General features: G+C 42.3%; 2 protein-coding genes and 1 long non-coding RNA gene across 5 annotated transcripts; 1 reads left to right on the plus strand and 2 right to left on the minus strand.

The window, feature by feature from the left end:
- Nucleotides 1–33,456: 33,456 nt before the first annotated feature.
- On the plus strand, nt 33,457–98,315 carry Slc2a12 (solute carrier family 2 member 12). Of its 3 annotated transcripts, XR_005974515.1 has the most exons (6): nt 33,457–33,648; nt 50,099–51,439; nt 73,797–73,919; nt 78,338–78,470; nt 87,910–89,553; nt 98,114–98,315. XR_005974515.1 is itself a non-coding variant. In XM_041653589.1 (5 exons), the coding sequence occupies exons 1-5, from the start codon at nt 33,534–33,536 to the stop codon at nt 88,061–88,063; spliced, it is 1,866 nt and encodes a 621-aa protein (XP_041509523.1). In that variant the 5' UTR covers nt 33,457–33,533; the 3' UTR covers nt 88,064–90,221. The 3 variants fall into 3 exon arrangements, 2 of the variants coding, with proteins under 2 accessions (XP_041509523.1, XP_041509524.1); XM_041653589.1 differs by lacking the exon at nt 98,114–98,315 and having other exon boundaries at nt 87,910–90,221; XM_041653590.1 differs by lacking the exons at nt 33,457–33,648; nt 98,114–98,315 and adding an exon at nt 33,742–33,868 and having other exon boundaries at nt 87,910–90,221.
- Tbpl1 (TATA-box binding protein like 1) lies at nt 91,511–118,032 on the minus strand. Its single transcript, XM_041653591.1, has 7 exons — nt 117,896–118,032; nt 99,047–99,225; nt 96,572–96,654; nt 96,370–96,433; nt 94,481–94,584; nt 94,299–94,393; nt 91,511–92,038 (listed from the first exon to the last, which is right to left on the minus strand). Exons 2-7 carry the CDS (start codon nt 99,179–99,181, stop codon nt 91,959–91,961), a joined length of 561 nt encoding a protein of 186 aa, XP_041509525.1. The 5' UTR covers nt 99,182–99,225; nt 117,896–118,032; the 3' UTR covers nt 91,511–91,958.
- Nucleotides 118,033–124,128: 6,096 nt separating this feature from the next.
- Nucleotides 124,129–130,044, minus strand: LOC121449609. Its single transcript, XR_005974537.1, has 3 exons — nt 129,934–130,044; nt 125,864–126,072; nt 124,129–124,218 (listed from the first exon to the last, which is right to left on the minus strand). It is a non-coding gene; the product is annotated as an uncharacterized LOC121449609 (long non-coding RNA).
- Nucleotides 130,045–144,179: the final 14,135 nt, after the last annotated feature.

A 144,179-nucleotide genomic window follows, 5' to 3' on the forward strand; every position in this document is an offset into this window, starting at 1 on the left:
CAATCAAGCAACTTCCAAAATTTACAAAAAACGACAGAGACAACTGCCTACCTGGGCAATCACCCAATGTATCATTGGCAGTGTTGGAGCAACCATCTTTGGCTAAGGCCTAGAGTAACTGACAGACCATTTTCAGAGGCAGGAAAATTTTCAAAACCATCTTACCTCATTTGGGCAAGACTTGACAGTCTTTTTTCTTGTATCCTTCTTGTTCATTCTGGACACTGTGCATTTTGTCAGTGGTCAAGGCATGGGCAGTTCCTTGTGCAAAGGTCAGTTTTGCCAATAAGAAAACAAGCTCCAAGTGGAGTGTCTTCAGTGTACAACATTCTCTCAGGAATAGACTGGTGCTACCAGAAGCAATCATGTCTCACTTCAACAAAACCCAAAGTTATCTAAATGTCATATCCTACAGTTCTTTAAAGATTATCTATGCAGAATATAATATCTATGTATCTAAAAAACCTCATTAGCCTAACTATAAGTATGACAAACATGGATAGCTATTGACCTATAATTCTTAATACCAATGTAACTTAAAGACTAAGATTAATATTAGAATATTAAACAATCTTTATACAACTGTGCAACAAATAAAGACAGTGACCTCAAAATGTAAATAATGTAAATAATGTATAAGTATCTTGATCAGAGTATAGAAATGAATAGTGAAATATGATAAATAAATCCTAAAATTGTATCAATATACAAAATGTCTTAAACAGAGGTAGAAGCATGTATGCATACAATATGACAAAATAACTTTGTCTAGGTGTACAAATATTGTAAACAGAAATAGGAGCATACCCAATATAACAAAAATCATTTGAATTTGTATCAATATACAAGATTCTATACCAATGTAAATTGCATATAAATAATAGCTCACAAGTATTCACTCTATTACTCACTATTATTAGTGTTGTAAGCTCACACTAATCTGCCTATTACCCCTTCCAATTTCCCTTTTTTCTTTTTTTTCCAAAGAGATTCCTAAACTTACATAAATTCCACTCCACCCTCCAACCCTGTGCCAGTTATAATCAACCCCTAATTGCTCTCCCTAACCCTGGGAACAAACTTTGTTGGGAGAAGGGGTATCATTTTCAGGAATTACTGCCAGCTTTCATGGGTGAGATGTCCTTTCGATGAGATCCTGTAAAAATAAAATGATGGTTAAGTTTCAAGATTACTGTCTGGTATAATTGCAAATAGTCTTTGAGTATTAGATAGGGTTTTTCTGAGGTTCCTATTTGAAGTTCTTGTCAGAACATTGGAAGAAGGTGCATTATTTCAGCTAACCAAGTAGAAACCATCTTGAGCCATTATTCTGGGGCCCCATATTCTTCCTGGAAACTTCAGAGATTACTACAAAAAATTCATTGTTCATTGTGGAAAACTTAAACATCATTTATATAGACATATATTTAACAAAAGGTATGATAGAGACAAAAAATAGGTATGGAGAAAAGCAAAATTTTTCCTAAATTCATAACAGATGGCTCCTGACACGAGACAGAAACTCTGAATTTTTCTTTTAAAAACATGCTTAGATTTAGAGAAGGATAGAGCCATCGTCCAACTCCAAAGTCAGCTTTGATTTTCAAGTGAGTCATGAAGTCATGACTACTATTCTAGTGGGCAGCATATATATTCAGTGATTTTTACCTTAGATGACTTGTCCTCATAACCTCATAACTCATAATTCTCTTTGCTTGGTTATCCTATCTGGATAGTTTGGGGTCTTTTGACTTTTTGAAGATGAGTATTTTCCTGCAAAGACAAGAACAGATCCCTGCCCTAACCCTTATGATCCCTACCACCTGTATGATTGTCACCTCTGTAGATGAGCTGTCATTTCTCTGTCGCAAGAGGTTTCTCCTTTGCAAATAAAATCTTTACTAATTTTGATGGTATCCATAGCTTTTCTTCTCCCAAGGAAATAAGAGTAAAACCCCTTTCCCAATGTAGCACATCTCCTAGTTTCCATTCTGAGGTCACCACATCCTTGAAATACACCAACTGATTTACTTCAGAAGTTTTTTCTATTATCCAATGTCTCTCTGATGCCATTGTTCCTTTCTCATTGGCGTTAAGAAAACTCAAGGTTAATAAAACATTATGCAATCTATTCCTAGGTGGTATTTTCCATCCATTTCTGTTTGTTTAACATATCCTTTATAGTTCAATTTGATTTTTCTATAACTGCTTGACCTGTAGGATTGTTTGGAATACCTGTAATATGCTATGTATTATAATAAGCAAAAAACTGTTCTATTTTCTTAGAGACATGTGCCGGACCATTATCTGTCTTTATTTGTGCAGGTATAGCCATGATGGCTATAACTTCTAATAAATGCGTGATTACTGAATCGATCTTTTCTGTGCTCAAAGCAGTTGCCCATTGAAAACCTGAATAAGAGTCAATGGTGTGGTGTACATATTTTAATTTTCCAAAATCTGCAAAGTGGAACACATCCATGTTCCAGATTTTATTCCTTTGAGTAGCCTTTGGGTTACTCCCTGCAGGTAGTGGTATTTGTTATAGAAAGAGCAAGTAGGGCATCTCTTTATAGTCTCCTTAGCATGCTGCCATGTAATAGAAAACTCCTTCTTTAAATGTTTGCTATTGACATGATGTTTTTTTTTTAATTCTGAGGCCCTCAGCATACTTCCAATCAATAATTGGTCAATTTCTGCATTATCTGGTGCTAGAGGACCTGCCAGATCTGTATGGGATTGGATTGTGTTACATATATGGAGCAAAGCTTATTCCTGATTATAACGTTTTTCCTGATTATATCTTGATTTGAATGAATAATGAAATCAATTCTATATCATCTCATATAAATTTAGCAGTTTTCATTTGCAAGACAACTCTTTTTGCATATTGCAAATTAGTAGCTATACTGAGAGGTTCTTTAAAATCCCTTAGTACCATGAGAATAGCATATAATTCTGTGTTTTGGACAGAATTATAAGGGTTTTATTCCACCTTACTTAAATCTTCTAATTTGTAACCTGCCTTTTCTGATTTATTTGCATCAGTATAAAATGTATGAGCTCTAGTTATTGGTGTGTCATGTACAATGTGGGGAAGATTCCAAGTAGTTATCTTTATAAGGTTAATTCTATCACTTTTGGGATAATTGCTATTAATCTCTCCTAAAATATTAGCACAAGCTTTTTGCCATGGTTCATTGTTTTCTCATAATTTTTAATTTCATCAGTAGTAAAAGGCACTATAAAATCTGTTGGGTCTCTTTCTGCTAGTTGACTAAGTCTCAAATTTCCTTTTATAATTAATTCAGAAAACTTTTCCACATAAGTTTTTATTTTTACTTGTTTTTTTTTGTGGTAAAAAATCCGTTCTAAGATAATAGCTTCCCATTTCCTTAAAATTTTCTGTAGGGGAAATCCTGAAAGGCAATATGACTATAAAGCAATTAAGATTTGGATTCACCCTATCCAACTGTGCTTCCTGTAATTTCTCTTCAATGACAGTCAATTCGTTCTCAGCTTCAGCTGTTAATTCCCTGGGACTATTTAAGTCTTTGTCACCATCTAAGGTTTTGTTTAAATAAATTATTAGATCAGGTGGTATCTCAATAGCTGGTGATAGATGGAAATGTCTCCTAACAATCTTTGAAAGTCATTAAGAGTCAGCAATCTGTCTCTCCTAATTTGTGCCTTTTGCATTATAATTTTCTGTAAACCTATTTTATAATCTAGGTACTTGACAGAATCCCCTTTTTGTATTTTTTCAGGAACAATGTGCAATCCCCATTTAGGCAAAACTTTCTTTACTTCTTCAAACATTCTTTCTAAAGTATCTACCTTTGAATCAGATAGAAAAATGTCATCCATGTAATAGTAGATTATAGATTTAGAAAATTGTTTACATATTATTTCCAATGACTGACTTACAAAGGGTAAGGCTATTGAACATTCTCTGTGGAAGGACAGTCCACTGGTATCTCCTAGTAGGCTGAAAATTATTATAAATAGGCACTGTGAAGGCAAAGTTTTCTGTTTCGCTTTTTAGTAAAGGTATAGTGAAGAAACAAACTTTTAAATCAATAACTATAAGAGGCCATCCTTTTGGTAATAGAGAAGGCAGAGGAATCCCAGATTGTAAAGGGCCCATAGGTTGAATTACCTTGTTGACAGCTCTTAGTTCTGTCACCATTCTCCATTTTCCATATATCTTTTTAGCGACAAATACAGGAGAATTGCAAGGGCTGGTTCATTCTTCAATATGGTGAGCATCTGGTTGCTCCTGTACCAACTGCTCTAAAGCCTGCAGTTCCTCTTCTGTTAAAGGCCATTGTTGAGCCCACATTGGTTTCTCAGTTAACCATTTTAAAGGTATGGCTGTTGATACCTCTAAAGGTGTGCTAGTTGCTTTGTATTCTTGTACAGACCTTTGTGTATAGTACCTTATAATAATATAAGTTTCTGGTACTGCAGGAATGTTAACCTGAATATTCCATTGCTGCAGTAGGCATGACCCCACAAATTCACTGTGATATTAACCATATATGGCCTCAGCATTGTTCTCTGTCGTTCTAGTCCTATGCCTTCAACCCATTTTGTGCTTTGTTTCACTTGAGATAGGGTTTCAGTTCCTAGGAATTGAACATCTGCCTCTTGAAGAGGCCAATTCAGATGCCAAGATTCTAGAGTAATGATACTCACTTCCACACCTATGTCTTATAATCTCTCAATTACAATGTTATTTATATACACTCTTAGCTTTGTTCTTTGATCATTTATAGAAGTCTGCCAAAATATTTGTTTCCTATTTCCTACTAGAATTTTTAATTCATCCTCCATGTCTATTCCATTTCCAGAACAGTTTTGATTTTTACAGAAGGCACTGGATTTTTTAATTTTCCTGGTGAAACATGTCCTCTATAGTAACTGGGAATGACTGGATCACATTTGACTTGGGGGCCTGCGACAGGACCCCCCAAGGAGTTTCCCAGTTGTAGTGGGTTGCCTTGTCTGTCTTTTGTTGATCTACACTTTTTGGTCCAGTGTCAGCCTTTGCCATGTCTTTTACATAAACCAGAATGCTGAGACCTTCTATTTTTGCCATTCCCAGAGGAAACATTATTTCTAGGAATTTCTTGTCTATAATCCCTTTTCAGATGTCCTATTCTATCACAATTAAAACACTTGGCAGTTTGATGTCTCCTTATACCTTTGCTTCTCCTACCCAAGACTCAGTATTATAGTCAAATGTCTAAACTTTCATTGTATGCAGATCCATTAATCTATTGGTGCTGATCTAACCTTTAAAGGCCCAAGTATCTTTTTGCATTCTAAGTTGGAATTTTAAAAAGCCAGAGATTCAATAAGTACTTGTCTAGCTTTTGGGTCTGTTACTCTTATGACTCCTAGGTAAAGGTGAAAAGCCTACCCTTCATAGTCTGTGTATTCGTAGCTTCCTATTTGTACAGCCTTAGTTAATCTTTGTAAAAAGTCACTAAATGTTCTTGTTGAACCTGCTTAACCCGAATATATGATTCAATTGGTTTTCCTGGATCTTGAATCTTGTCTTAAAAAAGGCTGTTTTGTAGCATAGGGACAAGATGTGTTCATCATAAAGGGCTTGATCCTGTGGGTCAGCATAAGTGTCCTCACTAAGAATTTGATCTTGGAAAGTCCTTTTGCTTTTCCCTGTTGTTCTAATTTTTTTCCCTCTTTTCATCACTAGCATTTCCAGAGTAATTGTGGCTCATCTCTCAGGATTGTTTTTTGATCAAGGAGCCCAGAGCTTATAAGCAGGGAACACAAACTGGAAAATGTGCAAGTGCTATGCAAGGTGCCATGTGGCAGGGAAAGCAGCAGGGAGGGAGAATATGTGTAAGCCTGGGAAATTTCCAAGTAACTGTGCTCCACTGTGGTGGGGTCTTTGCATAAAACCACTTAGTAAGTAAAACCAAGCCAGGCCGTCGGGGGTGGGAGACCTTCTGGGCCACGAACCTTTTGGGCCTTTTAGGACATTCCACCAGGTAGGTGTGGAGTTGGGATTCACGTTGGGCACCAGATGAAGATGGATACTAAAAAGAAATCCCACACTAGCTCAGAATTGAGTATAATAAAGGGTTCTTTATTTAGGGGTAGACTCACAGTTCTCTGCATGGACATGGAAGAGAAACTGAATCCAGCAGCAAGGAGAGTGAGCACACACTTTATGTCAACATTTATAGTGTAAGAGGTCATGCCCAAATAGGTTGGTATCTTAAAGGCTACTGGCTGAAGGAGTTTCTACAGACACCATCTCTCCAGCCTTGATTAACTCTTAAGTGGAGAGATAACAGCAAGAGATGTTCAGTATTTGGAGCAGATCAGAAGGTCATGTCTCTACCCAAGACCAGACATATTCTGTTCTTTTAACAGAGCCTTAGGGAGTTGCAGCAAAGCTGGCGTTTGCTTTTCTAGGGTTACCAGGGAAACAGGTTGGGATCCAAAGTAGCAATGCCTCTAAGGCTACTGTAACAGAAGGACAAGCAAACTTGGCAGGAGACAAGATCAGAAGTTCCACTCACTCTTCCACTGAGGTTCCAAGCTAGAATATCGAGTTACCACTGCAGGCTGTTGGAAGCCTATCTGTTGACTGGGGAGGGGGGTGTATGTTAGTTGGCAGGCTGTTACAAGCTTACCCCTTGGCTACAGAAAGGTATAGGTTCTTTGGCAGGCCCAGAAAATTGCAATTTCCCAGAAGATCATTCCAGGAATGTTGCCAAAATGAGGGCACTTGACTTTTGGCAAATATTTAGTCACTGTACACAAAGTTGATATGTATCTCTTTGTCTTAAAGATGAGCAAACTGAATTTATTAGGGTTATTTAATCTTCTAAAGCCCAGAATCAGACATTAGAATTTATGTTGTCTTACCCTTGTATCGGTTATTTTTTAGTGTTACTTTCTTCACCCATGGAACTCTTGGCAGTAGTAGCAGCTGTCATTTTCTGAGAAGCACCGTGTTCAAATACTGGCTTAAATCCTGCTTATGCATTAACTCACTTAATCCTCTTGTGAGCCTGATGAGATGGATGACCATCATTATTATCCCATTATAGAGATGAGGAATCTGGGCCATAAAAAGTCTCCAGAGTTATCAGTGAGATAGCTATTATGAAAACTGGCTATCAGAATCTGCCTTCAAACCAGGAGGCAATGAATCTATGCAAAGGAAGGTGGGGTTTCATTATACAAGCCCTCTCCTCTTCATCCAGTTCTTCTGGACAGGGTTCAGAAAATATTTAAAGGGAGACTCAAATTTTCAGACAGCCTGGAGGAATGTGAGCAAGGTGGTCATGACCTTGCCTTCAGAACTTAGAGACTATTAACTGGGGAAACAGGGCAGTTAGTTACAACACTCTCCACTGAACTCTTGCTGATAATACAGCCTTGGGAGCAGAGAGAAGGGATATGTGGTCCACCCTGGAACATAGGAAGTTCATGAAGACTAGGGTACCTGAAAAATAGGAAAGAGTTGGGAGCAATGAGCCTAGAAAATATGCTACCTGGTCATTCCATTGCAAGTATTAGAAGGTAAAAGGACAGCTGGGTTTCACAGAAACTCCAAACTAAGACTATGCTCATGGGGGCATAGAGTTGCAGCTTCTTCCCATTGTCCCTGAAATGACCTTCACATCTCCTTCTTTTGCATATGTATGTGTATATGGTATATATATATATATATACATATATACATGTTCACATGTGTGTGTGGATACACATGTGTGCACTTGCATGTGGAAGTCCAAGATTGACATCAGGGTCTTCCTCAATCACTTTTTACCTTATTCACTGGGGCAGGGGCTCTCACTGAACCCAGAGCTTGCCAGTACAGGATAGCTAGCTTGCTTCAAGGATGCCATCTTCACCTTCTGAGACCTGCAATAACAGGTAAACCACTATACCTGTCCAGTATTTTCATGAGTTCTGAGGGTCTGAATTCTAGTCTTCATGCTCACACAGTAAGTACTTTACTGACTGAGACATTTCCCCAGCTCTAACCACTCATATTTTGCTGTCTTTTCTTCAGGCTATGGTAGCTCTAGCATCTGTGAGCTTGGGTCTTCCATGACCCTGACATCAAACAATCAATTAACCCAAATATTCACCACTGTAACAAATATAGTGGAGTGGTCCTGATCACCTCCACTGTCTCTTCCACCCCACTGGAAAGAATATAAATTTACACATCCCTGTCTTCCTTGCTATAGGTTTTCAAGGATCAGGCAGATGTGTCTGCATGAAGGCAGATATGATTGACAGGGGAACCTCACCTAGCCTCCAGGAACAGACCTGGATTTTTCTGATGAATTCCAGCACACATAGCTTCTTATGAACACAGTTTTGGGAGCAGAGATAGTCTAGTCCTGAACTTGGAATAAAGCAATGAATTATTCTTTCTCTCTCTCTCTCCTCCCTGTGGTGTGTGTATGTGTGTGTGTGTGTGTGTGTGTGAGAGAGAGAGAGAGAGAGAGAGAGAGAGAGAGAGAGATAGAGATAGAGAGAGAGAGAGCAAACATCAAAGTTCAGTGTCTTTATCGCCATTTAGGTATACTGACTGCATAAATCTGCCTAGCTTGGTAATTACAGATGTGACTGACTGCACACCTTTTACCTGCATGCTCAGAATTTGAACTCATGTACTTATGCTTGCTCAGAAGTCATTTTATTTCCCCTCTGCCCTATCTATGTAGCATAAACCTGGCCTTGAATTACTGATCCATTCACCTCCACCTCAGAGTGCCAGAATTATAGGTATGGACTATAATGCCTGGCCCCTTCCTGCCTTTCTTCCTTTCTTCATGTTTTAGGGACAGATTGTCTCTGTAGGCCAGGCTGACCTCAAACTCCTGAGCCTTCTGTTTCTGCCTCTCAAGGTGTGTTGTGGACCTGGATAAAGCAACACATTCCTGTGCTTATGGCTAATTTGACAGCTTAAATGTAGGAGTTCAGCCTGTGTGTCAGGTCCATGTTGTCCTGAGATGTGTGTCAGGTCCATGTTGTTCTGAGATGAGTTCCCCAAAGCTTGGAATCTGATTTTTCAGGACTTACAATAAAGGATTATAAGTCCTATAATTCCTGTGTTGACTTCTGCTTAAAGTTCCTGCCTGACACTGACTGACTACCTAGTCCCCAGCTTAATTCAGAGAGAAAGGCTCTGAAAAGAGTGCCTTCAACTAGCCCCTTGCCCCTCTGCCCATAAAATGTCTAGCCATAGTTTGTTTAGTTTTACTGGAAGAGGTGGAAGAGAATGGGGGTCCCAGTGAATAATGCAAGAAGAGCATATAAGGAAAGAAGTCAATGAGGGACTCCATAGGCTTGATTAGCAGAGTCCAGGGTAGGCCTAGAATGCAGAGCTAAACCAGAAAGACGTGAGTCTTAAGGACCAGCTCACACTAGATTATCCAGGCATTTTAAGCATCATTAGTTTTGATCAATCCTTAGAACTAAGGGAAGCTGATAAAAGGTTTGACATTTTAGTTGTAAGTAAGCCTAGATTCTAAGGGTCGAGCTGTCTCACTAACAATAGTGATATTGCAGAATATTTGTATACTGTGTGAAGATATATTGCTGGGATTGCTTTATTAAAGAGCTGAACAGCAAATAGGTAGGCAAGAAGTATAGGTGGGACTTTAGGGCAGAAAGAGAGAGGAGGAAACATCTAGGTGCTCAAGAGAAGTGAGAGATGCATGAAGGGAGCAGGATGCTCAGTACACAGATAAGTTAAAAGCCACGAGACAAAATGTAGATTAATATAAATGGATTAATCTAAGTAATAAGAGCTAGTGGGACAAGGCTAAGATAAGGAAGGCCAGGCTTTCGTAATTAATATGTTACCTGGCTGGTGGGATAGAGAAAGACTTGTTACAGGAAGGCTTGAAAAAATTGGAAGCCATTTAATAATTTTGATTTCAAGTATGGCTTGGTGGTCCATGCCTAGAATCCCAGTGCTCAGTGGTCAGAGGAAGAAATATTCAAGGCCACTCAAGCTCAGTCTGGTCTACATAGTGAATTCTTAGCTATATACACACAGCTACATACGAAGGTCTTGTCTCAAACAAAACTAGATTTAGACCAGTAGTTCTCAGCCGGGGGGTTGTGACCCCTTGGGGATAGCATATCAGACACCCTGAATATCAGATATTTATATTATGATTAATAATAGTAGCAAAGTTATAGTTATTAAGTAGAAATAAAATAATATTGTGGTTGGGGACTTGCAAGGAAGATTGAGAACTGCTGATTTAGACTAAACCCTTCTTGGCTGTGATATGGAAGATGAGCTTCTGACGCCGTTGTGAAGACCTGTGATGTGTGGTTGGATCTGTCCATGTGGGAGGTAGGGCATAGAAGAAACAGGATGAGTAGTACATGGCAGAATGTAGATTAATTTAAATATGTTGATTTAAGTTGTAAGAGCTAGCTGAGGTAAACATAAGTCAAAACTGAGCTTTCACAATTAATAAGCCTCTATCTCATTATTTGGGAGTGGACTGGCAGGACATACAAAGACTTGTCAAATCTGATGGGGCTTGACTATCCAAGCTTAGGGCCTGAGAAAGCTAAGAAAAGTTCTGGACAAAAAGCCAGATGTGAATTCCTAGTTCTGCAGTCTTTCAGGTGGGCCAGTGCTGGGTGGCATATAGTGATGCAGCTGCCAGCCACCAGCTGTGGGCTGGAGCCAGCCTCCAGCACTGTGCAGCAGTGCCATGCACTAAGCTAAGCTGTGCAGAGACTAATATGGCAGTTTAGGATTTGGGTCACATGCTTAGAGAATGCTGCAGGCACTTAGTAAAGCCGGGTCAAGACACAGAAAACTTCTATAAGAAGTTTTCATATGTATAAAAACTGTGCTTAGGTGTTGAAGAAAGAAAAGAAAATGGGTATACGTAATAATAGAAAAAATGGTTTTAAAATAATAGTCTTTAAAGAGAGAGTAAAGCAAATAAAAACAAAAAAAAGAAAAAAGAGAGAGTAAAGTAATATAAAAAATAATCCACGTAAAGATGGCAAATACATAGGGTTTCTGGATCCTGTATGATGTTTTATTGAATCTGAATTTTTAATGTTAATATATATATTAACATTATAGCATCATATGCTAATATAGCTAATATTAACATATTAGCATCAGTAGCTGCTGAGAGACATTGGATTATGGAAACTGCTAAATTAAATGAACTTATATGTATTTTTAAAATGTTTTAACTTCAAAATGGAAGTTATAAAATATGCTGCATTGGGCAAGATATTATGTCTTTTTTTCCAGAGGAAACAAAAAGTTATGATTCTCTTCAAAATTAATATAGATCAAATTTGATTGGGGGAGACCTCATGAAAATCTTGGCTACAGGCTACAAACATAACAAAAAAGAAACCAAGAAAGACTACAATACAGGTGACATAAAGTTACAGACATTAAAAAAAAAAAGAAACCAAGAAAGACTAGAGGACAGGTGACATATATGCTGATTGCTCTACTATAGAAATAGCTCTGAATAGATGAGACATGAAAAATCTTGTTGACTACAAAGTCCTCATGACCTATATACATTATATGCCTTCCTCTCATATGGTATGGATAGAGATCTGGTTAGGATTTATAAAGTTGACAGATGGCTTTTACATGCTCAAACATAAAACAAAACATCTTTAATTAACGTGTGCATAGTGCACATTTCATACTTGCATTAATGCAGATATATATGCTACCTTTAAAAGTTTATGTTTTCAGAAAGAAAAAAACGATTAGAAACCATTACAGACAAGTAGCCCAGGTGATCCATTCTCTTAGAATGCTTCTGTTGTAGTTTTGTCAAAATTCTATATCCAGAATAGTTTTAAAACTGCTAGTTATGACAGTCCAGCTTTATAGACTATCCAGTCAAGACTACAGAGAAGTTCAACACTTTCTTATCACACAGAGACTAAACAAAAAGATAAAATAGCTAGCTCTCCTGGTACTAGGCTTGATATATGTTTCTATATGTTTTGATTTAAAAATGCAATGCAAAATTCTAGTCCTTAAAAGCTATTATTATAAGCCATTAATGATGATTAAGGCATGCATTTTATTAGTTGGTCATCTGTAACAATGAAACATGTTGACATGTTACGTATGTTTTCAAAATCATACAGAAATTTATTTTGGATAGATAGATTGTCCTCCAACACTTCAGAGACCTACAGAATATAACATTTAAGATGTATTAATAACATGGGGTTTTTCATGACAGTGAGACACATCTGCTCTTGGATGTAGTGGCTTAAATGAATGCAGACAGATTGTAAAAAATATACACAGCTTTAATGGGGAAATTAGACTTACAGTACCATGGTTCCCGTGGAGAAAAGGAAGCAGAAGGGGCGGCTGGGTGCAAGCCCGGCAGATTTATAGGTGAACATTAGCCCAGGGTGAACACACCCCCAATGGGCTGGACTTGGACTTATCCCTACACTTGGAAGCATCAATTTACTTCAAAAAAAAGATGATAGACATTGACGAACATCTATTAGGAGTTTGTTTAAATTATGGGAAAAAATAGCTACTGGGCAAGAAACTGCCCTTACCTCAAATGTTGAAAGTGTACTGTCCAAATTGGACAAAAGAAGGTGACTGTCGAACTTTGTCCCAGCAAGAAAGGACAGTCCTTCAAAATTCCTGCTTCACAAAAAAAGTCTGTCAGATATTTTAGGCTTGTAAGCTGAAGATGGATGACACAGTGTTACAGAAGAACTTTGGGTGACTTTACAGGCAGCCAGCTGTTTTTGCCATTTCTATCCTTTTGGAATTTGTTTGTTCTGAACTTCCTTTTTACTCAGGTTATAGTATGTCTGTAGGGATAAGTCCCACCCCTTAAGGGGCGTGTTCGCCTCGGGCTAATGTCTGCCTATAAATTTGGCGAGCAAGCTCCGAGCTCTTGCTTCTGCTTTCCTGGTCTCCTTGGGAACGGTGGTTCTGTAAGTCTATTTCTACAAAGCTATATATATATTTTTACACTCTGTCTGCATTCATTTACGCCGCTACATTTTGGCGTCCAACGTCGGGCTATTTTGCCCCCGACTCAAGCAGGTAGCCCGCTAGCTAACACAGCACCCTCCCGGGTGCTGTTTTTCAGTTCGTGACTCCGGCCCCAGTGCCGAGTCCGAGACACACTCGGCGACACAGGCCCATTCTGCCTGCCTTGGCTAAGTTTTGCAGTGGAACCCCACTGCCTGAATTAGCAGAAGCTCAAGTACTTGCGGTTTTGCAACAAAAGCTGCCACAGCGTCAGATTTGGTCTGTTACAAAGTGACTTGGCCGGTTGTGGTGGCCCACGCTGGTAGGATTTGCTGAAGGAGGCAGAGGCAGGAGGATCACAAGTTTGAGGCCGGCCAGGCAGTGGTAGAGCACGCCTTTAATCCCAGCACTTGGGAAGCAAAGGCAGGCATATCTGTGAGTTTGAGGCCTGCCAGGCCTTGGTAGTGCACACCTTTAATCCCAGCATTTAGGAGGCAGAGACAGGCGGATCTCTGTGAGTTCAAGGCCAGCCTGGTCTACAAGAGCTAGTTCTAGGACAGGCTCCAAAAACACAGAGACCACCACTGGCAGGAACCGATCATTGCAGGTAAAAAATTTTCTTTTATAAATAAAATGTCTGAACACATTACTGTTCAAGAATTTAATGATTTTTTTAATTGTAAAATTGGAGATTTTACAAGAGGTGTTTATCACCCCACATATATGGATCCTTCTGGGATTTGTAGTTTTCATTGGCACCAAATGGTTTGATAATAGAAATATGATAAAGTCTTTACGAGACGAATCCAGGATTCTTAAGGTAGAGATTGAACGCTTAAAAACAATTGAGAATGACAACAATCTTCTCAAGAATCAGTTTGAAGTTCTCCAGGCTGATAACAATCTTCTCAAGAATCAGTTTGAAGTTCTCCAGGCTGATAACAATCTTCTCAAGAATCAGGTTGAAGTTCTCCAGACTGATAACAATCTTTTCGAGAATCAGTTTGAAGTTCTCCAGGCTGATAACAATCTTCTCAAGAATCAGTTTGAAGTTCTCCAGGCTGATAACAATCTTCTCAAGAATCAGGTTGAAGTTCTCCAGACTGATAACAATCTTTTCGAGAATCAGTTTGAAGTTCTCCAGGCTGATAACAATCTTCTCAAGAATCAGGTTGAAGTTCTTCAGGCTGATGTTAAGGAGAAATTCATTACTATGGAAGAGGGAACAGCTGATCTGGACCATAAGATTCAGTCCCTTTCTGTAGGAAACGAAACATTAACTGAGAGAATCAAAACTGCTGAATGTGACAATCGGATTTTGTCTAAAGCTTATGACAGATTGACGGAAAGATTGTCAATACAAGAAGGCACGGTTTATGCCATAAAAATTATGTCCAAAGATGAGATGTTATCTCTAACGGACAAACTTCATACTTTAGAATCCTCAATGAAGACTTTGGAACATAATTCTGGACAGGAGATTCAGACATTGCAGAAGGCAATGGTGAATAGAATTGAAAAGATTGAGGAATTTCTAAATTCTGATGAGGAAGAGCAAAGGGTAGAAAGGCAAATTTTAACTACATCTGTGGGTAAGTCTCTCCGGGACAATTTCCACAAAGCTCTACCTACAGCTCTACCTGCCTTTCCAGTAATAACAACAGAGAAGGTGATTGGTTCCAAAAACCCTAGGGTCATCAAGGAGGATACATGGGAGCCTGTGCGTATGAATGATCTCAAGGAAATAAAACAGGCTGTCATGACTTTTGGGATGCAAGCCTCTTTTGTTAAAGAGATGCTAAGATCTTGGGCCACGACAAGCAGAGCAACCCCCTCAGACTGGCTCCAGCTGAGCTCTGCGGTACTCGAGAGTGGACCGCAATTGAAATGGAAATGCTTATTCAGGCAAGAGGCTAGACTCTTAGAACAGCAGGAAAAAGCAAAGGGAATTGACATTTCCCTAGATCAAATTCTAGGTGAAGGGCTCTTTTCTGATCCTCAGGAACAAGCTAATTTGGATGAAAACACACTCTCCATGTGTACTACAGCAGCCTTAAGGGCTTGGGACAGGGTACAAGACCCAGGACAGAGAATGGAATCATTTGTCAGAGTTAAACAGGGTCAGAGAGAACCCTTTAGTGACTTTTTACAAAGATTAACTAAGGCTGTACAAATAGGAATATCTGACCCAGAAGCAAGACGTATAATGATTGAGTCTTTGGCTTATGAAAATGCAAATGTGGAATGCAAAAGGATTTTGGGTCCTTTAAAGCTCAGATCAGCGCCGTTGGAAGAATGGGTCTTGCATACACTCAATGTTGATATATTTGATTATGGCACTGAAGCATGGGTAGAAGAAGCAATTTCCAATGGTAAAAGGAGACACCAGAATACCAAATGTTTTAATTGTGGAAAAATGGGTCATATGAAAAGGAATTGTAGACAACGGATTTTCAGAAATAATAATAATAATAATAATGCATCTTTCAGAAATAATAATAATAATGCATCTTCTAGAAATAACAGAAATAGGAGGACTCAGCCTTCAGGTTTATGTAGAAGATGTGGAAAGGGCAGACATTGGACGAATGAATGCAGGTCTACAAGAGATAGACAAGGCAACCTGATACAGCCGGGAAACGTGAGAGGGGGGGCCTCACAGGCCCCCATGGCAAACATGGTTCAGTCATATCCAGTTTCTGCAGAGAACGTGCCTCATCAGGACAATTAGGAAGCCCCATGCCTACTGTTACAAGCAATAATGATCAGAAAGATAAGTTACGTGTATTTTGGCAAACTTCTATAAATGATCAAAGACCTAAACTGAGAGTGTGTGTAAATGGCATTTTTATTACTGGCCTGCTGGACACAGGTGCTGATGTAAGTATCATTACCCCAGAATCTTGGCATCCGTATTGGCCTCTTCAGAATGTAAATGTTCAGCTCCTGGGAATTGGAACCCTATCTCGAGTAAGGCAGAGCACGAGATGGGTTGAATGTATAGGGCCAGAGGGACAAATAGGAAAATTAAAGCCATATGTAGCCAATATCGCAATGAATTTATGGGGTCGTGACCTATTACAACAATGGAATACCGAAATTAACATTCCTGCTAAATCTAGAGCCTATATTTCTGAGAATAATATTAAAAGATATTACAAACGGAGAAAACCGGCCATTCGGGCTGTACAAGAACAAGCAATTGATGTCCCTTCAGAGATACCAACAGCCTTGCCTCTAAAATGGTTGACTGAGAAACCAATATGGACAAAGCAATGGCCTTTAGCTGAGGAAAAGTTACAGGCTTTAGAACAGCTGGTACAAGAACAATTAGATGCTGGACATATAGAAGAATCTACCAGCCCTTGGAATTCTCCTGTATTTGTGGTTAAGAAAAAATCAGGTAAATGGAGAATGGTGACAGATCTCAGGGCCATCAACAAGGTTATTCAACCTATGGGCCCTCTGCAATCTGGAATTCCTTTGCCCTCTTTATTACCAAAAGGATGGCCTCTCATAGTTATTGATTTAAAGGATTGTTTTTTCACTATACCTTTGCAAAAAGAAGATAGAGAAAAATTTGCCTTCACAGTGCCTACTTATAACAATTCTCAACCTTCGAGGAGGTTCCACTGGACCGTTCTCCCCCAGGGTATGTTAAATAGCCCCTCCCTGTGCCAATATTTTGTGAACCAACCATTGCAAATAATTCGCAAGAAATTTCCCAAATCTATAGTATACCATTACATGGACGACATCTTGTTATCCGATTCAAACATGGATACCTTGAATAGACTGTTTGAAGAAATAAAGATACTTTTACCTAAATGGGGATTGCAAATAGCTCCTGAAAAGATTCAGAAGGGAGATTCTGTTAATTATTTAGGTTATAAAATAGGTTTGCAAAAAATTAAGACACAAAAAGCACAAATTAGGAGAGATCGCCTACGGACTCTTAATGACTTTCAAAGGCTGTTAGGAGATATTTCCAGTCTATGACCAGCTATTGGAATAACACCTGATTTAATAATTCATTTGAACAAAACCTTGGATGGTGATAAAGATTTAAACAGTCCCAGAGAATTAACAGCTGAAGCAGAAAAGGAACTGACAATGATTGAGGAAAAATTACAACAGGCACATGTGGACAGGGTGAATCCAGAGCTCGATTGTATTCTCGTCATATTACCATCAAAAATTTCTCCTACAGGAATTTTAATGCAGAGAGATGATATTATTTTGGAATGGATCTTTTTACCACATAAACCAAGTAAGAAACTGAAAACTTATGTGGAAAAAGTCTCTGAGTTAATTATAAAAGGCAAGCTGAGACTTCGTCAACTAGCAGGCATAGACCCAGCAGAAATTATAGTGCCTTTCACTGCTGATGAACTAAAGAAATTATGGGAAGATAATGAACCATGGCAAAGAGCTTGTGCTAATTTTTTTGGGAGACATTAATAACAACTATCCAAAAAGCAAGAGGCTTAACTTCATAAAGAGAACCTCTTGGATTCTTCCTCGAATTGTCCGTGATGCTCCAATAACTGGAGCCCGTACATTCTATACTGATGCCAATAAATCAGGGAAGGCAGGTTACAAATCAGAAGACTTGGATAAGGTGGAACAAAGTCCGTATAATTCTGTCCAGAAGGCGGAATTATATGCCATTCTTATGGTGCTAAGGGATTTTAAAGAACCTATTAATATAGTTACAGATTCACAATACGCAGAAAGAGTTATTTTACATATTGAAACTGCTGAATTTATACCTGATGATACTGAACTAACCTCATTGTTCCTCCAGGTTCAAGATTTGATCAGGAACAGGCTTTGCCCTATGTACATAACACACATCCGATCCCATACGGGTCTGCCAGGTCCTCTTGCACAAGGTAATGCAGAAATTGATCAATTATTGATTGGTAGTGTGCTACAAGCCTCTGAATTTCATAAAAAACATCATGTTAATAGCAAAGGTTTGAAGAAAGAGTTTTCAATTACATGGCAACAAGCTAAGGAGATTGTAAAGAAATGCCCTACTTGCTCTTTCTATAACCAAACGCCACTGCCTGCAGGGGCTAATCCAAAGGGCACCCAAAGGAATGAAATCTGGCAGATGGATGTGTTCCACTTTGTAGAATTTGGCAAATTAAAATATGTACACCACACCATAGACACATATTCAGGTTTTCAATGGGCTACTGCCCTGAGCTCAGAAAAGGCTGATTCAGTAATCACACATTTATTGGAAGTTATGGCCATCATGGGTATACCTGCGCAAATAAAGACAGATAATGGTCCAGCATATGTATCTAAGAAAATGAAACACTTTTTTGATTATTATAATATAAAACACATTACAGGTATACCAAATAATCCTACAGGTCAGGCAGTTATAGAAAGATCAAATCGTACTATAAAGGATATGCTGAACAAACAGAAAGGGACTGAAAATACCCCCAGAAATAGATTACATAATGCTTTATTAACCTTGAATTTTCTTAACACTAATGAGAAAGGAACGACAGCAGCAGAAAGACATTGGATAATGGAAAAGTCTGCTGAACTAAATCAACCGATTTATTTCAAAGATGTGCTGACCTCTCAGTGGAAGCCAGGAGATGTGCTACGTTGGGGAAGGGGTTTTGCTCTTGTTTCCACAGGAGAAAAAAAATTGTGGATACCATCAAAATTAATAAAGTTTCGATTTGAAGAGGAGAAACCTCTTGGAAAGGAGAAATGACAACTCATCCACAACGATGATATTCATACAGGTGGTAAGAAAAACATATAGAATGGGGGCAGGGTTCTGTTCTTATCTCCACAGGAAAACACTCATCTTTGAGAAATTCAAGGGACCCTGGATGTTTGGATACTGACAGATGGAAAAATACCTGCCCAATAGGAAATATCAAGAAAACTGAATGGGTTGTGTAAGTAATATTAAACCATATTTCTAAATTTATAAAGCTGGTTTTGAAGTTGGACTCTGGCTCAGTCCCTCTCCAATTCCAAGCCTGTTAGTAAGAGAAAAACCCAGAGTTTCTGGAGTTTCTGTCTCATGTCAAGAGCCATGATATGGGACAGAAAGAAATATGAGTTTAGAAAACATCTTTGCTTTTCTTCATATCTATCATACTTTTCATTGAATATATCTATCATGTCTTTCATTGAATATATATATATATGTCTATATATGTCTATATGATTAATGTTTAAGTTTTTCATAATGAACAATGAGTTTTTCCTGAAGTGACATTTGAAGTTTCCAGGAAGAAGATGGGGCCCCATAACAACAACTCCACCTGGTTGATATGACGTCATGATACTGATAGCGCTACTACAAGACCTGCTTTGGGTACCAGCTGCACAAGACAGTTCCAACCTGGTTAGCTGAAATGGTGCACATCTTATACAACATTTTGGCCAGACCTGCACGAAAATACTCAGAGACTATTGGCAATTTTAAAAGACATTATCTTGAAATTTAACCATCATTTTACTTTCACAGGATCCCCCAGAAAGAACGTCGCCCCTATGACAGCTGGAAGTAATTCTAGAGAACGACGTCCCCTCTCCCAGTAAAGTTTGCCCTTGGGTTTAGGGACATCATTTAGGGGTTGATTATAATTGGTATATGATTGAGGGTTGGGGGAGGAATTTTATAAGCTCAGGGATCATTTTGAAAAAAAAAAGAGGGATGATGGGATAATAGACAAATATATTGGTATAGATTCTTGTATATTGATACAAAGTTAAATTATATTGACTATTGTACGCATGCATGTTTCTACCTCTGTTTAAAACATTTTTATGTATTGACATATATTGTATTGATATATATATATATATATATTGTATATATTTACCATATTGCAGTGTACATTTCTACCTCTGATTAAGATACTTATATAATATTTTTGTATTGATATATATTTACCTACTTCAATGTATATTTGTACATTGATTATATTTGGAGGTCATTGTCCTCATTTGTTTCACAGTCGTTTATTTTCTTAGTCTTTAAGTTAGATAGATATTGAGAATTATATAGACTAATTGTCATCTAAGTTTGTCATTTATAATTAGACTAATCAGGTTCTTTAGATATATAGAGATTATACTCAGTATAGATAGATAATCTTCAACCTCTTCAAAGAGCTGTAGAAAATGGCCTTTAATCTAACTCAGAGTTTCGTGATAGTGAGACACAATTGCTCCTGGCAACACTGCTCTATTCCCGAGAGAATGTTGAGCACCAAAAACACTCCATCTGGAGCCTTTCTATTTGGCAGAACTGGCCTTTGGGCAAAGAAATGCCCATACCTCAACCACTGACACAGATACAGAGCGTGCATCAATGGATAAAACAGGACTGTCATATCCTGCCAAGACAGGGTAAGATAGCTTTGAAAAGTTCCTTGCCTTTAATAATGGTATGTCAGTTATGTTAGGCCTTAGCCAAAATTGGTTGACTCAACGTTGCAAACAAGACTTTGGTTGATTGCCCAGGTAGTCAGTTGTCTCTGTCAATTGTTGCACATTTTGGATATATCTCGTTTGTTGAGTAGAGTTTATTCCCTTCTCAGATCTTTGACTGAGTTGAAGATTATATAATTGTAGTTACTCTTTACATTATTTGGACTTCTTGAGATAGAATGTTTAGCAAAGCTTTTGTTCTCAATATTGTTTGTTGTATTTATTATTTGTTGTTATTGTATGTAGTTGTATTTGGTTTAGTTCTGTCTTATTTAGACAAAAAGGGGAGATGTAGGGATAAGTCCCGCCCCTTAGGGGGCGTGTTCGCCTCGGGCTAATGTCTGCCTATAAATTTGGCGAGCAAGCTCCTAGCTCTTGCTTCTGCTTTCCTGGTCTCCGCGGGAACGGTGGTTCTGTAAGTCTATTTCTACATTAAAGCTATATATATATTTTTACACTCTGTCTGCATTCATTTATGCTGCTACATGTGTCCTTTCTGGGTCTCTGATGGAGTTGATGAGATAGTTATAGTTACAGTTTTCATTGTTACAAAATTCAGAAAAGAAACTCACAAAAGAAGAATAAAGTGTATAAGATTGAAAGCTGGGCAGTGGTGGCCCATGCCTTTAATCTCAGTGTGAGTTCAAGGCCAGTCTTGTCTACAAGAGCTAGTTCCAGGACAGGCTCCAAAGCTACAGAGAAACCCTGTCTCAAAAAACAAAAACAAAAAGTGTATAAAGTAGAGAGAGATATAAAAACTTAGATTGTTTATTTCAGAAAATGTTTTGAGGTCTAATACAAAACAAGAAAATGGACACAAGGATGGGAAGGTGGACCTGGGAGGAAGGAAAGTGAGCATGATTGGGTGCACTGTATGAAATTCCCAAGTAATCAATAAATATGTTATATTGGAAAAAAAAGAACAATCATTAAAAAAGAACAATTAAACAATTCTTCAAAAATGTTCACAGTCCCTAGCAATGAGGGGAATGCAAACCAACACAGCTTTAAGATTTTTCCTTACCTCAGTCAGAAAGGCTAAAAATAAACCTACCATAAAACTCAGCTGTACGACTCCTTGGCATCTTCCCAAGGACTTCCCCCATATTGGCTCAGCCATGTTCATTAGTGTTCTATTCATGATAGCCAGGAAATGGAAATGACCTAAATGTCCCTCATTGGATGAATGGATGATGAAAATGTGGCACATACACACTGTGGAGTACTATCCACCTGTAAGGACAGATGAAATCGCAGAGCTGGGGACCCGTAGCACACGGTGTCACGTGGAAACAGCTCTGTGGGTTGGAGACGGTCCTTTTCTGGTAACTCAGTTGCTCTAAAACTCTTTGAAAACTCTCTGTTCAGGTACCAAGTCTATTCTTGGAATGGGCCACTCATTATTTTGGCTGTTTGGGGGGTGGGGTCTTCATATATTCTGGATATTAATCCTCTATCAGATATATAGCTGGTAAAGATTCTCTCTCATTCTGTGTGCTTCCTCTTCATTGATTCTTTCTTTCGAAGGTTTTAGTTTTATACAGTCTCACTTGTCAATTGTTGGCCTTAATTGTTGGACAATGGAGTTCTTATACAGGAAGTATTTTCCTCTACCTGTATTGTGTAGGATATTATCTATGTTTTCTTATAGTAACTTCAGTGTTTCAGGTTTCAGGTCTTTGACCCATTTGGGGTTAGTTTTTGCCCAAGAGGATTTAGATATGGGTCTAATTTCATTCTTCTACAAGTGAACGTCCAACTTTCTCAGTACCACTTCTTTTCTCCAGCATATGTTTGGGGAATCATTGTCATATATTAAGTGGTTGAAGTTCCATATATTTGTTTGAGATTTTTTATTTTGCTTCAGTGTTCTACGTGTCTTTTTTTATGTTGGTACCATATTGTTTTTATTACAGTAAATATCCTTGCAATATATATTGAAATCTAGACTGTCAATTACTCCAGCATTGTTCTTTTTGCTTACAACTGTTTGGGCTATTTAGAGGATTTTTTTTTTTTGTGGTTACACATGAATTTTGGCATAGTTTTTTTTTCTATTTCTGTGAAAAATGAGTTGGGGATTCTGATTGGGATTACATTGGATCTGTAAACAGCTTTTGGTAGAATGGCCATTTTCACAGTGTTAATTCTACCAATCCATGAGCATGGGATTCCTTTGTTTTCTAATGTCTTTCGTTGTCCCTATCTTCAGAAGTTTAAAGTTTTCATTATAGAGGTCCTTCACTTGCTTGATTAGCTTTAATTCCTAGATTATTTTGAGTCTCATGTGAATGGGTGTGTGTGTGTGTGTGTGTGTGTGTGTGTGTGTTTATATCTCAATCATTCAATTTTATCAGTAAAGACTTGGGAGCCAGATGCTGGGCTGAAAGCCTGCCAGCTCAGAGAGGCAGAAAAAACACCTGGCTGACGTTCCTCCTCTGCTGAAATCTTTGAAAAAGTTGCTTTCTTTTATGCTGTCTCAACCCAGATTCCTCAAACTCAATGTCCTCCTCTCTACTTCCTGTGCACCTGTCTATCTGTCCCAACTTCCTCTTACTCTCTCTGTTTTTCTTTTTCCTGTCAACTGGTTGCTTGTTCTGCCTCTTAGCCTAAGGTTCAGTTTATTTAATTATGTTTGATATTCAAGCTCTTGTACTAAAGGTGTGTACTAAGACTGAGCCACACCACAGTTAGAAACAAGTTTTTTTCCCAGTAAATAACTTGATCTTAGAGTTCACAGTGTGATGAAATATCCTACAACAAGAGTTTGTCCATGATCTTTCTCTGTATTTTTGTTATTGATGTATAGAAAAGGTATTAATTGTGCAAGTTAATTCTGTATCCTGCCAAACTGCTGAGTTTGTTTATCATTCCAAGAAGTTTCTGGTAGAATTTTGGGAATCTCAAATGTATAGTATTATGCCATCTGAAAATAGGGCTAGTTTAATTTTTTTCTACTTGTATCCCTTTAATTTCCTTCTCTTGCCTTATTGCTCCAACTAGTGCTTTGAGTATAATATTGAAAAGGAGTGGAGATACCAAAGAGACCTGTCTTATTTCTGACTTCAGTGAAATTGCTTCATTTTTTTCTCCATTTAGGATGTTGTTGACTGTGGGTTACTCATAAATAATTTTTTTTATCATATCAAGGCATGTTCCTTCTAGTCCTACGTTCTCTAGGGCTTTATAATGAAAGCATGTTGAATTTTTTTTGTCAAATGCTTTTTCTGCATATATTGGGATGATGGTGTGATTTTGATCTTTAAATACATTTGTGTAATTTATTACATTTGTTGAATTTCATATGTTGAATTATCCCTGAATTTCAGGAATAAAGTCAACTTATCGTGGTGGATAATCATTTTGAACTATGTCTATAAACTGCTTGCATGTTTTTGTTTTCTGTTTTAGATTTTTGAGACAGGATTTCTTTGTGTAGCCTTGGCTGCCCTGTAGACCAGTTTGACCTCCAACTGTGACTGCTTCTGACTCCTGAATGCTGGGATTAAAGGCATGTGCCATTACCAGCCAGCTGGTTTGCTGATATTTTATTTAACATTTTTTGCTTTTGTTTTTCTTTTTTGTTTTTTTAGACAGGTTTTCTCTGTATAACTCAGAATCTTGTAGAACTCATTCTGTAGACCAGGCTGCCCTTGAACTCTTTTTTTCTGTCTGTCTGTCTGTCTGTCTGTCTCTCTCTCCCTCCCTCTGTCTCTTTCCCTCTCTTCTTTCTTTCTTTCTGTCCTTCTATTTGTCATATCTTTACCTGGTTTTGGGATTAGAGTGATATTGGATTCAAAGAAGGATTTTGGGAGTATTTCTTCCCTCCCTTCTTCTTTCACTCCCTCCCCTCCATTCTTCCTTCATTTCTTTCAGAGTTTAAAAAGCATTGGCTATAGATATTCTTTGAAAGACTGATAGAATTTTGCTGTGAATTCATCTAGTCCTGTACATTTTTTAGTTAGAAAGCTTTTTATTTGTGTCTCAAGCTCCTCATTTGTTAGGGGTCTATTAAGGCTGCCACCTTCTTCTTGGTATAATTTTGGTGGCTTGGTGGAATCTAGAAATTCACTCATTTCTTTTAGACTTTCCAAATTTTTGAGTGCATCATTAAGTCATTTGTTATTTCTAACTCAATGGTATACATTTTAAAAAAGCATTCCTTTACAATATACTGAATATTTTGTTGTCTGTTGTAATATATCCTTATGTTCATTTCTGAGTCTGTTAATTTGGGTCTTCTATTTCTTTGGATTAGTTGGGCTAAGGGTCTGACAATCTTATTTATCTTTTCAAAGAACTAGCTCCTAGGTTTGTTGACTATATTGTTTTCTTTATTTCTATTTTATTAATTTCTGCTCTGATTTTTTTATTATTTCTTGTTGTCAACTAGGTTGGAATCTAGCTTGTTCTTGTTTCCAAATTTTTAAATTGCATCATTAAGTCACTTATTTGTGCTTCTTTTCGTTTTTTAACGTGGGTACTTAGAGCCTTGAATTTTCATTATAGAACTGCTTTTAGTGTGGCCCAGACTTTTTCTTGTTGTGTTTTGTTTTCATTTTCTTTTAGTTTCAGGAAACTCTTTTATTTCTTTTTTGAAACACTCATGATTCAGTTATGAGTTGTTTAATAGTCATGAGTTTGTGTATTTACTAGATATCTGTTGTCAATTTTATTGTGGTTTGATAGGATACATAAAGTTATTTCAACCTTTTTCAATTTGCAAATGTTTATTTTGTGTATAATATAGACTATTTTAGAGAAGCTTTCATGTGCTACTGAGTAGAATATTATTCTTTGGGTTTGGTATAGAATATTCTGGAACTATAAGTTAAGTCCATTTTATGTATTATGTATGATGTATTCTAATGTTTCTCTGTTTTTTTTTGTATAGAATACCTGTCTATTTGAGAAAATGGGGTATTGAAATAACCTACTATTATTGGGTTGATACTACTCTATGTCTTTTAATTCAGTAGTATATTTTTTATGAAAATGAGTGCACAAGAGTTTCTTTGGAATAGTAACGTCTTCTTGTTAATTGTTCCCTTGGTTAGGATGATGTGTCCTTCTTTACCTCTTCTGTTTAGTTAGTTTGAAGTCAGTTTTTTCAGATATTAGGATAGTGATGACTGCCATTCATTATTATTGAAATGTCTGTGTTGTGGTCATTATGATATTGATTTTCAGTTTTGTTTGTGTTCTTAGTGGTACTTTGTACTTAGTAATCATAGCTTTGTATTCCCCCCCCCCCCACAGTTTCTTGGCTGCCTTTATTCCTCTCTGCAGCCTGGAAAATTGCTTTTTATATTTTGTTTAGGTTTGGTTTGCTGGGTACAATTTTTTTAAAGCTATTTATATTGTGAATTTTTTTTTTTCTTTTTCAGCTATGGTGTATAGTTTTGCTGGGTATATCAGTCTCAATTGGCCTTCGTGGTCTTTTAGAACTTGGAATGTCTTGCTCCAGGCTCTTCTGGCTTTCAAAGTTTCCAATGAGAAATCAGCTGCTATTCTGATGGATTTTCCTTTATATGGGACATGTGTCTTTTCTTTTGAAATTTTCCATACACTTTCTTTTGTCTGTATACTTGATATTTTATCTATTATCTGCCATGAGGATTTTCTTTTTTGGTTTTATCTGTTTGTTTTCTTATATCTGTATGGGTATGTTTTTTCTTAGTTTAGAAAGTTATTCTGTATGATCTTGTTAAAGAGCTGGCCTATGCCTTTGACTTGGGATTCTTCTCCCTCATCTATTCCTATTATTTGAAGGTTTGATCTTTTCTTATTGTTCCAAATTTTCTGTATTTTCCTTCTCCCCCTCTGTTTCTTTGTCTCTGTCCCCCCCCCTCGTGTGTTAATTTTTCACATTTCTTGCTTATTTGGTCTAGGTCATCTACTTTATCTTCAAATCACATTATTCTGTCTTTTGCTTGGCTCATTATATCTATAGACTTTTTTCTGAATTTTCTGGCTGTGTCATTGAGTTTTTCAATTCCTCTTTGATTTCAGGTAATTCTCATTGGTAACATTTTTTTTATAGGACTGGTAAGTTTGCAAGGTGAGTTACTGGCTTGATCTTTTATATTGTTTTATTATATTGTTTGGTTTTTTTTTGTAATGAGATTTGATCACCTGAACTTTTGTTAGCTCTGCATCTGTTAGGGACAGAGCAGGTTGGGGCAGGTTGAGCCTAGAGACTGGAAATGGCTTAGGTGGAGTGATAGGATGGTGTGCAGGGTATACATCCTGGTCCAAGCCTGGAGTGTATGAGTAGATCTGGCTGGGTAGAAAAGTTGGATATGGCATGGGAGGGGCCTATGTATTGTGGGGCAGGTGGGACCAGTCCTATAGGTGTGTTTTAGTGTAGGCAGGAATAGCCTAATAAGGCTGGAGAACTGGATTTGGAGCCCAGGCTTGATCTGGTGGAATAGGAAAAGAGCATGGAGAAAGAAAGTGCAAGGTCCGGCTGGGTGGGGCACTTGGACAACGTGGTGTTGCTCAGCATTTTTATGTGGGTTCTTAGGTGGGAACTCGGGTCCTCGGGGCTACAAATCTTGAGATTTACTGACTGTGCCATCTTCCAAGTCCTCACCTTTCTGTTATTATTGCTATACTGGCTGTGACTCTTGAAGTCGGTGTGGAATAATGACAAGAAAAAAGTGAGTAAGGGGAAGGAGATGCCTTCCCCTTGGTGCTTAGGATACAGGCTTATCCACACAGATCCTCTCGTGGAGAGACACTAGAGGGTCTAGGAGGGAAAGTCCATGCTAAGCTCTAAGATGTCCACAAGCTTAAAATTTAATGAGTGAATTTGTTGATCATCTATCTATCTATCTATCTATCTATCTATCTATCTATCTATCTTCTATCTATTTTTATTTTATTCTGTTTTATAGACAGGGTTTCTTTGTGTAGCCCTGATTGTCCTGGAACTCGTTCTATAGACCAGGCTGGCATTGATCTCAGAGATCTGTCAGCCTCTTCCTCCTGAGTGCTGGGATTAAAATTGTACGCCAACATACCCGCCCCTTGATGAGCTGATTTGAAGAAGTTAACCTCGAAATTCCTTATTTCATTAAGCTTTCTGGTCTCAAATGCCCTCCAGTTGCTCGGATTATTTAACTTTGGAAAATGGTGGCTTTTCTGTATAGTGCCCTCCTTCTTGACTGGCAAACAAGAGGGGTGTAATGAGAAAGGCCAGCACTCTCCAGCCAGTAAACACGGTCTGCTGTTACAGGTGATGAAGCAAATGTTCCCGACAATCCTCTAGAACAGGAAGACTAATTTAAAGGAAAGGTAACTGGGTAATACTCCCTATTCAAGCTCTGTGAGAATGGTACTGAGGAAATCTTTAACATTAGAGATAAATTATTTGGAAAAAAAAAGCTATCAAAGGGAAAGTCATGCTCATTTTACGTAGCTAAGGGTTACAGGCCAAACTAATAGAGAAGATGCTGGTGTAATTTAAAGAGATATTATAATCCGAGCAGCCTCGTTAGTAGCCTCAACACACCCTTGTACGCATTAGAAAAATACTGGCCCTTCCTCAAGACATTTCTGTTGCTATATTTTTAAAAAATGTTTTATAAGTACATTTGCTGTCTTCAGTGGGTTACGGCAGCCCTTAGTTTGCATGACTTCCTTTTTAAGAGGGTTTTATTTCATTATTAAGTTATTTTATTTAAAAGAAAGCCAACTATCTTTTTTCATTTTACATACCAATCCAAGGTCCCACTCCCTCCCTTCCTCCCATTTCCTCCATCTATACCCCCATCTTATCCCCCATCTACTCCTCAGAGAGGGTAAAGCACATTGCTTTGGGGAAGGTCCAAGTTCCTCTGTACTATATCTAGGCTGAACAAGGTATCCGTCCAAAGAGAAAAGGTTCCCAAAAGCCAGTGCAAGCAGTAGGTATAAATCCTGGTGCCACTGCCAATGGCCCGTCAGTCTGTCCCAAGTGTGCATGACTTCTTCAGACCTGTAGTCATTATATATTCAACAACACAGTTGTGCAAACTGTGTGTGCGTGCACGTGTGTGTGTGTGTGTGTGTGTGTGTGTGTGTGTGTGGTGCTGAGGGTCTCATTCCAGTCCCCTGGGAATGATAAACAAACATCTACCACTAGGCTGTATTCCCATGCCACGATTTTTAAGACAATATTTTCTACACATGATTTGCCAGCCCAACATATCAGCTATATTTAATTTTTCAAAGTTCCCTAGTAGTCTTGAACAATATACATGTATATTTTTGAAAGCTTGTGGGAAAATATAGTTTGCAATTTTCTACTGATTTTCCTTCTTCAAATAACAGTATCAACATTTTCTTGTACTGCTTCATTGTCTTATGAATGACTAATATATAATATTAAATACAGTAGTCATAATCTGAATTTAACTATGCCCGCTATGTAATTTAAGAAACTGTAAACAGTGTTATAAGTCATAATACTCTAAGCATATGGAAGAAACACTGAGCACACTTAGCATCCAGGTGTGGTGGAAGATGCCTATAATCCAAGCAATTAGAAGGCACAGGCAGAAGGGATCACCAAAAAGCACAATCATTCTGGAAAGTTCCATCACATCTCTTCAGGGGAAATTCCCATCCTAAGCTCTAGAAGTAACAATAGTCTCATTTTCCCCACAATTTACCTTTACCTTTTGTGAACATAGTGTTATAGTTCAACAAGCTATGCAGCAAGACCCTATTTCAAAAACAAAAACAAAAAACCAAGTATCATTTAAAAAGCAAAATTATACAGATAGCCTAAGCAAGAAGTAAAATAAATATCCTTCCAAACAGTTATGTCAGGGTGGGTATTAATTGGCATATGATTAAGTCAGAACTGAATGTATCTGGGCATTGTGTTTGTCCAGGGATTGGATTTCTGCATGTGTGTTTATACTGTAATAAGCCCCTTTAGGTTGAACCTTCCAGGGGTGGCCACATAAACACGACGATGCACTGCAGAGAAACAGCAGGCTATAAAGGAAGCCTGTGGGCTTGGAGTCAAATGGACTTGCACTGCTGTGCCTTGAGAGGTTATGTTCTGCAAAATTGCTTGTTCTCATAACAGCTTTATTTATTATAGAAAAGAACTGAGAACAGTCCAGGTGCCCACGAGAGGAAGCAAGTAAGTTGGTGTATTCACTCATGTTATGGAGAATGAGCTGACAGTGTTTGGGCAACCCTGGGTGAATCTCAAACGAAGCACAGTGAGAGATGCTCTATGCCAGAGCCCACATTCTTCCCTTGTATTCAGAAGAAGTGAAGGTGTTTTACTTGCCAAATAATGAGAACAAACAAACAATCAGAGGTCACGGTGGGAATTCGCTCAGAAGAGATGCAGGGAACTTTCTAGGACACTGGTCATGTTCTGAGATCTAATCAGGGATCAGACTGTGTGTGCTTCCTGAATGTGGACAATGGCATTCTAAGGCTTTGTGCTCAACATTGTATGTAAAACTTTGCTGAAAGAAAAAAACCTAAAGAGTGTAGACCTCTAGTTAATTTTACTGCATCGAAGACATTTACCCTTACTTTAACTATAATAAAAATTAATTATTTCAATAGATGGGGAATTCTTAGATAAACAGGTAAGTGGGTCAACAGTGAAACCTCTTATAAAATGTAGGATGTTTTTGTGTGACTCGAAATTTTCTCAATCTGATATTGGAAAATATTTTTTGATCTTGGGCATGTTTGATACTGCTTTGAGTTTTATTTCTGCCTAATGGAGACAATGATACTTCACAAAGTAGATCATCTATCGTGCCATGTTGTCATTTTGCAAGCTGCAGTGTCTGAAGATTTGGCGGCGCTGCCTCTGAACAATTAGTGATATGAGCAAGGGAGTGCCTGCATTCTGGGGGCTGATTATATATTCTCCGAGGGCAAGAACAGCTTTGAGCATCAGCATTAATGGCTGAGACTGTGTTGGGACATCCTGCGGTGGTATCTTCCCTAAAAAGAAATCATAAGATGGGGTTCGATGTTTCGGAAAGAGCTTTAGTCATTTGACCCACTAACAGTTCTGTGATCACTCATTCATGTGACAGATATCTGTTGAGCATCTATAGCATGACAGGCATCCTCCCAGGAACTAAAACTATGGAGGACACAAGAATGTGTCCTCTTGAGTTCACATTCTAGCAATGATAAGCTCGTTAGATTTATAGGGATCAGTCTGGTAGTTGGAGAGGCATAAGTATGTGGTAGATTTTCTCAACACCCAGCATGTCATGATAGTCATGGCCGGAACAACCATAACAAGAGACTGGCTAACTGTGCAACCATGGCACCTTCATCTGGCTAAACTTTTACGTGGCATAGGGACCTCCATAAATGAAGTTCTCACAACCCATGGAAAACTGTTCTCCTTCTTAGGTTCAGTGAAGATAGGAGAGCCATGTACAAGCGTGAATGGACCACAGAGTGTAGCCTAAAGGTAACAACTAAAACAGAAACTCAGCAAGACCTGTGTGTTCAGATTCCTGGCCTTTCTGTGTGGCATTCCTTCTGAGGATGGAGGGAGACCCCGCTTCCAGCGAGAATGGGAAAGGTGGCACAGGCTTTATTGCCTGCTTCGAAGAAGGGTGCTAGCTTCTATGACTAACCTTGGGTAACCCGAATCCTGACCGCTATCAATTGCTTTGGGGGGAAAAGGAGAAGGGAAAAGGCAGAAGGGCGGGACAAGGTCGGAGAAACCGCCTCTGAGGGTTGAAAACACACAGCACACCCTGGTGCAGCACGGTGGAGTCAACTTTGATGTAAGAGAAGAAAGTGAGCGCAGGCCAGAGCTTGAGATAGCCAGACAAGAAACAGAGTCTGTTGCCAGGCGGCAATGTGGTCCGTCACGTTGTTTCCTTGTTATTTTTGACTTCTGGTTTATGCCTATGTCGTCTCTGAACAGCACAGTTACAAAGAGCAGAACAACGGTTACTGAGTCACTTACAATCATAAAGCATTCTAGAACTGGGGATTGTCTTGTGCCTACTCAGCTGCCACAGCAAGCAATCCAAGACTTCCTGCTAACACAGGCCTGGTGGGTGGTGGGGTGAGTGGTGGTGGTGGGGAGGTGGGAGTTTTGTCATAAAACAAAGTATTTCTACAAAGGTAAGAACCTATGTTCCACCCCACGCTAAGTTCATTACAGGTTCTGGGCAAGAGACTATGACCAGGTGACATGTGGGCCTCACAGATAAATACTGCCATCCTCCTAACACACTTGGGATCAAGTATAAGCAGTTTCTCCAGCCGTTTTGCACTATGAGTTCTTCGGTGTTGATACATCAGTCTGGGTGGACTTTGAACTACTACTCTCTTAGCGAGGCCTGAGCTGTGCCTGCAGGCCTTGGTTTGTTCTTCCCAGTATGACCAGCATGTATACCGCAGGTGTATAATCAATACTAGTTGCGCTATTACAAGATTTGTTTCTGTTTGCTCCTGTACTTCCCAGGGAATAATATAGAAGTAACTAGTGACAACCTTGGTTGTGACCCAAAGTATGGGACATAAGCAAGAACAGGTCTTGGCCTGGACGAGCACAGACCTGCTCTTTTTTACAGGAGAACAGCGAAGGTGAAATCGGTGTTTCGGGGCATCTCTGGAGGTCAAGAAGATACAAAGGGCGTTGGACAAGGCTGGGAAGTTATGATGCAGGAGGATTACAGTATGAGGCTTCAGAAGTCCAGTTCCACTCCTGATAACCTTGAAGGATGTGAGAACACCTGCAATGTTGGTTTTTGTTCCGAGGCTCCGACCCCAGGACCTGGTGTCTGGCAGGCAAGTCCTTAACCACTGAGCCACACCCCGCTCTAAAGAGTTTAGGCTAGTTACTTGGCTTCCATTTTCTTTCAGCAAGCTCTCTTTGGGAAAAGAATCACTCAGGTGCACGCACCTAGCGTAATTTCTGTCTTACTAGTACTTCTAACATTTTGGTTTTCACTCCGGATGATTTATGAGACGACCCAACGAGTTTTCTGCGGCTGTGATTTGCTAGGACAGAGCCGAAGGTAAAACCTCCCGTCTGTTGGACTGTTTATAGAAGTACAGGTTCAGCTCACACACCAGTAAAACACCCCTCCCACTGGTGCCTTGATTTGTTTCGTGTTACAACAGCTCAAGCTGTCTCTGAATACTGAGCGAGGATCCTTCTGCCAGCCAAGGCAACGAGCAACCTGACGGAAGATCCACTGTCTGCCCCTCTCTTCAGGTCAGTTGTGAATTTTTTTAATGGACGACTTTGCTATAAACTCGGCTGGAAAGTCTCTAGTAAAGAATCGTTGCGTTTGGAGTTGGAAGCAGGCCTTCATTTGTCCCGCAGGCCTGGAGCGAAAGCTATGCAAGGCATTTACCTAGACCCAAATCCCGTGGAAACAAACACATTTTATGCTTTGTTTAAACTGGTGAGTGTCATGACTTTATGACTTTTAGGGTAATAGGCTTGCTTTCAAAAAAAAAAAAAGGAAAGGAAAGGAAAGGAAAATTAACACATTTTTCCTTCTTTCATTTCTTTACATAAAGTCTTCCTTTGCGAGATTAACTGATACCATCTGTGGGTATTTGTTCCCCACTCTCGGCTTGCAGACTTGCATTTAAATCTTCATGCTTCTTTTTCTAAGCTTCTTTTCAAATTGCGGCAACACAAGAGCAAGCCCTAGCTGGTGGCCAAACACTGCCTCTGCGTCCCAAGTCTTTTAACCTCTTGCTTCCAACTCGCGTCTGAAGGCAAAACAATCCAGGAGCCACGGCCCTCCCCCTGCTCCTGATAGGCTGCTGGGAATAGCAACAGCCTGTGTCACCGAAAAGGGCAAAGCCTTCGGAAATAGAAACAAAGTTGGTTACAAATCACACTGGCTTTGCCCGGAGGTTCTCCCCCACCCCCCCACCCCACTCGAACCCCTCCCACTCTTCTTTAGCATGCTGCCCATGGGGACCGGGACCACTGCTGTCAGAGCGGTAGGTCGGGGTGGTTTAGTGGCGAGGGAGAAGCTGTAACTTCTACGTGACCATGGTACCTGTTGAAAACACAGAGGGCCCCAATCTGCTGATCCAGAAGGGGAGAGAGGCGGAGACCGATGGCAGCTGTGGAGCCAGCGGCGGCCGGCATCCTGCCTGCGCGGGAGGTAAAGTGAGACCGTGGGGCTGGCTCGGGTGACCGCTAGAGGGGAGAGCCGTCCCCGTGAGCCCCTCGGGACTGTGCGTGTGTGGGAGTGCGGGTGCGCGCGCAACACGGGAGCGCGCTGGGTGCGTGGAGAAAGGAACACAGGGTTTGGTGCGACGTGGAGTGACCCAGAGCTGTACACGTGAGGACTGAAGCCTCCTTGGGACGTTATGTGTTAAAACGTGAGTTACATTCCCGCTACGGCTACGATGGGCTCCATCAATTTGCTTTACGTAATGCAATGCATACGGTCTTCTTTCTTGGAAAGGCGGATCAGAGCCTCATTTGTGAACACACACTTTTTTTCATTTATTGTCGCAAGTGGACCAAATGTGGAACAAGTGGACGTTGTGAGCATCGCTTTTTAAAAGCCAAACTTTTAAGTAGACATCATACAGTAACTGGTTATGGGAACAACACAACTTTCGTTTTAACTTGTGTTATTCTGTGCTCCAAGTGCCTCCTTTTCTTGTCCCTGCTTTCCTGGAGACTTGCCTTTCAAAATGAGATTCACTGAATACTTTTTCCTCCCCAAGGAGAACATCAGTAGTTTTCATTGCATTATCTGCACTAGCCTAGATGATTGTCTTTGCCTCCACATTTACAATCCCCAAACACACATCCCAGGCTTTTTTGTTTGTTTGTTTGTTTCTTGGTGCCTCTTTTTATTCATCTAATTGTATAATAAGATACCAAATACAAATGAGCCTCTCCTTCCTACGGTTAATACTTTGATCGGCTCCACATGCTTCCATGATACATTCCATTGCCAAGCTGCTTAGCAGAATGTCACAAATAGTCACCGAGGCGCGTGGACACAGAAGTCACTCCTTGCTTTTCACCTGGGAATGGGCTGTTTAAGCAGTGGGTTTGCCTCATTTGGGCACGGAATCCACCAAGCATCATATGGAAGTCAAGTGGTCCCATCCCAGGAACAGAGAAGCTGTCTTCCTTTCCTGCCTTGCTCTGGGTTTAGCCTGCTCTTTCTTTCCCGTGTCTAGTCAATACTTGGGGCCATCTCTGAATGCGGCCTCTCTCTTTGCCCAGGGCCTTGCAGGCTGACTGGAAAGAGCAGGCAAGGGGAATGAGATGGGCGGTTAAGAGAGGTCTTATCTACAAATTCCTGAGAAATGAGCTGCAGGAGACAGCAGAGCTCTGAGCTGGTGCTGACAGGCAGAGGGTCAATTAAAGGGAGTCGCGGTGTCACCCTGTCATAATGGAGAGGAACTGCCCAGCCCGGCTCTTGCAACGAGCATTAGAAATGGACTAATTTCTACCACCCACCTGTAATGTCAGTAGGAGGCAGGAGGATGTAGGCCAGCCTGGAGGACGAAGTGAGGCCCTGTCTTCCAACGCACACACGCAACGCATGCACACACACGCATACATGCACACATGCATAGACACGCACACATACACACAATGCACACACACATGAACACACACATACACACAGATGCACAAGTATGTATGCATACACACACGCGCGTGCGCACACACACACACACACATGCTCACGCACACACAAGTACACCTTCGTATCATGCATTGTACACATTCACAATTATCTCCATGGGAAGTAGTATGTAGATACATGTCTTGAACTTATATGCAGAATTCATTGCAAAGTGCTACTGCTTTTATCACTGTAAAGAAATAGTGAATACCACAATCTATCAAATTTAATTCCAGATGAATCTTTATTATATAGCAGAAAAAAAAACTTAAGTTTCCCCTAGCATCTCAGATGAATACAGCTTTGGGTCTTGTTAGATATTGTTTAAATTTGGATGAATAAAAACCCTTTTAGATTCCCCTAAATTGTTTTAACTATCTCTTGACACCTCAGAACAACCTTATACATATATGTATAAATGTATTATAGAGCTTTGCTGTATGTTTTTAGGAAATCATCTAATTTTCCTTCTCTAATGTTGGATTATATTTTCATTCATTTTAATCAAGAGGTCGATGTTTATCAAAACATTTTCCAAGTGCTCTTTTTGGTGTTTTTGTATTTCAAGCTTATATAATTTCTTTTACCCAGGAAATTCAGAGTATTTCAAATATGCTGACTATCAGCATATTTATGATTTTAAACTTTTTCTATATTTCTAGGTGGGAAATAAATCAAGCAAAAAGGGGAATAAGGTCTATAACTCAAGTTAAGATGATTAAACTATGTGAGATACTGGAACAAACAAAGAGTGGACAACAACAAAAAGACAGACCACAAACTCTCAGCACCTCCCACCCGCGTCCCCAGTGCTCCTGCACACACACAAAGCATCTTGGCTGGTCTTCCTTGGTCAACTCTTTACTTAAAAAGGAGGGTGCATTGTGGGACTGGAGAGGTGGCTCAGAGGTTAAAAGCACAGGCTGCTTTTCCTGGGGTCCCTAGTTCAATTCCCAGCAACTGCACAGTGGCTCCCAACTACCTATAATGAGATCTGGCGCCCTCTTCTGTCATGCAGGGAAAACATTATATACACAACAAACAAAAAGGCTGCTTTGTATCTATCAATAATGAGCTTCATTGTTTTTCCAAGAAGCTATGACTCAAAGTGAATACATTGTCAGTGTTCATAGACACATCCTAATTGACCTTCTTCAGTTTCAAGTCCTGGTGCCGCAAGCTGACAGACACAGGTGAAGGGAGACTACACAGAAGGCATCTCTCCCAGGGTGGAAGGGCAAGTTGCCAGAGGCTGGTACAGCTCTAACTTTGGAGATTCTCTGCCTCGGAGCTTTGCTGTCTGCTCCTTCATCCTTAGCTCCCGTGCTTTCCTTATTTTGACATCCAAATTCCTGGCCAGAGAGAGTTCGAGAACTCTCCTTTGTCTCATCAACCCTGGTTTTTCTTCTCTCTTCTGCCTAAAATGGTCAGAAACCAGGAGCAGCGTTTGTTGTCTGAGTTCAGGTTCTTAGCACTGAAGCAAACACTCTGGAACCAGCCAACCCAGAACTGGATGCACAGATCCTCTGGAAGGTCTGTTGTACATCCCTCTGAAGACATCAAAGGCTGGGACTTCAGAATTCCCCCACTAATCAGAACACCCGAAGGAGTTGTCCTTAAAGACTTTAAAGTTGTGGGTGCTGAGCTAATACGTGCAGGTCAATAAACCTGTCCTGGTTGTTCCCTCAGGCTTACCCTAATCTGGAATATCTGAACACAGCTGGTCTGGCTTTCTTGGGCTGCCCACCTGGAAGTCTTCATGGAGGAAACTTGTGGGGGAAATCAATGCATTTTCAGGGAAGAGAGAATCAGGCTAACCAGTTGGGCCTGATGACAGAGATTTGAATTGTGAGAAGATGGATTGGAACAATAGATCTGTTATCTTGGGCAAAAATAGTGAGTGTCCATGAGCGTGTGCGCACGCACACAAACACACCCACACACACATAAAAACTTAAGTAAATGTAATAATATTTTTTTTTAATGACAAAATTGCTGAATCTTAAAACCATGTATTTAACAAATGGCTGGCTGACAGCAAGTTGTAGGTATACATAAGGAAGTGGCAGGATTTGGAGACGTGGATTTGTAAGGAACTAGAGGCCTTCTGTATGATATGACCAGTTCGAAAGGTAAACATCTTCCTTTGTGTTCAACCAGCACCTCTTTGACACGGGACATTTTTAACCTCACTTGGAAATCATGTCAGAAGTTCTAACTTGGGACTTTAATTCAATGTGAGGCTTAAGAAAGTGGTTCCTAGGGGACCTCGTTGGAAGGGGTTGCTGGGATTTGCTCTAACACAAAGGCACAGACAGGAAGAGTAGCTCCTTGTCCCTTTCTAAGAACATACTGTCACCCAGAGAGAATGCAGAGAGGTTGTCCCTTTGCCACAGATCCTGGGCCCTCTACAGCCCCAGGAGCAGCAAAGGCAGGCACGCAGGCTGTGACAGGGAGTTGGCAGACATGGCCATAGCTAGGGCTAGAACAACCAGCCAAGCCACCTGTGCGGGCCGAGACGTTCCCGACTTACACCTGCATGCTGGAACTGGTTTTTATAACCAGGGTCCCTTCTGATAGGCCATTGCCCCATCCCAGGTCTTAAATATTTCCAACGTTGCCCTGCTCTCTGCCAGACATGCCACAGTTGCTGAAGGAGCAGTTTCCAAGAGCATGCTTAGCGGTAACGAACAGGACTCTCAGGTGAGCTTGGGGGGACATTGCTTATGGACTTAGTGTTCTTGCCCTTTCCCTAGTTGATGGAAGTAGCTCTCAGAATGTCATGGAGTGGCCTGAGCCAAGGCTATGAGGAATCCACCAATCTTGAAATGCAGCTTTAGATTTGTGAAGATTTTATTTTATTTTTTAAAGTATCCCATTAAAGACGCCTCATGGGGAGCGTTTGCTCAGTGAGAGGAACCCAAGTACTGTTTAGACTCCTTGTTACAAACTCCTGAGAACCTGACACAGCCCTCCACCTGGGAGCAGTGAGCTCCTACAGCTGAGCTGAAGCAGCCTTTTACCCAGAGTGTATGAGCAAGAACTGGTTTTGGAAGATTCTGAAGGTGAGCAGCCGGAGCTCCCTCTGTCCATTTTTCCTTGTGAGCGGACTTTGCCAGAGGAGTGCATTACCAAGTGACTTAAAAAGCACCAAGTTTTGGGGTTGAGAAAGGGGCGAGCTGCATAACTTTTCCAATCTTCCCCAAGGACTCTGCAAAATACCAAATGAGGACAATTTCTCATCTTGGAGTCCCTCGAAAAATATCCAATTTCAGTTCCAGCCACAGACACTGAATGCTCTCAAAATACTTCTCAGCAGAAATGGAGTCAAATGGCCAGCATTGTAAATCATGAACTCGCACGAGCTATTCCTAATTCATCCGGGTTTGTTTGGTTCACTGACATGGTTTTCCTTTCTACATGATAGCACATACATTTGCTAAGTGGCTATGTTTCAGTGACATACCAATTGTTTATGTACTTAGTACAAAAGCAGTAAGACTGAAGTAGCTTAGCAATCATTCTAATGCCAGCCGGTTCCATTATATTTGAAGAGTGACTCACTTCAAGAGACGTGTCAGGGAGAAAAGTACACTCCTTTGATTGGACTTACAGCAATGTCTTTCTTTTCACAAACAACTGCAATTTAACTTCACACTCAACTGTGATCCTCTTGGAAATAATTGTCTCTTGAGAAGCTTGTGAGTCAACTGTTAATGTTGCTCCGGGCCATAGGCAATGTCCACATAACTTCACATACCATGTTTTCACATGCTTGTGGACCTTGGAGTTGGGAGCTATGAGGCGAGCCGATTTGGAAGCCTGCTTGAAATAGCATCTTAAGCTTCAGATGTTTAAGACTTTTTAAGAATAGAGGGGGGAAAGCTGCAATTAGGATCAATTTGTACAGCAAGAGTGCATTCCCATGCTAATAAAATATTTCATTTCCAATGGGAACTAAACTGTAGAAACACACAAGGCAAGAACCATAGGAAAAAAATGATTTTTGGAGATGCAACTCCATTATCAAGGGATATGGGTTTTAAAAACAAGGGAATCCACAAATATTAAAAAAAGCATGGTTGCTATACTGGACGTAAATAAGGCATCGTCTTATTTCCTGTGATGTCATATAAGTAACTATTTCAACCTTTTGCCTTCTTTTTTTGATAGGTTAGTTAAATGAAGACCCGTGTGATGTCTATACTTTCTGTGATTGGATTTGGTGCCAGCTGTCTCTTGTGTGGTCATCTCTGTCTCTATGTCTCTGTCTCTGTCTCTGTCTCTGTCTCTCTCTCTCTCTCTCTCTCATTGTCTTGCTCCCTAGTCTCTCTTGCTCCTGTTAGTTGCTGAAGGGATCAAGTGGTTTTTCTGTAGTTTCCTGTCGTGTGGGTTTGGCCGTCTGGATCCTGGTGAGTTAGTACAGCATGTTCACTTCAGCCCTGTGTTTCCATTACTGGTTGACTCTTCAGGCTCTGACAGGTGTAGGCTCCTTACCGAGGGAGTGAGCCAATCACGGGAGCTGCAGAGACTCTGATGCTATTAGTGCTTGGTGGTAGACACTGATGCTGTTACCAGGTCCAGAGGTTCTTAAATCTATTCTCTCAGTCTCCCATCTCAGGCCTGAAAGAGTTCTTTGTCCTTTGATAGGTGTAGAGTCGAAGCCTTTTGTATTTTTTTTTCTTTTTTGAGATCAGCTTTAGCTCCTGTCAGACCCCCACCTGGTTCCATTTTACATCAATTCAGATTTAAAAGACTTCTGTGAAATGAGTATCATGAACGAAGTACTTCAATGACTATGTCTCTTTTAATTAGATTTCTTAAAATTTATTTATTTTTATTTTATTGGTGTTTTGCCTGTGTGCGTGTCTGTGTGAAGGTATTGGATCCCGGACTTAGACAGCTGTGAGCTGTTATGTGGGTGCTGGGGGTTGAACCCAGGACCTCTGGAAGAGCAGTCAGTGCTCTGAACTGCTGAGCTGTCTCTCCAGCCTGCACAACATCCCTTCTAATCTCGTAATAGCCACTAAAGTGAGATTAACCCCATTTCACATACAGAGTCAGGAGCCGAGCAAGATCAGCTGATGCTCACCATGTACTTGCTGTCATCCAACAGCCGTTCTCCCAGCACTATGAATTGAGAAATATTATTTAATCCTCTGACCGAGGTCACAGAGGAACAGAAAGTGTGTAACTCTTGCTGATCTTGTCGAAGTCTAGCCACTAACTAATCGGGCCCTCTGTTTCTAGCCTGGGCCTTCACTTCTGAGCCCCGGGGATCTAGGGAAAGGCAAAGTGTTCTGCTGCCCATGCCACGGAAAGAGTTGGTGGCAGTCCAGACTCCAACTGCTGACTCGCGCATCTTGACCAATCAATCATACCACCAGCTCGCTTTCAACTTCCTGACCTGCCCAGTTCAGGACTGCGGGTTGAACTCATTTCAGGACTTGGCTGCATCCTACATTAGTGACTCCCCTTAGTTTCATGTTATTTTTTTTTTTCCCTATGAGATTCTAAGTTCCTGGGCTGAGGAAAAGAGGACCTGGGCTAACTTTCCACTATCCATGTAAAAATGCCAGGCATGGTCGCATGCACTTGTAACTCCAGCACCGGGGAGGTGGAGGGTCTTTGGGGTTTGCTAGCCAGTCAGTCTAACCTCATTGTGAGGTGCAGGCCAGTGAGATCTGATCTCAAAGGGCATTCCTGAGGATGACAACTGGGGTTGTCTTCTGGCCTCTACATGCACCCCCACTCTGCACCCTCCCCCCTCCAAGCTTGCACACACACAACCATAAAAGATATGATAACTTCATGAATAGCGTATATTCTTTGACCCATCAGAGCTCTTAGCTGACTGACAGCACTTGGAAAGTTCTGCATAATTCATGAATTATGCTTCTCTATGTTATAGCATGAATGTCAGAGATGTTGTGTGTATAGTACAAGGATCGCCACCAGTGGTATCCTGGGGACCTTGGTGCTCACTGAAGTCACCAAAGCTGGTAGTGCTGAACATCAAGATAAGCTTGGTCTACCGTCTGTGCCCAAGACAGGGCTACACATGGTATGCGTGTGATTGGCCAGTGCACAAGACGAATAAAGAAGTGATTAAGATATGTACTGCCTAGTGTCATGCTGATCAACTATGGACTGTATGACAGGTTATATATAGGACGTTATAGCAAACCTTCCAGGATGTCTTTTGATGTTAGACATACAGATGCTATTGTGATATATTTGTCTACAATACATGGTACTGTGACATGACATATATATATATACATACACATACATATATACACATACACACACAAAATGTATATGTATTTCTTTTCTACTTTTTTTCAATTTTTTTAAGTAAGAGGGACTATGTATTTCTTTCTTTGTTGGATGCTTTGTAGTTGTCACAAGGGGCTAATAGTTACTCTGTTAAATAACAATTTAAAAACTCACCAGGTCCAAGACCCTGGTCTAGAGCTCCAGGTCAGAAGCAGTAAAGAATGGAGGTCATGTCCCACAAAACAAGGCAGAGAACAATGACAGAAGACACTTGATGTCAAGCTCTGGCCTACACACACACACACGCACGCACGCACGCACGCGTCAAGCTCTGGCACACACACACCTATACATTTTTTGAAAAAAGTGTAACTGAGAACTGAAGGCAGTAGGTTTGTAGAACATTCTAACGGGAGAAAATAGGTAAGATGGAAACCGAGGAAAGAGGATGACACATCCGGGGAATGGCGAGGGATTCCAGTTGATGGGAGCAGTGGGCATGGAGCAGGGAAAGCAGACAACAGAGGAATCCAGAGCTGCATGCAGGGACTCCCGGGAGCTTGGTGTGCGGCAAAGAGAAACTTCTGGGAAACAGCCCTCAGTAGTTTAGAAAAGGCCACCAGAGTGACTTCAACTTTTCCAACTCTCAAAGGTCGTCAGGCTTTCAATAAAAGTAAAGCTTGGCCCAGCCCTCCACCCGGTTCAATCCTGAAGCCCCCAGACTCCCTACCTTTGCTTCTGCCCTCAGGCACAGAGTCTCCAAAGGACTTGTGACTTTTCTGATTCTTCCTGCCCCAGCTTTCTGTTTTCCCTGGATCCCTGCCTTTCCCTCACAGCAATAGAATGGTGGTCCTATCCCTGCTACAGCTTTTAAGAACTCTGTAGCCTTTCCCCTCCCTGTTCCCAAATCCCAGCCACGCAGGCTCTTCAGAAAGTGACTGCTGAGCTCTGTGACTGGTACACAGGCACATTCTTCAAGGTCTCTGGTCACAGCCACCGCAGGAAATCTATTGCAAACTTGGCTTTTTAAATCTTCGGGTCCCTCATCAAATTGGGCCCTTGGCTTCTTTTCCCACCCTCGTCCCTGCACATCCACAACATATCCTACCCGTTTCTTCCATTGCTCCTATGTCTTGCATTTTTAGCTCTTCTTTATTCCTGCCTTCCTACTTCTCTCTCTGAATTTTTCCTCATAGTATGAAGTATTTCAGTCTTTTCTCCCTTTGTCTCCCTGGTCCATCTGTCCATTGGCAGACTTCCCCGTGAGCAGCTTTCTCAGTGCCTGTGTGACCATGCAGGCCTACATTTTAAAAAAGAGCTCTTTCTAAAGTTACCCCCATTATAGGATTTACAATATTACTTATGTTCTTCCCACCTCATTGCCCTATTTAAGGATTTACAGAGCACAAAGAGAGCCAGGTGCAGGGGTGCACTGTCATAGTTCCAGTCACACACGGGAGGCAAAGACAGGAATATCAGGAGTTGAAGGTTTTCCTTGTCTACATAGCAAGTTCAAGGCCAGTCCAGGCTACCTGAGACCCAGTCTCAAAAAACAAAACAAACAAGACAACAACAGCCAAGCCCACAAGAGGGCAACTTTTCAATCATTTTTAAATAGAAAAACAACATCCAATCCTCTTATGGTTTCTTTGTGACTTTGTATTTATTAACTAGAAAATGCAATGGCAGAAGACTCCTCCTATGTATGTGAAACAATTGTCCATACATTTGAAATTTTGTAAAACGAAAGGTATGTTACTATTAAAAGAAAAATCTGTTAAATAGTCACTCACGGGAATTCTAAGACAATATGGATTTTCAAACGTCTGAATCTTAACATTGTTCCCACATTCTAAGAAATTCCATCTAGAAACATCAGAGGCTGCTAGGCAGGATGGTTGTGGGGTTTGTTTTTATTAAATTCCTCTTAGCCATCTATTGAAAACCTACGTAGACACAGAAACACACGCAAAATGGTAGCAGCCTTAAAAACCAGACACAGTTGTCAGGGAGTAAGGTGCATCACTGAGTAAAAGGAAGATGCTCCAGAAATGTCTAAGGCCAGGGAGTGACATGTTGGACTCCTGAGAGGTCCTGCTGTAGATGCAGAAGGTCAAAGGAGAGCAACTCCACAGGAGCCGACTTCTCCGAGGGTTGAGTGTGTCGCTCCACAGCCCGGCTCTTCCCACTCTGTTCATCATCATTACTTCTTTCTGCACTTCTTCATCACTGTGATTTTCAGGACTTTCACAAGTCTGGCCAGGGCTGGAAATAGCATCTGTGCTTTAAGATAGGCAGAGAGGGGAAGGGAGAGGATGGGAGAGGAAAGGAGAGGAAGGCAGGGGAAGGGAGAAGAAGGCCAAGGAACTCACTAGAGACACCAAACCCAACAAGGACATCTTCATTGAATACATTTGAAGTTGAAATAAATTCTTTGATGCATTAAGCCCCTGGTTTTTAGGTCTTCAGGTTCTTGTAGTAAAAGGCATCATAATGGGCTTATGAATTAAAAAAAACAATGAACTCAGAAAATCTGGTACTTGGCCAGTATATTCCAAATCCAATAGAGAAGAGTGAGGTTTTATTTTCCCCCACTTTTACCAAAAACATAAATTTTAGAAAGTTAATTTTGTTCTCAAAATAAATTTTATAACAACGGATTACAAAAAAACTAATGGAGTGTCTGTATTAGGTGATTGTTATTTAACTATAACTAAGCACCCGAGGCAGATGTTTAGTTATAGTTATACTTTGTTTATTTAAATACTTCATTTATTTAGCTTATGTTTTTAGAGGCTGGAAGTCAAAAGGCTGAGGACCTCCCTTAGTCTGGCTAGTTGTGGGGATCAAAAGGTTATAATGTTGGGAGCACATATGAGAGGGGAAAACATCTTATAACAAACCAGAAAGCCAAAGGAAGCACAAGGTCAGGTCAGGCATGCTTAAGAACTCATTCACACCAAAGCTCATCGTAGAGATGTATATGGTGTGTATATGGTGGTGCGTGACTGTAAGTCCAGCATGTGCTACATGGAAGCAGAAGGTTCCAGGAGTTCAAGATTATCCTTAGCTACGAACTAAGTTTAAAGTCAGCGTGGGCCATGTGAGACCCCGTCTTTAAAACATGAAGAAAGAGAGAAAAACAAAGCAAAAAAAACCATTCTACAACATCAGTACCATTGTCATTGGTATTCCCTGTCATTGACATCAGTACTCTCTGTCATTGTCATGAGTACTCCCTGTCATCGACGTCTGTATTCCCTTTCATTGTCCTCAGCATTCCCTCTTATTGGTAAGGTTCCTTATGATCTAAGGACCTTCCACTGGAATAATCACCTCCTGAATTACCACACTGGCATCAAGCCTCCAACATACAGATATCTAAGGGACTAACAACATTCAAACTATGGCAACATCTGATGAGGACTGGAAGAATGAAAGTGTAAGCAAACAATGTTTTTATCCTCCTTCCTGGAAAAGTCAAACAATAGTAGCTGTCAGGGAGGTTAAATTTCCATTGGTCTGGGTCTTGCTGGGTGCTGGAGGGACAATTAGAGGTGCTGATGTGGGATTCTGCTCTGTATGCTCTGAATATCACTGGTTAATAAAGGAACTGCTTTGGGCCTATAGCAGAGCTGGTAGGGGGGAAACTGAACTGAATGCTGGGAGAAAGGAGGCAGAGTCAGGGAGAAACCAAGTAACACCCCTCCACCAGAGACAGATTCTAAAACTTTAACTAGTAAGCCACAGCCACTTGGTAATACACAGATTGATGGAGATGGGTTAATTTAAGATGTAAGAGTTAGCCAAAAAGAAGCTAGAGCTAACGGGCCAAGCAGTGATTTAAATAGTAAGTTTCTGTGTGATTATTTCGGGGTTGAGCAGCAAGGAATCAATAAGCAGCCTTCTTTACAAAGTGCAGGTAAGGAGAAGGCCTGTAGGAGATAGATAAAAGCTGGTGCCCAGTATGTACCCCTACTGGGCCACCACACACCACAGCAGCATCTTGGGGCTTGGGAACTCCGTACTACAGCTCTTCATGGGATGTTGCCTCTAAAAGCTTGTGTACACTCAGGGTCTGTGAGTTTGTGTGCCGCAGTGTTCTGGCTCAGCCAGACTCCCTCCGTCATGAGCCATCCTAGAGCCTCTCTGCCCGTGCTGTGCACCCTCTGGTCGTCAGTGTTTCAGGCCTAAGGCCACACACGCGTGACTACATGACTACCTGTCACCTGGGCACTAGAGGCTACAAATACGCCGTTAATATTAACCAAAGGAGGGAAATCTAAGAGATTCTGAAGATGTGGGGATCTTTGAGCTTTACCCACAAAGATGACTAAGATTCCTGAAACGGATAGTGCTGATGAAGATCACTGGTGGATTCTGGGGGGTGGTGCAGGGTGAAGAGCTGCACAAGCCCGGGAAAGAATGTAGAAGTTTCTGGAAATGGTAGATGATGTATAGCTGGGCCAGAGGATTTGGTCCTTGCAGAGTGATGCAGAGAAGGGAACGGCTAACAGTGAGTGAGAGCTGACGGTCACACAGAGCCGCCTCCTACACGAGGCTATGCTACTGGAACCCAGGTACGCACATGGCTATAGTCCCTGCAGTAATGTGATAGCCACAAGCTAATAATTGTTCTGACGATGTTTTGGAGATGCTGGCAGTATGCTCTTCAAGTAGCAAGCATGTCTGGAGTTGTCAAATGCAGCATGCTAGCAGAATCGAATACAGCTATGTGAAGGAGAGGGAACAGGAAGAGCCTTCCGCAGTGCTGTTTCTAGTCACAATGTCAGCAAACACGGATTATCTTGCCAGGTGCGGAAGATTAAGAATGAGACAAGAGAAGTGTGGAGAGCAGAACTCGACCTTCCAAGTTAATTTTCAGCCTAAAAGCAAGGATGATTAGGTCCAGGGACCAGTGCCTCTCACGGGACAGGCCTCCTGGGAAGTCTTTGCACAGAGGGGCTGGACAAGCCAGCAAAATGCAGCTAAGCAGGGTAATGACAGCACTAACGAGGGTCTTCCCAGGAGTGGGTAGCACTTGAGGTGGCCGTTGAAAGATGAGTTGGGATCAAAGGAACCCCGGGGCGAAGGAGCCAACAGCCGTGAACACAATGGTCGGGCCGCTTGAGGGGTAACTGCAAGTTTTTTTTCTCGGACAATGCACGGAGGAGGGCTCCTTAAATCTGAGAAGCTTTCACAGTTGGTCAAGTTGTATAATTACCTGGCTGCTTGCCAAGGAAACCTGTGCTTGCATGCTTTTCAGCCCACTGTGGGATTTAGTGAGGCGGCAAGTATCTATTGTGTGCCCATTACGTCCGTACGCCAGGACTGGCGTCTGGGGGAGAAAGAGAAGAAGAAAGCCGGCAGAAACTCAGATATTGTGGAAAATGGAGCATCTCGCCTTGAGTGTGGGCTACAGTCATGGTTTCGTGTGACTCACCGCGAGCAGAGACAGGGAGGCTATTGTTGTGGCGGCCAGCGCTGCTGTCCCCTGCCCAGTGCCACCTGTCAGCCGGCTCTGTGTGTCCCGTGAAACTTGAAGCTCCTTTGCACACGGCCTCTTGATGGTGACCGCGTCTTCATATTACCTTGGGAAGGGGTCCTCACTCAATCAAAAGGCACCAGGGTTTTTCTGGTGCAGGTGTGGGCCTTCCAACAAGGTATCCAGAAGACACAGGGACAAGCAAAACCCAATGGCCTGCGGGTTCCTGATGGTCTCTGTGTCTGCCATGAGTTGTCTACCTGATTCTTGCCTCAGCTTAGGAAGCTGAGACTCCCCTGTGGCACTTTTACTGAGAACAGCAATGTGGAAAACGGGGCATCTGGAAGCAGGGCTGTGACAAAATAAATGCTTTGGGATGTTGGACGTAAGCTTTTAACTTGACATCAAGGAGTGGCTTTTGTTGCTAAGGTTTTGTTTTTACATTAATTTTGGGTGTTCTTCTTCTCTGCTCTAGCCATGGCTATCTCTCAGACCATCCATCTGCCCCGAACTCTTCCATTTGTGTTTTGACAAACCCAAACTTTGTCTCTGTCGTCACCTCAGACTACCTCCATTTTCATTCTGTTCATGGTCAGCTTTCTTAGAAAAGTTATATCTACTTTCTATAGGATAGCATTTTGTTCCTCATATCATTAACCAACAGTAGATCTAAGAAAAGGTCATGCTGTGTCTCTCTTTTGTGACTTTTTTATGAGAAAGCAGTACCAGGAAATATGCTCTGTTGGAAGTCCTCAGGAGTCACGGGTGGCCATCTTGGAAGCATTATACACTGAACTAGAATTCAAAGCCCAATGGGACGGATGGGATAGCCTCAGGGTGAATGGGAACTTCTGTTGTCGTAAGTCCCAGCAGTAAGGTCAGGATATTAGTTCGGGATAGGGCTCCTTGAACAACACAGTGGGGACAATTCAGATTTGTAACAGCTAAGTCCCTAATTCTTACACTGTTGGTAAGATCTCCCCATGGGGCTGAGGTCATTGAACATCGTACTGCCAGGTTTTATCCTTTTAATGGCAAATTGGCCAGGGATAGATAAAGTAGAATGATAGCTAATGAGAGAATAATACGCTGTGGTGTACACAGGTTAAAGTAAAATGTTTCAGCAGTTTCTAGAGAAATGCTATCATTATTCACCGAATAGTTATAGTCAGTGTTCTAGGTCTCAAGGACATTGACAAACTAGGGTGGCTTCCGGGCATATCCCTGTTTCTCAGTGTTTTGTGCTCTGGCTAAGGTAAGAGGCAAATTATCTAAGTCCAGAAAGCAGCATCAGGAGCCAGGCCCCTCTTTTGTAAGGAGTGGATCTTTCCAGACCAGACCACACAAAGCTACCATCCTATCCACCCCTGCAGATCTCTCCAAGGCAGAACAGTAGAGCATCCAAGGAGGGGGCCCTCCAGTCACCGCAAGTCCCCTTTGTAGAAAAAGACTCTTTCACATCTTCCAAGAGGGAAAGCAAGGAAGGGCAAGGTGGTAGGGACAGTCTGTTCCCTAAGCTGTTTCAGCTGTCAGTTCCGCTATATGCTTAACTTGTCCCTGGCTACCCCATCACTGTGAACAGCCGCTTTGCTGCCTCACCTGGTCTCCCTCCAAGGTTTCACACTCGAGAATTACCAACCACATCGATCAGTACAACAGAGGCTAGTTACCAGTTGACAGACACATGCACACACAAGTGCGTACAGCAAGCAAAACTAAAATAAGTAGTGGCAAGAGATAGTCCGGCTAATACAGTGTCCTTGGGTTGGCAAGACAGCTCTGAAGGTAAAAGCACTTGTCACACAAAGCTGGATGCCTGAGTCTGAGCACTGGATCTCAAGATGGAAGGAGGGAACTGACCCCCGAAAGTGGTCCTCTTTCCTAAACATTTGCACATAGCACACTTTATCACACATGCACACACACACACACACACACACACACACACTCACACATACACACAAAGAATACACTGTTCATATCCAGTTGTGAAGATTCCACCTGATTTTCTTTGCAGTGGAGGAGTTTGTTGATGGGAATGTTTTAAGACCATCTGGGGAAAAGGTGTGTCTGGAAACTGAGGACATGAATGAATCTGTAAGCAGTCATTTCATATGTTCTAAAGCAAAGCAAAGATTAATAAATAAGAGAAATGTCATCAGGTGGTTAAATTTCTTGAAGGCTAAGACCATGATGTGGATCATTTTATTATTCTCTCATTTATCTTACTATTCGTGGCTTGCTTCTTTCTTTCTTTCTTTCTTTCTTTCTTTCTTTCTTTCTGTCCCTCCCTCCCTTCCTTCCTTGACATGTTTTGTAGCCCAGGCAGACTTTGAATTCCCTATATAGCCAAGGATGGCTTTGAATTTATGTTCATCTTCCCTGCATCTCCAGAGTGCTAGGCTTATAGGCCTGTGCACCAAGTTCAGTTTTTGTGCATTGCTGGGGATTGAACCAAGGGCTTTGAGCATGTTAGGTAAGGATGCTACCAACTGGCTTACAACACCAGCCTCAACTTATTTATTTATTTTTAATTGCCCACTCACTTCGCATACACCACTAAATTCCTGGAGGTGGTAAAGAACTTGTTCAATGACTCCCATGAGCACGGGCAAAGGCCCACCCAGTACAGCCTGATAGTGGCCTCTGAGGAATTGAAGGCAAGAGCCTCGGGGGCTGGTTTCTGTGGGCTCCACATAGCCAGGAACCCACACCTTCTTCTAGAGGTCCCTTCTCCCCTATCTATCTGCCCTCAGAAGTTTGTCTTTAGAGAACTGGGTTGGGCTTGGACAACCAGGCTATCAGGACATCTAATCCAATGCCAAAGGTACACACTAGCAGCTAACCATTTTGTTCAGTCCTTATCATCTGCCAGCTGCTTATCTTGTAAAGCTACTTACTCTTGACTGAAAACAACACCAACATCCTAGCCAGAAGGAAGCCAGACTTCATAAATACCTTCGTGATTCCTCTCCTAAATAACAAAGAAAAAAATGATTTTTCATTCTGTTGTGAATTATCTTTGACGGTGTATTATTTTTTCCATGGCGCATTAATTTACCACGTTGTGTGCATGAGTGTCTAAAGTCAAGGTTACGAAAGTCTGACCCAAAGGTAAGTATCCATTTGGATAGGGCATGTTTGAAATGATCTCTGTGAACTGATTTCACGGTTTCCTTTTTCTGCTTGCAGGTTGCAGCATGTTCACCTTCCTGACATCTGTCACTGCAGCCGTCAGCGGCCTCCTGGTGGGTTACGAACTGGGGCTCATCTCTGGAGCCCTTCTTCAGATCAGAACCCTGTTAGCCCTGACCTGCCACGAGCAGGAAATGGTAGTGAGCTCCCTGCTCATTGGGGCGTTCCTGGCCTCTCTCACTGGAGGTGTGCTGATAGACAGGTATGGGAGAAGGCTCACCATCATCCTCTCATCGTGCCTCCTAGGACTCGGAAGCTTGGTCTTGATAATGAGCTTGTCCTACACTGTCCTTATTATGGGACGCATTGCCATCGGGGTATCCATTTCCTTGTCTTCCATTGCTACTTGTGTGTACATTGCTGAGATTGCTCCCCAGCACAGAAGAGGCCTCCTTGTGTCCCTGAATGAGCTGATGATTGTCATCGGTATCCTCTTCGCCTACATTTCAAACTATGTGTTTGCCAATGTCTTCAATGGTTGGAAGTATATGTTTGGTCTTGTGATTCCCCTGGGGCTTTTGCAAGCAACTGCTATGTACTTTCTTCCGCCAAGTCCTCGGTTTCTGGTGATGAAAGGGCAAGAGGAGGCTGCCGGCAAAGTCCTCGGGAAGTTAAGAGTGATCTCAGACACCACTGAAGAACTCACTTTGATCAAGTCTTCCTTGAAAGATGAGTATCAGTATAGTTTCTGGGATCTGTTTCGCTCCAAGGACAACATGAGGACCCGAATCATGATAGGTCTGATACTGGTATTTTTTGTACAGACCACTGGCCAACCAAACATACTGTTCTATGCATCAACTGTCTTGAAGTCCGTTGGCTTCCAGAGCAATGAGGCAGCCAGCCTCGCCTCCACTGGGGTTGGAGTGGTCAAGGTGGTTAGCACCATCCCAGCAACCCTCCTTGTGGACCACGTTGGTAGCAAAACCTTCCTCTGCATTGGCTCCTCTGTGATGGCTGCTTCACTGTTGACCATGGGCATTGTGAATCTCAACATCAACATGAATTTCACCAATATCTGCAGAAGCCATAGCCCTCTTAACCAGTCCCTAGAGGAGCCTGTGTTCTATGCAACCGGGAACCTGTCAACTGGCAACAACAGTCTTGGGGAGCACTTTAAAGGAGTCCCCCCACACAGCAAGAGCTCATTCATGCCTATGGGACATAGTATGGAGCAGAAAGGGGAGATGACCCCCACATCTTTACCAAATGCTGGACTGAGCCAAACTGAACTCCAGGTAGTCACAGACCCTGCTGTTGTCCCAGCTGCTTACAAATGGCTGTCCTTGGCCAGCTTGCTTGTGTATGTTGCTGCTTTTTCAATTGGTCTAGGACCCAGTAAGTACTTCATTTTTTATTCCTTTTTCTTTTTCAATTGATAATTGCCTTTAATCGGTTCAAGCAATCTATTAAGATAGACTCTTGTAAGTACAAGGTGCAGATGAGCATGCTAGTGGTCCCTGATGGTCTGCAAAGGTGGAAAATGTGCCTCATGTATACCTCCTTCTGAAAAGCACAAAGCCAAGTTTGTTCAAAGGATTGGTTACTCATCACTGTTCTCATCATATGAGCACACTTTAGCACAATTGACTAGATGTGAATCAGACCTAGCAAGAGATTCATTGCTCAAAGGTATTGTAGTTCTTTTTGAATGCAACTTTATTGAGATCGCAGTATATTCTGATTCTCTTTATGGGTGGACGGAAAAACAATTGTGTAGATTTTCTGAAAGATATGATAATGATGAATTAGAAGTGAATGATGAGATGGGAAGAAAAATTTTCTTATTTCTTTGAGTAAATTTTTTTTTTTACTAGACCAGTTTCCTGGGGAATTTCATGTTTTTTCATTAAATGGGGGAATGAATGTGTAGTTAGTTCCATAGAACACAATGCAAATGGACAATTGACAGGGCCCTGCCTACAAGGCTCTTGCATTTTCTAGACTTGGACTGTGCAAACTCAGAGAGGCACTTGCTGAGATAGTTTGCTTATTTCCCTTCTGTAGTCTTTTGCCCCACAAGGACTCGCTACCTTTTTGTAGGGAGGTTGTGGAGGTAGTGTTTCTCTAACATTCTCTTCTCAGATTTGATCATTCTCCAACTGCCATCGCTTTTCTTGCCTTCCTCTTTTTCTCCTCCCTCTTCCTCCCCTTCCTCAATCCCTCTATTAAGTAGAGTTAATTTTGGAACTAACTATAAGGATCATGGTGATAAATGCTCTCTAATAAAGGGAACTGTTTCCAGTCTCAGACCAAGAGGCATGCATAGGCTCTCCATTGAAGAAGGGATTTCGTGGAGGAATGTCGTTTCTGGCCATGTAAAGGAGTTTCTAGAAAGAAGACATATCCTAGCCATCCACTGCTAATTCATTAACTATGTATTCAGGTGATGTCTGTCAGGGGACTTGGCTATTACTCACAGGGAGCCATGCTCGATGCTGGGAAACAGTCATGAACAGACCAGACCCTGTTCTCATCTCCTAAGAGACTAGTTGACTAGCCTACAGTATATCCCCTGTGCTGGCCTCTTATCATCAACCAGCAGAGTAGGCTTGCTTGATCTCAGTTAACTAATACTCTTGAACATGATGCTTTAGCCTCTCCTGCCCCAAAAGCTACTACCTCATTGTTTAAATTTTAGGGAAATGGGAGGCGGTGGCAGGGAGGAGGCAGAAATTCTTAATAAATAAATAAATTAAAAAAAATAAATTTTACACCTACTTCTAAAATATCACTTTCTAGATATGATTTATTTTTTAAATTCCAGACAAGTAGAAAGATCTGGTGGACCCTGTCCTGTGTCTAGTCAGCTGAAGCAATTCAGGACTAAGCAGCTATAACTAAGTTGAGTAGTTAGAAGGAGGCAATCTTCTGGTACCATACGTACATAGATTTCACCACATATACTGTCAAGAAGCAGATAGATTAAATATTATTATACTGTAGTATCTGATTAGTCTGTCTCATTATTCATCCTGATTATTAAGACATTATATAGCTTGTTTTCAGAAAGTTGTTCACCCATGATATATGTATGTGACCGCTCTGGTTCTTCAAACTAATGGCAGCTGGGGAACCATGATTTGTATATTTTTATTTCAAGAAAGACGTCATATTCTGTAGGATAATAGGTATGGGTGTTATCATATACTGAAGGACAATGTGACCTTGTTCGTAATACTTTCCTGTATAAGAAAGTACAGTGAGAAAGCTGGGCGATGGTGGCGCACGCCTTTAATCCCAGCACTCGGGAGGCAGAGGCAGGCGGATCTCTGTGAGTTCGAGACCAGCCTGGTCTACAGAGCTAGTTCCAGGACAGGCTCCAAAGCCACAGAGAAACCCTGTCTCAAAAAAAAACCAAAAAAAAAAAAAAAAAAGAAAGTACAGTGAGGTTTGTTCCTCTGATAAATGCTACATGGTGGTTATGAATCTACTGGGTTTCTTTGCCAGAATCTTTTGTCTTCTATGTTCATCATGAAACCAAAAATGTTTATTTTGTATAACTATTTTTTAATCCAATTCTTTGAATTATCAAGGGCTACCTTAGAATCTGAGAAAAATCGTAAACCAGGAATGCCTTCGTGGTTTTAACTTAAGAGACCCGCTTCAGCTGAAAGAGTTGATGCTGGTATCATAAGAGAGTCATTGATCTCGGACTGTTGGGATCAATCTATGTAGGGAGTGGAAGAAGCCCTGAGTGAGTGGAGTCCTGAGTGAATGAATAAGGCATGTCCATAGCTCAGATGCCAGTGGCCCACAATAAATTGGCAAAGCCATTACCCATCTGGGTCAGGCAAAGCTCTCCTCAAAGTCTGGGTCTGTGTGTTTATGAACCATTGACCAGTGTGTGCAACACCCAGCTACTGCAGCTTCCTCTTCTCTGTTTCCAGCTTGGGACTGTTCACCTACAGAGAGCCCTACAGAGACTAGCTAATTCCCACCCCCACCCCCATACTGTGCATAGTAAATGCTCTGAGGTTCAGGTTGTCAGTGGTTGGAGAATCTCAGCTCCACTCTGCCTCCAGCTTCATTGTACATGTATCTGTGTGTCTGTCTTTTCTTCATTTTCCTGCTGCCCCTCACCAGGGTTCAGAGACCCAAGCCACTCAGGACATGGACAAACCTATTCGCCATTAGAGCTTTTCAGCATGATGTCACGCTTCTCTCTAGATTTTGGGACATTTTGAATGCAGCAAATTCTCTGTTCCAGCGTGTCACTTGCTATCTCATTGCATTAGAACAGAGTTCTTCTCTGTAGGAAATCGAGTTTGATTTTTGGAAACAATTAGAACCTTTATGCTCCCGTAAAGGGTACTCTGCTCTTGTACCTTCAACTTAGGGTTAGGTATTGGATATGAAGGCTGCCCCCTCCAGAAGCTCATGTGTTGAAGGGCTTGGTCCTCAGCTGTGGATCCAATTTCCCTTTGGTCTTGAGAGTAAATGTTAATGAACTAGACAGCTTACTGTCACTATGCCAAAATATCTGAGAAGATCAACTTAAAAAAAGGAAAGACTCTTTTTGCCTCATGGCATCTGAGTTTTCCATCTATGATCACATGTCTCTTTTGCCATCGAGCCAATGGTAAGGCAGGGCATAGCAGGACAGACGGTGCACACCAAGGGAGGTACTCAAACAGAAAGGCAGGAGGAAGCAAGGATCCTAATATCTCCTTCAAGGTATATCCCTAAGGCCTAGTGACTTTCTGATAGGTCCTGCTTCCTAAGAGGGTATACCACTTCCTAATTCCACCGCACCATAGACTAGAAGCAAGCCTTGAGCACACAGGTCTTTAGGAGACACTGCAAACTCAGACACACAGTCAATTATTTTTAGCTCCGTCCTCTTACTGAAGAGGCATTAGAAGTAAGAGTGAGTAAAAATAGTGTATCATCCTCCTGTATCCACCACAAGAGGCACAGTCTGTCTCTTCTGAAGACAGGCTATAGGTAGGTAAATGTGTGCTTCTTCTGAGGCTACACTGTCAGGAAAAAAATAATGATTTTTTTAAAAAAGTTCTTTGATATACATCTACTTGGATAAGTGACCTTAAGAAAACACTGAACATCCGCATCAGAATTCAAGTTCAACTGATATAACAGGACCAAAATATCAAAAGCTAGATCTTTCTTTCTTTCTTTCTTTCTTTCTTTCTTTCTTCTTTCTTTCTTTCTTTCTTTCTCCTCTTCTTCTTCTTCTTCTTCTTCTTCTTCTTCTACTTCTACTTCTTCTTCTTTCTCCTCCTCCTCCTCCTCTTCTTTTCTTCTTCTTCCTCCACCTCCTCCTCCTCTTCCTCCTCCTCCTTCTCCTTTTCTTCTTCTTCCTCCTCCTCCTCTTCTTCCTCTTCCTCCTCTTCTTCTTTTCTTCTTCTTCCTCCACCTCCTCCTCATCTTCCTCCTCCTCCTCCTCCTTTTCTTCTTCTTCTTCTTCCTCCTCCTCCTTTTCTTCTTCCTCTTCCTCCTCTTCTTCTTTTCTTCTTCTTCCTCCACCTCCTCCTCATCTTCCTCCTCCTCCTTCTCCTCCTTTTCTTCTTCTTCTTCCTCCTCCTCCTCCTTCTCCTCCTTTTCTTCTTCCTCCTCCTCCTTCTCCTCCTTTTCTTCTTCTTCTTCCTCTTCCTCCTTCTCCTCCTTTTCTTCTTCTTCTTCCTCCTCCTCCTCTTCTTCTTCCTCTTCTTCTTTTCTTCTTCTTCCTCCTCCTCCTCTTCCTCTTTCTCTTCCTCCTCCTCCTCTTCTTCCCCCTCTTCCTCCTTCTCCTCCTCTTCTTCTTCTTCTTCTTCTTCTTCTTCTTCTTCTTCTTCTTTTTCTTCTTCTTCTTCTTTTTAAAAATGCTTACCAGCTAGAGCTCTGTGGTTCTAGATGCTATGATGCTGCCCAGGGCCAGGTTCTGGGAACCTATAGCTTCCCCAGACCCTATGTTAGGTTATGCTTTAATATTGACCCCTCCTTTGTCATGATGACTGTTTAAATACGGAGATGCATTTAACAGTGGCGCCATTCTTTCCTAGCAGCTAGTGAGCCTTTCAGAATCAGCATGCACAGTACAGCCCGTTAAAGGAATGTCAGGTAGAGAAGGGCGATGTCAGGTGGGTCATCCATGGCCAGGTGGGTCATTGCAGTAGAGTGGGACCACTCCGGGTGATGAATAGACTGGAATTTTTTATTACACCCTGCCACTACGTGTGTGTGTGTGTGTTATGTATGTTCATGTATTCACGTGTGCTCTTGCAGTCTTGTGTGTGAGTACTGGGCCATGTGTGTATCGCAGCATTCATGTGGAGGTTGGAGGACAACCTGGGATGGCCGCCTACACCTCCTACTTTGTTTGAGACAGAATCTCCTGGCTCTTTTACAATTGCATGTTGCAAGGCATCTGACCCATGTGCATCCTGGGCTTCTCCTGCCTCCCCCTTGCATCTTACTATATGAACACTGGGATTGTAGATGCTTTGCCTAGTGAGCCATCTCCCCAGCCTGTAAGGAATTTCCAATAGGGGTCAGGCATCTCAGAACTGGGAGAAGCTGAAGAAGCAAAGGTCTTGGAGAGAACAGGAAAAGACTTAGTAACCAGGGCCCCAGAGGGAAGCTGGTAGAGACATCTGTGGAAGGCTGTGGACTCTTTAACCATGGCCTGGAATATCTGCAGAGCAGAAGAGAAGCTTAAGTCAATAGGCTGAAGCAAACTCGAGTGGACTTGCCGTAGCAAACGTAGAGTGTCGGGGAGGGAACTGCAGCCCGCTCCCATGTCTGCCCACGCCAGCCCTCAAGATGCTGGCCATCTGCAGAGAAATGGCCGCATTTCTCCTGTTGCTTGGCCTTGGCCTTGGAGAAGTGCTAAAAACAGACCTGGACAAATTTTCTGTTTCCTGCTATCTGTAGTAAAGGGACCCAGTGGTCAACAGCATGGTGTCTCAGCTACAGTGGTATTGAGGGCCTTGCTCCAACCAGCAAGCTTGGTCTATGGTTTTACTTTGAGCTTCCAAACTCATGCATATTTGTCTTTCTGAAAACTATCACTCAGGAATGCATAGGAAGGGGATTCTGGGAAATGTAGTCCCATTGTAGCTTAAGTGCTGCAACACAGAATCACCATAATATAATCCATGGAGTAAAAGGGAATAGATATGAATATGAAAAAATGTATTTCAAAAGGTTAAGGATGGAACTTAATCTTTTGGTTTTTAAAAAATAAAATGCTAGTTGTCAAAATGTATGACTAGCTTTCATTCTATCCATTTCTATAAAAGAAGGTGAGGTCACTTCATTCATATCTCATGGCTTTCCTCTCTTTCGCTGGAAAACCAAACGCCGATCTTGGCTACTGCACTGCACAGGTTTTGGTGTTCGTTTTCTCGGGGGTGTTAATCTTCTCCCTTAGGCCGATGGTTCTCACTCATCTCCAGTTCTCCATTCACTCACGGCTTCCTGTTCCATTTTGCCCCACGAGTGTGAGACTTTTCTACCTCAGTGCTTCGCGATCAGCCAAAGACGAAAGACCAGGACTGAATTCTTTTTCTTCTTACTTCAGGGCCCACCAATCCTTCCCTGTTTCTCCATGGTGTTGCCGCACCTGCAGCCACTCAGGGTTGATTTTGGAGGTTTTTCTTAGTTCAGTCAGTGACCACATACTTGGGCTTTCCCTCAGCAGTGGATCCTGTATTTATTGCTTCTTTTCTATTTTTGCCCTCCTCCTCTGGCCCTGTGTTTTTATTACTAAGTTACTGGGAGAGTCTCCCAGGCGTTCCATGCCAGGCCTGACTCACATCTGGCCATCTTTTTTTGCATGCCAGCTTTAGACTGTACCAGAGAAATCAACTCCTTGCCAAGATAAAAAGAAGACAATAATTCTTTTTTTTCTTTTATGGGAAGGACATAAGACTCTGCAGAGTATTCTGAGGTCACGCCAGTTAAGGTCTACAGGCCCAGATTCCTTGGGCTCATTCCATACTCTCTTCCATGCTCTCGCCCATTCCTGAAAGGGGAACTCAGTTTCTCGGGGCCTTCTGTCCCCTCCCTGAACTGTATCCGTGCATCTGTGTGGTTAGTGACACTGGTGACTACAGCATTGTGTTCCGGAGCTGTCATTCACACAGATGTATGTTGAAAGTCCACACAGTGTGCACAGTAAGTGAGGTGCAGGCATTGTGTGCTGAGGTGAGGTTTCGCCCATTAGGACTTCTTTATCTTTCTCCAGTCAATAAACCCAGAAGGCATGTAGTGTCTTCCCTCTCTACTCAATCCCAACCTTTCTACCTTTGAGGTTTCATGAAAATCTCCTCCATGGAACCACTCCAATTCTTAAAGGGCCTCTGTGTGTATGAGCTATTAGTGTATGTCTCATGTAGAGTTACTAAGTTCTGGGATACAAAGTGTCTGAGTTAAGAGATAGAAAGGAATTCGGGGTTCTAATCCCAGACCATTAATTTGTTGACTTGCAGGCCACTTTTCTACTCTCGGTTGTTTCTGGTCTCTAAAATGGGCGCAGCAGTGTGGTGTCTTCTAGAGAGAGTAGGTGCATGCCAGGTGAGCCCGTGTGTTTTTGGAAGCTACAGAGCACAGGGCCAATGGGAATGACAGTGCAATGGTGTAACTCAGTCCTTGAATGACAGCCTGTATTGCTACTGTACATCCCTGTTGGTTTATTGATCGGAGAACATTTGGTAGGTCATATGTTCCTAGAAAAAGGAAACCGCATCTTGTGTTTTTCTCTTTCCGTCCTTTACATGTGAGCACCTTATAAGTCTGATTATAAACCATGCGAGGTGACATTTGGATTGTGAAGGGAGACGGGGAAAGACATGTAAACTAAGATGCAGTGCAGGAAGGAGCTTGGAGTCAGCTCAAGTGGGTGGGTGAAGTACCCAATAACTTAGGAATGCTAAGGGCCAAAGCAAGTCCTCTCTGCCAGACACCATCATGAGGCTTTCTGCAGAACAATACAGCCCTTGGGCATGACTTTGAAAAATCAGTTTTTTTGACTATAAGAAGCTGGGAATCAGTCATGCTCAGAACCGCACGCGGGAGGCAGCTAAGGCACGTCTTTTGTTACGTCCAAAGAGCTGGACACAGAGTTCTGAAAGCCATCCTGGATTTTCTTGGACACCTTTGCTTTTTGCCACAACATGGAGTAGTTAGTCTTTCTGGGAATTTCTGGGTCCAAAGTAGTGCTACTGGCTGGGGAAGCTGAGGATGGAAGGTCCTTAGTGTGTGGGGAGGGAATTTAACTCTGTCACACATCTCATAATATCTAAGAATGGCAGCTTCAAGACCTGGCTTGGAGGTCCCATGGGAGACTGGGTCATACTGTGACAGAGTCCAGCATCTGAATCAACCCTCCTAACATCAATAATAACATTGTACTGTGGCTTGGGGATAGAGATTTTCCTATTGTCTTTAGGAGAATCTAAAGAACTGTCCTTTGGCCAGGTGGTGGTGGTGCAATCATTTAATCCCTGCACTCGAGAGGCATCCAGGTGGATCCCTGAGTCTGAGGCCAGACTGGTATACAGAGTGAGTTCCAGGATGTCCAGGGCTACAGGGAGAAACCCTGTCTAGAAAACCAAAATTAAGGGCTGGAGAGATGGCTCAGTTGTTAAGAGCTCTGACTGCCCTTTCAGAGGTCCTGAGTTCAATTCCCAGCAACCACATGGTGGCTCACAGCCATCTATAATGAGACCTGGCGCCCCCTTCTGGCATGTGGGCACACATGGAAGGAATGCTATACATATAATAAATAAATCAGTCTTTTTTTTTAAAGAAAAAGAAAACCAAAATAAAAAAATTAAAAAGTTTCCTTCATTTATTTTGTAAAGAACTAGCCACTGATGTCTATACTTGTGCTGTGATTTCTTTTTCTTTCCTAAAGAAAGCATGCCATGGGGGCATTCCATTTCAGTATTCAAAATCATGCTGTAGAGCTTTGGCATACACTGCAAGAACCAGCTAGAGCTTTAAATATATTATTAGGAGCAAGATTTTCATACCAGGTTTTGAACACATTATAAAACGTATTAGCCCAGTGTGATTATTGCTCAAGTATGGAGTTTAGGGAGTTTATTACTTGTAAAACAAACAAATCCTTTGTGTAAGTAGAGGTGTAAAGGGGAAAATACTTGCTGTTCTAAAGCAACATTGAGAGGAAGATTAAATCATCCTTATTAAATCTCCTTAAGTATGAGTTGGCTAAGAGCAACATTCTTTCATTGTATTAGGTCATAGCATGGCTTCCTTCTGCCAGGAAAGGGTTTCTGTTTTTAGGTTCAAGTGGATGCCCCAAGTCATTCCACTCCCAGGTCCTCTGGTTTCCTAACTGTGCAATAACAAGGCTGCCTTAGGAGCTAGAGTTTAACTGGAAGGGACGTAAATGTGGCATCTAGTAATATTATGTACTCTCTGTGATGCCCTTAAAATAGAATCCTAAGAAGGAGTCCGCTGGCTTCGGCCATCTGCTGAAGATTCATGGGGCAGAAGAGAAAAGAGTTCTTGTTCGTAACTAATAGTAAGAGTCTTGCATAAAATTAAACCAGGACATAAACCTCACTGCCATTATTCATGGCATTTATTAAGCAGTCAATCATTCATGCCTTTTACGCTACTTCAGCATAGATTCAGAATCTTAACCTGACTTTCCAGTGCATGTTCAAGGTGGTCTTGACCAGCATTCTAGCTCCTTGTAACTACTGAGAAGTTTTTAGCATAGAGTCACAGATTCTTGTCATTAGGAGAACATCCACTTATGCTCCACAAACAAACATGAGCCAAAACTCAGAGCCTATTGTTATTACGTCATGAGTTCATTTGAGGTAATGTTTGTGTAGAAACGCAGTCTTCCCTACAATACCAGTACACTGTAACATAGAAGCAACTCTGTATGGCTATTCTTTTTTTTTTTTTTTTAGGACGGTGTTTTTTGTACATCTATATTTACTAACAAACATCACTGCATAATGATACAGCCTACAATGTAACATATATCACAATAATTCATTTTTTTCAGTTCACATCTTCATAGTGCCCCAGTTCGTTCTATGTCTCTCTAAGTCTCAGGACCACAGTTGGCCCCAATCCTATATGGTTTGCTCTCCTATAATTAGATCTCCTGTCAGTTTGGTCCATCTTCCATCATACTTTCCTTTCCTAACAGCTTGTTCCCCTGACTTTCCATTAGTGAACTCGGCTGTCTAGGTTTCATATTCCAATTCTTGTTCACTCTAGAGTGCCATCATCTCTCAGAAGGCTTGCTAGTCCAAAAATTCATATGTCCATAAAGTAATTAGTTAATTCTCCTTTCTCTCATTCCTGACCAACTTTTCAAGGAAGTTTTTTCCGGGTCATATGTGTGCATTTATTTTATGTAAATATAAAAAAACAGTACACACATACATACACACACACACACACACACACACACACACACACACATATATATATATATATATATATATATACCATTTTTTTCATAAGACAGGGTTTCTCTATAGCTTTGGATCCTGTCCTGGAATTGGCTCTGTAGATCAGGCTGGCCTCGAACTCACAGAGACCCACCTGACTCAGTCTCCCGAGTGCTGGGATTAAAGGTGTGCACCACCACTGCCCAGCTCCGGGTCATATATTAAGTTAGGTGGTGAGACTGTGACTATCCCCCTTCAACTAAAAACTACCTTTGCTTCACATATTCAAGTGGAACATCACACCGAAATCTGAGTGACAGGTGGCCCTAGAGCATCTCCTCTCATATTGTCTACCAACTCTGGAGCCCCATATAGACAGGAATGAGCATATTGCAAAGGCCAAGAAGAGAAGCCAGTGGGAGAAAGTGGTGGAAATGTTTCACTCCTTCATCCAGCAGGGAGGTATGCCTCAGCATGGCCTGGGCCAGGCGCTGGACATTCAGGTGAGGCTAGGAGAGACCACACTTTGAGGAGCTAGCGATGGAACAAGCGATAAGGACAAAAATGAACGTAAGCATCATAGAGTTTCAGGGCAGAGCAGTGTTCAGTTCACGTAGAAGCAAGAGTGGTAGAGAGTAAAGGAATGTAAAGAGAAAAGGTATCCTTGAAGGGGGCTCCTTCAGGGAGGAAAGTACGGAGGGTGTTTCTGAGACTGTGCTGTTGGGGCAAGTGTTGTATTGAGAAAGTAGTGTGAGCATCTGGAAGAGGGAGGGCAGTTTACAGCAAAGATAAAGGATGGTGGGTCACGTACCCTGAGGATGGATATGAGCGGGAACACGTAGGAGAATGTGAATAACGAAGCCAATTGTGTCTGTATCCCAGTGATAGAATTTGGATGGGGTTTTTGCCTAGGGCATCCTCTCTCTACCAAGATCCACAGTGGAGGAGTCAGGAAAAATAAACTCACCCCTGAAATCTTCAGTTTGCTAAGCCGGACGGTAGGCTGGTGGTGTTCACCTCGCTGGGTGATCACACAGCTAATGAAGTGATCTGTCCAGTGTGTCCTTCACTTAGTCCCTGGTGTGCAGGGTGGACTCAGGGGCCATGGTGTCAGACTTCTGATTAAGGTCTAGACATGAGAAGTTCAGATGCTGCCAGCACTGATGTCAGCAAGGACTTTGTTTAAGCCACCCAGGGACACACAAGAAGTGCTCATGGCTCACTGCTGATGTGTGATGTCATCGCCAGCCTCACTGTCCATATTTCCATTGGGTTGACACTATAGAGATGTGGCTTTGGGATGTATGGTTCATTCATGGAGCACCTGTAATCAGGGTTTCCCAGGAATCCAGGCAGGCTTTACAGAAAATCGTGCCATGCTGGTGAGAGCAAAAGGTGTAAATGTGGCCAAGAAACACAGACATTCACTCGTCTAAGTCTGTGCAATGAATCCAGACTCTGTGGCTGTGCACAAGCTCTCTGGCTGGGGTGGCCTGGTACACCCAGGTTTCCCGTGAAACAGCGGTAGGGGGAACTGTGGCTCACACGGAGCCCCGCATGCATTGGGCCAAAACATCTACTTCAGTAAAAGTGCTCAGTTGAGGGTAAAAGGCCATCTCTAAAAATTGATGCCTAAGGAAGTTTAAATTTAGAATTAAGGTCATTTTATTTTAGGGTGCTAGAAAAAAAAAAGCTGATTTCCAAGTTTTTCCATTTTGCTCTCCAAGTATGAGGCTTGTGCTTAGCAGTGTCTTGGATTAATCATGCTTACTTTAATTTTTTTTTTACTTAAATTTATTTTCCTTTTTATTACTTTAAATTACACTTCTTTGTTCGTGTGTATGTGTCTGTCTGTAGGTAGGGCGTGATGGTACATGTGTGTTGTTGTGTATATTTGGAGGTCAGAGGACAACTTTTGGGAGTCGATTTTCACTTACCACCATGTGGAAGCCCTAGGATTTTTTTAAAACATTTATTTGTTTGTTTGTTTGTTTATTTATTTTGTTTTTTTACAGTTTTTTAAAATTTATTTATTTATTAAAGATTTCTGCCTCCTCCCCGCCACCGCCTCCCATTTCCCTCCCCCTCCCCCGATCAAGTCCCCCTCCCTCATCAGCCCGAAGAGCAATCAGGGTTCCCTGACCTGTGGGAAGTCCAAGGACCACCCACCTCCATCCAGGTCTAGTAAGGTGAGCATCCCAACTGCCTAGGCTCCCACAAAGCCTGTACGTGCAGTAGGATCAAAAACCCATTGCCACTGTTCTTGAGTTCTCAGTAGTCCTCGTTGTCCACTATGTTCAGCAAGTCCGGTTTTATCCCATGCTTTTTCAGACCCAGGCCAACTGGCCTGGCTGAGTTCCCGATAGAACATCCCCATTGTCTCAATGTGTGGGTGCACTCCTCGCGGTCCTGAGTTCCTTGCTCGTGCTCTCTCTCCTTCTGCTCCTGATTTGGACCTTGAGATTTCAGTCCAGTGCTCCAATGTGGGTCTCTGTCTCCTTTCATCGCCTGATGAAGGTTAATATTCAGGAGGGTGCCTGTATGTTTTTCTTTGGGTTCATCTTCTTCTTTAGCTTCTCTAGGATCGCGAATTATAGGCTCAATGTCCTTTATTTATGGCTAGAAACCAAATATGCGTGAGTACATCCCATGTTCCTCTTTTTGGGTCTGGCTTACCTCACTCAGGATAGTGTTTTCTATTTCCATCCATTTGTATGCAAAATTCAAGAAGTCCTTGTTTTTTACTCTAATATGTATATATTCCATACTTTCTTCATCCATTCTTCCGTTGAAGGGCATCTAGGTTGTTTCCAGTTTCTGACTATTACAAATAATGCTGCTATGAACAGTTGAGCATATACTTTTGTTGTATGATAGGGCCTCTCTTGGGTATATTCCCAAGAGTGGTATTGCTGGGTCCAGGGGTAGGTTGATCCTGAATTTCCTGAGAAACTGCCACACTGCTTTCCAAAGTGGTTGCACAAGTTTGCATTCCCACCAGCAATGGATGAGGGTACCCCTTTCTCCACAACCTCTCCAGCAAAGGCTATCATTGGTGTTTTTTATTTTAGTCATTCTGACAGGTGTAAGATGGTATCCTAAAGTTGTCTTGATTTGCATTTCCCTGATCGCTAAGGAAGTTGAGCATGACCTTAAGTGTCTTTTGGCCATTTGAAGTTCTTCTGTTGAGAATTCTCTGTTCAGCTCAGTGCCCCATTTTATAATTGGGTTGATTAGCCTTTTACGGTTTAGTTTCTTGAGATCTTTATATATTTTGGAGATCAGACCTTTGTCAGTTGTGGGGTTGGTGAAGATCTTCTCCCAGTCAGTGGGTTGCCTTTTTGTCTTAGTGACAGTGTCCTTTGCTTTACAGAAGCTTCTCAGTCTCAGGAGGTCCCATTTATTCAATGAGGCCCTTAATGTCTGTGCTGCTGGGGTTATACGTAGGAAGTGGTCTCCTGTGCCCATGTGTTGTAGGGTACTTCCCACTTTCTCTTCTATCAGGTTCAGTGTGTTCAGACTGATATTGAGGTCTTTAGCCCTAGGATTTGAACTCAAGTCATCAGGCATGGTGGCAAGCACATGCACGTGGCAGCGAGCATCTTTACCCTCTGAACTATCCTTACTTTTACTTTCACGGCTCCTTTAACTCGATGATGTAATGTGTCTCTGTACATCTAAGACTCTCTTTTTGTTTGTTTTTAGGAGACTGGCTCTCACTATATAGCGTAGGCTGGCCTCAAATACATACATCCTCCAGCCTCGGCCATCCTGAATACTCAGTTTAAAAGCATGAGCCATTGTGCCCAGCTAAACCAACTTTCTTAAAACTTGGCTCTTAAAAAAACCAAACAGGATTTGAGTCCAAGCCCTTTGTAATTTTTTCTAAGAAAATCTTGTGACCAGTCTAAACCTGGGACTTGGAAAGATTCCTTTTTTCCTTTGCTTTTGCTTACCTGATTAGTATTAGAGCTTGTAGACATATTTCAGTGAATTATCTGAGCCCCCCCCAAATTGCATTCAATTCTTCTGGTAAGAATAGGCAAGTACAGTTAATAACTGTAATGAAAGACCATTAGAGAGAGATCATACCCTAACCACAAGCAATTAAGGTGTCCGTAACTGGAAAGGACCTGCGGTTTTACCCATTTGCAAGCTAACAGGTTAGCTTGGGTGTCCGTAAAAGATGTAAGACTCCTTGGTCAGAACAGAAGGCCATTTATTATTCATAGTAACACTGAGGACATCAGCACTTATGGTAGATGCCCAAGCCCCACAGACCAACATGATTATATATAAAATATCTACACAGTTACTGGGACACCTGACAGAGGAACAAGGAGCTTGGAAAACCCAAATCTTTGATAATATAGACAATAAGCCAACCTGCTTTCTTCCCCAGAGGCAGTATGTTTATTTACCCAACAATAACTAAAGCTGTTCCTTTCTTCACGGGGAGATAATTTCGCTGTGTAATCAGCAGCCTTAGGGGATTTGTAGCAAAGATCTGTCAGAGCCTCTGCTCACTGGCATGAAGGAATGCTAGGCACACGGAAAACTGTCTCCCAACTCAGCTCAGATGTCCTCTTCTGTTTCTCGGAGTGTCTGAGTGCTTCAAGATACTCTGGCCAGGCCAGTTGCTCTGCTTCTTCAGAGCTGAGCCAGCCCTTTGGAGGATGGTATCAGTGGGAAGCAGAAGAGTCATCTGCCATAATATTTAAACATAGATGTAATATCCAGATAACTCTGGCCCCTTAAACCACCGTGCATGTGATGCTTACACAGCCACAGTTGATGACAGTTCCAGGCATGTGAACAGCAGGTTCTAATTTGGAACTTTACTTCGCTGCTTCATGCCAAACCCATGCTGGGTTCAAGACGAAGGTTGACATTCCAGCAGTGCATCATGTGTTTCAGAAGAGATCTTGATCAGCCCTGCATTTCCTCCTGGGCCCCGGGCCGCTAGTGTTCAGAAACATTGGTGTCAAAGGCTTTTCAAATGTTCATCTTCCTATGACGTGATGTTTATTGAATAAAAACAGGGCACATTACAGAAATTATTCTCTAAGCGGTAGAATTCTAACATCAAATGTAGGTTGTCTATAATAATATTCACATAGTGGCTGTGCTAAGTGTCCCTCCCTTTAATATCTTTAAGATGTTTTTTTTTTCTTTCAGCTATGACCCATATCTGCACAATGGTCACTGTGCTTTTCTCCCTGGTTAGCTATGTTCATATGACTGACTGAAGGAGTTATTTGGCATTAGTCATCAGTGGATCAGAGGCATTACCCCTGCCTTGTTCTGCATGAACTTTGTGGGGATTTTTCACAGAGGAAAAGCTTAAAGAAATCTGTGTATCTGGCAAATGAAATCCTTCTTTCTCTTTCAAGTTAGAAGATGCAGTTGTGATACTAATGGAAGCAAAGAGTTCTCCATGACATTTCTGCATAGGAGCGGAACTAAACACACAGAGAAATGGCACCATCCACTCTAGGGCCATTAGCAATTGCTCGCGCAAGACATGTGTTTAGCTTCCAGACAGTCCTCCCATTTTAATCATCTGTCCTGGAACACTGTAAATCCTGCCTATCACAGACATTAAAGAAACAGATTGAGGTTTTTAACATTATCTTAATAAGCACAGACATTCATTTGTTACTTAACCGTTTTCCGGAACACACTAAGAATCATTCCAAGGAGCATTTGGAGCAATAAAAACCACAGTAGCTTCCTAATTGTAGCATCAATAATGACAGCGGTACAGTACACAATACTACATCTACATACAATAATACTTCAAATGCCATGTCATTCCAGCTCAAGTTAGTAAAGAGAAAGTCCTCTCTAGTCTTTGCTTTTCTATTTTTTGGTTTGCATTTTGAGTGCTGCTTCTGTCTTTTTAGGGTGTATGAATTGTGCTCTATGAGGGTCCTCCAAGATATTTCAGAGGGAATCAGTTTCCAAAGTCCAACTTTAAAACAATATATTTCTTAAAAATTTTCCATTTTAAGCCAGATATGGTGGCACATGTCTGCATTTCCAACACTTGGGAATGGGAAGCAAAAGGATCAGGAGTTCAGGGACATCTTTGGCTACATACTACACAAGACTCTGTCTCAAAAAAAAAAAGCATAAAATAGGGGCTGGAAAAATGGCTCAATGGGCAGGACTATTTGCTCTATCAACATAACAACACAGGACTTGCCTTTGAACCCCCAGAATCTATGTAAAAAGCTGAGTATGCCTATAGCCGTACCTGTAACCCCTGTAGCATTGGTAAGCAAAGACAGTGAGATGCTGAGAGCTGGTTGGCCAGCCCACCTAGACGGTCTAGTGAGAGATCCTTGTGTTTTAAGGCAGTCAAGTGGAGGTAGAGGGAGGCAGCCAACATTGCTCTCACCCCCACTTGCATACACTTGGGTGTGGACACCCACTAACATATATGTTCCCCACGTACACACCATACAGAGTAAAAATGAACTGAAATAGCCCCTCCCAATCTCTTCAGGTACGTATATCCTCCTGTTTAAAAGAAAGCCCATTTATTGCTCTATCAGAATTACTGTTGTTATAGACATGGCAAATAATAAAATCTGAAGAACACTAATAAAAAGGATACTTGAAAATATTATGTAGGTGTTGAGAAATGAGTCAACAGACGAGATAATCATCCTCTCCTTTTCTGTGATTTGCTTTCAACAAAAACATAAAGAATGACCTAATCAAATCACCAGCTGACAGATCAGCACACCACTTTTGTCACAAGGGCTGAGTGACAATGTTAGTACTGATTTCCTTCAGCTCCCCACCTATTTTATTGTAGAGAAGAGTTAATTTCATCTATTTCAAAAGTGGAAGAATAACATCTTACTCTATAAATAAGTGGCATTCACCCACAGCAACGTGATAAATAACAATCTCTCATCCCTCACACGAAGGAGTCAGCGGTACATTTGTGCTGGGATTTCTAAGCATTTGGGGATGTTTCTATCATTCTGTCCCCTTTCGTACTAGTTATGGTGTTCATACATTCAGAAAAACCCTTAAGCTATCGTAGAGTGTATAAAACTAATCTATAATTCAGTTTAAGTTTGTGACTTTTTCCATTGAAGTGTGCAGGGCTTTTGGTGAGAGCATTTCAGGCGGACTTTGTAGGCTGCAGGTGAAATACTGTGCTCAGGTGAACAAGAGGGAATCAAACAGGGATGACATTAAGTCCTACTGGAAGAATCTAGAAGAGTGATTGCTGAACATGATGGTAGACATTGCATATTCTGCAAGTATGTAAATTTATGATTAAAACATAATTATAAATAACAAAAATACTTAGTTCTTCCATTTCAAATGACTTTTTAGGCTACATGAGTGAGAAAGATTGAATTCCCAGTGACACAGCTCTGTCCTATTCTTTTTTGGTGCCCAGTAAAACGGTGTCTGTCCATTTTTTGGCTGGGTATGGTGGAGCACACCTTTGATTCCAGCACTTGGGAGGCAGAGGCAGGTGTCTCTCTGACAGTTTGAGACCAGCATGGTCTATGTAGTAAGGAATTACACAGTGAGAACCTGCCTAAAAAACAGGCAGTGGGGTGGGGGGGGGGTAGGGTGGGTGTTCATCTTAAATTTAATTTTGTTTTATATTAAGCATCATTCTGTTTAGTTCAGTTTCCCCTAGTACACTTTTCTGAAATAATCATTCTGGTTGATCTTCACTAGGAATCCTTAACTGAGAAACACCGATTCTTTATTTCATTGCCTGTCTTGGTTTGTAATCTAAGCAGTTCAGGATTATGTTCATGAAAAAGGTATTTCTTTTACAAAAGGCCATACGTGGCACAACTCAGGGCGACTGACGGAGGTGAGACTGCAAAACCAGCAGAGAAAAGATAGCTACCTGCTCCTCTTCATGTTGGAGTGGTGGCTCACAGTAGAGTCTGTTGTTAAAATAGATGTAAATTTCAGGATTTAAGCATCTGGCAGAAAGGGATAGCTCAGCTCATATTCACACTTCTTTAATCTTTTTTTTTAACTGATTTTTTTTTTTATTTTATGTGCATTGGTGTTTTCCCACGGTTGCCAGGTCCCCTGGAATTGGAGGTACAGACAGTTGTGAGCTGTCCTGTGAGTGCTGGGAATTGAACCCTCTGGAAGAATAGTCAATGCTCTTAACCACTGAGCCATCTCTCCAGTCCTCCTATTCACATTTTAAGCACCTTTTTGCAGGAGAGCCAGGTGTGGCATGTGCTGCTTGTAGAGGCAATAAAGCCATGAGAGTTGGATTTACATGCCACGTGCAGGGCATGGCTTCCCTTGGCAAATCCAACCCTTGAGCTCCCTGAAGCTCCAGTGCAGAACTTCCTCCGGAGTTGTTAGAAGTTCCCTGGCAGGAGTTGTGAGACCTCAGTGAGTCTTTCAGACTTGGGTTCACACGCCAGGTGGTTCAGGAAGAACTCCTGCCAAGTGGAAAGTGTGCCCAGAGAGCTGCAGGATTTAAGTCTCAAAGCGTAGGGGGTTAAATGACAGGTTCTGAAGGAAAAACTGGGGCAGTGGCCAGAATAAATAAGAGGCAGGAAATATTCAGGGTGACTTACATGGGACAGAACTGTCATTTTGTTATCCCTCTTAATCCAAGGCTGTGTCCTCACAGAGTGACATCAAGATATGCGTCCTTCCTGGTCTTTTTGTGACACTCTGTGTAGCCGTGAACACCATGTCTGTAGACTCCGTCTGGATCTGGCAAGTTCTTATGGGGCCCTGACGATCTGATGCCGTGTGATATAGGAGTTCCATAGCTGTGAATGCTTACTGACTCTCGTCCCCCACAAGCTCAGATTTCCAGTCATTACAGCTTAGAGTTGACATTAGGGGCATCGCAGACTCTGTCATTTGCAGGAGCACAAATTGCTGCAGTGGTCCTGTGATAGCAAGACAGAGGTAGAAGAACAGAGTCCCGATGAGATGCTTTATGCCTGCGGAGTGGTGGTGGCAATGGACACAGTCCTGTTGTACCGTATCTGTTGTGAGCACTCTGTGGGGTATATAGGACAATGCCTCTTCTGCTGGTGTATCACTGGGGTAAGGGGAGAAAGAGGATGCTCAAAGAGGGCCCTCGTTTCTTCCTTGTGGCAGTGAAAGAGAACCGTCCCATGTAGCAGTAGATTGATTTTCTTTGGAGAGGAAATGGGCCATCTCATTGAGGCTAAAAAGAAAATATTGCCTTTGTGGTTAGAAGGATTGCCATATTGAATCCCCGTGTGGCAGTTCATGCTTGCGCTCTTTCCCTATGTACTAAGGGTGAGCTCTTCTGTTCTTTCTGCTCTGGGCACTCCGAGCATCTTTCTGGAAAACACCAAGACACAGAAGATTCTTGCTTTCTCTTGCCCCTCAGTCTGTCACAGGAAGGTATTCTTGCCATACATTCAGGGTTTTATTTTGCTCTCTTGGGATTTTACAGTTCCATCACCACTATTAAAATAATATCCTCCTTGCTTTCATTTGATGTGCTCTACATCAGAATGGTTAATCATTCATTTGACAATTGCTGCGACGTCTAATTTTGTCAGTACCGTATCAGCCAAGACATCAGTTCTTGAGTTCTTTTCCATTAGATCAAAAGGGAAGTAGAAGTTCCAGCAATGATGCGTTTTATCTTTGGAGCTGTCAGATGCGGGGCTCGACTGGCAAGTTCCCACCAGGATGTAGACTGAAGGAAGCCTGTTCTTCCATCTTTAGTTCAATACCTGGGCTGGTTAAATTGCCCCAGGACACGGTTCAGCTGCTTCACTGTTTGCCTAGGGTAGATATCCTGAGTGGTCTTTAGTTTTTTGAGATAAGACCCTGGCATTTCAGATGCAGCACGCGTGAGCTATCACCAGTGCTTTGTATGACTAGCTCCACCCCCTTTGTTTGTCTGAGACAGAGGCTAGTGTATTCTAGGATGGCCTTGCGATCACCTTGCCCTTCTGATTCACCTGCTTCCATCTGGAGTTACAGACAGGTGCCACCGTGTTTGGTTTATGTGGCGGTGTGGATCAAAACCCAGGGCTTCACGCATGCTAGGCACATGTTTCATGAGCTGTGCTATATCCTGGCCCCATCCTGTCTCGGTGGCACCCACTGCTTTCTGTAACAGCCAAGGCAGCTCATTCTCATCTGGGGCCATTGTGGCTCTGAAGAACTCAGCAACACCCAGCCACTGATTAATTCCGTCAGGCCATTTTGAGGAGACGTGGAGTTGAAAGTGGGTCGGACAGGTGTTGAAATAGGACTGGAAGCTGAATCATGAAGATCTGAGCCAATGCCTCTAAAACGAAAGGGTGTACCCATCTTCTCTTTCTGCCTGCTAAAACACAAGGCCCCAGAGACCCCTCAGCTTCACTGATAACCATTCTCAATACCCATATTAAGCAGTAGTATGGAGGTGAGAATATTTAGCTTTAAGAGCTGGCGTTAAGCCCAGCATGGTGACACATAGCCTTAACCCAGACGCTCAAGATGCTTTATCAAAGAACAAGCAAAATGCTTTTAACATACTTTTATACTGTATTTGCCCAGGGTCTAATCTTTATTATAAAGGTTTCCTTTTTAATACACTGCTACCATCCACCCAGAGCTGGATCTTCCCTCTTAAAAGCCCAAGACAAGGTCATGGGAACACTAAGATGAGTTCGTTAAGAGGAACATGATTGGCACATGACTGTAATACCTGTACTTGGGAGGTGGATGAAGGAGAATCAGGATCTCAAGGCCAACCTTGGCTTTGTGGCAATTTCAAGGTTTGGCTATATGAGACCCGATTTCAAAATAATGAGGGAGAGAGAGGTTATTATTCAAGAATGTAATCCTCAATCACTTGCCTCTTTGAGTGCAGGGAGGGGTGGGAAAGGAGAAGCTAAGATTCGAGAGGATGGGATGCATGCCATTAGAAAATAACAATCCTGGTGCTTTTCTTGTAATTATCCTTCAGGTCCTCAGGGTAACTTGGTATAGATTCACAAGGAGGCCTACCAGGCTTTCATACACACACACACACACACACACACACACACACACACACGCGCGCGCGCGCGCGCGCGCGCGCGCGCGCACACACACACACACACAATAAATAAACAAAAACAACCTAAACATGTTTACAGCAAGTAGATATTTTCTCCATCAAACACGATTGTGATATGAGAGGCAAATTGCTCACTCGGAGACTCTGCTGACTGCTCAGTCCTGAGCCACTAGCCTCCTCCAGACTAGGATTACATAAAGATCATCTTTCCAATGGGTTTGCTCATCTGCTTTGAGCCAGGACTCTTCCTACATCCTTCTTTCTGCCCAATCAGATCCTCTTCCATTCACGTTTCTTCGTTAACCAACACATGTTTATCTAGCCACTACCAAGAAAGCATACTGATTTAAAGAGTGAGTTCCAAAGACTAGTCAGAGCTCAGTGCCACCTCTGTCACTTAGGGACTCTGTGACCTTGGCGAGCCATTAACTCTTCAGAGCCACAATCTCTTCCTCTATGACCAATCAACAGCAATAGTTCTACTTGGTTGGGGTTGGCCACAGTCAAATGAGAAACTGTAAAGGTGTTTGTCAGGTCAGCCCACAGCCAGAGCCCATCCCTGTTTGAGCGTACCAAATTTGTGAGCAGAGGACAAGTTAATTTGCTGTCTTCTGCCCTTCCTAATCTAATCAGGCAGAGCCCATAATGCTCCCTGTCACTCAGATAATAAAATGTCCTCTGATCAATTTTGATACAGGAAGAGTCTCCTTCCAAAGATTGAGATGTCTAGTCTGGTCTGACAATCAAATCTGGGAGCAATATTTAATTTAGGACTTCTCTCTGCCCAGCTTCCCCTGGGCCATGGCGCCCATTTGGAAAAGGGAGAGATATGTGAACTTTCACCTTTCCAGCTCTATTTACCACGCACTCATTGGTTATGCCTTCAGAAAGAGAGGAAAGTGTAGGAAAGTTCACCATTCTGGATCCACTAACGTTGGGAATTTGGACCCGAGGCTTCTGTGCCAGATAGATCTTCAAAGCTTGTTCACAAGTGCCACAGGCATTTTTCAGGGCTATGTTGTACCACCTCCTCTTATTTATGATAGCTGTTGTCAAGCCCATCCAGTGTTTATCCTGAAGTCTTTCCCTTGGGGAGGAGGGGGTGTGCCATTATCGGGGCTGTCGTGTTGAAGTGAGAGATAGTCTTGACCTTCAACCCAGAGTCAGGCACAGCTTGGAGAGAGACCAGTGGAAGGGGTGTCATGGGGTCTTTGCGAATTTTGCTGTCTCACAATTCTTCCCTTTTCCCTAGTGCCCTGGCTGTTGCTCAGTGAGATCTTTCCTGGTGGAATTAGAGGCCGAGCCATGGCCCTGACTTCTAGCATGAACTGGGGCATTAATCTTCTCATCTCCTTGACATTTCTGACGGTGACTGGTAAGAAGTCTTGTATGTTTGTGTCTTCATAAGCTTCAGGAAAGTGTTTATTGTGGGGATTTTAAAACATACCCCAAAGTAGAGAGAGGCTGGTCCTGAACCAGCTACGTCAATTAACTACCTTCAGCAGCTTCCAGTCTTTGTTCCTTTCTAACCTCACCTGCTCCCCTTATAAGATTTTTTGAATCCTATCATATATATATATATATATGTATATATGCATTTTCTCCATTGAATTTTAGCATGGATCTCTGGAAATTAAGTCCGCAATATAAATATCACCCTTAAAATATGAATAATCTTCCCAAGTATCACTCTGTTCACATTCTACCTTGTACTTATTGTTTTTATTCTCGCAGTTATCTCTAAATATGTAATTTACGCTGGGATGGTATATCTCCTCATTTGTAGGCTGCGTCTTCATTCTTCCTACTGAATTTTTCCCCCCATCTAGATGGGAAGGGACTCACTGGTCTGTTGCATGGATGTTTTGCAGGATCTGGATCTTGGTAGTTGGTTTTCAGGTCACATGCCCTCTTGTCCTTTGGGTTCTGAGTTTCTATGTCCATCCACACGGAGACTTGAACAGGGCAAGTCTCTAACCCATTAGCACACTCCTTGGCGAGTGACCACAGGATGGCCTGTCATCCTCCCAGTCTGGCTGTCCCATCCCATCCCAGGCCATGTTGAGCTCCCTTGATGCTCACCACCCAGACCCAAGGTTTTCATTCTTTCAGTCTGCCTATATATTTTTTAACCTGGAATGCTTCTCTAAAGAGAAATTTCTCTTACTGCCACGTAGCCACTCTGAAGGTGGATCTTACATAAGGCAAGATGAGTGCTTGAAACTTTGATTTTTATTATTATTATTTATTAAAATTATTTTAAAAATTTAATGATTTTTATTAATAATAATTTAATTAATAATAATAATTTATGATTATTATTCTCAAAATAATGAGGTGGTTCACAAGCACCCTCCAAAACTGACCGCCAAGTTTTCTGAAATTAATCTCTCTCTCTCTCTCTCTCTCTCTCTCTCCTCTCTCTCTCTCTCTCTCACACACACATACACACATGCACACACACACACACCAAGACACACACATGCCCTTGATAACATAAGTAAAAAAATCCAAACTGTAAACTCATTTCATCATTCATTTCATATATGTATATTTAACCTTTAAAAATGAATACTTACTCAAGAGTATGCTATACACATATACATAAATGTATATGTTTAGTACATCATGCTTTAAATTACTTTGGAAGTTGCTAATTAAATGCAGTTGGGTTATATATAAAATTTTCAAATGCTTGCATCTTAGATTTTAAGAAATAGTCCAGGCTTAAAGGAGACAAAGAAACTAGTTCCTAGCATCAATCCTACGTCTTCTACCCTGGTAGTAAAAGGAAACATGGACCCTTCACCTTACACCCACACCCATGCCTACCATCTGTTATTTAATTAGAAAATATGGATGAAAAATGGTGACACATGACCTGAATCTTTGCAGGAAGGCTGGCTGACATACTGGATGAGCTAAGGAAGAGGTAGACCCTTGAATGGGCTTTTAGCATGCTTCCTGGTAAAGCAAATTCTTTGTCTTTTCAGTAGTGGTTGTCTCTTTTGAGAACCAACTCTGACTCTGTAGGGTAGTCCAGCCTTGAACTCATGGCAATCCTCTTGCCCCAGTCTTCTCCCCCAGCTAGGATTATAAGCACAAGCTATACACAACCAGATTCAACACAACTGGATCCAATTAGTTTTTGAAGCCTGGAATGACCTAAAGTCTTCAGTTGACCTCCTTCTGTGCTGTCTAAAGATCTCTAAGTATTTTCAAAGATCAAATTCTTAAACATGGATTAGAATGATTTAAAAGATAGGAAGCTTTTCTACATATCCTATCTTGGTGATAAGCCTTTGGATACCAACATTTTAGTGAAACATCACCTGTATCAATGTAAACATACTGTTCCTGGTGAACAAACATTACACAGTGGACAGTGAATTCAGTTCTGGGTACAATATTTTGAAAAAAAACTGATTGAAAATTGCAGTACATATTAGGCTGTGGTAATGCACATATATAAACCCAACCCTGGAGTGCTGAGGTTGGAAGATGAAGGATGAGCTCAAGACCATATGGAAAACACAGAAAGACCCTATTTCAAAAGACAAACAAAAAAGGACTATCCAAGAGAGGATGGTCCAGATAATAAGAACCTGGTATCTATGCTCTGTGAAGAAAGACTGGGAGAGTTCTGGGTCTTTGATCTGGATCCAAGGACTCTGAAAGAAAGGATGAAGATGCAGACAAATATTTGGAGTGTGTAGGGAGGTATGACTCACTGTGTGCTGTCTACAAGACAAAGCAGAACATCCTGAAAGGCAGATTTGGGGTCTGAGTAAAGGAGATGGTTGTGGCAGTAAGGTCATGATCTCTCTGTTACTGCAAGTGTTTAAACAGAATGTGAAACAAGTTCAACGAGATGATCGTTTGGGTTTCACTAATTCCAACTAATCCACAAGTATTAGATTAAGCAATCCACCTGGCAAAACCCTGCACTAGCAGCAATCAAAGATCAGAGACAGGATTGATTAAAATTGCCTGAAAGAACTGCCTTGGCATTCAAGAGATGGTTTAGCAGTTAAGAGCCCTTGCTATGCAATTATGATGACCAGGGGTTTTGTTCCAACATACACCTAACAAACTGGACATCTGGCACACCTGTAATCCTAACTCTGAACTGGGGCAGAAGCAGAAGGATCACCAGGGCTTGCTGGCTCCCATTCTATCTGAGAAAACATGAACCTCACTCAGGCTCTGGGAGAGACCCTGACTCAAAGGAATATGCAGAGAGCAATACAGGATGAGACCTGATGCTTTCAGACTCAAATGTTCACACACAGTCATCCACATGCGCACACACACACGTTTGTCTTCCTTCTTTCTGTTCCCACCTCAGCTCAGCTCACCCGCAAGTGGTTACTATGCTTAGATCCTTCCACACTGCAGCTATAAAAATGACTTCAGTATATAACGACTCAAGTCAGTTTTTCCCCTGACCAACTGTGATTTGTGATTGTAGCTGTTAAGGGCTATTTGCAAATCCTGCCTGCAGTTGGTCTTTGCATATGTGTAAAAAGAGCTAGATACTTCTCCACTGTTCCCTGTCATCCTGGACATTTGCTGCTGGTCTGGAGGCCAGCACAATATAAATGGACAAAGTTACATGCCCGTGAATGGGGTTGTGTCTAGGGTAATGCACCCTGAACTTGATCAGTGATTAGAAAGAGAGTATATGTTTGTTTAGAAGTGGCCAAGAGACCTGACAAGTGAAATCCACCAAAGTGTTGAGAATTGTGCTGATCATTTTTCTTTCATTGGCCCCACTATGATGTTTCCTGCTGGACCTAGAACAAAGCTTTGCAATATGTTGCCAGCTATTAAGAATGGTGAAATAATGCCAACATAAAACAATTTATTGAAATCAGAGTAAAAAGGATGAACTCATTTCCAGAAGTGTCCACGTGCACAAATATGTCATTTACAATGGCCAAACTACAACAGTGGTGATCTCTAGAGGGAGTCAGGGGAGGGTAAGAGAAAACTGGCCTTGCGTCTTTATAGATTTCTGCATTGAAGTTTTATTTTTGCAATGGCGATGTTTAGCTTTAATTGTCAACTTTATATAACCTAAGAAATACCTTGGATGAGAGTCTCAGTGAGGGATTGTCTACTTTTGTGTTGTTTTGTAGGCATGTCTGTAGAAGACTGACTTGTCAATTGATATGGGGAGACCCCACCCAATGTGGGTGGCATCATTGTCTAGGCAGGGAATTCTGGACTGTATAGAAACATGCTAGTAGTCTTTAGTATAGGAAGCGGAAGGAAGCAAGCAAGGGCCCATGCATTTATTCTTGCTTCCTTTGACTGTGGATATAATACTTTAAGTTGCTGCCTTGACTTCCCCATAGTGATAGATTTTACAATTCCATTCCATAATGTGGAACCATAAGCCAAATAAACCCATTCTTCTTTAAAAAGCTTTTAGTCCGAGTATTTTATCCCAGCAACAGAAATAAAACTAGAACATAAATGAACATGTGCTCTTTGCATTAATATTTATTATCATGTTGAAAAAGAAAAATGTGTACCCAGAAAATATCTTTGAGTTTAATTTGTGATGTTTAGAAGACAGCTTTGCATTTTACCTAAGGAAGCTGGGGTAGAATTGTAAAACAAAACAAAAAGAGCCTGGCCACATTTTGAATTGGTGAATCTTATTTCCATGGAGACTACTAGCATGTACTAGCTTCCTATAGGATTTGAGAAGGGATGTTCACAAATGGGATTGGTGATCAGTGCACACAGAATACATACCTAACCATTTTCTTTTGTCTTCTATAGATCTTATTGGCTTGTCATGGGTTTGCTTCATATATACAATCATGAGTCTAGCATCCCTGGTTTTTGTTGTTCTGTTTATACCTGAGACTAAGGGATGCTCTTTGGAACAAATATCAATGGAGCTAGCAAAAGCGTAAGTACCCTATCATTGGTTGTTGGTCAAAATATAGTTGTTATATTCGATTAAATATCAACATTTGAAGTTATTTTAGGATATTCCCGTTTCTACAAGACGGCTTGCATAATTCCAGTTCCCTAGCCTTATCTCAAATGTGTGTGAACTATTGCTTATCAATATTAAAGGCTTTACAAACTTTGTTTAGTGGTGCCTATCACTCCAGCACATTGGAGGTGGAGGCAGGAAGATTGAGTTCAAGGTGACCCTTAGCTCAGTGGCTTTTTGACTAGCTTTATATGATGTCATCTCAACCTTTTTCTCTCTCCCAAGAAAGAACTTCTTCATTTCTAGCTCCTCACCCAGTAGTCCACCTTTGTTTGGGGTACTAACTTGGCACTGGGATATGATGTCCATCCTGGGCTAGGACAATAGATTATTTCAGCCCTTCCTCTAAAACAGGCTCAGGTGTCTTTTGATCCCAAACACTTAAGGCTACAATTAGCAGAAAAACTCTAGATTCTAAATGTCTGTAATTCTTTATAAGGTGGCACATTCAAGTTAATTTTAGCAAAGGTAAGGAGTGTCTTACATGATTAGGTGTTCAGAATTAAATTCTAGGCATTTAAGTGAATTTCACACGGGGAGGTGAGATAAATAACTTAACCGGCAAGTCGGCCAGGGACAACTGTCAGAGGCAGGGCACTGAGTTTTAACTGATCAAACTCATGGCCTGAGGGAAGTGGTGGCTGCAGCCTAGGAATGAAGGGAAACGTGTTCTTCTTAGGATTAAATTGCAGTGGAACTGGGGCCATGCTTAGTCCTGGACTTTACTGCAAAGGAGAAAACCACGTTATTTTTTTTTAATAGGTTGTGGTTTTTCTCTTAAAAAATAATGTCCCAAGCACTGGGTATGGTCACAGAAATTGTGACAGCAACACTTGCTTCCATCTGAGGGAAGTTCCAGGCTGATAGATGAGCCAGTGGTGGGACAATGTGTGCAGATGCTCATGAAGGCCGGTCCTTTGTCCTGTGCTAGCAGGGGCTGGAGTGAGGAAACTCGTGGAACCTTGACATGGTTGAAATCTTTAAAATAGTTTACTTTGCTAAGCAAAAACAAAAAAACAAAACAGAACAACAACATACAATAAACTTGCCTCAATTCAAATCATAAGTTGACTATGTCAAGTTTCGGGTTGTGCTTTCCTGCAGATGAGGTGATTTTTAAGAAAATGAAATGAAAATGATAATTTATAATGAAGCAAATGCAGTTGTGGGAAGGCTTGATTGGCTAGGTAACTTGCACATGGAGTTTGGGCATGGACGTACACATTCTTCCTCCTACCTACAGGACAGCTTTTAGCCCAGGTTTGCTTTTTGTTTGCGACTCTCAAAACAGGCTAGCCTTGAACTCTTAATCCCCCAGTCTCTGCCTCCCAACACCCACCGAGCAGAGCAGGTTTTTATGGAGGGTCATAAGATGTAGCTCTATCTGCAGTCTACCAGAGTTCATGCAGTAGGGAGGTAAGGATGCAGGAGGGAGTGGTAAGGATGAAAATGAGAGAGACATACACCGGCTACATTCATCACTACCTTGCCGACTTTGTCAGCTGTGATTTAACTCTTCTTGGCTGGGCAATAGCCAAGAAAGAATTGAAGCCAGGCATGGTGGAGCACACCTTTAATCCCAGCACTTGGGAGGCTGAGACAGGCAGATCTCTGAGTTCCAGCCTAACTTGGTCTACATAGCAAGTTCCAGGCTGGCCAATGAGATACCGTGAGACCTGTTTTACCACCCCTCCCCATCCCCAATAAAGAACTGGAAATTTAGGAAACAGCAACAGAAACTGTTTCTACTTCAGGTGGTAAGCAAGAAATCAGATCCTTGCAGTAGACCATGTTGGTTAGCACAAAGATAGATTACTCTTCTTGTTAGAGGATTTCATTACATAAAAGTCCCTCCATCCCAAAGGAGAGAATACCAGAGTTAAATCTTGAGACATTTTGGTAAAGAAGATATTGGGGGTGGGGGTAGGGTCATGTACAGAAATATTGCACTCAGAGCTGGGCTACAAAGGTTAATAGGCACTTGTGAGACTGGGAGATGAACCCAGAACCAAGAGGAGTCAGGAAGTTTGTCTATCTTGGTAAAGAATTTGAACTTTATATTAAGGGCAGTAGTGGGTTTTTTTGTACCTTTTGTGCATGTGTACTTAGTGTGAAACATGCATATGTGTTTGAATACTTGTGTTCATGAGTACATACATGGAGGTCACAGGTGGGCTTTGGCAACTTTATTGCTTTGAGCTAATAGCTGTCACTGAACTTGATGGTCACTGTTTTGGCTAAGGGGGTTACCCCTCAGTGCTAGGGTTGCAAGCATGCATAGCCACACCCAACTTCTGTGGAAGTACTGGGGTTTGAACTCAAGTCCTCATGCTTGTGTGAACAGTGCTCTTACCCACGGAGCCACTGCCCTAGCAGAAGTGTTTGAAGTAAAATGATATGGCGTGACCAGAGTTTAGGTGGAAGTTTATTTCTGACAAAATAGGAGGAACAGAAAGAGGAGTCACTAAACGAAGCTACTGGGGGTGGCAGAGGGGAAGGTATGAAGCTGGATGTAGTGTAGAAACGGGGCCTATGAAACTGGGACCTGCACGGGAAGGACAAATAGGGGGAAGAGGGAATTAGAACTGCTCGCAGGCTTCCAGAATCAACCTGCTGTGTATGCAGTAGTGTCTGTCATTCATGTGTCAGGAAAGAGGGGCAGGTTTGGGAGAGGGTCTGGTGGGGGTTGGGGTTGGGCCCCCGAGTACCATTTGTGCAGATCCCCTCTGAGAGGCTTATGCGACATGCAAGTGAAAACAGGGAAGGAAGGTCAGGATGCACAGACGTCTGGGACTGAGGAGAAACTCTCTACAGATCTGGTGGTCAGCACAGGGACATAGGGACGTGCTATGTGGGCAGTGGTGGGATGAGAAACACTTTGGAGAACCATCAGTGCAGAAGCGGATATAACTCCATGGCTTGAGCAGGTCAGAGACCTCAGGCGTGCACTCTTTGTGTGCATACAATTCGAAAAAACTCAACTCCTAACTCAAGACACAAAGTATGTTTTGCAAAGGTTTGTTAAAAGACCTTGTGAACCACAGTGAGAGACTGTTGAAGGGAGAGCAGGACTGAGCTGCGAGGTGAACTGCTGCTTTCAGTTAGCAAGGTGGACAAAATAAGGGCTTATTAACATACCAATATTTCCTTCAGAAAGCCTAACTTTGAAACCCTTTCTCATTAGGCAGCTTTCAAGTAGAGTTGTCAAGTAAAGCAAACTGCAAATCATGACAACCTGAAGACAGAATCTTTCTATTTAGTGGGCTTCTAGAATGTTCCTGTAGAGAGTAGGATTCGGGTATTTAAAACTTATTCAGCACTCTGTGTGGGGGGAGAATATTAAGTGGCTACACGTCTGGCTGGCAGACTGTCTGTGAAACCACATTTGGTACTTTTGAGTCATGCAGTTTCTCAAAACCTTAATCCAGGCACTGTCTGAGACAGTCATGCATTGACAATTGGGGGGGGGGGGGTCAACGTCGAAGTCATTGTGACCCCTCAATAGTACTGCGAGCGAAAACAGATAAGGAACCTGGGACAGAGGAATAGGAAGACGTTGGTGTGCAAGTCTGTGTATTCAACTGAGAGCAGCAGCAATCAGGTGCCTGCGGCTGGGGGAAGCCCCACGCTGAGACCTGAAAGGAATAAGAAATTTGGCTCTTTAGCTCCTGATTACACAACATTAAAAAGCCAGAAGCTTCTCTCTGCTTGCTGCCGTAGGTTGAGAAATGCTTTTAACATGAGAATGTGTAAGCAACCTGAATCAAGTAAACCAACAAGAAGCACTTGAAACAGTTAAGCAAGCTTCCCTGGAAAGAAATGCCAGAGACAAAAAATGGCGATCTGAGGACGGTATCAAATTAACTAAGGAAATGTAGGGCAGTGGAAATCCCGTGGAACTTGGAAGTGCACAGAGACTCATGTAAGCTTGCTCGAGGAAGTCTACTGCTGAGCCCAGGGAGTCTGTAGGAATTTAGAAGTTAATAAAACAAATGAATCAACTTTTGATCACCAGGGAAACCAGTCCCCATGTGTAAATCCCCATAGCGCTTTCCTGAGGACTAAGAAAGGAAACTATTTATAATATCGAATTAAATTTTAAATTTGATCCTACACGTTGCTTAATATTTTCCTCTCCCCTATTTGGAGTTGGTCCCCACCCCAGCCCCAGTTCTTACAAAGCTGAGAAAACAAATAGTCTTCCAAGGAGGCGAAGTTCCTTATAAAATAAATAGCGTCTCAGCCGAGAGCCAGGAAGCGTAGCTGCCATCGTGTACTGTGAAAGGGCTTTGTTTGCAATATCTCCCCTGCCAACTACTACCCCGAGGTGTAGTCTCAAATTTAAAGTTCATCTGATAGAGGGATGCTTGCAGTATTTACATTTTCCAAGTGGGATTTTCCTCACTCCCCCCCCCCCACTCAGGCGAAAACAAACGAGTGTTTTATTAAGAGTTTAGTGCCGAAGCCTTTGTACTGTCGCCGATAATGGGCTGTGTGTCCATCCCTGTATGCAAACGGGCAGCTTCTAAACACGGAGAGCTTGGGAGGTGGCTCTGTCAGAAAAGTGCTTGCCATGCAAACCTAAGGACCAGTTCGATCCCCAGCGTCTGCGTGAAAGTGGGCTGACAGCCATGAACGCCTCTAATCCTGGCACTGGGAAAGCCAAGACAGGAAGCTGGCCAGGTCTGTGAGCTCCAGGTTCAGAGAGAGGCCCTGTGGAGGGAGGGAGTGGGGAGGGACAACAATCAGTGTTGACCTCTGCCTCCACAGAAGCATGGGGGGGGGGAGCTCACACTAATTGAGCATCTATTATGCCCCAGACACTGGTGTAGGTGCTGCAACCATATTAGCAATGAGAAAAACAAACAAATACACCCAGGATAATGACCATGCGCTGATGAGCTCTTTAGTGGTTGGGGTGGGGGCAAGCTTCAGAAGGCTATGGGGAGATAACCTTTAGGATACAATCTGGGCGATAAGAGGACTAGGTGGGAGGTTGGGGCACAGAGAATGCAGGTAGAGAATCCTTAGTACAGAGGCTAACTCAGGAACAGGCTCAGCCTGTTTTTGGAAGGGCAAAGAGCTCTAGGTCCGAGCCACTGGGGTTGATAAAACAGGCTGAGCAAGGAGTTGGTTAGTTCTCACTGGGTGGGAAAGGACTCGGAGTTTTGGAGTTTTAGCGTGGACAGTGACATGACATGACATGACCGACATTTCAAGCCAGGTGTGTCGTGAGCATGTGCAACCACCTGGCAGCCTGAAGCTGGGGAGACTCACAAGCCCAGTGCTGGCCTCAGGTGGCCCTTCATGCTACCCGGCAGTGGCCGGTATCACTAGTCCCTTAAAGTCTTCTGTCCTAGCAGGGGTCACACCAGCAGCCCTTCAGGCTTGAAGAGTCAGCTCTGTTTCTATGACATCGGCCCCATCATTCTGGTGTAGGAGGGCCTTTTGTTTATGTGTTGCTTTTATTGGTTAATCAATAAAGAAACTGCTTGGCCTGATAGGGCAGAACTTAGGTAGGTGGAGAAGACAGAACTAAATTCTGGGAGGAAGGAAGCAGAGTCAAGAGAAAACGGGCATGGAGCTGCCAGGTCAGACATGCTAAATCTTTCCCAGTAAGCCACGACCTCGTGGTGAGTAGAGATTATTAAAAATGGGTTAAACCAAGATGTGAGAGTTAGCCAATAAGAGGCTAGAGATAATGAGCCAGGCAGTGATTTAATTAATACAATTTCTGTGTGGTTATTTCGGGTGTTAACTAGCCTGGCGGCCGAGAGGAAAAGCAGGCCCTCTCTCTTTTCAACATCATTCCTCATCTCTTCTCCCCTTTCCAAGACTTCCTGTTTACTCCTTCACTCTTTTTTTTTTTTTATTGCTGGTGTACTTTCCATCAGTATAAATAAAAACTTGCTGGGATCTCCCCACTTACCCTGCTTTTTTTTTTTTTTTTTTTAAAGATAGGGCTCTATGAATCCCCACCTGGTCTTGAACTCATTATGTAGTTGAGAATAACCTTGATCACCAAGATCCTCTTGCCTCTGCCTCCCAAGTGCAGGGGATTGTGTACTGAGTGTACCCGTGTGTACTTCCGGTTTACGCAGTGTTGGGGATTGAATGCAGGGCTCCCTGCATGCCAGGCAAACTTCTGCCCACCGGGTTCCGTACCATTCCTCCCATCTTCTGAAAAGGGTGTGTTGGTAGCCATTTTTCTTCCAAATTTGCCACTTCTCTATTTCTAACAAAGTCCTTTACCAGTCCCGGGCATCTCTTCTCTCCTGAACGGCTCCAAGTGAGCCTTCTCTGGCTACCACTTCCCTGAATAAGGCTAGCGCAGGGGCCAATTCCCAGTGACATCCTGACGTAATAGCTTTGCCACGTGTGGGGACCTCCCTTCTGATTGTCGCATTTCTCACCTGTCCACACCTGTTTCCCTATTTTCTCTGTGAGCTTGGGCTTCCTCCCGCAACTTCTCTGTCACACTCATCAGAGCATGCCCTCTGGACCATAGGCCAGGAGTTGGAATCCACCTGCTTTGATCTCCCTCCTAAACTCGAGGCGTGGCTGCTCACGCCTTGCTTACCTTTCTTCTCCCGCTAAGAGATAAGCTAAACATGCTAATTCCACCCATGGCGGCCCCGAAGAGTCCGTCTACACATTGGCTCCAGGCCTAGTTTCCTCCTTGTGTGCCAATGTCTTCCTTTTCTTTTGCTGCAGCCTGAGCCAGTCTTTCCCTAATCTCTCCCTCTCATGCCCCGCCTCCAGTATAGTAAGGCTTGCTGGCTCCTCCTTCCACAGGCATCCATTTCTTCTATGCTATCATGGTCTGAGGTGTCAGGAACTCCTTTCTTCGCTGGTGTAGTGGTTATCTACCTGGTCCCCTTTTCTTTCCTTTCCCCCCATCCCATTCTGTTCCTTTGTTCCAGTCTCCTAGGGATTCATGATGTAGAGGAAAAGCTATACAGTTTATGCTTTCTCCTCCCCGCCCCTTGCTTTAGTGGCTTCAGCCACCCTGACCTTCGGAACTCAGCAGGCATACTCACGGCAGCAACTCTTTTTTTATGCTCTTCCCCTAGGTAGGCATCTGCCTCATAGTGCCGCCTCCCTCTTTTCTTACCAACCTACTATAAATCAGACTTTGCTTCTACTTTATTTCGGTTTTTAACAAGAGTTGAAACATTCCTTTGGCTTATTAGCTATTTCTCATTACATTTAATTCCTTGAGCACACGAGGGGGGGGTGGGGAATGTTTTACTTGCATGGGTATATATGTACCACAAAGTCCTGCTGCCTGCAGAGGCCAGAAGAGGGCATCAGATCCCCCCGGAACTAGAGTTACGGACAGTTGTGAACTGCTGTGTACCGGGAAGCATGCCCAGGTTCTCTTGCAGAGAAAACAATCTTAACAAGGAAACTCCGAGGAGCAGGATTTCTTCACTGTGTTCATTCTGGTTCCTCAAAACCTAGAACAATGATCGCCTGGTTTGTAATGGCTGTGCACTGTTGAATGCATGAATAAACAAACCAAGGAAATGGATACAGGAGTGAGGCCTGGCCAACATAACGTCTCGGCTTGAAGTCTGAGACACTGAATGAACAGGAAAATGGGCCAGCCTGGAGGGCCCCAGGGTGCAGGGGTAGCTAGAATCATTTTGGATGGATTAATTTGGAGATGTCCATTAAGACACCAAATAGAGACATGTTTGATAGGCAGCTGTAAGTCTGTATAGAGTTAAATGTGGGAGGCCATTGCCTCATGAAACAGAAGCAGAGAAGAATGGGGCCCGAGACTGGACAAGCCTCCCATTATGCCAATATATAGAGATAAAAGAGCTTGCTGGGCAGTGTGCAGAGGCAGGCGAGTCTCTGTGAGTTTGAGGCCAGCTTGGTCTACAAAGTGAGCTCCAGGACAGCCAGGACTGTTGTACAGAGACACCCTGTCTTGAACCATCCCCCTCACCCCGCAAAAAAGGAAAGAGGACACTGAGCACCAAGGAGCCGATGGAGAGGATGGAGAAAAGCCAAAGGAACAATGTATTATTAAAGTTAAATGTTCCAGGACAGTATGGGTTGAAAAAGACAGGCTTAAGACTCCAGGAGTCTCAGTGAAATAGGGGCCAAGCTGACTGAAGGGACAGGAAAGAGAACCCAAGTGAAGACAACCCTATGGTTTTGCTGTGGAGAACAAAGGTACTGGCTGGCCTTCCACTCACCATGGCTACAGACCACCCAGTGACCTGCCGACCTCCTCTAGTGTGGTGCTAGACAGATCTTCAGCCTTCCCTGCCCAGGACTTTGAAGCCCGAGTGCCTGTCACCTACAGCTTCACTTCTCTTCCTTGGCTTAGATTCATTGCTCCTCAACCCATCCACCCCCACCTAGTCTGTCATTCAGGAAAGACTTCTCAGTTTATTTAGAACAAATAGGATTCAACCAGTTCCTTTAGGGTTAGGGACAAACTCTGAAGTAGGACGTTAGGACCTACCGCCACCTGTCACAGTTCCCCAAGGAGTCTGACTTTCCTACTCTTTGAGATATTTCCACACTACCTCCCGCTTTCTGTTGTGACTTGTAGTTGGTGCCATCTGTGAAGATCATGCTCCCAGTAGCCCCTGCACTCTAGCCAGAGAGCACAGTCCCTCTAAGTACTGGCCCAGTGTATTCTGCGAATCAAGGAATCCCAACCTGAACTCCAGTTGCTGAACAACAGATCAGCAATCCCTGCCTCAGCTACTACCATCCTGTCTCCCTTTTTATTTTCTCGCCAGCACACCCTCAACTTATGGCTTCTGAGCTTGTCCTATGAAAGCACAAGCCCCTTGGAAGCCAGAGTAGCACCCAACCCCACCCACAGTGCCCGCTGTGACCCGTTCCCTTCCCTGTGGAAGAGAGGAAGGTTCAAAGGCATTCCCTTCTGTTAAATCTAAGGGGAGAGCATACTTTATGCTGCTGGACATCATGTGCTGTTGATGGGGAGCGAGGCCAAAGAGAGACACAGCGGGGAGCTAGACAAATGCAAGACAATGAATCTGGATTTGGGGCGATCATGACTTCTTTGCTGTGGGTAACAAAAAGTACTCTTGGAGTCCATGCCAGTTATGAGGGCTGCTGTGGCCCCATTCTCAGAGGACAGCTGCCTAACTTTGTTCTCTGTAGGAGACTGCCCAAAGGCTGTAGGTACATATCCGAATTCTTAGCACATTAAAGCTTCACCATGAAAATGTTTTTTTCCATGACCTAAACCATGACAACCCCAGGGTGATTTTTAAAATAATAACGCTGCAGATTTCTTTCAAGCACAATATAAACCAAGAATGACATTTTCATTAGCGCCTCTCTCTCTCTTTTTCAGGAACTATGTGAAAAACAACATTTGTTTTATGAGTCATCACCAAGAAGAATTAGTGCCAGCACAGCTTCAGAAAAGAAAGGCCCAAGAGCAGCTCCCAGAGTGTAAGAAGCTGTGTGGCAGGGGACAGCCACAGCAGCCTTCTCCAAGAACCTAAAGGGCTCAAATCCTTACATGTGGTGCTGTGGCAGGACCTACTACAGGGGGCTCGGCCATGGCTTCTCCTCAGTGTCATGGAGAACTTTTACATGGACACCCTGAAATTAGAAAGACAACCTTTAATCCTCTTCCCCAAATGGGACCTTTGTCAAAAGGTAGACGAGGCAATACCAATGCCCTAATGTATCAGGTTAAAAAAAAAAAAAAAAGAAACAATAACAAAATCCCGACAGATTCAATACCTTCTACGTTCTCTCCAGTGCAGCCTTTGAAAGACGAAGTTCTAGTGACAAGGCCAGCCTCTGCCTTAAGTTGTCTAGGATGCCAGTCACAGCCTAATACTTAGGCACAGAAGCATTCTGGGAGGCATTTACCATCTTTGCCTCTGAAGACACCCCTTGCTCTGGGTCCTCTGTCAAAACACGGCGGATGACTCAATTGTACCTGTGTTGTAGATTAGGGACTATGGTGTCCTGGGGAAGCCCACTGACAACTCAAGTCCACCATTACCAAGATTACGTAGCTAGTACAGCACACATAATGAAAAAGTTAATCAAAATAGCCTTTTTAAAATTTTATGTGCGTTTAAAAAACATTAAAAAATAAAGCATTTTTTTTCCATTTTTTAAAATTAGAAAAGTCAATTTAAAAATCCTTGGGACCATATTTCTTTAGAAATCCCTTAGTGAATATTAGAAAAGAAGTCTGATGTAGGTTATTATTTATCCAGATCTCTAAGCACATAGGTTTAAGTTATAAAGTCAAATCTATAAAAATTGTGTCCTGGGAATGCTTCCGTCCTAACCTGTAGCCATGCACAGCTGCCTGCCATTCTCCCCACTCCTCAGGAGTCTCTACCTCGGGCTACGGCAGGCTGCCCCACTGCTCCCTTTCAGATGAATGCAGACAGACTACAGGACACTGATGTCAGGACAGGTCCCTGCTTCCCTTCTGTGATGGGCAGCAAGGTGGGTTTTTCCCACAGGATGCACTTCTCTGGCTATTTCTGCAGTTCAATTTTAAGATTTGACAAAACATTTCACCAACAGAATGTGCATATGATAGGAAAACCTGTGGGAAAGAACCTTCAATCATTTAATAAACTACAGAAGGCACACAAAAAATAAGCCTTTAGGTACAACAGTCTAACTTGAAAAATAATTCAAAGAAATATGAACCCGAAAAAAAGAGCCCAAACCCCTTATTTTGGGATTTTCTTCCTTTCACTCCCAAATGGTCCCAGTCCGATGGAGAGGTACATGGCCATCACACTGTCTTCTAGCCAAGTGGAAAGACAGTGAGTGCCCACAGCATCACAGAGAGCAGCCCCCGAGCCTCAGGAGCGTGACGGGAGGCCTGGTTCTGGCAATGCATTGTCTAAGTTAAAGGGGACAGGAAGAAGCTGAGATTGAAATCGTCATTATGTCGCGGTGTATCTCACATCGAGTAGGAACGTGTGCTGTTTTCTGCTTGTTGTCATAGGCGAAGGTAAGGTGTGTTCTGCAGAGTATCACTTTAATTTTACTGGAATTACACGCCACGATTTAAAACAAAAAAGAGAGTCGAGGCTATCTTTTTTCCCCTCCAAGTATCAGATTAAGATATTTTAAAAATTGTTAAATGATTTGATTTTAAACATATATGGACACACATACTTGGCTTTCTCGTATTCCTTGTGAATGGACAAGAAACAAGCAAAGGCAACTTGTTACTAATGACTTGAATGTACGTACCATAAATGTTCTAATGTTCTCTTATTGTCCCAAGTATGGAACTAAACGCTTTTGTTTTCAAAATATTTTTTTTTTTACCCAGTATTAGCCCCATCCCACCTCCAGCACACGAAGCCTTTAGTTTTGAAAAATAAAAAGGGGGAATACTTAAAATTTGTCTGTATATATTCACAGTTTTTATTTATATAAAAACTTTTTACAGTACTTGTAGAAAACCAGGTGACTCACGCACTCCTTCCCAGCTTTGTTTAGAGGACTGCCCAGGAAGCTGCCAGGGAGCGCCCACACGGCAGGGACATCCAGACTTGGTCACGCTTTCTTGGCTCCTTCAATAATTCCCAGGAGCTTTCCGATCTGCCTGGCTTGCACGCTATTGAACACTGAACACGTTGCATCCTTTGGATCTGCCCCTTCCCTATCTAAGTCTCTCTCACATACATATTTCTGTGTTTGTGAACACCGCAGACAGGAGATCCCTGCTGACAGAGCCGGCGGGAAGATCTCAGAGCTCTAGTCTAACCGCTAACTGCATTTTCCCCCTGGTCTCTAGGATTTTGGCTAATGATCTTACAACAAAGCAAATAAAAAACAAATGTAAAAACAATTAAAAATTTTTCAAGACTTAAAAAAATCAGAATTAAATATGAGTAGAGCAAGTAGAAAAGTTAGCCTTTGCCCTACTCTTTGAAGGAGCGAAAGGCAGGGTATGAGGCGGCTTTTAAAGAGGACAAAATGGAACACAGAATTCTATGTACTGTTCAGTGCAGAGCTTAAGCTATCCTTGTGAGAGATTATGATATGTAGAAAACTTACTCAACACAGAGGTTCAGATGTTGCAAACATTTCAAACTATATTAATAATTCAGAGTTTCATGGGAAATAGTTTAGTGCATGTGGAGAATCTAATTTTTGACTCCACCTAGCTCATCTGCGGGTAAAAACCACTGCTGTCTACAGTGAGACCCATGTGATCCTGCCCTCCCATCAGAGCCCTGCATGGGTGAGGCGCTGTTTCACACCGATATCACAACTTTTAGGAGCAGTGCTCACAGACTCCAGTCACCTCTACCTCCACTTAATAAGACAAAGTGGAGACAGGGACGAGCCTGCCAATGGCCAATGGTTCAAGTACAGCTCTGAATCCCCAGTGGTACAGCCACAGCTTGTGGGCACTTCTTGTTACAACAGCACGTTATCACCTTCTGACACGATCTGTAGTACAGACCCTCAACTCCTCCATCCATTGAGTCTTTTCAGAGGAACCAAGGTAATACGCGGTTCTACCCAGAACAGCTTCCTTCCTGTGCCCATCTCGAGGGGAAAAGGCCTCTTTAAAACTACAATTCCTTTGCTTTTAAAAGTCATTTACCATTTTCTACCATAATTAAATTAGTAACACAAAACATCGTTCATCTGTGGAGCTCTATCCTAGTTGCCTAGAGCTTATATACAAGTTTTTATTTCCAGTCTGCAAGAAAGAATCTAATTGATATTTGGTAACAGAGCATGAAAAGATACTATATACATGTAGCATACACACATACATACATACATATATATAATATATATATATATATACAAACACTCTTCAAAAAGAAGCCCACACACTTTAGCTAAAGTCTAAGCCTGCATAGAATTTAAAAAATTATGAACACAGTTCCTTTAAAAGAGAAAATGGTGCGTAAAGGTTACAGAATGGATGTGAAGAGAGATCTTTTCCAAACTTTTATTTGTGCACATTCAATTGAAAAAGATAACTTTTACAAGTTCTTTGGTGCCCATATTCAGCATACAAAAATGTAAAAGACTATTCACAAATAAAACACATTAGCTCAAACTGGAAAAATAATGACAACAATAAAACAATTTTTTTTTTTAAGGTAGTGCACACTGTGACAGCTCTGCCTGTGGGGACATGAGAATTACTGCGAAAATAAATAGAATGTCCTTTTGTAAAAGCAGCAACGTCATGTCTTGTAAACTTCCTTTTTATATTACAGCAAAGTTTGAAGTAAAATCCAAAGGGACTGGAGCTTACACTGTAGCCGTGAGTGGAGTCTACTCCCTCGGTCACTGTTGGTCCAGTTGTCCTTGTGTTTTGAGTCCAATGTGCAGCAGGTTTCAAGGTGCTCAGTCAGAGACTAACCAACCAAGTGTGAGTTATAAAATTTCCTTCCTGCTTTCAAACACAAATGGGTAGACCTGCTCCACAGCAGTGGCCACAGCCTTTACGTTGGGCCCTGTAAACAGAACCAAGAAGGGTTGAGAGGAGCCCAGAAGAGGAACCCTAGGAAAACTGACTTCCCAGCGTTAAACACACTTAACACCTGGTTTAGAAGCTCAGGCCACTGTCAAAATACTGCACTTACAAAATATATATGGAAAATCAAAGCAAGAACCCAGAGAACACTTTTTTCCCTAGAAAACAAAGTTATGTGCTTTAGTTTTTTGGCACTGGCATGAAAAGCTGATCTGCCACATAGCAGGACAAACGGCACTGGAATCAGTACAGGATGAAGGACAAACTGGATACAGGCCATCCTGTTGGCCACTATCATTAGATTAGACTCCAACTGAGGGTCACAGGCCATCAGGGACCCAGCCAAGTGACACAATGCTGCTACTCAAACACCGGCTCTTACACACAAGGTCTAAAAGTCTCCAGTCTCAAATGTTGGTACTGAGGTGGCTGCTGGGACCCTCAGAGCTCATCAATGTGGCAGAGTTCTGGGGGGAAGCATCAGGCCATGTTGTGTAGTAATTAATTATGTAGTAATTATAACCCATGGAATCCTGGATCATTTAAATGATCAAAGAAAATACTAAAAAGGAGAAATTGTTTCTTCAGTTTATGAACAAAACTTGTTTCACTAGTACATAGTTACCTCTTCAAAAGCCATGAAAACTTAGCTACGCACTGACTGAGCAACACGTTCTTTCTGACTCTCCCACCCGCTGTTGAACGATCCATTTCATAGGACGTTCCAGGTACATGTACACATGGCATAGGAATTAAACAGGTCACTTGCCTTCAGCTTGTTAGGGGGTTTAACCGATCATCTATCAATTCCATAATTATACATTTAAAAGAAATGATCACACACACAGGCACAGTAATTAACCAGGTTAATTTTCTTAAATTTCTTATAGTGTCTTTTTTTTTTTATCAACTCAATAAATATACTCTGGGGGTAGGGTAGGAGTGGAGGGATGTTAGTCTCACAATGTAGTGCTGGATAGCCTGGAACTATGTAGACCAGGCTGCCAGCCTGAGTGCTTGGTTAAAGGTGTGAGCTACTATACCCAGCATACACACATTTCTTTAGGTTTACATTCTGTTATTCCATTCCTAGAAAGACTTAACTATATGTGGGGCTGTCTCAGAAATCTAGGTTCAGAAGTTTAGAAGCACCCGGAGTCTGAGAAAAATGAAATTGTTCCTCACTACCTGCCCCCACCCTGCTTTTTTTTTTTTTAATATGTTTTTTGAGATAGGGTTTCTCTGTGTAGTTTGGAGTGTGTCCTGGAACTCGCTCTATAGACCAGGTTGGCCTCGAACTCACAGAGATCCGCCTGTCTTTACCTCCCAAATGCTGGGATTAAAGGCGTGCACCACCACCAGACTCAGGTGGATGCCTGGCAATTGACTTTGACAGGCCCCAGGAGGATGGGAAAACACATGGCATGAACTAAGCTGTAGCTCATCTGTTCAGTCTTCATTCTTTTAAGAACCAAAGAAGCAAAATTCAACAAGACTAAAGACTATCTTAGCTCAATTTTGTTTTGGGTGCTTGACTCCGAAGCAATGTCCAAGTATAATTTATCATCACAGTGCACTTAAAAATCAGCCTGCAAGCTAATGCCTTCCTGGACATGCAAGCCTAGTGAAGCCACCTCTTCCAACTCCTGAAAGGTTCAAAAGATAATGAAGCACGGAGAACATAACAGATAAAAGTCAACTGTATTGGAATATTTCACTCATCTCCAGAGTTCATAAAATAGTTTTTTCTAGGTAATTTAAATGCAACATATCATGTTTATATATGAGCACATGTGCACGCACACACACACACAAGTCTAGGGGAATATTCTTATTCAAATGACTGCAGAGAGTACGCTGTGCACTAGGTGCAACACTGAGTACGGCAGGTAAAGACAACCACACAGGACACTGAGAATGAGCCTCATTAGGATGCTAATGAAGGCACAGACACAAGACAAGCACAGCACAGATTAGATGTAAGAAATAACTAACCCACAGTGCTTAAAGAAGGTGACTGACTTCTGAGGAAGTGTAAAGAAGTGACTATAGGAGACAAATTAGAAACCGTTCTTATTTTGTTTATCGAGACAGGGTTTCTCTGTGTAGCCTGGCTGTCCTGGAACTCAGAGATCCAAGTGCTAAGGATGCCCATTACATGCTCTTCTTATCAGTGAATCATAAAACGGTATCCCTTTTATCGTCTGTGCAGAGCAATTGTGATTCATGTCAGAGATTACCTGTCACTGTGATGCTTCCTGTTGAAAATATCTGTAATGTAGCTCTCAGAGACTTTATCCGATAGCACACGGCAGGATGAAGTTCAGGTTCATAGCTATATAAAAACACAGTTATGTTTTGTTATTTATACTCAATGGCAGCTTCAAAGTCTGTATGTTATCTTGGTTCTCCAAAGACCTACCTGGCATGAGGTCTATTGTTCTTGGTGAATTCTGGCAAACGGATTTCAAAGGGCATGTTACAAACTGCCAAAACATTCACAACCTTAAAATCTGTAAAAATTACCTATGGGAGAGAAGTAGAACACCATAAATTATTTTGAAGTACATACAAAAAAGTGTTACTTATGGCAACTTGTACTAATTGAAAACCCTCAATATCACCATTTTAAAATGGTACTTGTATAATTAAAACTATATATGTCATCTTTTAAACTTTATGTATAACTTAGTCTTAATATTGAAAATGGAATATTAAAGAACAAGAAAAGGAAAGGCGCTAAAAGCAAGGAATTCGAGAGTCAGAATGGAAAAGCTGCCACTTAAGGAATTCAATACCCAGAGTGAAGGCTGGGCTCTTAAATTCAATGAAAAGGCATTTCTGTGGGCTCAAGCAGATGTCAATTCTTGTGATGATTCAGTCAAAAGCTACTTTAACTAGTAGAGATTTCTTGACACTTCTAAGCTTATGCTAGGGAAGGAAACTTCAACTTCAAGCAGCAAGTAATATTTTTTTTAAATGTTTTTTGGGCTTTTTTTTTTTTTTTTTTTTTTTTTTTTTTTTTTTTGAGACAGGGTTTCTATTTCTGTATAACCCTGCCTGTTCTGGAACTAGCTCTGCAGACCAGGCTGGCCTCAAACTCAGATATCCACTTGCCTCTGCCTCCTGAGTGCTAGGATTAAATGTGTGCGCCACACCCTGTGTGCAAGCACTATTTTCTTAACATTAATAGCTACTCCTACCAATTTCTTCAACTGTTATCTTTTAAAAAATATTTCTCCTTTTCCTTTTCAGTCTCTCTGTGGGGGAGGTGCTGGGGATTAAACTCAATGCCTTATACATTTCAGCAAGTCTCTACCACTGTGATACACACACACACACACACACACACACACACACACACACACTCATACTCAGTTAAACATTTCCTCCCCAAACCATAGTTCTAGGTGACAACTATTATCCCATCCAGTGCTGCACAGAGCAGTAGAAAGCTAGATGCACACCACAGCTACACTTTTAAGCCTCCTCTGCCACTTCCTCATGCACAGTGGCCCCTCCCTGCTCCTCACTGCAGTCCACTTCCTCATACAGTGGCCCCTCCCTGCTCTTCACTGCAGTCCACTTCCTCATACACAGTGGCCCCTCCCTGCTCCTCACTGGCAGTCCACTTCCTCATGCACAGTGGCCCCTCCCTGCTCCTCACTGGCAGTCCACTCTCTTCTACAGCCTTGGCCGAGAACACCACCTCTTCAAGGACATTCTTTTGTCTTTCTTTTTTATTTACTCTCTTGAAGGCAGCGACCTACCAAGGCCACATTGTAAGTAGTAATTTTGTTTACACTTTGACAAGCCAGCAACAGGTGACATTACACAGCAGAGGGCGCCACCCACTACGTCTGCATCAACAGGACTCTATAGCTCTCTCACCATCCTGACAGGATTTCTCTGGGAATCAGTCCTGGCTGTCCTGGAACTCCCTCTGTAGACCAGGCTGGCCTCAAAACTCACAGAGATCCACCTGCCTCTGCCTCCCGAGTGCTCGGGATTAAAGGCATGAGCCACCATCTTCAGGGACCAGCTATTCTTTAAGCGACCAGAAGATATTTTCTGATGAATGTATGTGTACGGTAGAGACAGGTGGGAAAACTTGAGTTCAAACAGCATTAACTTGCAAGTAAACAAGTCACTATGGGAAAGCAACTAGGGGAAAACCAGGATCTTTTCCAAACCCCAAAGAGCCATATTTGATTACCAAATTTTCAAGTTTGGTTAGTCTATTAAACTTTTTAACTTTATAAAATTAAACCCTTGAACATGTGCAGTATGCATATTTTTGAAAAATGTTACCTGAAAACCTAGTTTCTGCAGACTACGGGCTAAACGCCTGGCACCAAATTTAGCTTCTTCTTCACTGCAGATGAAGTAGAAAAAGATGATCAGCGGCACAGACAATGCACTCATCACTGAAAGCGTGATTGACTGTATCTGTGGTTCCCAGTCCTCCCCATGAAGAGCAAAGCAGAGGGTAACGCTTACCCAGGTTACTCACCTTGTTGCTCCAGTGCAAATAATTTTTCCTGAGGACCAAATTGTAGCTGTAATTCTAGGTTTTCTAAGCTTCATTAATACTTTCTAGAAAAAAAAATTCATTCATCTAAATAAGCATTACTCTTCAGAGAGTTCTGTCCCATGTGCCTGTCTAATGCCCACTTGTGATATAAGTCATCATTCTGAAGTCAAGTTCAGCACTGAACACAATGAAGTCTGAAGACGGAGTTACAAGTGTCTAAACAGACCTAAGAAGAAGGTCTGTACACAACTCTCCTTGCAGAGTCCTTCCCTTGCTTGATTACATGGAAATGATCAAACTAGAACACAATTCAATCTGAGGAAGACCTAAAATTTGCCAAAGATCAAGAAAACACCCAAATTAAAAAATGTAAATTTTCAGACAAGTAAGAAACAGTAAAATGATGGGGCTGGAGAGATGGTGTAGAGCACGGGCTGCTCTGCCAGAAGACCAGGGATCATTCCCAGCACCCACAGGCAACTGTCTGTGCTCCATTTCCAGGGGCTCTGACACCCCACACCAATGCACATTTAGTTTCTAGTTACAAGAACTTGAGATAATATACTTAGGTACACTGGCATTTAGTTTTTAGAACTTAAATTGAGCCTTGAATTACATTCCTAACTTAAAAAAAAATTTGTGTGTGTGTTGAGTGTCTATGATATGTATGTTCATGTATATGTTTGTGCAGGGGTGCACCTTGGTGTGTTCTAGTCCCTGTGTCCACTGAGAGTCTCTCCTGATGCTCACTGGCAGGCTGCCCATGGACTTCCAGGGATTTCATCTCCTCCTCCCTTCTCTGCATGGAACAACATTCATGACTGCATCTAGATTTACATGGGTTCTGGGCATCCTAACATCAACTTTGTACAACACGTGATTTACCCACTAAGCCATCTCCTTAGCCCCCCGTTTAAAAATTTGTGTATAGTCATTTTAGACTGCTGGGTTTTAGAGGCAATTTCTTTAATTAATAAGCATTTCATGGACTCTCACCATATTCATCATCCATGCTCTTTCCTTTCTCCCTGCTCCCACTTCAAATAGTCTTTCTTTCCCCAGTCCTCCTTCTAATGTATTACATATGTATGCATGTTATGCTTGTATGGTTTATCCATTAGAAAATCCAAAATCCACAAATTAGAGAAAGTATGTGATATTTATTTTTCTGAGTCTAGCTTATTTTACTTTATAGGGTGACCTTCATTGCATCCTTTCCCCAAGAAATGACATACTCATTGAACATTTATGCCACGTTTTCTTTACAGAAACCTAGACTGATTCTTGATTCTGTAACACAGCTATTTTCAAAGACCCTCAATTTAGAGTTCAGCAGTGTGTAAGATCCACATCCTTGCCAGTGTGCTGGTTTGAATGAGAATGGCCCAGAGGCTCCTATGTTTGAATACTTGATCCACAGTTGGTGGATCTGTTCAGGACAGATTAGGAGATGTAGCCTTGTTGAAGAGGTATGTCACTGAGGGCTGGCTTTTGAGGTTCACAAGCCCATGCTATTCCCAGTGTCAGTCTCTTCCTGACCCCCAACTCTTCCTCATGCTTGTGGATCATGAATGGGCTCTCAACTACTGTTCCAGTCCAATGCCTGCTTGCTAGCTGCTGGCATGCCTCCCACCATGAGGATCCTAAACTCCTGAAGCTGTAAGTCTCCAATAAACTCTTTCTTCTATAAACTGCTTTGGTCATGGTGCCTCCTAACAACAGAAAAGTCACTAAACACCAGTATTTGTTGTTCCTTCCTTTCTTTATGAGAGCCACTTTGATTAGATGAGATAGAATTTTGGTGTAGTTTTAGTTTGTCTTTCTCACACTTCTAATGTTTATTGGCTGCACTTCTCAGTATGTATTTTTATCAAAGCCAGATGCACACCTACTGTCATTTATAAAGCTGACATCGAATCATGAAGATTTTGTTCTTTATTAATAACACTAACACTTTGAAATGAAATAGTTTCTTTTGCAGGGGGTTCAAGACAGGGTTTCTCTGTGTATCCCTGGCTGTCTTGGAACTCAATCTGTAGACCAGGCTGGCCTCAAACTCAGAGATTCACCTAACTCTGCCCCCCAAGAGTTGGGATAAAGGCGTGTGCCACCACCACCAGGCACAAATGTAGTAGGTTTCACAAAACATAAACTCTTAAATCTAGGTTAGAATATGAATTAGCAATTTATTATTAAAAATATCTTAGCTAACTAAAATGGAACAGGAAATTTGCATACAATAAATATAAATTAGGACTTGTACTAGGATATAAAGCCACCAAGACTCAGAGTAAGTGGCCATCTCCAGGAGAAGGGCCACTTCTACAGGGCTTCCTGCTGCATCAATTCCAACTAACATGGAGCAAGGTGCTCACAAATTCCCTGTTCATAAAGTATCATTCCCCGCACTGTCAGATCAGGCTGTATAGGACACCAGGAGATTCTGATACTTACTCCAACGTCACGCTTATAAATGACATTTGCTCCCTCCAAAGCAATCTTCCTCAAGTTCAAATGGCATCTTGTTCTAAAAACACAGACTACATTTGTAATTAAAATGTCCAATGCAACATCACTGTCTGCATCCATTGGGGTAGTTTAAAGACTTAGTTTTCCACCACGAAGATCACATCCTGGGAAATCAAACAAAATAAAGTCACTGAACTTAAATATTCTGCTAACTTGTTTTCCACAAATAATCTTAAAACTAAAATGCAAGAAATATAATTTTCAAATATTACAAGAATCAAATCATGTCTCTTCTTACCACTAAAAATGTCACAATAGATATAACATATTATCTTTAAATAACTTTTAATCCTTAAAAATGAGAAACTTTTACATGCAAGGATCTGCCCCTATGTTCTAGGTGTGCTGTAGTTACAGTAAGAATCCAGGTACATTATACTCAAGGGCTAGATTTTGTGGTCCCAATGTCCAGTTATTACTGAATCCTTGCAGGTACAAGATAAAAGACTAGTATTTTATATAAGAATTCAATTTTGTGACTGGCACAGTGGCACATGCTCATAATTCCTGCACTTAGAAGGCTAGGACAGGAGGACTGCCCCAAGTCTGAGGCCAGTCTGGGCTACATAGTATGACCCTGTCTCAGAAAACTGAGAAATAAACACTTATACAATCATACAGTATTCAATTCTATTCATTAACCATACCTTAATTTCACTCTATTTTTCTTACATTTTTGGATTTTCATTTTCTGTTCAAGTATACGTCTGAGCTCTCTTTAATCCTTGACTTAAGGTTAATGTATCCACATTTATAAGTAGAATTTTAATAGTTATAAGTATAGCATATGTGTGTACACACATATATGCACACACTTTTTTATACTGTACTGATTATCAAGTCTCAGAAAAATTGGGGTAGTTTCTTGTTATTTACATTTCTCTGGAAAACAATATAAAAGAGCTTATTTTCAAAGTATTTGAACCTGTCATTTGCTTGAGATTTCTTGAAAACTAGTTTTATTCACTTTGAAAACTAGTATTGTTAACAGGTGTTTTAGGACAACTGAAGTCTTCTGTGGTTGTGCTAAATTAAAATTATGTATCTTCTGCTTTTTAATTTCCAGTGTACAGAATTTTTCCTGCTTTCTTACTGGTCCCTACAAGCCTTGGCCACAGCAGCGTTCACCACTGTCTCTGGTGTGGCTCTCCCAGAATTCTCTGTCCCTCACACCTTGCTCACATGTCTTTCTGCTCTGGTTGAGTTGATCCTCTCCTGATTTTCTTGGCCCATGTTTATTTTCTCTCCTAGATTTGCTCAACTCATTTTCTAATTTCTTACAATGAAAAATACTTAAGCTTAAATGTCTCTACTTTGTATAAAATTCAAAGGCCACTATTACCTGGGTTATTGGTTGTATATTTTCATTACCTGTCAATTCTAATAACATTCAAAATTTTCTGTTACTCTTTTTTTCTTGGATGAATTATTTGAGTTATCAAAATTTAAGATATGCATGCATTCGTGGAATTGCTGTCAACTGGTAGTGACTGAGCCAAGCAAAGAATAAACAAGTTTATACATAGAAATGGGTAACAACACAGACATGCTGTCTGCATCTAAAAGGGACTTGAAATATATTTTATGTATGTGTGTGCCACATGTGTGGAGGAGTCCTCAAAGGTTAGATCCCTTCAACCTGGAATTGCAGATGGTTGTCAGCCACCATAGGGGTGCTGGGATCTGAACTCAGGTCCTCTGCAGGGGCAGTTAGTGCACTTAGTCACTGAGCCATCTCTTCAGCCCCAACAACTATTTTGTGAACAGTATAAAATACAAACACTTAGATGAAGGTTCATGTTGTTTGTTAGTGTAGGGACGGCTCAAAGGTGAAGAGCACTTGCTGCTCTTTGCAGAGGGCATGAGTTCAGTTCCCAGCACTCACATCAGGAAGCTCCCAAACATCTGTAACTCCAGATCCAGGGGAACCAAGGGCTTTGGCCTCTGTTGACACCTGTACACACAAGCATTTAACTAGTATGGAGTCCTGATGGGAGTTCATGTTGTCTTACATATGTAAATATACTTACATATTTAAATATATATACATATATATGTCAGAATGTTAACTTTTTTCAGAGAATTAGCACATTATATTTTCCCCCTCCTTTTCAGTAGAATCTGGACTTCATTTTTGTTTTTTGAGCAAGGCTTCCATGTAGTCTAAGTTGGCCTTAATGTACCTGAGGATGAACTTGAACTGGTAATCTACCAACTGAACTATATCCCAGTCTTGAATCTGAATTTATTTATTTGCCTATTTATGTTTTGTTGAGAGAGGGTTTCTCTGTAGCTTTGGAGTTTGTCCTGGAACTAGCTCTTGTAGACCATGTTGGTCTCAAACTCACAGAGATCCGCCTGCCTCTGCCTTCTAAGTGCTGGGATTAAAGGTGTGCACCACCACTGTCCAGCTTTGAATCTGAATTTTTAAATCAATTAGTATATATTAGGGTTATTGTTAAAAAAATTAAGCTATTTCTATTTTTAAGTATCAACAACTTGCATATTCACTGCCTAGGACTTACATTATAAAAATGACTTGATCACATATTTTGCCTCATTTTTCAAGTAAACCCCTCCTCTGAGTTTGATTTGTCAAATATCTCAAAATAAAGTGTTTAAAATTGGTATAGGAGGTCCTTCTGTATTTGTGTTGATTTCATTGGTTGAATAAAGAAGCTGCCCTGGCCTTTTGATAGGGCAGCCCTTAGGAGGGTGAGGTAGACAGAACAGAATTCTGGGAGGAAGAAGGCAGGCAGAGCCGCCAGCCATGAAGCTACCAGGTCAGACATACTGAATCTTTCCCGATAAGCCATAGCCTCGTGGTGACATACAGATTATTAGAAATGGGTTGAATCAAGATGTGAGAGTTAGCCAATAAGAGGCTAGAGCTAATGGGCCAGGCAGCAATTTAATTAATACGATCTCTATGTGGTCATTTTGGGGATTAAGCTAGCCGGGTGGCTAGAACGCGGCCAGCCTGCTCTCATTACAACATAAAATTACAGCCGTCCTGTTTTCCTGAAATGCTGTGTACCCAGCAGTCTATACAGTGTGCTGTGGAAACTGACAGGGCCTTCCCCTGTGCAGAGACTGTATGGACAACACAGCCTCCCCACCCTGTGCAGAGACTGTATGAACAACACAGCCTTCCCTGTGCAGAGACTGTATGGACAACACAGCCTCCCCACCCTGTGCAGAGACTGTATGAACAACACAGCCTTCCCTGTGCAGAGACTGTATGAACAACACAGCCTCCCCTGTGCAGAGACTGTATGAACAACACAGCCTTCCCCTGTGCAGAGACTGTATGAACAACACAGCCTCCCCACCCTGTGCAGAGACTGTATGAACAACACAGCCTCCCCACCCTGTGCAGAGACAGTATGAACAACAGAGCCTTCCCTGTGCAGAGACTGTATGAACAACACAGCCTTCCCTGTGCAGAGACTGTATGAACAACAGAGCCTTCCCTGTGCAGAGACTGTATGGACAACAGAGCCTTCCCTGTACAGAGACTGTATGGACAACACAGCCTCCCCACCCTGTGCAGAGACTGTATGAACAACACAGCCTCCCCACCCTGTGCAGAGACTGTATGAACAACACAGCCTCCCCACCCTGTGCAGAGACTGTATGAACAACACAGCCTCCCCACCCTGTGCAGAGACTGTATGGACAACAGAGCCTGCCCCATGCAGAGACCAGACAATACAGCACCTATATCTAGGTCTCTGGCTCTCTAGCCTGGTGGTTGGTATTCACTGCAGAGTTACTTCAGCAACTGCAACCTCAGATGACGTGGAAAACACTGCCACCTCCCGGCTCTGATGACAGATTTCGTCAACAGCAACCACACCACATTTTCCACGTGAATTTAAACTGAGAGGCCACAATAAACACTGTCATAAAAACAAAGCAAAAGTAACCTAACATCCAATGGAGGACCAAAAAGTAAAACTAAACAAATCTGCTTCTGCACAACAGAAGAATCTTGCTACCCTAAGAGACTGGCATTGCAGCTGTGGATGTTGGAGGAGCCTTGAAGACTGGATCACAAAAGTAGCATCCATAATCTGAGAAGTGGCAAAAATAGGGCAAGACTGTAACAGACCACGTTACAGGTCCACACAGTCCTGAGAGATCCCTCTTCCGCAAATCAGACAAACTAACACAGTTCCAGACCAACATCGTATTCTCTATCCCAAACAGTAGATGGGAAAACATCCATTTTACTTTCTCCACCACACTACCCAAGAGTCAACAGTCCCCTGAGAACAAGAAAAAAAATATTATTTTCCTTTAAAGAAAAAAGCATGTTCTTCCTATTCTCTGAGATGCAGCATCAGCTGCGGAGGAGGAGCTGTCATGGTGCCTGCATTAGTTTTGTGACACTGGTCAGTCAGCAGCTCTCTCCAAGTCCTCAGCTCCTCTTCTGTGACCTGGTGATACCATATGTACAGCAAAGGGAGGGTCAAATATTGCTATGAAGAACACAGTAAGTAGCGTGCACCAAAGCTGTCCCCAGAGTTACAGTAAAATATGGTAACTGAACACTTTTAAAAGGGCTGACAGAAAATTCAGAGTCATTACAGTAACAGATGAAAAGAACCAGATCCTAACAGGTTAGGCAGGGGTCAACAAACAACAGCCAATGGACCAGTACCTGGTTAGTAAAAGTTTTCCTGGAACTCAGCCATGCTCACGTTTCCATAGTGACTGCAGCACAAAGTGAGTGGTTCTGAGTAAGACACACAGGCCTAAACTATTTATTGTGTGTCTCTAAAAAAGTCTGATTCCTTGGCCAATCCACTAAAGTACACCAATAAAATACTCAACCCTGAAAAACATAAAGCCTAACTTTTAAAATTAAAAGTAACAAGGAGCATCCATGTAAAAAGGTCTTTGACTGAACAAACCAGTATAAAAGATATTTAAAGGGCAGCATCAATGATCTATACAGATCTAATGGACTTGGGTGATGTTAAGGAATTACTGTGAATTTTGTTAGGTGAGATACTGGAGTGATCATCCAGACATCCACAATGATTTCTAGAGATTTACCCAAGTATTCAGGAGAGAATGTTATGTATCTGATCAACTAACTTAATACACAAATTCTTCCATATCAAAGCCCAGTTTAACATATTTCCTGGGATCCAGGTGGCTCTCAATGTCTGAAATATTGCCACACAAATAATTCAAAGATGAGTGTCTAAGGGGAAAAGATGGAGACATAATATAGACAAACTCAGGAATTATACATACAACTCCATTTAATTTCAGAACTACTGTCATTTTAGATACATCACCTCAAGGATAAACTTCCTATTACTCCCTTTACCCCACCTTCCTGTTCAAGGGGCAGCAGAGGGGAAAAAGGAAGATCGGTGTGGGGCCACAGCACAGCCACATAAGTGAACCAAGACCTTTAGCTTCTCTGGCAGGTAACATTCTATCATGAAGACACCCCTGTACTTGTCTCAAGAGCGTAGACCTCAGGCATCAGTACTCAAGATTAAGGTTTGTTGTTGTTGTTTTTTGCATAACAATGCAAGAAAAGAATTTATAGTATGCCTGGACTCACACAAAAGGCCAAAGGCTATGTCACCAATATTACATAAAACACTGAGTAAGGGCTGAAGCAAACACAGCTCATTACATTAAACAAAGTTAATATTCACTATGCATGCACATCTCTTCCTACTAACTGTATTTCTTATTCTAAATGTAAACACTACTACCTGTAACCCAGCACCTGGAAGATCATTGCAGGTTCAGGGTCAACGTGGGCTACACAAACTGAGATCTGCCTCACAAACAGCCCAAAGACTGGGAAAAGGTGACATTCATGTAGATAACTTGCACCAAAATGACTATCATTGTTTCTGTTTGTTTTTGAAATACCTACAGAGAAGGCCAGAGAGATGGCTCAGTAGGTAAAGGCTCTTGCTGCCACCAAGCCAGACAACCTGAGTTCCATTCCTGGGACCCACACAGTAGAAGGAGAGAACTCCAGCAAGCTGTCTTCTGTCTGACCTCCACACACTTCATATGGCCAGGTGGGCACACACACACAGATAAATAAATATAAATGAAAGAAGATTAAATGTGATAAAAACGCTAGAGAGTTACAGAGACTATTTCTTATTAAAAATAATTCTCTGGGTTGTTGGCACCTGTCTATTGAAAATACACCCAAAGCAACATAAATATAAGTTTATTTACTGCCCAGTCAATGTTATCTTTAGGTAATGGTTTCTAAAAGGCACTGGGAGATGCCCCTGCAGGCTGTGCAGCTGACTCCTGGGAGGGGTGGCTTGCTGCCACTACCCTGCACCGCAGGAGTGGATTTTACTATAACCATTGCTAGCCAGGGACAAGAAATTCCAACTTGAATATGCTTTCTACAGAATACAGGTTTTGTACCTTTATAAGCTGAACCAAGAGCCATCCACATTTTATTGAACAAAAATTTAAATTTGGGGGTTCAAACCTAAAGATATACCAACTTTTTTACTACACACAAACAAAATTTATCTTAGATATATTTCTTAATACTTAAAAGTAAACTCTGTGATAGTTAATCTCAATTGTCAACTAGATGGCACCTAGCACCACCTACAAGATGTGTCTCTGGGCAAGATGGGAGGTATTACCTTGACTGGGTTAACCGAAGTGGGTGCCACTGAGGATGGCAACATCCCCAGGCTGGACCCTGGACTCCTTAAACAGGAGAAAGGAAGCTGAGCACAGCACTCATCTCAGTCTCTGGTCTTGGGCTATTGATGTGTTGTGATCAGCTGCCCGAAGCTCCTGTAGCTGCGAATTGCGAACAAAAAGAAATCTTGTCTCCCTTAGGTTGCTTTCAGAGTAGTCTGTCTCGGCAACAGAAAAGGAAAGAGACGCTGTCTGTCTTTCCCAAATTCTCTCTAAATGAATGTATGTATTTTCACCCCCTTTTGAGACAGAGTCTCAGTAGACAGCCCTAACTGCCTGAAACTCATTTTGTAAATCCAGCTGGCCTCAAACTCACAGATCCACCTGCTGCTGCCACCCAAGTGATAAGATTAAAAGCACATGCCACCACACACTGCAATACAATTTAAAAAAAAAAGCCATTTCTGATTATTTATGAAACACTCAAAAAGAAAATAAAAGTCACCCATAACCATAATCACTGTTAAGTTTATCTAGGCTGTTGAATTCATATATTTATTTGAGCACATTAAACAAGGTTGTGATCATACACAGTGCTATTTTTATAAAGTCATGAAGGGATTTTATAAAAATTTTTTGGCAAGGGCTAGACATGGCTCAGTTGTTAAGAACTGGCCATTGTTCCTCCCACACTATATGGTGGGTCGGAACTGTAACTCTAGTTCCAGGAGATCTGATACCCTCTTTTGACCTCTGTGGGCTCCAGGCAACATGGGTGATGCACAGACATACATGCTGGCAAAATAGTCATAATACAAAAAAGGGATGATGATGACAATAATAGTACCTTCTGATAACTTGAGATACAAAAAAAAAATAGCAATACCTAACAGCTGATTTTCCTGAGTATTAACAAGGATAAACTCTTTAAATGCTGCTAACCACTTAGATTTCTTTGAAGTTAACTGTTTTATATCGTTGGTTCATTTTCTTTATGCATAAAGCTCTTATATATAAATATTAGCCTGCTTCATTTATACCTCCTGCTGAAAATGAGTTCAATGTACTAACAAGTTTAGACCATGAACTATTAAGACCTGGAGGAAGGGCCAGCATGGGGAGTGGGAAGAATTAAAGGGAGAAAACTGGAAAGGCGGGGAGGGGTCAAATTCTGTCATCTCTGCCACGTTAAGGATTTTCATATTTGTCCCAGCTGCAGAGGTGAGCTAGCAGAGCAGGGCTGGGAAAGAAGTAAACCATTACCACTTTGCAATGGGAGGACAGAAGATGAGAGTGGTAAGGAAACCTGGTCAGCAGTCCAGGGAAGAGTGGACCAGAGTGGCACTGGATGACAGGGAAGAGTTCAAGAGACAGGCAAACAGGGCTTTGTGAGAGACACAGGCATGAGAAAATGGGACAACTGGAGGGCGACTTTGGGTCTCTGGCTAAGACTATCATTTATTGACACTGAAAGGAAGGTCAGATAGCCCAGGAGAGGGAAAAAATAGGTAACAATTTACTTGGTCCATTTTGAACTCCAAAAAGTTGTGAGACATCTGAGGAGATACAGAACCAATCATCAGCAAAGCACCTACCTTTCAAGCAGGTCTTGGTCTAGATTGAAAATGAAAATCTAGAAACTCTAATGTGGAAAGCAATTAAAATCATTATGAGTAAAGTTTAAAAAGTTGTAACTGAGAAGTCTGACACAAGCCAAAGCCAGAGCATCCTTATTCTGAGCTTTGTTATCATGTTATTGTGCACCGGTTACAGACATTTCCAAACTGAAGCCCCTCCAGTGAAGTCTGTCCTGTTTGATGTCTTCTTGGTAGACAGCAGGCTGCTCAGAAACACAATCTAATTCTTTTTCTGTATCCTGGCCTTGGCATGGTTCCCAAGGCACTATACACACTCAATAGAGTTTAATAGTTCTCTCACGCACACAAGGTGCACAAAGCTCAGCAGATTACCGTTAAAGCAATCTCTATGAGCCACACGACTGGTGGAAAGGTACTGAGGCAGGTGCCCTGGTGCCCTCATGTGTAAAGCTCGGCACACGACCTCCCAGAGTGCTAGGCCACGGGCAACGCTGAGCGCGGTGCCTACACTGAATGCACACGGTAAGCATTCAGACTCAACTATTCTTCCTGTTCTATAATTATCTCCTTTCTTCCTCTTCCATGAGCAGAGAAATGTTCAAAAATGGAAAGGGTTTCTGGTGATTCATTATCGTCTTCAAGCTTTGGAACACAAAAACACTTCATGTGTTTTCAAATTTAAAAGCAGAAAACAAAGCATACAATTTGATGTGTCTGATCAATAAAATTAGTATGGGGGAACCTAGATTTAGCTACAGATTTAAATAACTCTAGCCTTAATAAAACTATTTTAAATCAAAATACATGATGACTTTTGGCTTTGGGACAGGTCTAGGTCTGACAGGTAATGAAATGTTTGGTTGAGAAGCAGGTATGTGTGGAAAGTGGGCAGGACTGTCAAAGACTAAAATAATTGTTCTGCTAAACTTTATTTAGGTTCCTACAGAAGCCAGAAAACTCTATATAATACAGGTTTAGGCATTAAATTTGAAAATTAAGCTTGGGCTGCTTCATTTAATATTAAGGTACCGATTCTCTTGAGTGGGTCTTCCATGTGTCCCTATTTTCACTGAGTACAGACTACCGTTTGAAACATTAAGAAGGGATGGGGTGACTCATTCCTGTAATTCCAGAAACCAGAGGTAAGAAGGGAGGGTTGCCTAGAGCTGAGGCCAGCTTGGGCTACAAGGTGAGTTCCAGGCCATGCTGGGCTACAGAGACAGCTACTGTATTTTCATCGCTCTGTCTACTCCTTAAATCAGACGTTCTTCTGGAAGTCTACAGTAACTCCTGAGAAGTTAAATTAGTAGTTGGGGCAGTTAGGAATGCCCTAAAACTGTATAAACAGGACCTCTCTGTGTGCTTAGAGGGGTTGTTGTTTCCTTCATATTTTTTTTTAAAAAAAAAGTCATAAATCTTAGTCTTCCAGGAGCTTTCTAGGCTTCCAGTTGCTATCTATGAACTTTATGGCTGGCTCCTATGTCAATCTTGACTTACTACAGACTTAGTTTCATATTTCCAACTACCTACTAGGTATATCTATTAAATTAAACCAACTCACCCAAACAAAATTCACCAATCCCATAAGAAAAAAAATGACTTTGCTTCTTCTAGTGTTTATGTACAGAGTTATTATCCAGTATTAATTTATCCCAGTTAAAAATGTCAGAATGTTCACTTGAGTATGTTATCCCAGCATTCTGGAGGCTGAGGGAAGAGGACTGTCATTAGTTTAAGGCTAGCTTGAGCTACAGACAGAGTTCCAGGTTAGCCCGGGCTAGAGTGAACCTGGATGAAACCCACACCCCTTCCCACCAAACTCCAGACCGCTCCTTGCCATATCATTTTTCTCTTATGTTCAGTTATCTTCGAATCTAGCTTCTTTTCTGTGTCCACAGCAACGATTTTATTTTAGGATTTTTTTGCACTGCATTATGGTAAGAGCCTCCTACTAGAACTCTTCTCTGTTTGCAACATCTAGTCCATCTACCAAGTAACTACCAGAATTATCTAATTGTGCCACATTCCTACTTTAAAAAAAAAAATCTCTTGGCTCCCCGAGACAAACAAAATAGGATCTAATCTACTTGGCTTGGACTGCCGCATGCTTCCCACCTCCAATTTTCCTTTTATAACTGAATCTACTTAAAATGCACCCTTACAGTCTCTACTTTATAGCATACTGTTTGTAATGGCTTATCTCTTTCTGCTTGTCCCCGTTCCTTCAACTAACAAAATCTTACTCTAACTACACATTTAGTACATAACTAAAGTCATCAGAGAACAATGGTCAGGGGAGGAAGCCTCTTAGCAGTTATAGTCTGGTGGTAAAAGCAGACCAGCCGTGAAAATAATCAGAAAGAGTAACTAGGAAATGAACAAGATGATGAGAGGTACTCGAGGAGGCATGATCCAGGGAAGGAATTTCAACTACCTTTGGAAACGAGACGAGGGTCTCTTAAAAGGAGATCCTAAGCAGCCAGCCCACGGAACTGGAGGCCATCTCCGCAGAGTACTCAGCCAACGAAGGGATTTGTCTGCGTTCTGTCTACTAGATTGCAGATTCAAGATCTCTTGAGAAAAGGCTCAATTTAAATGTCTTTAGCTCTTGGATCAGTAACTTGGTTGAACACTTTTGGAACAACCTAAATAATTGAAGGACTGGGGGCAAATGGAAAGAACAGATTTTATTCAAGGTGGCAATAAATATAGAAATTAAAATCTAGACTTATTTAAAAGAAACAGTTAAGCAAGAAGCAGGTACTCTCATTTATATACTGCACTTTTAATATTCATTTCCCCCGGCCCTGATTACTCCCTTCTTCATTTCACCTAAGGACCCTCAGGCATCTCTTAGGCTATTCCATAATAACTGGTCACCACAGAACGACCAACCTGTCAAGTCTCTTTCAGGATGCTATGCATTTCAGAGATAATAGTTTTATTTCTCTATTTAGACAAAGTAGCACAGTTCCACTGCTAGGCATGGTGGCCCTCAAGTGTAATCTCAGTAGCTGGTGAGCCCAGAGGATCACCAGTTCAAGGCCAGTCAAGGATACAAATCAAGATCTCACCTTGACTTCAAGACAGATAGATGGACAGACAGACACTGGTTTCAGTCATCTGAAGCTCTTCTAATTTTAACAAGTGAAAAACCCAAAAGCTACAATGAAGGCACACATTTCTAACACAAACACTTGCTGCTTCTCAGAGACATGTCTGAGATATACCCAGCCTGTGTGCTAAAGCCTACCACTCCCAGACCTACGATGTGTACAGTGTGATTCCTGCCTGCATCCTAGAGGCAATGGGAATAGGATGGTGATTATTTGTGCATCTAAACATACCTAAACATAGAAAAGGTACAGTAAACACACTAGGTGACAGGAAGTTCTCAGTTCCATTACAATGAAACCACCATCATATACATAGTCCATCAGTAACCACACCTTCATCAGATAGCACAGGAAACTGCCCAGGTAGGTCTGCACAGCACTGAGTTTTTAAATTACTGCTGAGCTGGAAGTCTGCCATACTGGAACTCATGGTAGCAACATGCTGCCAAGATGATGAGAGAATTATTCATATGGACTTTTTTTTTTTTAAGCATATGTTCTCATCTAGAGACTTCAACTCACTATGCAGCTAAGGATGACCTTAGACTCCTAATCCTCCTGCCTCCACCTCCCAAGTGCTGTGATTACAGTCATGAGCCATCATGCCTGGCTCATCCAATATATGCTATGCCATAGATAATTTTCCTCGAACCTCCACAACACCACAGAACAGAGTACCTTTTATAGTAGCACACCATATCTGCTGAAGATCTATAAATTGGTGACAGCCTTCTTTAACATGGGCTGCGCTTCCACGACCTCCGTAAGCATGAACAGCAAAGACACTGCGCTGGGGCCAGCCCATGATCAATTCAAGGCTGCTGAGGGCTACCTTCACCAGGCTGCCTGAAGATACAGGTAAGGAGCTGTACAAGATACACAGCAGCTATAGGCAAGACAGCGAGAAAGGCTCTGGGGCTCCAGAGAAGAGTCTGGCAAATCAAAGGAATGGGGTGAGTCCTGGTCCACAAAAGCTTCAGTTTACTGAGTTATCTAAGGTTCAGAGAAACCATAACCCATCTTCATATATAAGCCTGGGTTATAGATTAGCTTTATATCCTTGTATCTGTACAGCAACATCTGGTCCACAAACAGTCTGGTGGGAAGAACAGAGGGGAAACACTAATGGTGTGTCAGAACTAGCTCAATCCCAGCAAGTTTTTCTGTAAAGAGCCAACAATGGCATACCGGAGTCAGTCAGTCAGTCTCTCTTGCCACTCACCCTTCTTTCTGAGACTGGGTGTCAATATGGAGCCCTGGCCTCAAGCTCAGATATCCACCTACCTCTACCGCCACTGGATTAAAGGCAAGAGCTAACAAGCCAGGTTCAGGACTTGCATTCTTAGAAGTATTCCAACACTGTTCGCAGAGTATCTAAAGTTAAAGGAGCTATAAACCTATATGGGTTTTTGCTGGTATTGTCTGGTTTTGGCATAAAAGTCACAATCATTTCTTCTCATCTCCCCCACAATATATATGAGAGCCATTCATGTGGCTATGAAAATTCAATTCAATCAATACAATCAATACAGGGTGGATTCAGAATAATCTAGTTGCTCAACTAAATCAACAGGAGCAACCTGACTTCACTTCCGTTAATCAAGAAAACAAAAGTCTTATCTCTGAATATAAACAGATTTGCTAATCTCATGTGTAAAACGTAACTGAAACATGGAAAAAGGAATTATGGAACTCTACTGTTACATATTTAAAATATTATGCAACTTGCTTATTGTTATTTGTGTGTGTGTGCATGTGTGTGTGTGAGAGAGAGACAGACAGACAGACAGACAGACAGTGAGTCTTGAGGATTAAACTCGGCCTCACACATGTCAGGCAATAACTACCACTGAGTTGAAGCATCAGATAAGACACTTTAAATGATGGTATAGTGTGTATCTTACAAAAATATTACTTTGACCAAAAACAAACAAACAAACAAAAAAAAACAGGACTTAGATATTAGACAAAATAGAGGACAAGAGTTTGATATCCTTTTCTTTTCTTTTTTTTTTAAAGCAAAACCGCTTTTTGACACAAGGTCTTGCTCTAGCTGGCTAGAACTCAGTGATTCTCCTGTCTCAGTCTTCTTCTGAATACTGCGATTACAGGCATGCTCCAACAGCCTCAGCTAACATTTTTTTTTTATTAGTTTCAAATGTTCAATTGAACTAAAAGACTTGGATTTAACTTTAAATTAGCTATCTTGATAGTTAACTATAAATTATCAAATTATTTCTCTGATTAGGTAGCCTCAATGTTTGGTATGAGCATTACCACAAAAGAAAAAAAGTTCAGTTGTAAAGCCTCTGTAATCACTGGCAGAGAGCAACAGCTTCAGCTACTTCTAAATTTCTAAGAAAGCTACTATTTTACAACAATTATAGTGACAGGGAAAACTCAAATTAAATGACTGATATGGGCACTTACAAATCTCAAGTTTATCACCAATTAAGGTGTACAAGTAAAAAGAATGTCTTCTAAAGAAAGACTAATTCCCCTAATGAATCAACAGGGCTATTCCTTTTATTCAGAAGTACTATACAGCCAAACAGTCGGGTCCACAGGGAAACAGCATTTCAATAGCTGTAACCCGGAGCCAGACCACGCTTTGTTGGTCTGCCTTTACTTAGCCCATCTGCCATAAGTGATAACCAGATGCTCGGGTGACAATTACAGATTTTAAAAAGTAGTCCCGTCCCCCCCCCCCCCCCCCGCCCTGCCAACACACACACACACTAAAACCTAACAGCAGAGATGAGCTCAACAGCCTGAGATCAAACGGAACTTCAATAATGTAACAGAAAGTCCGGAACAAAAGGAGGAATCGAGCGATCTGATGGGTCCCTTAAACACTGCATAGCATCGCGGCTCACAACACCTGCTCAAGTGCTTAGTCCTCACAGCAACTCTTTAAGTACTCCAGACATTAACTCCATATTGCAGACAAGGAAACTGGGGCTTCGGGGGTGAAAGACACATCTCAAAATGCTGTCATATCACTAACAAAAAGCAGAACTGTGATATTGAACACAGGTGGCTGCAGGGTAGGCATAGTCCATACTTTTAAATGCTATACCAGTAACACTGAACCGATCCTGATCAAGTTACTGCCTTACAACTAAAAGCAGAAGGAAGGCTAACCCCTTAGAAACTACTTAATTCATGTTTTACTTCTAAGATGCTATACATCTTTACCTAGTGAGTAAATCTTACTATCATCCAGGCCAATCTACATACGAAGCTGTCTTTCTTGCTAGACACCGTTAGTACTGTAAATCATAGGTCATGAGAAAATTCTATCCTTAACACTCTTCTGTATGCATGTATGCATGTATGGATATGCATATGCTACAGCATGGAGATCAGAGGACAACCTCTTTTTTAAGACAGGCTCTCTTTTGAGTCATTGCCACCTATGCCAGCTAGCTGGCCCACGTCTTCAGCTTCTGCAACCCTCTCAGCCATAGGACTGCAAGGCTTACAGACACACTACCTCATCTGGCTTCTTGTGGATTCTGGGGATCAGGCCCTCCCACATGCAAGCCAAGCTATCCCCACTGAGCTATCTCCCAGGACCTCAGCGTTCTTTCTAATGCTAGCACTACAGTTACAATGAGTTGTAGTCAAACTTCTGTGCTGCAGAGGAGGGGGTGCTCATGTTAAAGTGTCATTGACCTCATGTGAAGAGAGATCTAAACTGCCCAAGAGAACGCTTTGATGTAATTTTTGAGCATTTAATAAGTTCCCTGTTTCCTTGCACAAATCCAGCCATTTAAGACAAATTATCTTGTTATCATTTAGTCACAAGTAAGACCTAGCGAGCAGAGTTGCCAATGTGATCTGACTAATGACATACTTCTGGAATCTTCACACTATAGAACAACACCTACTCCACACTGCTTTCTAAAGGAAAAACACAATGCATCATAATACAAAAATCACATTTGTCAAGATGTCTGGAAAGACCCCAGGTGCCTCGACAATCCCTGCATCTACCACTCCAGCTGTGGTAGTCAGCCGTTCTTTAAATTGCCTGGACTCGTTAAAACAAAGTCCTAGTCATGACTGACACTCTGGGTGCTTGGAACTTGCAACACTGCACAGAGAAGAAGTTGGAATGTTATTACAAGGGGAAAAACTAGGTCCAGAAAGGTTCTTCTCTGGGTTCCAGTCCTCGCACTACAAAACACCTCTCCTTCATCCACTAGAAAGCCCAATAGTGCAATAGAAGTAAACATGTTATCTCCAATCTAGTAAACAGATTAATCTTCAAAATCCACATATAGAGGATATGAACACACAATATGATGATGACTCATCATGCTGACCCTCTAGAAGCTTTGTTATGAGGCAGAAAGACATCTGCACACCAACTATTACAGTATTAATGAGTATGTAATACAATATCCAAAATTCAAATACACATCAGTTGTGTTACCCGTGTCTGTCAGCTCTCTGTCATCTACACTTGAAGTGGCACCAGTCAATAAAAAGAGGTGAAACAAAATGGAAAGAAATTTCAATGAAATTTTATAGTTCAAGTGTCAGCTAAAAATCTCGAGACACTGAAAGTTTTAATCTAGAGACTTGACAAAAATTTCCTACTCTAAACGCTTTCAAAATCAATTCAAGCTTTATTTTTCATAGTAATAATTTCATCACATGGTTGATGATGCAACAGAAAGAAATCAATCACCAGGTACTCAGCTGCCTCCTTTGTTTAGAACGTCTCATGCCCACTCAACCACATTATAGAGAATTTGCTAACTCTTAAATAATAACACATTTCTGATGAGAAATGACATATTCCAAAATATTGTTATTTCCATGATCTGTTGTACTTTATAGCAAATTCTGCATGTTCTACTCATAGCTATACCTACAAAAAATTTTTCTTACTATTTCACACCTGAAAAAAAAAAGTATGGAAATCACTTATGCACTTTCCTCAAAATTGCAAAATGTAGTTTTAGTCAAATATTCAGATGCAAAGTGATAAGAAAATATGGTGTTAAAAATCACTTTAAACTAAGAGCTAAAAAATCCTAGGTTTAGTTTATAACACACAATAGGATCTATAATACCTTTTAATCCTTAAAAAAAGTGATTGTCTATAGTAACAGTAGTGCCATATGGGCACTACTTTTTACGATGAAGAGCACAAATATTTTCACAAGGTTTATTTCAATACAATCTTTTGAGGTAGAATGGATTTCCAGCTAACAGTTATTCTGAATGAACACAGACCTATCCACTCCAATTCTCCAAATAAAAGGATTCCTACGAAAATGCATCAAAGTTCCATTAATGAAAACATACACAAGCCCAGGGCATGTGGTTTCAACTCCTTACGAAGCAGAAAAAAAAAAACAAAAAAATATAAAAACTCAGTTGTGATCAGGACAGAAGGGAAAAGAGAAAGTAAGAACATGAGAGTCTGGGCCAATACCACAGAAAGCAGAAACTGAACTAATCAAAGGAGGAAGCTAGAACTGACCTGCATTCGGGGACCACAGGAGACAGAGGTCTTGGCAAACGGTCCAGCTCTACAGGACTGCTGTCTAAAGGCAGTTCTGAGGTGGGGGGTGTTCCTTATACACACCGTGAATAGACCCCAGAGCTCAGTACCACAGCATCCAGTGGGGTGATCCCCAACTAGCCTCCACAGAAGCGGCCTCACTTCGAAAATCCTGACTTTTTCATCTCAAGCATTTTAAAACCTAATTTGTTTTCCGATGTTCAAATTTCCAATCCTTTAAAAAAGAAACTGTTCATCTCCTTGTAAACCTACAAGTACTTCAGCTAACAAGACTGACCCAAAAGTCCTGGTTAGATGCTTAAAATGAAAACACATGACTGAGAAAAGTGTACCCTGTCTGCTTCTTGTTCAAGAAAGCACACAACAGCAGCTGATTACAGCTTCTGGCACTCATTTTGGGAGCACAGAGTATAGGAGAGGACCGGGGGTAATGATGACATCCTTTGGCTTAGGAGAAGCCAGGCTTAGCAAGGGACAAACTGAACTCGTGGTTGACACATTGCCTTTATGAATATCAGCGTTGTTTTCATCAGTAACCTTCAACTCTGTACGAAGAGCTTTATTCCTACTGACCACAAAAACGTTATTGCTGGAGAGCATGACCTTTCTTGTACCAGAGACACTTCCCTTACCGATGTAAAATTCAGCTTTATTTTGCTTTCTGAGACAGATATATAGCTCAGGAAAACCTGGAACTTATTAATATGTACCCCAAGTGGGCCTTGGCCTCAATCCTCCTGCCTCAGCCTCCCAAATGCTGGGATCACAGGCATGTGCCACTACACCTCATATAACATGATTTAACAAAGCATAGCACAAGTAGTTCGTGACGAAGGGCTGAGAAGCACAAGCTGATGAATATTTAACAGGGCATAACCAAACCCTAAATACTTCTTTCAACCTGACTGTGCTTCACGTCACTTCTTGATTTGAATGGACTGCTATTTTCTCAAACTTGGAAAGAGACTGCAAATTACGGCCAGAAAACTGGATGCCCTTCTTACATTTCCCCTTTGCAATTACCTCAGGGAATCTGTTATGGTTACACAAACAAGTCGCAATTCTAAGGCATTCTTCTTAACCATAAACACACAAGTCCACACTAGCCACTGCCAGTGTCGCTCTAGAGCTGCAGGTGACAGATGCAGTCACAGGGCTCACAGATGTGGACCGGCTGCAGCTTGCCTCTCGATGCAATGTGCACACTGGCAGAGCCTGCAGATGCACAGCTCGGCAAAAAGGAGGCTTTTCTATTTCAGTCATTTCCTATTTTATTTACTTTTAGGACCGGTCCTGGAGATTATGAAGCGATTATCTCCCCCCTCCCCACTCTCATCCCTGCACAAACCCTAGGCACAATTCATTTTCTCTTCCCGCCTTCCAGATCCGTTTTCCCGAAGCCTAATTCGGTTCCTACTATTATTATAAAGCGGGCCTCCGGGCAAGTGCCAGAAGCAAGAGGCGACCGCGCCGCTATTTGGGGGTTGCCTTCGAGTCGCTGCACAGGGGCCGCCGCCAAGTTTTCTGCGAAACATCGGACCCCTCGCAGAGTAGCCTGGCTGGTCCCTCTTTTCCCCCAGGGGCGGACTCCATGACGGGGACCATCCCGGCCGGTCTTCCGCGGCCAGGCAGGGGCGCCCCACCCCCACCCCGTTATCCTTACGGGGGATGCCCAAGCCGCCCGACCAGTCCTCTTCACTAGCCGGTGGCCCGTGGCACTCCCCTGCTCGGGTCCCCGCCCTGCACAGCCCACCGCAGCCCGGCCGGCCCGCAGACACCCGGTCGGCCGCTCTAGGGCCGCCCCGGGGCCCGCCTCCCCACTCAACCGCCCCCCCCCCGGATCACCGACGGGGGTTACCGTGGGAAGACGGGGCGGTCGCAGAGGACGCGGCGGCAGCGCTGCTGCCGGTTGCGTCGGACGCGGAGGAAAAGCTGGAGGACAAGGATCAAGATGAGGCGGGCCCGCTCCCCAGTCTCCATGGAACTCCCGCCCCGGCCCGTTGCTAGGAGCCCCCGAGGCTCGGGCTCCGTCTTTCGTGCTTTGTTGTTCCGGGTACAGGGCGGCCGCTGCTTCCCCGCGACAATAAATAGACTAGACGCGGGGGAGCATCGAGACGGCGCGCGGTGGCTAGAGCGCCGCCAGGCCCGGGCGCTCCAAGGATCCTCGCTAGCCGCTCACTTCCGGCTCTCGCTGCTCCCCTCCCGGCCCCGTGCCCTAGCTCCGGCTCTCCTTCCTCCTTCCTGGGGCTGCAGAGGCGGCTCTTCAGCCCACGGGCTGATCCAGGCGGAAGTGGCCGGAGGGCGTTAGGAGCGCAGGCTGCGCTTCCCTGAGGCACGGCCGGAGAGATTTTTGAAGCCCTGGGTTTGTTTCCCAGCTGATTGCTGGCCAGCCGCTTAGCCTAAATGGGCTTTGATGTTTTGTTGTTTTGCTTTGTTTCCTTAAACCGGAACCCATAGGTTCTATACAAAAGAGCTCAGCTAACAGTCGCGGGACCCTGGTCCTGACCCGGGAGGTGGCAGGGGTCCCCGGCCTTACTCAGCGTGGGCTCGGCGGGCCCTGCAGAAGCGTGTCCGTCGGACGGCCGCAGCGGGGCAGGCTGGACGCTGGAGATGCACACTCTCTAGTTTGAACGGCCGCACCGGGCCGAGTGAGCCCTCGGGACCCTCGGCGCGGCGTGAGCGGTGCTGCCCACGGAGCGAGGCTTCTAACGGCCCCGGAGCGCCGCCGCGCGGTCAGGCCCTCTTCCCGCGCTGCATAGCCTCGGCCGGTGGTGGTGGACAGCGGGGCAGCCTGGATTTTGTAAAAGGCCACGCGAGTCGTGTTCCTAAATGGTTTGGCCTCTGACTGGGGCCACTTGGCCTTTTGAAAATGACTTGGGCTGACTTCTGAGGGTTTGGGAGTACACAACCACTTGAGAATTTAATGATTTGAGCAGTAGCCAAGGATGCCTGTTTATCTTTTCTCCCTGCTCCTAAGTGTACACACACAAAAGCGTTTGAACATTTTAAAACCCAGTAGGACAGATTTGTTTCTGTTCTCATACTGATTTATTTGGGAGCATTGTTGAATAGCTGTATCTTGTGTGGGATAGAATGGACAGGAAGCTGGGTGAGAAAGCCATGTCTGTGGAGACGGAGTTTGACAGATCTCAAAGGGATGGGACTGAGACTAGAAGGAAAGGAATGTTGAGGTGTGGCTAGCTGCGGTGTTAAAAGGAACAGGGCATAGCCAACATAGCTAGGAAGGAACCGCTGGAGATAAAGTTGGAGGGGGCTGAGACCTGAAACCATCTGTGCCTTACAGACAGGAGTTTGCATTTTCTTCCAAATGCTAGGGAAAGTGAGATTTTGTCCTGGAGAGTGACAGGGTATGATTTACCAAGGAAATGGCACCAGACACGCTCCTTTTCCAAGGACAACTGTCCCTGCTTAGAAGGCAATTTTACAATGGTGACTGATTCTAAGGTCTTTTTGAGAGGCTTGCCTTCAAGGAGCCCAGCAGGATACCCGGAAGGCAGCGGGTCTGTTATTTTCAGTCGCCTTTTATTATAACCAAGGAGCCTCTTTGTAGAACTGGATCGTCTCCCTGTTAGTTAGTTCCATTAGCTGTGGTGCTGATTTTGATTGTTAGCCTGACTGGATCATTCTTAACCCTAGATGAATAGTAAAGCTAACAGTGTTTCTGATGGTGCCTCCAGAGACAAATGGATTGCTCTCTCAATAGGTTCATTATGGTATGAGAGCATTATTTGGTGGTAGGTGAGGCCTGCTTACAAGAAGTAGGTCATTGGTTGTGTCTTTAGGTGATGTAACTTGCTCTGGCTCCTTCATCACTTTTCTTCATAGAAGGATGGTGGGAACTCTGCTACCAGGCGCTCTGGCCATGATGGACGGACACGTTTGAAATCATCTTCCTTCCCCCTTTCGTGTACTCCCAGACAAAAGTAACTAATCTGACCATTGCACATTAATAACTGGAATACTTCGGTACTATCATACTGTCCCATATACCGTCCTTCTGACCAAGAAATTCCCTGCTAGTGAAAGCAGCAAGACAGTATCGTTTCTGCTCTTGTAATGTGCCATCATCTGCTGTGCTCAGGAGACTGGTGTGAAGTGGCGATTTGTAGCCCATTTTAAACCAAGTACCTTCATTAACACCGATACTGACACCTAAAGAGGAGAGTTACAATTATCTTAACAGTGTGCTCAACCCTCCTTACGGGGCAACCCTTCAATACAGTTCATGCTGTGGTTACCCTAACCATAAAACTACTTCGTAACTATAATTTTGTTGTTAGGCATCATAATGTAAATATGTTTGGAAATAGAGGTTTGGCAAAGGGGTTGGGACCCACAGGTTGAGAACCATTGCTGTAAGCATAGCTCTCACTGAATCAAGGACTGATGGAAAGTGAGTGACACCCTATTTATTCTAGACTGGAAAAGCTAGCAAGCTCATTGTTTAGATGCCTGTAACTGTAAATGTAACATACAGACCATGATGGTTAATAGTGACTGTCCTCTTGGTAGAGTGGAGAATCATCTACGAGACAGACCTCTGACCTTGCCTGTGAGGGAGTTTCTAGATTGGGTTGACTGAGGTTAAATGACACTAAACATTGTTGTGGAATTGTTGGAGGAATTAGGTTCTTGGTTCCCAGCCACCGTGCTAGTTTAGACCCGAAATAATCACACAGAAACTGTATTAATTAAGTCACTGCTTGGCCCATTAGCTCTAACTTCTTATTAACTAACTCCTACTTCTTAATTTAACTATTTCTAGTAATCTTTGCTTCACCACAAGGTCGTGACCTACCAGCAAAGTTTCAGTACATCTGTCTCCGGTGGCTCCATGACTTCCCTCACTCTGCTTTCCTTCTCCCAGCATTCAATCCAGTTTTCTCCACCTACCTAAGTTCTACCCTATCAAAAGGCCAAGGCAATTCCTTTATTCATTAACCAATAAAAGCAACACATAGAAGGACCTCCCACACCATGGAATATTTGAGTAAACTGTGATATCTTGTTTGTAATCTCACAGAGAAACTTGCTGAAGATCAGAGTTCAGAGCTAAGTCACTAGCTAGCCATAGGAGGCCAGCAGTGGTGGCACACACCTTTCATCTCGGCACTCAGGAGGCAGAGGCAGACAGATCTCTGAGTTGAAGGCCACCCTGAGCTACACAAAGTTGATCCAGTCTAAAAGAGAAACATCTGGGCAGTGGCGGCTCGCACCTTTAATCCCAGTACTAGGGAGATGGAGACAGAAAGGTATATAGTGGGGCAGAGAGAGGAATATAAGGTGGGAGGAGACGAGCTCAGTTTCAGTTAGGTTTGGTGGAGACAGATGCAGTCTGAGGAGCAGTCTGACACAGCAGTCTAAGGAAGCTGTCAGTTTGAAGACACAGTCTGAGGAGGCAGTCTGAGAACAGGATTGCCCTAGAGGTAAGAAATCTAGTGGCTGACCGCTATGCTCCTCTGATCCTTCAGCTTCCACCCCTGATAGCTGTTTCTGGGTTTTCATTATTAAGAACAGTTAGAATTCATGCTACAATTTTACCTTACCTGCCTAAGAAAACTGATTGGTTCAATAAAGAGCTGAATGGCCAATAACTAGGCAGGAAAGGTTAGGTGGGACTTCCAGGCAGAGAGAAAGGAACTCTGTGAAGAAGAGAGGAGGGAGACACCAGAGAGCCATGGAGGGAGTCAGACATACAGGATGGAAGAGAGGTAAAAAGCTATGTGGCAGAATGTAGATTACTAGGAAAAGGTTAATTGTAAGTTATTAGAGATAGTTGGAAACAAGCCTAAGTTAAAGTCCAAGCTTTCATAATGTCTCCATGACATTTGGGGGCTGGCAGTCCCAAAACAAAGTCAAATGAGAAAGCTTGCTACAAAATGTGGGCAACACCATTCTACATGCTGGGTACTGGACTGAATGAAAGGGAGAGAGCTGGCTGACTGCTGGCGTCCATCTCTCTCTGCTTCCCAACTTTGGATTTCATGTGACTAGCTGCCTCACGCTCCTGTCATTATTTCGTGCCCTCATCAGAGGATTTGCCCTCAAACAGCGAGTCCAAATAACCCCTCTTCCCTTGTTTTTGTCAGATGCTTTGTTACAGCCTTGAGAAGAGTAATTAGTACATAGACTAAAATCACTACAAGCCGTTCCAGTCAGCAATGAAATAAGTACGGAAATATAAAGGGATGTGCCAAATTTTTAATAATTTCATATCACAATTTTGTATGTATAAAAGCAGTTATAGACAGTGTTTTAGTAAGTAAAAGAAAAACTAAAAAAAAACGTATTCTTTACTACAGACATCTTAAGATGACTGTCATCCTCAGTAAGTCTTACTGTAAGGAACTTAGATCTTAAAACGAGGCTACTGGAATGTGCAGGCTCTTCTCGCCTCCTGTAATCCTGCAAGAGACAGGCAATAGGATGGAAATTATGTCATATCTTTTGGCACAGTTCTTTTTGCCAGTGGACTAGTTAATCTGTTCTGGTGACATCAAGTATCTACTGTGCCAATTAGAGCAAGTAGGCTTTTTGTCTCCCATCAAGTTAGTGTAAACTATGATTGCAGAGACCAGGCAGTAGTTGGGTCAGAGATCCTTCATTCCTCAGGAGTCCACCTCAAAGTGTTCTATGCTCCTCACCATAAACACAGTCCCTTCTATTACACCAGTTGAGTGGTAACCAGCTTGTAGGCTGGAGTACGATGCTATACCCAAGCTTCATAACACCAGCATGTCCCCTCTCCTACCTCCCAGAGAGTCCACGGCAAAAGCCACTGAACTAAGCTCCCTGGAAACTGGCTAGTTTCCAAGAGACAGAAACGAGAGGGAGAAGATTCAGGCTCAAAATTCATGACTCTGAGATTTCTGGTAACAAGCTGATAGAGTTCCTCAAATGTCATTAGCTGACAGTCATGGGAAGTTCTAAGGCATTTCTAGAAAGTTCTCAGTGGTGCAAAGGTTGTTGAAGGTGGTCTGCTTCCCAAGGGCAATGTCTCCAGGCTTCAGACCTGTCAAGTAGAAGGATGAGTGATGTTACATTCTTACTGGGTTTTTGAGGCAGAATCAAGCTTGGAACTCTGACTGGGTGACTGGAGATCTTGTCCTGCTATAGACGTGCAGCCCTTACTTCCTTTCCTCTTGTTGGGGAAAAGCTTACAATGGTCATCCCGTCACTTGCTGCACTTGCTGCTCCTCCTCGTTGTTTCCATCTTCTTTAGCACACACACAGTCGTATAGTGACGATGAATCCATCACTCATCATTCGGCCACAACTGGAGCCGATCAAAATGGACTGTGTTCAGAGATTTCTGAATTTGAGCTTAAATTCGGTAGCTGGATGAGTTTTCTTCTACTGAGGATGAGGGGCATGTTTGTGGTGGCACACAGGAGAGCTGAGTGACACTGAGCAAAACTGTCGGTGAGTGAGTGTGCGCATGAGCCAGCGTGCTTACACACACCCCTTACGTCACAGCACACAGTGCGAGGAACCTTTCGCGAGTCAGTTCTTTCCTTCCATGTAGATCCCTGGGATTGAATTTAGGCTGTCAGGTCTGGAAGCAGTGCCTTTACCCATTTGAGTAGCCCAGGAAAACATTTTCCTTGGAACCTTTTTTAGTTTTCTTCTTTTGGGGAGAGAGCTCCTGTCTCTTTTGAGGAAGTCCTTCTCACTTCTGGCCCCCAGTCTATGAACACTCAAACAACACTTCCCTAATTATTAGAGAAGTGGGTTTCTCACCCGATCTGGTCAACTAGATAGGAACTTTGTGCCATAAATTGATTTTTTGCCTCTCAATTCTAAATTCATTTTTATTCCCACTTGGTAAAGAGGAATCTAGAGCAGTGGTTCTCAGCCTTCCCAATGCTGTGACCCTTTACTACAGTTCCTCATCTTGTGGTGACCCCACCAACCACAAAATTATTTTGCTGCCACTTCATAACTGAAATTTTGCTACTGATATAAATCATAATGTAAATATCTGATAAGCAGGATAGCTGATATTCCACACCAAAGGGGTCACAACCTACAGGTGAGAACTACTGATCTAGATCCTTCGAGTCCCTTTTCGTACTAGCCACCACAAGGCTGGATTTCTGTTGGTTGAGAGTGCTGAAGATAATAAAGGTTTCTTCTTACAGTATGTCCCCGAATAGAATCCTGTAGTGGAGAAAGAAGACCTAGTTCGAATTCACCGGCGGTATCCCAGGTGACATTCCCAGCCCTCTCTAGGGGTCTGATGGACAGTGGTGAAGTCTCCAGGTCAAGAAATTGAAACAGTATTTGTTTGGTGCAGTATGCCAAAAGTGAAAGATAAAGCTGGCATAATGACACGCATCTGTCATCTTCACAGAGCCTAAAGCAGGAGAACCTCGAGTTGAGGAGTCAGGGCCACTCTGGGTAACATAGCAAGAGCTTGTCTAGGAAAAACAAATACAAACACAAACATGACTGACAGATAACTGGAATGAGCTAAAGCCAGCTGCTAATGGTGTACCTAGAAGGTCAGCAGTTTGGAAGGAATGAGACGGGACTGGGAAACAGATGTCAGGGAAGTCCGTGAAAGAGTTATACGGGGGTTTTCTGAATGGGTACAAACTGTAAAACTATTTGTCTTCCAGATACCCACCGCAGAGAAGACTGCTAATCAGGCAGAGATACGGGGTCACCCTAGCCAGATGACCGTCAGTGTCTTTGTCCAGCCATCTTACTGCTGAACGAAGGGACCACTAAGCAGAATGGGCAGAGTAGTCTGGAAGGAGGCTATACATGTGCTCAGCAACATGAACTTTCCCTTAGCAGGGGTCACCTTGGCAACACTACTGCCAAGTGCTTAATCTGTCAAGAGCAGGGGACAGCATTGAGTCTCTAATATGGCACCATTCCCAGGGCCGATGAGCTAGCCATCTGGTGGCAGGTTGATTATACTGGATCTCTTCCATCATGGAAGGAACAAAGATTCGCCCTGATTGGAATGATCACATATTCTGGAAACGGTTTTGCTTTTACTGCTCATAATCTTTCTGCCAGCTCCACTATCTGTGAGCTCACAAGCTGCCTTAACTAGCAGCAGTGTGTTCCCGTCCACATTACCTCTGACCAGACCACTCATTTCAGAGCAAGGGAAATAATTGGGTTGGCCACACACACCACTGGGAAGCAGCTGGCTTAAGTGAATGGTGAAATTACTTATGGAAAACTGAATTATGATCCTAGCTGGAGATAGTATTTGGGAAAAATGGGATTCTGGTTTCTGGTCACATCACACCATCTTGCCCATAAAAAGCAATGCTTGCATCAAGACGTGGGCCTGACAGTGGCTTATCTACAGTGCTATCTAATAAGCTCCTCATTTTCTTCTTTGCCTGGGAACTCTGGCTGCTGCAGGTTCAAAAAACAGGCCCGGGGGAGAATGCTTTCTATCAGTTGATGCAACACCGATTACACGAAGGCAGGAGACTGCCGCCCTGCTATTTTGGGTTCTTTACACAATGAACGCAAAAGGCTAAACAGGAATTATTCTACTTACTACACAGCGTAACTGATGCCAATGTTTTAAGAGGAAATTTGCTTGTTTCTATGTGGTGGAGGCCAGAGGACAGACTGGACCAAGGGCCACCAATATTAGAGTCAGGGAAAATGGCAACAACCTCAAATAAAGCACAAGGTATCTGAGGGCCTGGGCCTTTCCAAATAATTTGGGTTACTTCATAGACAAAGGATTTTAGCAGCCGAAGTTCTGGCTGAGGGCATTGGAAATACAGAATGATAAGATGAAAGGGGATGGTATCAATTACAGGCTCACCAGACAAGAACTGTAGAAACAAAGTCCACGGTGTCCTTGTAAATTTGCTATTGCTCCATGTACCTGTTCCCATATACCAGCTGCGGGCTCTGTCTTACCACTCTGTGTTCAAGTTGCTCCTTGGGCTGTTTCCCAAGGTGGTTATGACAAAGTGCCACCAGCTTAGTGACATGGAGAATGTGTTCTCTAATATTCTGGAAGCCAGGAATCTGGAATCGAAGTGTCAGCAGGATTAGTTCCTTTCATATGGCGTGGGAGAGAATATGTTACATGCTTTTCTTCTCCATTCTGTTGGCTGCCTGGCAGTGCTTGGCATTCTTTGGCTTGTGTTATATCACTCTTGTCTCTTCCATCTCTGCATCTTTTTCCATCATCCCCTCCTCCCAGAATTTTTTTCTTACAGAAACACGCCCTTGGCTTAAGGACCCACCCTGTACTTCAGGGTGATCGCACTTCAAGATTTCAGTCCAGTTCCAAAGTTCCTTGTAGGGGAAGCCCAGCCAATCACCTTGTTTGTAGGGCGTGATCCCTTTAGACTAATATTTACTTATAAAATCTTGCTGGTGTGCTTCCCGCTTCCTCTTTGTGTTTCCTGTGCTTCGCGGGAGCTCTGGCTTTGTAAGTCCCCCTCTTCTTACCCTTATTAAAGCTGAATATTTTATAATAAAGCTAGTCTGGTTATTTCTATCGACCACCCGCCAACAGTTCCTGTTTCCAAGTCAGCTTCCAGCCACAGGTTCAGGGGTTAGGGTTTCACTATATTTGTTAACGGCTTTATTTGTTTATTGAGAAGTTTTGACATTTGATTTAATTAACCAACTGCAAGTGTGCACATGACTGGATGTGAGTTTGTTCAGAAATGAATGCAAGCATTTGCTCTTTTGTTCGTTTTTTTTTTTTCTGGAACAGAGTCTTGTGTAGCCCAGGTTTACCTCAAATTTACTATGTAACCAAGGATAACCCAGGATTCCTAACCCTTCTACTTCTCTGCCTTCCAGTGCTGCTGGATTATACTTATGAACTATCATACCTGATTTGTAATCCTTATGTTTTATTGATTTTGTTAATTTAATTGAATTTCAGAAGGACAATGAAGTAAATACACGTTGCTAAACTAAAAAGTACAGTTGAACGTCTTTATACATTAAATGAATAGCCGAAGTTAAATTCTGATATTCCTTCCTTCCTTCCTTCCTTCCTTCCTTCTTCCCTTTTCCTTTGTTTGAGACAGGGTCTCTGGCTGTCCTGGAACTTGCTCTGTAGACTAGGCTGGCCTTGAACACACAGAGATCCACCTGTCTCTGCCTCCCAGATGCTGGGATTAAATGCATGCACTACTGTTCTTAGCTCCAAGATTACTTTAAAATACATAGAAAACTATTTTGAAGATGCATTTTTTTCCCTCTAGTGGTGAGGAAATTGCCCACTCTATTTCTAAACTAGAAACTTAGTTATATATCCTGAGCAATACAATTGTGTTGGAGGAAATGGAGGTTGATAGAAGAGTCCTTAGGCCTTGTGCTTTGTGGGGAGGGTTAATTTCTTGTCTTGTTAAATAAGCAAACTCAAGCATTACTGCCCACAGGGGAATAAAACAGTGCATGAAATCCCTTCAGTAGAAGGAAGAAAAAGACAAATGAGTGATATGAGTAAGGAAATGTACCGGAGACAAGAGCAGATAAAATAGACAGAATAGGACGAACAGAAATAAGTTATAAATAAATAGAAAGTAGAAATAACGTGTAAATTCCTGCAATCATAATGTGAGTCAATGGAGTAAATAGTCCTGTACCACAGAAAATATGATTGTAATGGATTTAAATAATCCAACTATATTCTGTTGTGTGTTTACGTGAGTACTACTTGCACTCGTGTGATTGTGTGCATACATTTGAGAGTACTTGTGCCATGGTGTGTATGTGTGTGTGCAGATATACATTTAAGAGTACTTACTTATGGAGTGTTATGTGTGTGTGCAGATATACATTTAAGAGTACTTACTTATGGAGTGTTATGTGTGTGTGCAGATATACATTTAAGAGTACTTACTTATGGAGTGTTATGTGTGTGTGCAGATATACATTTAAGAGTACTTACTTATGGAGTGTTATGTGTATGTGCAGATATACATTTAAGAGTACTTACTTATGGAGTGTTATGTGTGTGTGCAGATAAACATTTAAGAGTACTTGGGCAAGGTGTGAGTGTGGAAGTCAGAGGACAACTTGAAGGAACTGGTTTTCTTTCTTGATAAAATGGTTTCTGGAGATCATACTCTAGTGGCCAAGTTTGGTGGCAAGAGTCTTTACCTGCCAAGCCAGCTCATGAGTTGAAAGATTATTCTGTGGATTAGATAAATGAGTAAACAAAAAAGAATTTTATCACCTTCAAATTTGGTATATTCAAGAACAGAAATATGTAGGGCAGTGGGGATAATTTAATCAATAAAGCTCTTGTCACAAAAGCATAGGTTCCTAAGTTAGTTTCTCCTCCAACATGTTAAAAAGCCAGACATAGTGACCCACACCTGTAATATCTGGGCTGGGTCTGTAGAAAAATGTATGTCCAAGGGTGGTTTTGGGGTTAGTCAACCAGGCCTGTAAAACTGCAGGTCGCGAAAGACCTTGTCTCACAGCACAAGGTAGGTAGTGCCTGAAGAACCATGACATAGAGGTTGTCCTCTGGCTACTACTACTACTACTACTACTACTACTACTACTACTACACACACACACACACACACACACACACACACACGAACAAACAAATATACATTCGGCAGCACACACATATGCATACAGACACACTACAAAAGAATAGAAAGACGGGGAAAATTGAAAAAGAAGTCAGGTATAGTGATATACCTGTAGTCCAGCTACTTGAGAGGCTGAGACATGAAATATTTGGGGAGGTGGAAATCCAGGAAAATTCTAGCACAAAATCTACTAGCCAGGGTCCGGAGAGATGACTCAATGGTTAAGGACACTTGTTACCCTTCTAGAGGATGGGTGTGGTTCCAGCACCCACATGGTAACTCACAAGTATCTGTAACTAGGGGATCCAGTGCTGTCTTCTGGTCTCTGAAGGCACTACACATATGTGGTTCACAGCCATGTTTGCAGACAGAGCACCGATGCACATAAAATTAAAAATAAATTAGTAACCTGATATGGCATGTCCTTTTGTTTATATGTTGCTTATTGGTTGATGGATAAAGCTGTTTCTGCCAATGGCTTAGCAGAGTAAAGTCAGGCAGGAAATCTGAACAGAGATAGAGAGAGAGAGAGACAGGAGACACCGTGTAGCCACTGAGGGAGAAAGATGCCAGAACATTACCAGTAAGCCGCAGCCTCGCGGTGATACACAGATTAATAGAAATGGGTTAATTTAAGATGTAAGAGCTAGATAGAAATAGTCCTGAGCCATTGGCCAAACAGTGTGGTAATTAATACAGTTTCTGTGCGATTATTCAGGTCTGGGCAGCCAGGAAACAGAAGTGCAGTCTCCATTCACAGTAACTATCTTAACTTCTCACAAAATGAAAACAAATATAAATACAATGGAAAGTCAATATACATAAAATGAGAAATTTACAAAGGAACATCAGAGTGGCTAGCTAGTAGACGTTTCTGAATAAAATCCAGTTAACTTGTTTTTTTTATTTTAAAAAACAAGGCTTGAAATTTGCTGAATCTATCCTATTTAAGAAGTGAGGGAAAGAAAGACAAAGAAACTCTCTTAGAAAGTAGAAAAATATGGACCAAAGTTCAAGACACAGTGAACAGAAAGAAGATTCTGTTAATTTTTTTTTTTTGATGAAAAGCAATAAAATAGGCAATGTCTGAAAGAGGCTGACCAAGAACAACAAGAGATAAAGCCACAGTAAAACCAATTAAGGAAGAAAAAGGAGGCTTGGCAAATGTCAGATATGGCGAAGACCAAACAGATAAAAGGAACACCACGAACAACTTCATGCCCATAAATGTGAACATTTTGATGAAATAATAAAAAATAAGATAGCAAAATGACTCGGGAAGGAAGGACGGGATGTCTAGACTCTTGTAACTCACCAAGCATTCTGTTGAAGGCATCCGAAATGCTGAGGGTGGGCTGTAGAAGCTTTTCTTAAAAACACATACTAAGGAGAGAATAGGAAGCTGTGAGACTCAAGACCAGAGAAGCAGGAAGAGGAGCGAACAGTGCTCGAAAGCTTGCATGCTCTGTCGATTTTGAACTTTCATTTTCATTTCCTCTTTCAATGCTGTTGGCCGAGGTTACACAAAGCAGGAAGCTGAACCGAAGGGCTGCCTGGCACTAGCTAGGACCTGGAAGGGATTGTATCCTGGGGTAAAAATGAACAGAAAGTGAACAAGCTTCTGATGCCTTCTGGAGGGCAGGGGATTTCTTTCAACTTTGAGTAAGGTGGTCTCAGGTCTCTCTGTGGGAAGGTGGAGTCCTATTAGGCTTCAGATGTCACCGATGAAGACATTTCCAAGCACTACTATTGATACTTAATCAGTCAGATTTCAATAGACAATTGGAGATACACAGCAGTGTGAGGAAGAACCAATAGAAATGCCAAGGAAGGACAAGGGAGATGGCTCAGTGAGTTAAGTGCTAGCTTCCCAAGCAGGAAGACCTGTGTTTGGATCTGCAGCACCTGCCTTAAAAAAACTGAGTGTGAAGGACATACCTACAAATCCAGGTCTTAGAGGGTTGAGAGAGTTGGAGCCCAGAGTCTTGCTGGCCTAACAGAGAACAGCAAGTTCCAGCTTCAGCAAGTCTGTCTCACAAAAAGAACAATATTGAGAACAATAGAGAAGACAGCCTACGCCACCTCTGGCCTCCGTGTGCACTTGCAAGGTTGAGTCCATTTGTACACACACACACATGCATAGACAAGAACACCTCCCCCGTGCGTGTGCGTGCACACACATACGCATACGCAGCACACACAATGTACCAATCAACAGACAGCAGAAATGTTTAATGGACAGGTGGAAGAAAACTATGCACAGAAGCTATAAAAGTATATGGATTTAAGGCTGCAGTTAAAAGTGAAATATTAAATATGTTTAAGCAGAACAGGATGAGACAAAATCCAACTATCTGCAGCTTACAAGACATATCTAAACATGAAGACAGGAAGATTGAAAGCAGAAGTAGGAAACAATAGGGCGCTCAGAATTAACCAAAGCCAAATGAATGTGGTTAGTTAAGTGAGAGAGCTCTTAAAAGCAAAGAGTGCCTAAGCATCACCTGAACAACGACAGTATCAATAGACATGCCAACACAGAAGGGGCAATTCTCACGGGATCCTCACCTAGACAGAACTACAGGCAACTAATGAGTGCGGAGAGAGGGAGGATTAGCCTCTTCCAAGGGATAGCCCCCAATCAGCTATCTAATACAAAGTGGCCAGCCCTAAAATCATATATACTCAAGTCACACTAAAAATACTTGGAAGCTTGCATTTATATATTTATGTGTGTGGATATATTTATATATTTATTTTAATTTAAACATTTTTAATGAACAAAAATAACTGTTACGTTTATAACTATCTATTTACCTTAGAGTAACTGAATACAAGATAAGAGAATGTGCAAATGATTATTATAAAGATAATTCAGTATTTAAAAATAAAAATGCCATAAACATTCCTGTATGCCAATTAACTTGAAAACAGTAGATAAGGACCTAAGCAATCATTTCCTCATAATTAAGTTAATAAATCAATGTTCAGAACTTTTTCTGCAAATAAAATTCCAGGTTCAGCCAAAGAAAAACATATAGTCATCCTGACCTTCATCAGGCGATGAAAGAAGACAAAGACAGAGTCCCACATTGGAACACCGGACTGAAATCTCAAGGTCCAAATCAGGAGCAGAAGGAGAGAGAGCACGAGCAAGGAACTCAGGACAGCGAGGGGTGCACCCACACACTGAGACAATGGGGATGTTCTATCGGGAACTCACCAAGGCCAGCTGGACTGGGTTTGAAAAAGCCTGGGATAAAACCGGACTTGCTGAACATAGCGGAAAATGAGGACTGCTGAGAAGTCAAGAACAATGGCACTGGGTTTTAATTTACTGCATGTACTGGCTTTGTGGGAGCCTAGGCTGTTTGGATGTTCACCTTACTAGACCTGGAAGGAGGTGGGAAGTCCTTGGACTCCCCACAAAGCAGGGAACCCTGACTGCTCTTTGGGCTGACAAGAGAGGGGGGGTTGATTGGGGGAGGGGGAGGTAAATGGGAGGTGGTGGTGGGCAGGAGACAGAAATCCTTAATAAATAAATAAATAATTAAAAACAAAGAAAAGAAAATTCCAGGTTCAGATGACACTGGTGAGCAGTTTTGTGAATTCATTTTATGAATCTAGAACGATTTGCCGCTAACATGAAAATTACCATGAGTTGTAATCAATATGCAAAATTCTTGAGATAAATAGAAAAGTTACGATTTTCTTACGAACTGCTCCTAAAATCAACTGGTAGTCAGAGATAAAAGCCAAACAAACAAGCAAATAAACAATCGAACCCACCAAAACCCAAACAACAACAAAAGCCAAGCAGAATTTTAATCTATACCTTGTGTTATATAAAACTAATTCAGAATAGATTCTAAAAACTTTTAGGAGAAAACTTTTATGATGTCAAATTTGGCAAATCTCTCTTATATCAAAAGAGTATTTATTTTTTAGACTAAAGCATGGATTTCATAAAGGTTAAGCATGCCTGCTGTTTGAAAAAAACACTGAGAAAATGAGAAGGTAAGCCATAGACTTACAGAAAATATTTGCAATTCCTATATCTGATGGAGAGTTCCGATGGCTAAATATAAAGAGGCATCAATCAATCAGTGCAGGAAAGTTGTGGCCGACGGTTTACGAAAGACATGCAAAAGGCCAGACACTGAGGAGGTAAGCTGTCACTAGTGAGTAAAGAGGCACAAATACGATGACAAGGAGAGCTGCAGCACCTTCCAAGTGTTAGCATGGATGGGAAAAGCTGCAGAAGGAAGGTAACGTGTTAGCGTGGATGGGAAAGGTTGCTGAGGGCAGGTAAAGGACTGGGAAGTGGTTGACTGTCCTGTAGAACATTAAATCTGACTGTGTTGTTCGAAGTCTTAAAAATGAGAGCAGACTTCAGGCATCATGCTCACCAGTGTTCCTGGCAGTTTATTTTGTAACAGCTCAAACTTAAGAAACAGTACAAATGGCTACCACCAGGAGAGTGTGTAGGAAATCTCCCTGCCGCCCTGAAATGGACTTCTTTTCAGAAGCTGAAAGGATAGACTGTCGATAAAGCAACGACAGTAGTGGATCTCAAGATAATCGTGGTTATGATAAACGAGGGGATCAGGTGAAACTCGACACATAGTACACATAAGGATTTATATAAAGTTTCAAGAAATTCAAATAATTTATGATGGCCAAAAATAAATAAGGAATTACTTGGGGATGACAGCAATGACAAGAAAATATTATAAAGGGGCATAAGAAGATGTTTTGGAGTGATGAGTATGTTTGATATTCTGATTGTAATGAAAGTTCATGAGGACACAAAAACATCAAAATTCATTAAAGAAGCTTAAAGCTAAATTTTGGTTTTTCTTCCATTCAGCACTCCAGGAGAGTACTTAGCAGCCACATAGAATGAAAACCAGTCAAAGATACAAAGACTTAAAAATACTATTGTCAGAAGACATGGTCATGTATATAGAATATTCAAAAAAAATACCTTTGTTTAAATGTATTAGCTAGCCACCATGAAATAAAAACACCATTTGAAGGAGAAAGATCCATTAGGGGAGGCTCAATGAGCATCAGATCATTGGGCAGGGTTCTTAGTGTGGACCTCTTTTTTTTTTTTTAAGTGACTTTTAAAGAAACTCTCAGGAAATTAGGGAATCCGGAAGCTGTCATTATCCTTCAAGAATATCAGACTGTTAGTTGTACAGTGTGGTACCACACACAAGTAATCTTGGCATTGAGAACCTTGAGACAGAATTGAGAGGCCAAGGCAAGTATGAACAACATAGTAAGACCCACCTCAACATATACATGAATAAATGAACAAACAAATAAATAATAAATAAAATTCCACCACTTTAGCCCATGGGGGTTGCTGTAACAAAATGCTATATCATACTTGTAAATAATAAAAACGTGTGTCTCATAATTCTAGTGACTGAGAAGTCCAAAATTAAGGCTCTGGCAGCATTGGTGCCTAGTAAGGGCTTACTGAGCAGTTCACATTTGCTCCTCTCATTTGCTCTCCATGGTAAGGAGCCACGCAGGTCTCTTAGAACTATTAACTGTGTGTGTGTGCATGTGTGTATATATGCATGTGTGTGAGTGTGTGCATGCGTATGCATGCATGTGGGTGTGTAATTGTGCTCATTCATGCATGTACATGTGGAGGTCAGAGGTCATCTTTGAGTGGGTCTCTTCCCCTGCTGCCCTCCACCTGACATTTGGCTCCCGATCCAGTTTCTCTAGTCCATCTGTCTCATCATGCAGTGTTGTAAGGAGCCCTGACCACGTGCCCAGCCCCATTCTCTAGGAGTGTTTGACAAGTTCCCCTAGTGTCATTGGGATCCGAACCGAAACTAGATTAAATCTATACATCAGTTCAGGTGGTGGATTAACACGACCTCTTTTAGGTAATTGAGTTTGCCTATCTGGTGAAGCATTGTCTCTCTGAATTTATATACATCTTCTCTTGCATTTTTCTTTTTTGAGATAGAGTCTCTTACTGAACCTGGAGTTCCCCACTTAGGCTGGGCAGTCTGGTTGTCATGCCAGCCAGCGAGCTCTCTGGATGAGATTGTTTCCACACCCCCAGTGCTGGTGTGACAAGTGACTGCTGTCACACCAGCGATTTTATATGGTCCTAGGCATCTACACTTGTACAGTGAGCATCTTCACCTCTGAGCCATCTCCCAGGCCCTGAGAACTCTGAGGACATTAGTTCTACTCATTTCCCCAAATTCCACCTCACATCAGCACCATGTGCTGGTTAGATTTCAGCATGTGTTTCTGGGTGCTGGTGGGGATGGGATCTGAGGGCCACACAGAAACACTCAGATTACACTCTTCAACAAAGGTGTAGTTTGGGACTCTGAAGCATTCGTATGTCTATAACAGCTTCTCAGAGCCTGTGGAGTGTAGCTGGACTCCCGAACTCAGTGCAGGTAAACTTGATACCTCGCTACCTTGCTGCACAATGCTCCTGCTTTCCAAACTGTGTGGTGAAAACAGATTCCCATAGATACAGTCACGTTTAGGAAAGTCTATGAGATTCAGACTTTGGCTTTGCATCCTCTGCTGGAAGTGACAGGAGCAATGCCGGCCGTTGTAAATGGAAGCTGCACTAAGTTTCCTGGCTACCCAATCCTGAATGATCACATAGAAACTATATTAATTACAACACTGTTTGGCCGATGGTTCAGGCGTATTTCTAGCTAGCTCTCACATCTTAAACTAACTGTGGCTGTGGCTTACTGTTAAGGTTCTGGCATCTTTCTCCTTCGGAAGCTACATGGCATCTCTTTGACTCTGCCTACTCTCTTTATATATCTCTGTTTGGATTTCCTGCCTGGTTTTACTCTGCTAAGCCTCTGGCCAAAATAGTTTTATTCATCAATCAGTAAAAGCAACACATACAGAAGGACAGCCCACATCAGGCGGGGACAGTAAGAACTATGAGACTACAAACTGAGGGTAAGCCAACCCTGCACATACTAGCAACAAACAGTGGGTCAGTTGCAGTAAAGGGACATGCTATTGAATGGATCCATTGGATCCTTTATGTAAAAGTCAAATTATTGACTTACATTAGCGAAGTTGTACATAGATTCAGAGACGACTGTATTAGATAGGTAAACTTGAGTACCTGACAGAGGTTATTTTTATCCACTGCCCAAACTAATACATAGTTTAATACAATCCCAGTGAGAGGGACTTTAGGGAAACTTGGCAAACACGCCCAGAGAACTAGGCTGGGCATGTGAGCAACGTTCCTTACAAAGCCGCATGATGAGAACTGGTGCAGGATCAGATACACCGATGACAGAAAGTGAACGGAGCCGAATGTCAGGCTCACGTACACACAGAAGCTGGGCTTACATCAGGTGCTACACCATGATTCTGTGCATTACCTATCTACACAGGAAACAAAATAAGACACCTGCTTCATACCATAAGGGAAAACATCAATTTGAGGATAATTCAAAACTTGAGATGTTGAGGATAAACCTTTTTAAACAAACAAACAAAAAAAAAAAACATAAAAGAAAAGTAGACGCGTTTTGGGGTGGGTATATTTTTAAACAAGGCACAAAGCTAATTATAAAATAACTAAACTACAAAAGGCTACAAATAAAGTCTGTAGTTCATGAAAAAAAAATACCTTTCAGTGGGCAGATAAGCCACAATCTGCAGAAACAACATTGTAATTTACATTAATGTCAAAGAGTCTGTCTGATGTTCCAGCTTGTAAAAGCTTGCACAAATCAACAAGAAAAAGTCAAACAAGTGAAAAAGAACCAACCAAACAAAGTCAGTCGAATAATAAGAAAAAGAGATTTGGAAGCATTTCAGAAGAAACTTGCTATAGCTCAGCATGGTGGCACAGGGAGGCAGAGGAGGGCAAGAAACATTAAAGGACAGCCCCGGCTACATGGCCACAGCAAGTTAGAAGCTAGCCTGGGCTACAAGTGGCCCTATTTCAGAAAAGGAAAGAGAAGGACGTGAAGGGGGAGAAAAAGGAGCGGGGGAGGGGGGATGGCTCCAGCAATAGCAACATGACAATATTAGTAAATGGACAAAAGCACAGCAGAGATGCCTGGTCTCATATCTCTTTAGGGATCATAAGGGTAACTCTTATATGGAGATGTAATATACAAAAATGTTCATAGCTACATTGTTAGTAAGAGCAAAAAGTATGAACAACCCAAAAGTTTCTTCCAAGTAGAATGGAAAAATTAGTGTGTTTATACTAAGATTATTATACAATAGTAAGGACTGAATAAACCCAAGTTTAAACAGAAACAAATGGGTTAATTTTGAGTTTATTATTGAATATCACATGCACCTTAAAGACAACAGCGAGTATAGTTCCAGCCCAAAGAAGACCAAGAAACATGTATGAAAAAGTTATTTTGAAGCAAGGCCCCAAAGTCTAGTTAAGATGTTTTTCCTGAAGGGCTGGGAAGATTATTCAGTCAGTAAAGTGTTTGCTCATAAGCCTAAGGAACCAAGTTCGAGCCCCAGTGTTTATATAAAAGAAGTTTGCACTGTAATCCTTGAGGAAGTGGAACAGGAGGATCCCTGGAGTTCAGTGTCCAATCAAGCCAGTCTAGCTAAGTAAGTGGACTCAGTGTTTATCGAGAGACCCTGCCTCAGACTAAGGTCAGAGCAGCAAGATGATGGCTCAGTGGGTAAAAGAGCTTGCCTCAGAAGCCTGGCAGCCTGACACAGATCCCCAGAACCCATATTAGAAGAGCCCCATGCAGTGGTGTACGTGTGTGATCCCAGCACTCCTGTGGGGAGACAGAAGGCAGAGACAGAAAAGGCAGACTAGCCTGGAGCACACTGCGCAGAAGCCGATTCACAGCGAGGTGGGAGGTGAGAACCTTTAAAATTGTCCTCTGGCTTCCACATATACCTCAAATGCACAAGCTCATATGTGTGCACACACATGCACACAGACACACACAGACAGAGAAACAACAACAACAACAACAGTTAATTAATTAAAAAATAAGAGGCAAAATCTACGACCGCAAGGATGACGTCAGAACTTGGGATCTGTATGGTAGAAGGAGAGACGTGCTTCCTGCCAGGTGGCCTCTGACTTCCACACTCAGGAAGTGGCACACGCGCACACACACACCACACCACACCACACACTAAATAACTAGAATGTAATTGAAGAGGAAAGGGTGCTGAGTGATTGAGAAAGACACTGACTTTGGCCTCTGGCCTCCACATTGACACAAACACTGAGTGTGTAAGCATGCGTGTTAAAATGAAAAATAGTTCAAATATCTAAACATATGAAAATACAGAATTCAGGCTAGAGTTTACCTTTGTTGGGTACAGAGGCGAGGAGGTGGAAATCAGGCCTGATCGCCTGTTCTAGCCTCAGGATTTGCAATATCCCAAAGCCTGCACCAGCAGAGTATTTATTAGCATGAGGATCCCATTACTTTCTCTTATTTCTTTTAGACCTTTTAGCCAATACAGACAGAGCAGGAAAAAATGCAGTAAAGGCAGGCTGAAGTGAGGGGTTTTTGCTTTGCACGTGGTGGTATTATTTGAAAAACCCAACAATATCAATTAAAGATATCCATGAGGGGACTAAAGAGAAGACCCAGAGAGTAAGCCACTGGCTGTTCCTACGGAGGACTGGGGTTCTGTTCCTGACACCTGCATGGCAGCTCAGAACGCCCTCTAACTCCAGTTCCATGGTGTCTGGTGTCCTCTCTAGGCGTCTGCGGAGGCTTTATACATGTGGTACATATACATGCAGTTCAAACACCCACACATCATAATAGTAATTTTTTAAAAAAACTCTATGGAAACTGGTAAAACATGAGAGAAGGAAGGATTTCTTGGTGGTAGTATCTTCCCCTTGTTATCCACTGTGTGCTGGAAACTCTGCTCAGCACTTTGCACTCAGGTTTCAATGATGCTTTACCTCTCTGTCCACCCTGCTTTCTCTACGGGAATGAGGAAATGGCTCTTGCTGAGCCAGACTCCTAAGGGGCAGGACAGGGTTGAAACTTGTTTTGCATGACTCATAGCTTGTACCCAGAAATACCGTCATCTTCTCTCTAAACTAATCTAAATATTGACTTCAGATATTTTGTCCAAAACAAAAATAATCAGTGCCTTAGGTTTTTTTGTTTTGTTTTGTTTTCTGTGAAGAGACACCACAACTATGGCAGCTCTTACAAAGAAAACAGTTCATTGAGGTGGTGGCTTAGAATTTCGGAGGCTGAGGCTGGTTGAGTCCATTTTCAGGATGGGAAGCGTGGCGGTGTGCAGGTAGACATGGTGCTGGCTATGCTTTGACCAGAAGGCAGCTGGAAGTCGACGGACTGTTACACTGAGTGAAGCTTGAGAAAAAGACCTCAAAGCCCGTCCCCACATTGATACACTTTCTCCAACAAGGCCACACATCCTAAGAGTGTCCCTCTCTTTCTAGGCCGTTTTCTTCCAAACCACTACAATCAGTGACCAGGAAAGTTGTCTAGGGAAAATGTGGCTCCCTTTGGTGGTGGGCATTGTTTAGGTATGACATCACCTGCTTCACTTAAAAATACATGTACCTGGGGCTGGACGGATGGCTCGGTGGTTAAGAACACTGGCTGTTCTTCCAGAGGTCCTGAGTTCAATTCCCAGCAACCACAAGGTGGCTCACAACCATCTATAATGGGATCTAATGAAGAACACTTATAAACAAACAAACGCATCTTAAAAAGACTTACTTAAAAGAAAAAAAAGTACACGTACCTCAGATGGACCAGATATGAACACAGAGAGAGTCTGTATCCTAAGCAAGTCTGCAGAAGACAAAAGAAAGCCTTCTTTGGGGCTAAGAAAACTGGGAAAGCAGTTCAGTAGCCAAGCATATGTGCTGCTCTTGCAGAGGACCAGGCTCGGGTCTCACACCCACAGAGCAGCTCTTAACTTGCAACTCCAGTTCCAGGGGACCCAGCATCTTCTTCTGACCACCATGGGCACTACACTTACCTGGTGCAAAACCCACACACACACATAAAATAAAAGTAAGTTCATTTTTTTTAAAAAAAATTTTATTTTTAAAAATCCTTCTTTCAGCTCCTCTTTCCCTTGAAACACCATTTAGGCTGCTACGTCTCTGTCAATATTACCCAGTTACAATGTAATCGTAATTAACAATTGAAACTATGCCTTGATAGGGTGGTGTGTTTTTGTGCTTCTCCTCCAAGAAGCTGTCCAAGTTGCTTCCATTAGCAGCTGATTCTGTTGGCTTCCTCCCAGCTGGTAGATGAATTGAATAATACATAAGGGAGGACTGGTTTTAAGCCATCTCTCGGGGGTGTGGACGTTGACTGCTTTATTCCTGTGTTCTCATTCGCTTTTAACTTCTGTTCTTTTTGTCCTGGAGACCCTTGGACTCTCACAAACGTTTTCTGAACTTACAGTTTTCTCAACTTCCCTCTGGAAAAGTTGCTGGGAACAGCCTCTTGCCCACCCCTCTCTATCCTATCTCATTACAAGGGACTGTGATGGGTGAGCCCAAGCCCAGATCCACTGTCACCTCTCCTTAGTAATCACAGATAAGGATAAGAAGGGACTTTAGAGGTCAGCGAGGCCACGGGGCTTTTTTGCTAGCTCCCTCTGGAATGCTTGTCTTCCTCAGGCTGTTTTTTCCTTCTCAGATCTCCTAACTCCCTAACAAGACAGAGCTCTGTGGCAGACTAGCAGGACTTGAGGAACAAGGCTGCCCCCGTGTGGTAGGAAATGTGAACACCAGAGGGATTTGTGCAAAAAAAGTGAGAAATATGAAGGTTCTAAAAGGTGAGCTTCCGTGAACAGTAATGGTAATTTACAAGTTATCTGTAATTCATATCAGGCTCTAATAATTACAAAGATGCAAAATCTTCTTTAGATGACATCAGGAACTCATGGCACCCCCCCCCCCCATGGAGGGACCTAAATCCCGGGAAGAGATTATGATGGACAGGTATTTTAGGTCTACAGACTCACCCCCTCCCCCACATAGTCTTATCTAAAAATAGGCTAGATACACATAATTTTTTTTAAGTAAAAGAAAGTTATATAGAGTATGTGATTCTTGAAATAAATGTTTTTGGTCTTTCCCACAGGCAAAATAGGATCCCTGTTGAGTGAAGCAGGGTTAAAGTATCAAATGGTCGCACAGACCTTGCCTTCAAGGTCTTCAGGAGTTGGGTGATGTCTGCTCGAGTTTCAGAGCAGCAGAACCATGGACTAGCTCTACTTCTGTTTGGTTTTATGTTCTGGGATACAGTCTCACTACAGCTCAGGTTGTCCTTAGACCCAGGACTGCCTTAGCCTGCTGAGAGCTGGGATTACAAATGTGCCTTGTCATGTCTGGCCTATTTGTTGTTGTTGTTGTTGTTGAGAACAGAATGGAGGCTTGTATTGTATTTCCTAGAGATGCATCCTGATATGTCATGGTTCTAGCAAGTGGATGCAGGATAGGAAATAGGCAATGAAAAAAATCAGCCTACTCAAATAGTACATCATGTCGTTTCCATCCCGACTGGTGCACATAGTCACAGGGGGTACACACATAGCTGCTCACTTTTACTGGAATCTGGGAGGATGGGAAAGGGGGATTGTACCACTGTTTGATCTCTGGTAACAGAAAGGTTAGAGGTTAGCTTCCTTGTCACACAGCTTAGCATCCTCAGAGGATGTCAGCCACCTGGGTCACTAAACGCAGCTGGAAAACGGATGCTGCTCGTCTTAGTCTATTAAAATAGAAAACCTAGAGCAGTTGAAAGCAAGAAAATTGGTACTGGAGGAGGAAGAAAGGGTAACCGGAGGCGCTCTGGCCTTGTGGCCTGATTGAGAAGTTAAGTAAGCTCTGGCCTCTCACCTATTTGGATCCATAATCGAGCTCTACCACTAATAACCTCTCCTGCCTTCAGTTTCTAATCCTAGGCATGAAATCGCAATCCCTAAGTTGTGGCAAGGACTGCAATTAGCCTTTGCCTCGCTCTCATTCGAGATCCAGAAATATTAGGCAGTAGGCATGTGTGCACCCAGATTCAGTGTGCCCACAATGAAGCTATCACATTTTACGATGAAAAACCAGCTCCCCTGCATTTTTAAGGCATTTACAGGAAATACGTCATCTAACATAACAGTCACCTTAGTGTGTGTGTGTGTGTGGGGGGGGGGGGGGGTGCCCGGAATTTATCACGTCTCCAGATCGCACTCTCTGGGTGAGAAATCAAGCCTGGGCTTGTTAACGAGTGCGCCGGTTTTTTAGTCACGTGGATCCAAGATTCACTGTGCGGATGCGTCGCTTTCTAGTTGGATGTCTTTGAACTTCGTTTCCCCACATGTAACACAGAATCAGAGCTACTACTCACTCACTGCTCACAAATGTGTCACACTAATTATGACACCAGGGATGTGACACAGGGAAATACCTATGTTAGAGGAAACCTCAACAATATATATAGATTTGTTCTCTTGAAATTCTTTGATGGGGGTGGTGATGGCGACGGAAATGCCGAGAGAGATCCTGAGACTTGGGAAGCTGGTAATTGGTTCACAAAGCCATTTGGTCTTCTCAGTAGTAAAATAAGGGCGCAAGGAAGACAATGATGTGACAGTGGCCCGTTTGCCGGTTTGATGCTTCTGAACTCCAAATCGGTGCATCATTGCCTGCTCTGCTGTAAGTCCACCAAGTGGGGCTGTACTCTCCAGCAGCTCCGAGCTACACTTTGTCAGTAGAGGGCGCCAGAGGGACGCTGCAGGAGAAAGCGGTTTTTTTTATTTCTTGCTGGTCCACAAGCTTGTTTGCTAGACCTTGCAATTCAAGCTGGCGCTGAAAACGGGGGGCTGACAATAGCGGTTAGCAGCTAGAACACGGCACTCCTGGGGTGATACTCTCCAGCCAGCCATCTCCTCAGGTAGCTTTCTTTACAAGAACTCCTCCAGCGTGATGTAGATGACTTTTCATTGAACCCAGAAAGCAAATATCCAGTACCGTCTTGCAGCTGTCTTCCCCAGCTTGCCTGCTTCTGCCCACACCCCAGAGAGCTGTCTCCTGTGTACCAGTTCTAGCTGAAATTCCTATGTTACCAGTTTCTGCTAGACGTGCTATGTGAGTCAGTTCCCACCACCCGCCGACCATCTCCTCTGTCCAAATGACCTCGTGAAGGTCTGGACCATAGGCTTGGGGAGACAGATTCGTTTCCAAGGTTGTCCCTCCAAAGGTTACTCTCCCAGCCCTACAGTGTTCCCTTTACAGCTCACCCTCGACTGTAGTGAAGTTTTTAAAGGAAACGTTCATTGTCCGGATGAACTCTATTCTGCCACTGAAGAACCTTTTCCGTGACTGTATTCATTTCAGTCCTTACATCATCCCCGGGACCCCCAAGTGCTTAATGAAGATTTTTATTCCTTTATATGAATCTCATCCTTGCTATCGATCCATCCTTGGGTTAAGTGTAAGTATCACCGGGGAGTGGGATCTATATTTATGGGGGCTTGCAAGTGTTATGGCTCCTCCAGTTATTAGTCGACTAACTGGGCTGATGTGAGAATCCAGCTCGCTCACTACAGTGTATGTTTCCAGTGGAGTGGGCAAGGCTTCTGGCAGGACGTGGCATTCAGTTGGACCTAGAGAAAAAAAAATGGGACTTTGCAAAATGAACACCATCATGGGAACCATTCAGGCAGAAGGAAAGATACAGACACACATGTGTTCCCTTGGAAAGAATGCCTTGGACATGGAAAAAGTAGGAATGTAGTAGGAGTCTGCTTGTTTGTCCCGTCTGCCCAGACCTGAAACAGCCACGTAGAAACTGTGGTAATTAAATCGGTGCTTGGCCCATTAGCTCTGGCTTCTTATTGGCTAGCTCTTACATCTTAACCCATTTCTAGTAATCTGTGCATCACCATGTGGCTGTGGCTTACCAGGTAAACTTTGGGTGTCTGTCTCCTGCGGGGCTCCATGGCTTCTCCCTGACTCCACCTCCTTTCTTTCAGCATTCAGTTTAATTTTCCCCATCTAGCTCTACTCTACCCTATCACAGGCCCGAGACAGTTTCTTTATTAACCAATAGTATTTACAGCCTACAGAGGGGAATCCCACATTTGTTGGGAAGGAGGCAGAGCTGGAGCACAGAAAGGTTTGAATGCTAGGCATATCACATGGGGGAGGTATGAGTTCAGGAAGATTTGTAGTGTCGAATAGGTTAAATTGGGACCTAAGCAAAAGTCACTTATAAGAAAATAATTAAACATTGATGATATGAGAAAATCTGAACCCACAGTTGCAACATGGGAAGGAGGAAGAGAAAAAAGAACCAGATATAAAGAAAGAATGTGTGTTAGATCCCAGATGGGTGGTTGTGAGAGGAGACCTGGCCAAAGCTGGGTGTGCAGCTTGTGTGCAGCCACAGATATAGGGAGTCATGGGGGGAAATGGTTGGTGTTGACTTTCCAGTCTGGCTGGAATGTACTATGAGGCGTGGGAAGCTCTGGGCCAGCAGGATGGCTCAGCAGGTAAAGGTGCTTGCCAACAAGCCTGAGGAC

This window comes from Microtus oregoni, unplaced genomic scaffold (genome assembly GCF_018167655.1).
Source record: "Microtus oregoni isolate MIOR12 unplaced genomic scaffold, Mior012 000006F_ref0000085, whole genome shotgun sequence".
Classification (NCBI taxonomy): Eukaryota; Metazoa; Chordata; class Mammalia; order Rodentia; family Cricetidae; genus Microtus; species Microtus oregoni.

Bases quoted from the DNA above. Each gene is read 5' to 3' on its own strand.
- Slc2a12 (XM_041653589.1), top strand. From the start codon at position 33,534: ATGGTACCTGTTGAAAACACAGAGGGCCCCAATCTGCTGATCCAGAAG. The intron at 51,440-73,796 runs GTAAGTACTTCA...CCTTTTCCCTAG, and splicing joins TTCAATTGGTCTAGGACCCA to TGCCCTGGCTGTTGCTCAGT. The intron at 73,920-78,337 runs GTAAGAAGTCTT...TGTCTTCTATAG, and splicing joins GACATTTCTGACGGTGACTG to ATCTTATTGGCTTGTCATGG.
- Tbpl1 (XM_041653591.1), bottom strand. From the start codon at position 99,181: ATGGATGCAGACAGTGATGTTGCATTGGACATTTTAATTACAAATGTA. The intron at 96,434-96,571 runs GTGAGTAACCTG...CTTCATCTGCAG, and splicing joins ATTTGCACTGGAGCAACAAG to TGAAGAAGAAGCTAAATTTG. The intron at 94,585-96,369 runs GTAACATTTTTC...TCTCTCCCATAG, and splicing joins TGCAGAAACTAGGTTTTCAG to GTAATTTTTACAGATTTTAA.